This window comes from Carettochelys insculpta, chromosome 14, assembly GCF_033958435.1.
Source record: "Carettochelys insculpta isolate YL-2023 chromosome 14, ASM3395843v1, whole genome shotgun sequence".
Classification (NCBI taxonomy): Eukaryota; Metazoa; Chordata; order Testudines; family Carettochelyidae; genus Carettochelys; species Carettochelys insculpta.
The window spans coordinates 37,811,202-37,950,010 of NC_134150.1; the positions used below are offsets into that span (position 1 = coordinate 37,811,202).

At 44.6% G+C, this 138,809-nt stretch overlaps 1 protein-coding gene across 3 annotated transcripts; it reads left to right on the forward strand.

The window, feature by feature from the left end:
• Positions 1-5,779: 5,779 nt before the first annotated feature.
• On the forward strand, positions 5,780-58,484 carry CRISPLD2 (cysteine rich secretory protein LCCL domain containing 2). 3 transcript variants are annotated; one of them, XM_075008859.1, is made up of 16 exons: positions 5,780-5,797; positions 11,169-11,213; positions 19,687-19,996; positions 23,470-23,588; positions 26,217-26,349; positions 27,463-27,578; positions 28,505-28,605; positions 30,479-30,631; positions 33,024-33,084; positions 33,633-33,699; positions 34,675-34,805; positions 34,985-35,028; positions 36,449-36,521; positions 37,619-37,694; positions 46,490-46,623; positions 54,431-58,484. In XM_075008859.1, the coding sequence occupies exons 3-16, from the start codon at positions 19,769-19,771 to the stop codon at positions 54,483-54,485; spliced, it is 1,491 nt and encodes a 496-aa protein (XP_074864960.1). In that variant the 5' UTR covers positions 5,780-5,797; positions 11,169-11,213; positions 19,687-19,768; the 3' UTR covers positions 54,486-58,484. The 3 variants fall into 3 exon arrangements, with proteins under 3 accessions (XP_074864960.1, XP_074864961.1, XP_074864962.1); XM_075008860.1 differs by lacking the exon at positions 5,780-5,797 and adding an exon at positions 10,415-10,433; XM_075008861.1 differs by lacking the exon at positions 5,780-5,797 and adding an exon at positions 10,656-10,844.
• The last annotated feature ends 80,325 nt before the right edge of the window (positions 58,485-138,809 follow it).

Consider the following 138,809-nt stretch of genomic DNA (forward strand, 5'->3'; position numbering starts at 1 on the left):
AGTTCCGTTATTTCAGCCATGGCAGGGCAGGAAGCCACAAGAGGAGACAGCAGTTGCAGCACCCAGAGCGGTGAGTGGCTCTTTAGAGCCTCAGGTTGCTGATCCCTGCCCTACACCTTCTGCTTTTGTGGATGTTAATCAGGCCTTTATGTCTATACAGTCATTCAATGAAGAGCTTTAAAATTTTACTCTTTAGCTTTGAGAAGATATGGGTTGCTTCTCTTGGAAGTATTTCTTTAAGTCTCCCTGACAGTAAGAAAACTCTTGTTAGGAGAAATTGCGAGTGACTTAGCAAGAGTGAGCACACGTCGTATGCCCAGCTCCTGAGTCTTTAATATACGCCCATTCAAACATTAAAAAGTAAAAACTGTGTTTCCTTAGCTGCATATGTCTGTTGCAAATCTTTCATTAGTTATATAATTATATTAGTAAACAGGATGACAACCTTATTTTTTATTTTCTGAAAGCAAGTTTTTGGCTACTTATCCTGTAATGTTTTAAGGAAGAAGTAATTTGGCCAAATTCCACTTTGGGTAACCACATTATTCCTGTCTAAATTGGCACTCTTGCTTCAGTGGGATTATTCATTCTGGGTGTGTCTAAGCTTGGCTTCCTCTTTTGAAAAAGGTATGCAAATGAGGTAAATGGAAAATGCCAGTGAGGTATAAATTTGCATATTTGGCACCTCACTTGCATATTCTAATTTCAAAAGAGCTTCTTTTGAAAGAAGAAAGCCAGTGTAGATGCTGCTCTTTCAAAAGTAAACCCCATCTTAGAAAGAATCCTTCCATTAAGGGGAGAAGGATTCTCGAAAGAGCAGCATCTACACTGGCTTTCTTCTTTTGAAAGATGCTCTTTTGAAATTAGAATATGCAAATGAGGTGCCAAATATGCAAATTTATACCTCATTGGCATTTTTGATTTACCTCATTTGCATACCTCTTTCAAAAGAGGAATGCAAGTGTAGACACACCCTCTGTATTTAACTGCTGGGAGGAATTGCTGTTCATTGCTCCAACTGCTGGAGTCTCTCTGCCTACCTTGTTTAAAAGCGACATGCAAATAACAGAAATCAAAAATGCAAATTAGGCACATATTTACATATCTGGCACCTCATTTGCATATTATTTTGAAAGAGGGAGCAATAGGCATGGCTCTTTTGAAAGTAATCTCCACCCTTGAAGGAACCCTTCCTATTTTCTTTAGGAAGAAGGGTTCTTCTGAAGATGAGGATTACTTTTGAAAGCGCTGTGTCAACACTGCTTTTCTTTTGAAAGAATGTGCAAATGATGTGCCAGATATGTAAATCTCTGCCTCATTAGCATTTTCAATTTCCTTCATTTGCATGCCTCTTGAGAGAGGAATGTTAGTGTAGATATAGCCCCTATGTGGATTATATATTCTAAATGGTGAGAGTTTATGGTGTAAGTTGCTGTAGAGGTGCTTGTTAGGGCTGATTGGAAGAGTTTTAATGAAATTCTTTTCCTGCTGAGCCAATGCCCATGTGTTTTGTGAAGACGGTTTGATTTTGATGAAATTCCACCAGGAGCAAAGCATGTGCTGTGGTACTCATGCCCACGTAGATTTCCTCCCAGTTTGTATATCAGACAGACTGCCCCAGATCCATGGCTCCGAGAAAGAAGAGCAGAGAATGTTGTAGTTCAATGGAGAATTTTGTAAATTTTGAACAAATATCACTTCTTGAATCATGGTTACTTGCAAATGTGACTTCTCTGAATTTTGAGAAAAAAATTTTGCCTGTTTTATAATTAAGTTCTACAAGAACTATAGGGACATTAAAAAAAAGTTGAGCCATTAGTTCTGCATTTACAAAATTTCCCATGCTGACACCAGTCATCTTAGTCTGGAGTTATTAGAACAAGAAGTGCAGTGAGAACGTATTATTTCACGTAAAACCTGATCCAGCAAAACAATGAGACTTGGCTTTAACGTAAGAGCCTATCATAATCACATCACTCCATCCGTATAGTATTAAATATGCATATAACATTTCACACAACATGTTCCTGTCTATCATCCCTTTGAAATCAGTTATTCCCTTAACGATAGTGGTGCAGGATTAGACCATTATACCAGCACTAAAAATAGTTTGTAGATTACACTTGTAACTGAGGCTGGGCATACAAGGGGACAAAATTGAAGTAAGTTACGCAACTCCAGCTATGTGAATAGCATAGATGAAGTCGATATAACTTAGTTCAGTTTACCTCAGCGTTCCCACTACAGGGAGTCAACAGAAGAAACTGTCCTGTGGACTTCCCTTGCTCCTTGTGACTTGCTGGAGTAGTGGAGTCGATGGGTAGTGGAATCTGCAAGCAATTTAGCATGTCCCTCCTAGACCCACTAAATCAACCTCCAGAGTGTTGATCTGTTGGTAAGTGTATACAAGTCCTAACATATACTTTAGTCTCACGTAGCATCTACACTGAGCTTTTCCCATGTCAAGTAAATCTGAAACAAGTTGAAGCATTAAACAGACACACGAGTTTAGATTCCTTTTTCTAATGATATTGCTGATTGCTATTACTTTAAATACCTAGCTCATGACACTTTTGGTATGTCTATATGGTCTGTCTCTAAAAGTGTAGATTATATAAAACCAAGGCTATGGCTATTCATAAGACTTGCCAAAGTCGTCTCACAAAAACTACACTCTTAATCAGTCTTGCAAAAGAATCTAGAGCTCCTTTAGCTAGGTTTACTTGGGATTGCATCAAGTGAAAATGATGGTTTTGAAAATATTGTGATAGACGATTGAGAAAGAGGATCTCATTACAAACACCATGTAAAAATACAGTAGTCACTGTTCCTGCATATTCATGTTCTGCCCTTTATCATTTTCTTGCTCAGCTAAAACAAGATGCAGAAGAAGTGTTTGTTTTAGAATTGACAGTGATTAATCTCAAGTGTAAAAAGTATTGCAATATTTTGTTGGCATGAAAAAAGCTGTTCAGTAGGTATTTTTAATATTTAATTTGCACTAAGGATGTTGCATATGCAATTGTTAATGAAACTTGTGCAGTGAGTTAATCAAACCAGTGAAAAGCATGTAGCAATATCTGAAATGACACAACCACAGCTTTTATTTTCTGCTAACCTACTCTCCTTGGTTTTGAACAAATTGTGTATGTCCTTGATTTCTATCTGTAACTGATAATGTCAAATGCATCAGAGCTAAGTGTTACAATTATTTAATGATGTTCTTACAGGTTTTAATCTTAGAGGGGGGGAAAAAACAGTCTTGATTGCACAGAAAGGCCAAGATTTTCAAAAACAGAAGACTGAGAATAGGGGACTATTAATTAATTAATTAATTAATACTATTAATCCCTTGGGATGTGCACAACCTTGCATATCCTGAATTTTGGATAAAGTGGGGGGGCTTGGGTGGTGGGTTGGTGCTGAGGGATTAAGCCTGAGGTGGGTTAGGGCTGCAGGAGGATAGATTTGAGCCAGAAAGTTAGGGGGCTGGTGCTGCGTCTGCAGAGGTTGGAGCAGGGTCCACAGGGGTGGTGGGCTGGAGCCCGAGCCCTGTGTGCTGCCCCAGGGGCTGGAGGGTGAGCCCGTGCAGGGCTGTAGTGCAGCAAGGGCTGGCAGCCCTGTACATGGGCTGGGGCTGAGCTGGGGCCATGGGGCGCCGGGGCAGCAATGGGGTTTTAACTAGGGGGACTAAAGCCCCTCCCTACCTTCCAGAGTGGCGCCACTATAAGCCTGACAGCAGCGTTGCTCTGGGAAGGGTGTTTTAGCCCGCTTGGCTGCCTGCAGAGGTAGACAGGTAGGTGAGCTAAAAGTCATCTCCCTACCTTCCCAGAGCAATGCCTAGCACTGCTCTGGGAAGACAGGGGGAAGGGGGCTCTTAGCCTGCCTAGCAGCCTGCGGGCTGACAGCCAAGTGTCTGTGTGAAACTCCCATTAAAGTGAGTTTTGTGCAACCTGACAATGCATAAGGTGAGGGTTTACTGTACTTGAAAATTTTTGTCTAAGTATAAGCACTCATAGCCTGCCAGTAGCTCATATGAAGCAGGCTGTCTGATTTTTACAGATCCATGAAGAAAAGATGGGATGTTTCAGGAATCTCTCAATCACTTTTAGAAAATTCCACCCAGAGTGAATTAGCCAAAGAGTCCAACATATGAAAGTGTTGATTAAAGAAAACTGAGAACAGTTCAGATAAGTGCTATGCTGTGTGAGTTTAATTACAGTACCAACGCATTTCATTGCTAAATATTTCACAAAACGATACAGCCTTTATAGACTGGCCACAAATGAATCAAGTCTCAGCCCAAGATTTGCCAAATGCTGGAGGAACACCACAGAAAACCACAGAATTAGCCTGTTCGTGAAGCTTATTTGAAAGCCTTTTTATTTTAGACAGTCTTTGAGCAGTATCTTGGTTGTGTGTTCTCTCACTATAAGGCCATCCATCCAAGGTTAATCTCTCATGATTTTAGTTCCACACTGGTCCTTGGCCATCTGTCAGTACGGTTCTCTCTGTTTGAAGATAGAGTGGCAGAGGTTGTGACTTGCTTTATAAACCATGCAATATACTTACTTTATAATCCATGCTATCTATATCTATACTGGGCTAGAGGGGTTCAACCTGTACTCACTTTCTGCAGATTTAATGGTACAAATCCCTTAAAAAAATATATATATTGGAAGGGATTTGTGAAATCCATGAAATCTGTGGAAAGTGAGTACAGGTTGAACCTCTTTAGTCCAGTACACTCTCATCCAGCAACATCTGTGTTCTGACCATGATGTTAATTAGCCAGATGTCCACTTACTGTGAGTGTGGCCAAGTTTCCTGTGGTCCCATAAAGTTTGTTTACAGCCACCAGTCCTAGTTCTCAACGTCTGTCCTGTTATTTGCCTGTAATTTACTTTTAAATATTCTCCAAGAGCCCAGTAAGCAGTGGGAGTGTTGGTAATCTGCTAGAGATTACTGACCTCACGTGGTTTGGCAAATTCTCTTGTTCGTCATTGGTCAGGTCCCACGGGTGCCAGGCTAGTGAGGTTCAAGCTGTAGCATGTTTCATTGGGAACACAGATACTAGCCTGTAATTTGAATGCCAGAAATAAGGAGAAATACTTCCCCCTCCAAAGCTGATCTACTGGTTTGAGTTCATAATTGAATTCAATAATTTGAATTCATAATAACTTGAATTCATAATTTGTCAGCTGTAAATCCATTCATGCAATATCATTTATATAACTGATGGGAAAGTGCTTAAAGAGTTTTTGCCATGATTTTGATTGACCTAAGAAATATTCATTGAGAGCAATTTTGAATGGATTCTGCCATGCCATGTAACTCACTCTGTTTATTATGTGAGGCATGGCTTGTTTGGGCCTTTCCATACCTCTGATGGGAAGCTACCCTGGGAAGACCGGAGTACTGAGGTAGTTTTGATGAGTCCTCCATATGAATCAGTCCTGACCATGGCCTCAGGATGGAAGTTAAAGGCAATGTGTTGCTGGAGCTGTGATCGTTCCTAAAAAAATAACACCTGACCTAACCACTCCTGGACCTTAAAAATCCCTTGGCATCTTCAAAACAGGCAAGTTAGCTATGAGGTAGCAAAATTGGCTAATATTATTCCAGTTGCCAAACATCTGCTGTTTTAATTGGGTTTGAGTTGTGTTCATTTCCTGTTTTCAACTGTTGTAACTTAGGACTTCACACTCCAGGGCCCATTGGATCAGAGTCTCATGTTCCCAAAATGAAGACCCTACCATTGCTGACAACAGCATCTGCTCTTTTAGCTGTTAGCAAGGTAAGACACATGCTTACAGTGGTGTAGGGCTGAGTCTGAATTCAGTGGTGCGATACACATACTGAATGGGTAACTACTCCAGTTGTAAACTACCGCAGATAATTTCTAATCCACTTTAACTCTTGGAAAACAATAGCAGGTCTCTCATGTCTTGCTTTAAGAAATCTTCACTTATTTTCATTTTGAATAGAAACTCACTTTTAAAGTTTCCTCATATGCCGTGCAGAGATCTGTGGGTAACTGCACATTTTGCTTGCTTTATGACATTGGTGACATCAGAAGGCAATCTGAGCATGATACAGGTTTACATCTGAGCAAATTATAACTACGCACTTTTTTTCCCCTTTGTTTCCCTTCTCTGGGCAAACTCTCTAATGGTGGACAAGTTGGGGAAGTTTCTCCCAACTTCCTGCAATGGCAAACTTGCAGTGGAGATTGGAAAAAAAATAGGCTTTCTTGTAGGGGAGTCCAAAACAGGGACTATGTTAAGTTTGGAGCAACCCGCCATGCTGTTTCCGCTGATGATCACTCTCTTCTACGTTGGTCAGAAGAGGAAGAGTATTTGGTGGTTTCTGTTTATGATTGCGTATGGCTAATAGGCATATTGAGTGTGCTGTGGCCCTGAAATTATAAATTTGCTGAGGAAGAAATTCTTCGTTACCTGTTTGTGGCAATCACCATACAAAGAGGTCTTGGTTTTCTGATTGGGGTCCCTAAGCACACTGTCATAACAGAAATAGACTGCCTTGAATCAAGAACCCGCCTCAGTCCATGGACACATGCCTCCTATGTGAGCATATATTTGAATTAGAAAGGAGGTGTAATTCTTCTTGAGTGTAAAATCAAGGCATGCTCTCTGCTTGTTAAATTGAGAGTCAAGTAATGAAAATCTGTTTTGGTTTCTGTTTGTTGGCTGTTACATACAAAGGTTTTCCTTCTATATATTAACTCCTTTATGGGGCTTTCCCTGCACATTAACAAGAGAAGTTATAATCAAGACCATAATAACTATGAAGTAAATGGGTAAAAGTAACTTCTGATTTTGTTCTGGCATCAGCTGAATGTAGGACTTGAAACAGCTGAATGAAGACAAAGAGAAAATGTAAATATAATGTGTGAAGTGTGATCTTTTTCTGAAATGTGCAGCTTCTAATTCCACCCATGACCACAACAGTCATCTCTGAGTCTTGAAGTGAGTCAAAGGTATGCAGCAACATATGTGACAAAGAAATCAAGGTTTGATTTGCATCAGATAGGACGAGTTTGGTTTCTGGCATGTTTATTTCCAGAATCAGCTGTGTTTGGACATCTGTGCACACTATGGACATCCAGCCTATTTTACTCATTTAATGGCCACGAAAGAGACTTGAATATTTTTGACTCCTGCGTAAATACTCGTAGAACTTAATGCAATCTAGGAACTCTCTTCTGTTTTTGATCCTTCACAACAGAAATGCCTGTTTATCATTGCATCTATCCAGTTTCGGTGGACCAAATTCATAATTTTACATCCATTGACTTCAGTGAATTTAGATCTGGGACAAATTTCATCCATTGAATTTGTGTAGCTCATAAATACCAAACAGAGTCCCAGTGGAGATCAGTAAAACAATATAAATAATACAATGTTCTACCTCTTCATACTCCAACTGAAATGGGCCCTACATTACAAGCCATGAGAAGTTCATAGCACAACTGGACAAAGTATCTGGACTTGGGTGATGGAGCTCATCATACATATCAAAGCACTCAAGAATGGGGAGACGGGTAATTGTCTTCAGCCTGGATCACTGGAAAGAGTTAATTTACAGCAGGAAAGTGTGGAAAGTACAAAATCACAGCTTTCCCCCTGGATCTTGGAATTGCTTGAGAAGAGTATGTGGGCTTTAAATGAACTAATCGACTTTCTGGTAATACTAATGCTGCATCTTTGAGGCAGATGACTCACTGCACCAGCACTGTGTGTGGTTTGTATCACGTCAGAGCCTGGGGCTCAGAGACAGTCTTGAGGACTGGAGCCTTTTCATGTCTCTGGATGTGGATGATTCTCGGTTGCCATTGTAGTGGAGAACCAACAAGAAGTCAGTGGGCCTAATGCTGTTGAGATGGTGGGGAAAAAGGGTTATTCTGTGAACTTAGCAAAACCATCAGTCCTGGAAGATGCCGTGAAGCAAGAAAATTAAAGAAAAACACAGTCCTGTCTGTGACTTCAGAGTAACTGTCACATAACCGGCTTCAGCTCTAATGCCCTGTTCTGTCCCACCAGAGCATGCAAGGATCAATACATTTTGGGCTAAGGCTGCGATGTTCATATGGATCAAATTGCACTGAATTTCTATAAGCTAGGTACAGGCTGTCCTTATGACTTTGAATGCCGTACACAGCCCAGCACCCCTGCCCTTGGGGAACTGAGCATCAACTTTGCAGGAAGGATGGAGGACTGTGCTCATGGCTGTGGGGACAGGAGCCAGGGCTCGGAGGATGGTTGGTGGAACAGGTGGAAGGGGGAGCAGTGCAGTCAGGGGATGGGGAGCCATCAGAGTAGGGTGTGGGGGGGCCGAGGGCTTCAGCCACTGTGTCTGGGAGGCAGTGAGTATGAGGGAAGCTGAAGATCCAGGAGGCAGAGTGGTAGGGGTGGGGAGGGTGGAGGATTGGGCCATGGCGCTGGGAGGTGGAGCAGAGGGCTAGGGGACTGGAGATTGTGAGGCTGCATCCAGGAGGCAGAGCAGAGGCCAGGGGATTGAAGCCGCTCAAGGCACACACAGGTGTAGCAGAGAGCACTTCTTAATTTGGGCCACAGCAATGCCCTATGCAGCTGCGTACTCTGAGTGTGCCTGGGGATGGCCCTGGCAAAAAAAGAGTTGTGGGCTACAGATAAGGAGCCATACATCATTGGCTGTGTATGCACTAGCCAAAAACTTCGAAATGGCCATAGGAATAAGGGGACTTCGAAGTAGGTGGGGTCCTTTCGAAAAGGAGCCCCATCTGGGTGAGCCGTGTCAATTTTGAAGTGCCGCGGCTGCCCGCATGCTAATGAGGTGCTGAATATGCATTTCAGCGCTTCACTAGTAAACTTTGACATGGCCACTTGCATGGCCATTTCGAAGTTTTTGGCTAGTGTAGACGTAGCCCATTGTTTCAGGTACGGAACACCTTTGAAATAAACAGAAACGTCAGCCACTTACAAATACAGAAGGGTTGACCTGACAGTCATTGTTATTGTAAATATATTTACACCTTCACTTAGATTTGCTTACGCAGACTGAGTGCATGGCACCCACGTTGTTCTAAAGAAAGGTATTGATCAAACAACACTGAATCCAGTTATTTTGGAAGCCCGTGCTTGGGGATTTCTGTAATGCAGACAGAGGTCCAGACAGACTGAATTATGGAAACAAGGTATCAGTTCTTCTCAGAAAGGTTTAGCTCTGAAAACCTGCTGAAAAGCCAAAAAGTGACTGATCAAAGACATCTGTGAGGGGTCAACAGTTAAGAGACGGGGTTTCCCTCAACAGGGAAATCACTCACTATAGGAGATATAGTGGCATTGTTTAATTAATACAATGTTCTAATAATCCATTTATCAAATGTGATATATCTGTTTTTATTGGTAAGCTTAGGTGTGTTTAAAATGTCTAATTCTTTCAAAAAGATGGTTACAGTCTTCAGACCAACATTGCATATATTATTTACTTTCCAAATGTTTAAGACTTAGGACATTGGTCAGAAGTTTTAAACAGAAAACTATCCAAACTGTTTTAAAAAAGACCCATTTCAGAGAGGGGTAGCCATGTCAGTCTCTATCCGCCAAAAACAAGAAGTTGTGTGGCACCTTATGGACTAACAGGTTTATTGGAGCATAAGCTTTTGTGGGCAAAGACCCACTTCATCAGATGCATGCTCCAGTAAATCTTAGTCTTATTTTTTTAAAAAGACCTTGGCTGTTTGCCCCGTGTGTTTACTCGTGGCTGTATTTGTATGTCCCTATACCAGCATTGTTGCCTCCGTCTCTGGGTGTTTGAATGCATCTGAGAAGGGTAACTCTCGGGGACACTCATTCACCTAGTTGTGGGTTGTGGTATATTAACTTCCCTGCTTTAGTTTCCCAGCCCTTTCAAATTCTCCTCTGCCCAAAACGGCTCCCTTTGCCAGCCACCAAACCCTGCTCCTAACCGGCCAGCAGGCGCAGGCAGCCGCACGTTGCTCTGACATCCACAGGGTGGTGGCTTAGCCATCAGATCTATTCGGGTTGCTCCTTTTTCATGAAAGGGAGCCGGGGACGGGCAGCTCCTCCCCGTGGGGCTGAGCACACTGGCGCTTCGGCAAAGGGCTTGTTTCAGTCGGCAAGGGCGCTCCGCGTCTCCCCGCGCGTCACTTGAACGCTGATCTGCGCCCCCGAGCCCTGGTCAGTTTCAGCCTGGCGAGTAACTTGGCCGTGGTCAGTTTCAGGCTTGTTATTGACTTGGCGGTGGTCAGTTTCAGCCTCTCCCAGGACGCAGACGCGTGGGAGCTGGGGAAGGACACAGCTTTGCCAAGTGACTGCAGAGCCCGGGGAGATAAATTTGCAGTTTGCAAACCGCGGAAGGTCTCTGGAGGGGCGGCTTTGTTTGCAGGGCTTCACGCGGCTCCCCTCGCCGTGAGTGGGAGTTGGGTTGTTTTACACTTGCAGCCGCCCCTTTGATTTCTCTCCCCTCCCCACTCGCTCTCTGCCGGGGGGGCAGGTGGCTCCGGCTGAGTTGGGGATCGCATTTCCGAGCCGTCCTTCCGAGCAGGAGAAGCCGCAGCTACGGCTGATCCATCCCTGGAAAATAACTAGTTAAGGGCTGTGATTTTTGTTTTGGGTTTTAAAAAAATATATTTTTTGAAGGGCGGCAGCGAACTGATCTTTTTGGATTTCACTGTTGAACTGCATCCGAGTCCAGCGTCCTTGGAGTTGGTTTCATGGAAAACTGGACAATCATCATTTGGCTTTAATTTTTGTCCCTCCTCCCCCGTCTGTCTCCTCCTCCGCTGCCCCCTCTAGCCGCCCCCGCCCTCCGTTTTCTCGGTGGGTGTGTGTTATATTACTCCAGTTAGTAGGGTGATTCGCAGTTTTCTTGAGCTCCCCACTGCCCTGAGAGATTTGATGACACCCCTCTATTTCCCCCATCTCTCAGAAAATAAAGAGGAGTTGCCAAGATCCTACTGGACCAGGAGATGATCATCATAACCCGAGAGAGTATAAATATTGGTGTGGGAGTTCATGAGAACAGCATTCAGCACTAACAGCTACCCTGAGACCCTCACACTGATTGCACCTCTCACAGTTGTCATTTTCGTCAGACCTCAATATTTCAAAGTTTAAAACATATCATTTAATTTCCACACACAGGTTTTGAGGAGTTTTGAGTTCCGGGAGACCTGCAGATTTTGAAAGGTAAGTGTTAAGTTTTAGTATCAGATAGTTCCACTGTTGTTCAAAACATAGTTGGCTGTTTTTTGTGTGCGGGACAAATCTGTGTGTTATAGACAAATAGATTTCAGAATGTTTCCTAAAGATTGGGTCTGATAATACCAAATTGTATTTAATATTCAAGCTCCATTTATAAATATCTCATAGAGGGTTAATAAATCACCTGATATGATATGCATAGTATTATTGTTATAAACTGTTTGAAGCACATATGTGGAAGGTGTCAGAGATAATTATAATCTACCAGAAGACCTGTTGGTTGCTATAACCTCTAACAGGGACTTGACCATTTATTAAATCACCCACTTAACCTTTTTTAAACTATTAACTATTACATGTAAGCCACAATAATAATGTATAAACAAAATTGTGACTAAAATTACTTTAGCCAAACCTTCAAATACTTGTAGATTCTGGTAGCTTCTGTTAACATTTAAACAACTTTTTGGATGACTTTAGGTAGAAACTTTCCCTCTTGTATTAGGTGAGACTGAGTGGTGGTAGATCCAGACGATTTATTTCTGACCTTGAAAACACAGATCTCATGGTTTAAAGGTTATAGAGATAAATGTTCTGAGTCACAGATTTTGTGATTTCTTCAAGTATTTTGCTGGCTTTACATTTGCAGAGAAGAACCTGACAACTTTCTAAAGCCCTAAATATGTGCATCTTGGCTAACAAGACAAGGCAGCATGTACAAAATTGACAGTGGGTGTAATACTTGGATCCTGAGTTTATCTGAGTGAAAATCTGATCCAGCACTGGCTTGGCTTCGAGTTGCTACCAGCATCCTCTGTCAACTCTTGCACTTGCCAGTTTCCACTGCTTTTGCTGTCTATAATATCCCATGACACTGGATACATTTGCAGTAGTATGTACAACTGGGGAATAATCCAACCCTTTGAATATTTAACTAAGGGGCCAATTAGAGATCAATAACAGTAAAGCATTAAAGTCTGGTGAGGACACCACACTGAGGCTGACTTTATTTGGCTGTGGGTGGAGTAAGGGAGTTTTGAATGAGAGCTTCTAGAGGTTACCCAGGCTTCTAATCTCTGAGCTAGAAGCTTTCCATCAGTCGAGGGAGTCACTTTGTATGAACAATCTTTTCAAAGCCCATTTAAAGATGACCCCCCTTGGATCTCAGAATATGTCCCCAAGAGGAAGGCTTTCTGCATGCGAGAACTTTCAGGAAGTAGTTCCTGCAGAGTAACTGGCTTCTGATTAGCCATAGATATTAATATATCATAAATACCATGAGCCTGTCGGGGTTGCAAAGTGGTCCAGAAAATGCTTTCTCCCCCTCCTCTGAATACAGCAATGTTCAGTCAGCTGGGATAGTGTCTGAGATAACTGGCCAACTTCCACCTCACATGCAATGTGTGCCCAAAGCTTATAAGAGTTTCACAACTTCATGACAATGGTCTGGAGACATCAGGCTGAAAATCTGGAGCTGTGATTCAGCAAAGCTCTTGAACAGGGGCAGGTGCTTAACTGTGTTTGTGTTAACTAGTACTTACCCCTGTTTCTGACTTGGGCGTATACTGGGTTTCAGAACAGCTTGAAGAGCATTTTGGGGCAGTGGAGGGCTTGCTTTTGTATTCTTTGCCCACCCTAATTCCCCAGGGCATCCACAGGATTTTATTGGGTACCGTGGAGCATTGCATTGGCCCGTTTAATAGAAGTGTGTCTTTGCTGTTATCCTCTGTTTTAATGGCCATACCTCTAAGATATCTTGGGACAGGCTACTGGACAAGATGACCCCTGAGCTGAGGTAGTATGACAATTGCTGTGCTCTTGTAACCCAGAGGCGCTGAGACCACTGAGAGGGAGATTGATGTCTGCTCTACATCCTTAGCTAAAGGGCCAGATAACTTTGAGCTGGTGCTTTAACCCCTCATGTCCCAGGTTCAATCCCACCTGCCAAGGAGCTGGCTCTGTTGGTGTTACATTTGCAGCTAGTTTCCCTGTTTTTTCAGACCTACACCACCTCCTCCTTCCAGTAGTGCATTGTGTCCTGTCTGCCCCCCTCTGCCCATGTTATGAAATAAAGTATCAAGTGCTAGTCATTGTATTCATGGTGGAGGCATGGCCCACCTCTTTCTTGGACAGCGGTACTGAATCCTGTTCAAGTTCCGATGGAGTTTGAATGTATCTTGAGATCTTCTATATTACTCAGAAATCTGTGTGTGTGTGTGTGTGTGTGCGCGTGCGCGTGCGCGTGCGCGTACTGGAACTAGAGATGCAGGAAGATCCTGCAGCACCCTCTGGCCTGAGGTGTTTTCCATTTTGTACAGGCTTCTGGTTTGGTTCAATGGCTTTCAGCAACTCCACTATGAAAACCCTTCCAGCACTCCTCTGTGTCTATGTGTGTGTGTGAGTGAGAGAGACACACAGAAGGATGGAGAGGGTGAGGCGTTCAGTTAAAATCTTGGATTCTTTGGCATCTTTCGAGAACAGTAGAACAAGTGGTGAGCCATGACCAACAGATGAACTGTGGATCAGGGCAGTAACATGGCCCCTGGGCATCTTACATAGGGGCCAACATTTTCCAAAACGATTGTTGAGTTTGGGGCTGGGGTGTTAATGGTGCCCATCTTGAGCCAACTGGAGGCCTGAATTTCAGCATTGCTCAGTGCCCACTGTTTCCACAGAAGGTGCTGAACACCTCTGGGAACCAGGACCAAGGTGTGACCAATCGGTGACGCTTTTGGAAATGTCCTCTTCTACCTCCTTATCCCAGTTACTCCATATATAAGATGGCAATGGCAGGACCTACTTTACAGGCATGATGTCTTTGGGCCAAGTCCTAATCTCATTGAAGTTAATGTCCATTCTCACTCTGATTTGTAATTGAAATCAATGGTCCCATGGCCACACTTTCACAAAGGATGCAATGGATGATTTGTCTGGTTTAAAAGCACTGAGCGCTAGAAATAACACTATTCCCCTTGCCTGAAAGTCAAGCGTTTTGAAGCAGAGACTGAATACTTACTCCACCAATGTTAAAACTAAGTTTTGAGGCAGCCCCATTGAGAAAAGGGGATCGTGCTGGTAATGCTAGGCAGAGGCAAGGACTTGGAGAATAATGCGCAATCTGTTACATGGTGCTGATTAGCTGCTGAAAGGGCTTGAGCAAAGTAGCCAAGGGTCTGCTAAGGACTTGACAAGTTGACTTCATTGCACAGTAACGTGTTTGGTATGGCTCTGGGTAGTCAGGTGGTTCAGCTGACTTGCATGTTTCAATCTCTATACCTTCACTGTGTGGTGGACAGGGCCCCTCGTTAGAAAAGGGAGCAAATCCAGGTCAGTCGGTATAATGGGAACCTATGCCAGCTGTCTGCTAATGTCCTCCATACCTAAGCAGCTGGTTGCATAAAGTTGCTCATAATAAATGGCCGCATTGTAAATAGCCCTGACAGAGCATCTAAATTTAAAATCTCCTCAGAAAGTGTCTGAAAGTAGGAATTGTTCCCTGAAATGGGCTTCGCAGTCTACAAAAGAACAGCTCATTCTCTCAGCCTCCCCACCACAACTTAGCTGCTTAGGGCTAATTTATGAAGGGGCTTGTGCCAGCAAACAATGTCGGGAAGAAATTAAAAAAAAAAATCTCCTGGAGGCTGTGTGCCTTTAAGGTTTTTACTAGGCTAATCCAACCTGTGTTTAACCAATGGAACACTGAATGAGGATGATACTTGTGTGTTATGCTTGCCCTTTAAAGCAGATCTCAGTGAAGTAATTAAGACACTGTCTTCACCCAGTCTTACCATGATCTCTGCTGCTTTGGCAAAACCCAGCTCAGCTGATGAACACTTTGCTTTTTTGTTGGTGGTTTGTATCACTGTAGCTCCTAGAAGGCTCAGATAGGGGTTAGGGCTACATTGCGTTGGGTGCTGTAGAAACATTCTGGAGCAATGTAGGCCATGGGGATGATTTTCAGAAGTCCAACAAACCCCTTGACTTTGGCTGGAGGCAGGAGAGTCATTGTTTTGCATTCTGAGCTTTTCCAACATCATCAAAGTAATTGCCTGCTGTGTGCCTACCACTGTACAGAAGTATGTTGTTGACATCTGGCTGTATTTCTCTTAGATTGGAAGCAAAATATGTCTAGATTTATACTGCAAGCTCTGATTTATTTTTACCATCATCAGAGCAGTTCTGCTGCTGCCTGCAGGTATAACACTCTATGGCTACGTCTACACGTGCACCCAACTTCGAAATAGCTTATTTCGATGTTGCGACATCGAAATAGGCTATTTCGATGAATAACGTCTACACGTCCTCCAGGGCTGGCAACGTCGATGTTCAACTTCGACATTGCTCAGCCCAACATCGAAATAGGCACAGCGAGGGAACGTCTACACGCCAAAGTAGCACACATCGAAATAAGGGAGCCATGCACAGCTGCAGACAGGGTCACGGGGCGGACTCAACAGCAAGTCGCTCCCTTAAAGGGCCCCTCCCAGACACACTTTCATTAAACAGTGCAAGATACACAGAGCCAACAACTAGTTGCAGACCCTGTATATGCAGCACGGACCCCCAGCTGCAGCAGCAGCAGCCAGAAGCCCTGGGCTAAGGGCTGCTGCCCACGGTGACCACAGAGCCCCGCAAGGGCTGGAGAGAGAGTATCTCTCAACCCCCCAGCTGATGGCCGCCATGGAGGACCCCTCTATTTCGATGTTGCGGGACGCGGATCGTCTACACGTCCCTACTTCGATGTTGAACGTCGAAGTAGGGCGCTATTCCCATCCCCTCATGGGGTTAGCGACTTCGACGTCTCGCCGCCTAATGTCGATTTCAACTTCGAAATAGCGCCCAACACGTGTAGACGTGACGGGCGCTATTTCGAAGTTACTGCCGCTACTTCGAAGTAGCGTGCACGTGTAGACGCAGCTCAAAAGAGAGAAAGTGAATCACCTATATCGAATGAATTCAACAATAGCTCAAACTGGAAATATGCATGCATAAAAACAACCCTGCTGGGATGGATGTAGTAGTAATTTGCAGTATTGTAAATTTAAGCAGCAAACTCTGCAGAACCATCACCTAAAGAAATGATAGGAGCCCTGTTCGGGAAAGGGCTCCAGGGTGTTTAATATGACAGCAGTGGGGTACTTTTGACTAAGGAAAGGCTGCATCTCTTGGTATGCTCCCTCTTTGAAGAGCTGTCCAGACATACAGCTGATCCCATTGGTATGGTGGTTCCCAGATTGGAAGCAGCCCTGAATAGCACTAGAAATCCTTTATTCACCACTTTGGTTTTAAGAAGAGTGGACTGGATAGTTCTACGGTCTCTACAATGTGAGGGTTTAAACCCTATTGTGTCATATTCCTATGATGATAGCTGTTACCAGCCCAAAACATCCAACAGGACAAAGCTCTAATCAGAAAGAGCATAGGGCAGTGATGGGCAACCTGCAGCCCGCGGATGTGCCTCTTACAGATTGGGGCACTGGAGCCCCACACTTCCTAAGCCTTCTCTTGCCCTCCCAGCACTTTTGGGGGCCATGAATTGACTGATTTGCTCTCTAGCCTGGCTTATTGCTCCCCCTGCTAGAGCTGGAATGCTGCAAATCAGCTGCTTGCAGCATTCCAGTTGAGGGGGGGTTGGGGAGAAGTGCAAATGAGGTGATTTGAACACTTTGAAAGTGCTGGGAGGGGGATGAAGCAGCAGGTGAGTGCTGGGCTCTGGTGCACGAGGAGGGTGGGGGAGGGGGACACATTGGGGGAGGGTCACAGGTGGAAGCCCAGTGGGCCACGGGTTTCTGCAGCACACTGAGGTGAATGAGGGCTGCTCGTGTGGCCCACCCACTATTCCTGGTGGCTCATCCCTGGCAGGAAGTCTATATAAGCCAAGACAAATGTCCGTGAGGGACAGGAGAAAGTGTGGTTGCTTAACGATGACAAGCAGGGTGGAGAGTTTTTCTGATGGTTACAGAGGAGGCCTTGGAACTGAGAAGACGGAGGATCAGATCCATGGAGATTCAAACCATCACAAAGTCAGCCCATTTAAATTAAGGGCCAACATTCAGCTCTGGTTACGCCTCCTCAGTGAAAGCTGGCTGACCTGTGGCAACTGAGCTGCACAGACATGTCTCGTCTTTGAAATGAGGAGGGGGGGGCTACTCCGGCTCCTCTCCTAATCTCTAATAATTGATGTCTCTGGCTGCACATCTGTCTCCAGCTGAGTGCTGCAGCAGCAGCAAGATCCCCCAGTACGTCACTCGCTGACGGGAATTTTGATTGCTCTGATATTATGATGACATTTCACATAAACAGACAGATTCTGGGAGCTGGCTCTGCTGAGTCTATTGGCAGGTGGAGGCCTACGCAGCTGTCGCTCGTGCCTGACCTCTGAGACTTGGCGCTGCTGGGGAAGTTTGCTTTCCCTGGTCTTTAGGATCTGTTCTCCTCCTTTCACAGCAACGCTTGGCAGCGATAACACGTCATTTCTCCCCTACCTCCCTGTGCTGCATACATGAAAAGACACAGCTTGGCTAATGTGATATTTTAAGCCCTGGCCATTGATTTGCTCTGATGGATGCAAATTACACTCATAGAAAAATGTCTGTATAATCCATATATTTTTGACCCTTCCCCCCTGCCCCCCGCTTTTATGGGCATTCCAGGGCTGTCCTGGAAATGCTCTATTTGCCCCATAGTCCCACCCATTTTTGAGCTGTGCCAGGTGCCTCTAGATTCTTGCTGCAGAGTAGGCTGCGAAGAAGTTAAGAGCATGGATCATTGATGCAATCCTCCATTTCCCATTTGTCAGCAAGCATGTCGACAACGGGGTCCAGCTGATATAGTTTACTGAGGTTTCCAGAAACCCAGGTCCTCACCAAAGGCTAAGTAAGCTGTCATAGGATAAGAGGGAAGGTTCTTCCATGGATTGGTAATTGGTTAAAAGACAGGAATCAAAGGGAAGGTTTAAATGGTCAGTTTTCAGAATTAAGATAGATAACTAGTGGTGTCACACAGGGGTCTGTACTGGAAGTAATCCTATTCAACATATTCAGAAATGATCTGGATAAATAGATAGGTGGTAAAATTTGCTGCTGCTAATAAACTGCTGGAGATAGTTAAGTCCAAATCAGACTGTGAAGAGCTTCAAAAGGATCCCATAAAACTAGGTGACTAGGCAACAAGATGGCAGTTTAATATTAATGTTGATAAATGGAAAGCCATGCTCATGGGGAAAAATAATCCAAAATATATGTGCAAAATGATGGGGACTAAATTAGCCATTACTACTCGGAAGAGAGATCTTGGAATTCTGAACAAGTCTCTGAAAAGCGCCATTCAATATGCAGCAGCGGTCAAAAAAAGCAAATGGAATGTTAGGAATCGTTTATAAAAAAGGGATATAGAACAAGACAGAACCAAAAAAGGTAGTCTCTATATAAATCCATAGTATGCCCACATTCTGAATACTGCATGCAGATGTGATCGCCTCATCTCAGAAAAGATATCTTGGCACTGGAAGAAGTTCAGAAGGCTGATGAGGGGTTTGGAAAGGGTGCCTCGTGACTGGGACTTTTCATCTTAGCAAAGAGGAGATTAAGGAGAGATATGGTAGAATTCTATGGAGTCAGGACTGGTGTGGAGAAACTGAATAAGGAAAAGTGATCTACTTGTTCCTATAACACAAGAACTGCGGGGGTGGGGGGTGGTCACCAAATGAAATTAATAGGTGGCAGGTTTAAAACAAACAGTAGGAAGTATTTTTTTTCATGCAACTCACAGTCAACCTGTGGGACTCCTTGCCCAAGGGTGTTGTGAAGACCAGGACTTTAACAAAGTTCAAAAAAGAGCTAGATAAATTCATGGTGGTTAGGTCCAGTGATGGCTCTTAGCCAGGATGGGTAGGAATGATGTGCCAAGCCTCTATTAGTCAGAAACTGGAAATAGGTGACAGAGGAGGCCTCACTTGACCGTTACCTGTTCTGTTCATACCTCCAGGACATCTGGCACTGGACACTGCCAGAAGACAGGATACTGGGCTAGATGGACCTTTGGTCTGACCCAGTCTGGTTGTTCTTATGCTCCCTTCTGGTTGGGACTGCTGGGAATAGGTGGGGGCAAAAAGGGTGGTGCTAAACTGAAGTGCAACAGCATACTGCAATATTTCATATAATCCCAATAACTGCAGGTGCAAATCGGGTAGTGGTAGGTGGAAGTTGGTAGTTATGGAAAGAGAGTGTATTCAGTGTGAAATTTAGATAGTATCTGATTTAAGAAGGTGGTAGGACAGGGCATCTATCTGTGACATGGTAACCATTGATGATCACCACTGCTATGCAAGGGAGAATAATTAACTTTCAAATTTCTCTCAATCCTTTATTGCGCAGGAGCTGAAGGCCTCATGAAACTCTGTGGGCTGTCAATCTTCTTTAGTGTTACATTGAGTGACTGTTTCCTTCCTGAATTCCAGGTCAGTACAGAACAGTAGGGCCACCTTTGAGGAAACCAGAAGTGCTTCCTTCATCTCGACTTCCACTGAGCACAGAGTGACCATGAGTCCTGCCCTGTCTCGGTTCCTCCTCCTTGGGTATCTGCTGGTTTGGACGCATGAAGCACAATGCTTTTTCTTGTCCAATGGCACTCACTTGGACAGCATTTTGAACAGCTATCACTCCCGAGCTAAGAGAGCCATTCCAAGGTCAGACAAAGAAGAGATTTTGAGGCTTCATAACAAGCTGAGAGGTGAAGTCTACCCTTCAGCATCCAATATGGAATATATGGTGAGTTCAACCGCCGGTTCTGAAATTGCTGTGACCACTTTGATTTTATTTCTGGCTGGAAAACTGTAACAAATTCTGCTGTAATAGTTTTTCTCGAGTGGTTCCCTAGAGCCTTCTTAGCCCACTGAATTGTTTTTGTTGGAAGGACCATTAGTGGGTCATCTAGTCCATTCCACTGCATAGTTCCAGGACTGATTTCATTGTTCATAAAACAGCCTCAGCACTGTCTAGTCTAACCCTGAATGCCTCTATGGATGGCAATTCCACTACCTTCCTTGGCAGCTTATTTCGTTACCAAATATCAAGAGAGACTCCTGCTTTTCCTGACATTTAACCTACATTCCCTCTGGTGAAGCTTCTGCTGACAGACTCTGCCACTGTGGGGTGCTGTCGGCTGCCCAGAGAAGTCACACCAGCTACCTCTGGAAAACATTTACTCCCCTACAATATTCATCCCTTTGCTTGGGGTCTTGGGATTGTCCTACTAATCACTGCTCAGTCCTGCATGCTGCTCAATCCACTTGATGATATACTAATACTGCCACCTCTTGTTGACTTCAGTAGATGTCCAAGGTGCTCATTACCTTGGAGAATGAGGCATCTCCATACACCCATCTGCTAAAATCTTCAGAAAGACTCCCATTGAGATCTGTGATAGATCAGTTGCTGGCATTTCTTTTTCTGACCTCAAAGGACCAAAAGACACTCTTGGTCAAAATTTACTCCCCTTCAGAACACTGGAAAAGTCCAAGTGTTACTTATATCTTTGCCAGTAGCAATTAACCTGAATAAATTTTCACCATACAGCTTTCCACACAGTGCCATAGGCCCTGCCTTGAGCTATTTCTGCAGTGTCTTTAAAATATTGTGGGATCAGAGAATGTCCCAAGGTAGTAATTTCTATGCATTTATCTCTTCTGCAAATGTTGTTCCTGCGAAAATAGCACCAGATTATCAGTCTGTCTCCTCTAGATTGATTCAGTGAGCCGGTAATGGAGCCAGTGTGTAAAAAGATTTGATGTAAAAGGTATCTTTTATTAATACCTTTTGCATTTAACTATATGTCTTAAGAGGACAGGGAGGAAGAGGAAGGGAGAAGAGGTAAAAGTGAACAGACATAATGTTGCATCAGCTCTTCATGTATAAGCTTTACGAGTGCTTGTTATTTTATATCCCTGTTTTTCAATTACCTGCAATATTCTGCAGGCAGCCTATAACATACTGCAAGGGCAGATATAGCTTGACTGATTCCAAGAAAGTAAACACAAAGCAATGCAAAAAAGCCAGATGTATTTGCATTGGCTTTGAGGATCTAAAAGTGTTTCACTTGTGGAGTGTTCTCTGCCTGACTTCTGTTTATTTGCCCAGGATGGTTACTCTTTTATGTTTGTCTTTGCTCAGTGTGCTTTTCTAGTAGTCCTATGGGAGACTTTGTACAAATGAAAGAGCCTTGTATGCTGTGAAGAAAGAAGTTGGTGCTACTTGGAAATGCTATAATCAGCCTTTCATGTGTTCATGTTGACCTAATATTCCTTAAGAATCCTTATGTGTATTCTGAACGTGAAGTTAACTTTAATCCTTGGCCTTCCAACAAAACACTTCTCAGCCTTTGCTCATTTAAGGTGATGGGCTGTTTTAAATGCTGTCCAGAAAGAGAGCGGCTAAGGGCTTAATATATATATATATATATGTATGTGTGTGTGTGTATATATATATATATATATATATATTAAATTTGATACAAAATCTTCATAAGAGAAGACCTGGCATTAATTTGTGAATACATGGGCAAAACTGGGTGCTTTGCCTGTAAAGGTTCTTTAACTCAGGTCGATATCTGATGCACTGACATGACCTAAAGTTGTACAGAGAAATTGTATTTTCTAGAAAACGGAGATACACCAAAAATCAAAGATGTAGCCAGTTCAGTAACAAACGTGTATGCTGAGCGACATTGACCTTGTATCAGTAGAGAGCAGTTATATTTAGAAGTAAAGGAAGAGAATGGAGCAAGCAAAAGGGGAGAGAGAGTCTGAGGCTTGGTCTACACTATCCAGGTGAGTCGATTGCATATAAGCAATTCTGGCTATGGTAATGGAGTAGCTAGAATAGACTTATCTGCAGTCAACTTACCTGGCCATCCTCACTAAGAAAGGTCGATGGGAGAGTTTCATCCAATGACCTCACTTACTTCTCACGAGGAGTACAGGGGTCAACTGCTAACCCCTGAAGGTTGATTTTGCATATCTCTACCTGGCACATGAAATTAAATCCCAGAAGATTGCCCCTGAGTGGGTCAATCTGGGCAATGTAGACATAGCCTGAGGATTTGTTAGTGGTAGAAATAGAACAGAGTGAATAGAAATTCACTAACGCAGCAGTCTAGTGCAATGCAAGCAGCATGGCTTGGCTATGTTAGGGTGATGGATTCAAGGTTAGCTGTTGTTTTCAGTGTTCATGGAAAATGAGTTCCATGACTTCCCTTTGGCAGAGTTTGTTCTAGGCCAGATGCGAACAGTGTACGTTCTTCAGAATGAAGTGGGCAAGAAATAAAACGACCCTAACCACCTTGCACGTTCAGTACATACACTTCCATTGTATGCTTTTTAATATGCAGCAGTCGTAATGGTGATGGCTGACGGCCAAAATAAAACGAGCTCCTTGTTGATGATATACCTAGAGTGAAAAATAAGCATCAGTTTCTAAGAGACCAGTGACCTTTAGGTCAGCTTAGTCAGCAACAAGGAAAATCAAAGTCCTTACTTTGCCTAGAGGGGCTGGATGATGGGTGTATTTTGTGTCTGCTCCCAAAAGATTTTTCCAACAAAGTAAATGGTTAGAGATGATTTATGGGCTACATGTATTCCTAGAAGGAAGGGATTTCAGTTCCCTTGAATGTGGAGTTAACTTATCCTTCCTCCACATGATTAAAAATAATGAAATTTCTACGCATGAATGTGGAGAGGATATTACTAGTTAGAGCAAACAAGCTGGTCTAAGATTCTGCCAGTGCGCATCAGCTTTGTGAAATCTCGGCTGCTTCAATTTTACATCACTCGTGTGAGGAAAGGGCCAATCAGAGCACAGGATACCCAAACAGTGGGCTTGGTTGAGATTAGCCAGTGCTTCACCACCCTCCTGGTGAAGCACTTTTTCCTAATATCCAAGCAACTCATCTCCTTCTCTAACTTCAGACCATGGCTGCTTGTTCTGCCCTCTGACACCACTGAGAACAGTTTCTTTCCATCCCCTTTTGAACTCCCTGTCAGGAAGTTGAAGGCTGCTATTAAATCACCCTCAGTCTTCTGTTCTGTAAACTAAACAAGCTTGCTTTCACTGTGGCACATATCGACATGTAGTCTGCTCACCACCGACGGTGCATAGCGTAGGGATAACGTAAGTTGTATGTGTTTGTCACATGGTTTATGACTAAGGATATATGTCACCTAATGTGTTCTTTGCTTCTCCTGTAGACCTGGGATGATGAGCTGGAAAGATCAGCAGAGGCTTGGGCCCAGGAGTGCATCTGGGATCATGGACCTGCCAGCCTCATTATGTCCATTGGTCAGAATCTGGCAGTTCATTGGGGCAGGTAAGAGTTGGAAATTTGCCTGCAAATGTACCAGATCTGTCAACAGTGCCATGTGGATCTTGCCTGGTTTGAGAGCTGGGGAGGTTTGTCTTGTTGACATTTAGGAAAAAGAACTTGATTAGCAAGAAAAAAGGAAGTGGGGGCGGGGGAGTGGGTAATGGTGCTGCTTCCATGAAGCAGAGTAATAACATCTATTGGGCCTTTCAGCCAGGAGTGTGTAACATGCTTAGGACATGTGAACTAAACCTCACTGCATGGTGAATGTATGTGTGAAGCTGGACCTGCCGACATGTGGGGCCAGTTGGCTCAGGGTCCAGTGATTCTGAAGGGCCTGTAGCTGCAGCCACCACTGTTGCTGCTGTAGTAGTAGTGGCAGCTGAAGCCCCGGACCCTTTAAATCTCCTCCAGAGCACCATGTTGTTATGAGGGGTGGGAGTGTGCTGCATTCTGCCCCTTCTGCCTGTGGTTCTGCTCGTTCTAGGAGCATGGAGCCAATCCTGCACCCTCACCTTGCTCAAGAGTCTGGCATGACTATCAGCTCCCCCTGTCTGAAGCCCAGAGAGTGGTGAAGGGACTTTCCCAAGCTCATGCAGAAATTCAGTGGCAGAGCTGCTACAGAATCCAGAAGCATGACTTCCAAGTCCCATGTTTCACACAGCTGTGTGTGACCCACCAAAGATGCTTTTCAGGAACCATTTTTGGCCACTTCCACTGGGTCTGAACACTCCCTATTACAAATCTTCTGTGGGCATCTCACCACGTTTCCCTTTTCACTTCCTAAATTATCTTTACTGAGCCCTCTTTGGAGGACTGTGTAATTCGAGGCAAGCAACCAGTTGTATGGTCCTGGAACAATCCTGGGACTTTGGATTTTCTGTTTCTGCACCTGTGGCATTGCTTTGCCATTTGCTGTATATCCTCACAGGAAAGCAACAGCAGGGTTCTTCTCAGTGGGACCTGCCATCTATTGTTTTGTTGGGCCTCCTGAGCATTGTTAGCCTAATGAACCAGGTTGGATTCTGTTCATCTGAGAGGTTTGAACTCAGCCAGCTGCTAGATTGGAACTGATCTAGTGCAGATGTTCAGGTAGAATTTAGTGTTTCTTTTAAAATGTTTATTGTTCTTACAAACAAAAGAACAAGTAGAGTCAGAACATAACTCGCGTTTCATTAAGCAAATCTTTCACCTTCTTCATTGACTGAGTAGGCCTGATTGTGATTATGAACATTGTGAAACTCAGTTACAGTCAATAGCCTTCTTCAGTGTAAGAGTGATGTGACATCAGAATTACTTCCCCCTCTTTTTTTGACTAATTGAAGTATCAAAGGAGGAAGTGGGGATCTTGTGGTTAACATACAGGACTGGGAGTCAGGAGACCAGCATTCTAACCCTAGCTCCATTATAGATTTCCTGAGTGGCTTTGGGCTAATCACGCACTGTAGGTCCTAGTCTTGTTCTCACTGAAATCAGTGAGAAAACTGTCACATAAGCCCTATGCCTCAGTTTCCTCATCTGTAAAATGGGGCAAGTGGTACCTACCTCATGACTTATTGCAACACAGAATTCATTAATGGTTTTAAAGCACCTCGAGGTCATCAGACAAAGGCTATGATGAAAGTGCAACATATCCTTGAGAACGACATCTGCAAATCCAATTCTTTGCTCATTTCTGAACGTTTGAATGGAATGTAAAACCCCCAGCTTCCTCCATTCCTTCTGTTAGTTACAGTTCATGAAAGTCTTTTGGGCCCGTTGTACACAGCAAGTGTTGTGTATATATAATTATGCTAACATTCACTTTCCCAACAGAAGAGCCTGGGTCACAGCACAAACATGCTACAAACAGCATTTAAAAGTTCACTACATGACCAAACCACATACCGCACGGGCCTGGTGCATGGCAGCTGAAGGCATCAGTGTACTTCCAGATATAACGAATTGTGTAGTGGTAAAATAGGTCCATGGCTGTTGGGTTAATAGGTTTGGCAACCTCTAGCTGATGTTTATTTTCAAAATACAATCTTCTGCCAAACTACAAGACTTTTGTAATTGAGTGGAAAAGCCAAGGGGCCGTTTCAGGTCAATGGTTTTTGAAGAGAAAGTTAAACCTATAAATACCACAGAACGTTAAACTGGGTCATGGATTTTAAAGACACAGTGTCTCATACGCCTCTGCATGTCAAACAGCAAAGATTTGTTATTGGGGAAAATAGAATGTTGGATTTTCCTACTATAACTGCCCACAGGCACACTTGAACGTGGGACCTCTGGAGTTTAGTGCAGGTGCCTCTACAGCTTGAGCTAAAGTTCAGCTGGGTTTTAGCTTGGAGTGTAGAGGACACTTATTCTTTTTCCGTGAAGCAGTCTGGGTACCACTACATGGAACAGTTAACCACACATCGCTGTGTGGGTTACACTACCATTCCCTGTGATTACTCCATTTGTTAAAGTTGCAGTTCCTCGCTAAGATGACATCATGTTGCACTACAAACTTGCTTTACTGCTTTACAATTACCGAGTAGCGAATTATGGAGAGTTTTATATGAACAAAAGGTGTGTTGCTGTTGTGTTGTAAACTGACAGACCTAGTTAGCGACCCTAGCTTAGGACATCTCTCTGGTCTTTTAGATATCGTTCTCCAGCTTTCCATGTCCAGTCTTGGTATGATGAAGTTAAAGATTATACTTACCCCTACCCCCATGAATGTGACCCATGGTGTCCAGAAAGATGCTCTGGAGCAATGTGCACTCACTATACCCAGGTAAGGAAGAAAACATGAACTCCTGAGCCCTGAGTCTGAACTTGTTTTGTTCCCTTACTCTCCATGTGACCCATAGAGCTGGTACTAGCATCTATTTTATTCAGCAGTAATGCAAGAAACTTTCAGGCCTCTATCTTGTAGGACATTGGAGATGATCCAGAGGAGGGCAACCAAAATGATTAAGGGCTGGAGCATATGACCTACAAGAATCTAGGAGGAGAGGCTGAGGGATTTGGGCTTATTGAGTTTGCAGAAGGGAAGAGTGCAGGGCAGTTTGGTGGCCACCTTCAACTTCCTTAAAGGGGGCTCTAAACAGGATGGAGAGAGGCTGTTCTCAGTAGCGATGGGTGGCAGAACAAAGAGCAATGGTCTCAAGTTACAGTGGGAGAGTTCTAGGTTAGCTATTAGGAAAAACTATTTGACCAGGAGGGTGGTGAAGCACTGGAATGCGTTACTAAGAGAGGTGGCAGAATCTCCATTCCTGGAGGTTTTTAAGTCCCGTCTTGACAAAGTCCTGGCTGGGATGATTTAGTTGGGGTTGATCTTGCTTTGGGCAGGGGGCTAGACTCGATGATCTCCTGAGTTCCCTTCCAGCCCTCGGATCCTATGAGTCTATGAATCTACGCTGACTTCAGGAGTTAGCTTAAGGCTTTAGGCCAATGAATGTAGGCATGAATAAACAGCCTCACATCCATCCCCCATCCCAAATTTTGGGGAACTGGAAATAAAGTGTGTTGGGGGTATTTTGTCTATACTGATGTCAACCAGCCACAGGGATGTGAACGAACACCAGCTTTTGGATAGGACCTCCACAGATTCCTGACCACGAGATTGCCATGGCAACATACTAGTGGATATACTAACCTAGAGGAAAAGGGCGCCTCAGTATTAGAAGGGTCAGAAATACAAACCAGTAAAAGGAGAGAAATGTCTACTGAATATGCCTTAGACATCGTGGCCCCAGGATAACTTATTATACAAGTTATCCCAGTCTGTCCATGGTAGGGTGAGGGGAGAGGCAGACACCATTCCTTATGAAAATATATTCCAGAAACTTTAACTAATGTGTCTTTTGCACCTTTCTGATTGTTAACAACTGCGTTACACTTTCAGATTGTTTGGGCCACAACAAACAAAGTTGGCTGTGCTGTCCATGTCTGCAAACAGATGAATGTTTGGGGGGAAATCTGGGAGAATGCCGTCTACCTGGTCTGCAATTACTCTCCCAAGTAAGGAAGATACAATATATTTCTTCCCCACCCCCCAACACTTAAACGGAACCCTGACAAGTTCTGAACCACAGATCTCAGCCACAGATGATTAATCAGATTAGGGTGGTGGTGGTTTATTAAATATTTAAATTGTGTAAATGCCAACCCAGGTGGGGCCTATTGTAGTAGGTGCTGTATGGACATATAGACAGTGATTGTCTCTGCCCCAAAGAAGTTGTGTAACTCAAGCATTCAGGACTGAGCCAGTCCTGGGTCAGGCTTTTTCTAGAAGAAATTGCATTCATTCATTCAAAGGTTTCAAATGTACCTGTGCAACTTTCTAGTAAGAGGTTTGGCCGAGGTTACAGACCCAGCTTCTGAAAATCACTGCGAGTTGATACTGGTAATAGTCCCAGACAAGACATCTAGAGCACTCACCACAGGCTTTCTGACGGCTTGGGCTGAGGATTGTATTTTTCTGCTGGTGGAAAATGGAACAGCTTTTAAATGGAAAAGAGTGGTGTTCCAGGCTGGCTCATGTAGCTGCCGGAATGATTTGGAGAGCAAAGAAATGGTGGTAAATGCGTGGCTCTGGCCTCAATGAACACACACGTGGCAGCCAAAGGCGATCAGTCAGTGACTCACCAGTTGTCAAACAGAAGGGAAACTATTGCTCTGTGTTGCATTTATTTGGTTTGCTGAGTAATCGCACAGAAGCTGCAGACTGTATGTGCATGGAAGGGTGGAGACTGGGGATCCTTTTCCATATGTGGAGCAATCTAGCAACATACAAGTACAGTAGAAATATTCATTTTTCCACAGTTCCTTGATAATCTGTGGCTGAGGATTGTGGGATTCAGGCACATGGCCTGAAAGTGAAGGGAACTGTTTGTGTGGCATTGAGGCTATTTAACAGAGAACCGTTTCTCACATGCTTTTTTCAGGGGGAACTGGATTGGAGAAGCACCTTATAAAAATGGCAGGCCCTGCTCTGAGTGCCCACCTAGCTACGGAGGGAGCTGTCAGAACAACCTCTGTTACAAAGGTAGCTGATCAATGGGTTCGTTCTTTCAGCTCAGTGCATTGTGGGGAAATGCAAATGATCTCACCCGGTTCCTTTCTGTGTGGTACAGAAAAACAGGAAGAATGTTCCTGGAAACTTTTCATGAAAAACAATTACAGATTTGTTGTGCTTTTTTCATTCAGTATTGTTAATGCTGAAACATACTGAATAACACAAGAAGCAAGTACTGTATGAGACTGTTTGAAGCAAAAATGCCCTGTAACTCCTTCAGACCTAGAGATCCATTTCTGTTCGTAGGCACTGATGTAAATCCGGAATAATGCCATCAGTTCGTTTCTCTGGGTTACGATGGTGCAACTAAGATTAGTGTAGGCCAGGAATCAGCAACCCCGGCACAGTTTGTCATTGGCACATGAGGCAGCATCTCAGACGCGCTCCTCCTGCCCCATGTAGCTAGGAGCTTGCTCAAAGCCAGGCCACCTGCAAATTAACAAAATACCAGCTAATGCTACCTACTGCCACCTAAACAGTAAAGATCTGCATCTTAATTTATGAATGAAGCTGTTGCAAGTAGGACCATCAGTGACTTTAAAAAGTATCACTGGCACTCCAACCGTAGGTCGAGGTCAAAAGGTCAATTTTCGGTACTTCACCTCGGAAAGGTTGCCGACTCCTGGTGTAGGCCGATGAATTTAGCTTTGTGTGTGTTTTTGGTATAAATATCCCATCCTCACTTGATTGGCTCTATAAATGGTGCTCATTTATAAATAGTAAATGAAAACTATTATTAATTCAAAAACCATCAAAGAATTTGCTCATATTTTCAATAGAGGATGTACTGGAGCTGTATTTTCGTTCCTTACAGAAGTCTTTTCCTCTGAGAAGGTATGAGTCTGTTTTCTTAGAAGTAGACAAATTCATTGGAGACTTGTTCAAAGGGAAGATTTTGGGCCGAAATCAATTTGCTGCTTCATGTTAATAGCCTGGGCAATAAGGAAGCAAACAGAGTGCAGGTATGCAGTATGAGTGGAATAAGAACACTGGCTTTACAGCTGGTGGGAGAAATTCCTCTAAAATATCAGCCATCAGTTTGTTGGTGTCATTCCTCTCTCCATTGCTGGAGATGTATTTTGCAAAGAGAGATTTCAGCTAGGACAAGTCCAGAGTAGTGAGCTTACCAACAGATCAAACGAAAAATAACCAAACAGCAGTATAGACAGCAAAACCAAAATGAAGTAATTTATGCGGGTATCACAGCAATGAGGAAGTAACATTGAATCTGGTTTTAATGACAGTAAATATATACTTTGAATTATTTTTCCAAAATACTCATGGCACACCTGCAAATTTGTTCATGGAACACCCGTGTTCCACAAAACATAGTTTAGGAAATCCTGGGGCAGAGGAGGACATCCTACTTGAGGAGTGGTGGACGTTAGCCGCTTGATCATTTACCAGGTTAGGATCATCTCTCAACAGGTGTCCAGTGAAAATGCCTGATTCTACTAGAGGACTAACCTTTTCCCTCTACTGAGTAGAAGAGCTTTTGGTAAATAGCATGATAAATAATAGTAAGACATCAGCACATGCTCATTGGCATTCTACCTAATGGTGGCAGACCACCTCGGTCAGTTACTGCTTTGTTCTTGAAGCCGTGCCTTAGAGGTTAAGTAAATGAATGCTATGACTCTAAGCCTCCTTTCCCGGTACTTTACCCAGTCTAGAAGAATGGCCCATTCTGTATTTAACTTTCATTTTGTTGAGTTTCCAACTATTTAGAAGTAGATCTTTGCCAGACCAAACAGACTATTCCACAAAATGCCAGTCCTTCCGCAGCTAGTCTGGCTTTACCATTAATGCTGGGATATTGTTTTATCTCCTCCCATTGAATCAGATGACCATTCTGTACAAAAGCCTGAGCGGGATGAAACTAACGAAGTGGAGGTTCCAAAAATTACAGAGGAAAAACGTGTGTGGGTGCAAGAACGGGTGATCAAGCCCACTAAGTCGACCAAGAAAATCACAAAAAAAACGGATGATTTAATGAGTAAGAGGCTTCTTTGTCTTCCATTGGCTCTATATTTTAGCGTGTGTGTCTGCCTGAGAGTCTATCTGTGTATTCAAGAACTCCTGTAAGAATGGTTAACGCTGTGACCAGCAAATTCAGTATTAAGCTTCTTCTTACCATAACTTAGAGCAACCTAAGGGTTTGGGATGTGCCTGGAATGGGATTGCTTCTCATAAAACCAAACGGAAAAGAGACAGCATCACCAGGCAGGTGAAAGGGGCTGACTAGGGGTGAGCCCTGCCCCTGGTTGGGACTACTCTAGCCCCAAGCTTCCCACCCCCAAGGACTAAAATTCCTTCTTCCGTTTCATATGGAAGCATTCCAGGCTGTTGCCCTTTGCCAGGAAGCCAGGGGAAAGAGCAGTTTGCTGAATTCCATACTGTGGATGGGGAGCACAGCAGGTAGTCAAACCTGGACCTGCCCTAGCTGGGGGACATGCACCCATCTCTTGACTGAGCCCGCTGGAACGGCAGTGGCCATGGAGAGGTGCTTCTCACCTGGCCCTAAGCTCATGTAGTGAGAGAAGGCTGGGGTAGTCCTCTCTTCATGGAGCAGCCTGTGTACTGAACCCCTCATCCCCAGTCCCACCCCAGAGCAAGGATTCAAATGAAGAAAAACAAAAATTAAGTTAAGGACCTGGGAAACCACCAGGTAAATCTTCTAGTACGGGTTGAACCTCTCTTATCTGGCACCCTCAGGACCTGACCTGAGTCGGATAAGAGAATTTTCTGAAGGAGTGAAAGACATCTGCCCTCAGCTCCCCCAGCTGGCTCCTCACTTACCACAGGTCCTGGCAATTGAGTCCCAGCTGCTGGCTGCCCTGGGTCCTAGCAGCCACTGGCTGCCCCAGCTTCCTGCTGCCCACAGATCCCATCAGCCTGCAGCTGTTCACAGTGTCTAGCCTGGCTCCACACCCCCATGGCTCCCTGGTGCCCACCAGTGCCCCGTGGCTCCCCTCTGCCCACTGGTCCTGGCTCCCCATGGCTCCCTGCCACCCACTGGTGACTCTTCATGACCCTTGGATCCCAGCAGCTGGTAGCTGACAGCAGGTGCAGGCTGCCGGACAAGGGATGTTACCAGATAAGAGAATTCCAGTTGAGGGGTAGAACCTGTACCCTATAAGCTTCTAAATACTTCCATAGGCATATGTGTGGCTGCAGAATGAGATGCCAGGTGGTTTGCAGGCTGTTGAGGGCTGGTTAAAAAAAACTGGATATTTTTCAGGTGGATGGGAGGGAGGATATAAAAACGGGCTGTTGATTCTTTAAGAAGTTGAGTAGAATACGGGGCTGAGATTTTTAAAAAAATGACTAGCCTTTTTTGGGTGTCTTAATTTTTGTGCGTCCAACTTGAGGCCCAGAAAAGTCGGCCTCTATAAGGCATCTCAGGGTGTACACCCAAGAACTGAGGCATCCTGAATCACTAGTGTAGTCTAGTATCGGAGGGGTAGCCGTCTTAGTCTGGCTCTGTAACAGCAACGAAGGATCCTGTGGCACCTTATAGATTAACAGAAAAGTTTTGAGCATGACCTTTCGTGAGCACAGACTCACTGCATCTGATGAAGTGAGTCTGTGCTCACGAAAGCTCATGCTCAGAACTTTTCTGTCAGTCTATAAGGTGCCACAGGACCCTTCGTTGCTAGTGTGGTCTAGTTCTTCTGTACCACTCATCGTCCTATTATTTGAGCAACTTCCATTAGTGCCTTTGAAAACCTTGGCTGTGTTCATAGGTTATATTACTATCCAGGCATTATATTGGTTCATGGCTCACACTTTCACTCATTTGAATAGTCTAAACTCCATGTTCAGCCACTTGACATCCTTTCTGGATTTTGTCCAGAGGGAGAAAAGGGGACTGGCTCTCTTTGGCAAGATCTTCTCCACTATTTCTGGAGTTGATATTATCTCCTCAAAGGTTTTCCAGCCATTAATTTAAAGCGTGATCTACTGCAAGTGAGCTGAACGCAGTGAGCACAGACTTCTGAACTCTGTTTACAGGAATGTGGGGAGCTTATGATTAAGTGGCTGATGGGAGTGCTGTGTACTGTCTGTAGGCTGTAAACTGAAGTCTTCTGGTGTCAAGTGTTTTCTCCAAGTCACATTTGCGAAGATGTCAGAGTGATGATAAAAGAACGGCGAAAGTGGCACTACAGTGGCCACCTGACTGACATGAAAATGCTTCAGTATTGTTGTTCTGAAGTTCTCCACTGCCCAATGATACTGTGATCAGAACCCAATATTCCCACACAGGTCTCCTGGAGACCATGTCATCCACCCAACTTATCGCTATAGTGCAGTTGAACACTTATCTCTGTCGTAGTTTTTCCTTGTGCTCCCATCTCCTATGTCTCCCCCTTTTTTTCCTTTTGTAGCACAGGTCATTAAGTGTGACACCAAAATGAGGGACAAATGCAAAGGATCCACGTGCAACAGGTACTGTTATTGCTGTTTGGTGGCTGGCTTTTGCAAAGGGGGAGCGGGCTGCCTGCTAATTATTTTGACTAGAGTCCAAATGCTGTCTAGTTCCCTATGAAAAAGCCTTTCATTCTTTTTAATACCAATCATTCAGCCAAGTTGACTCAATTTATTTCATGCCCAAAATGGTGAACGGCCATGATAACCCCCAACTCACCAGTGGCCAGCCCCATTTACTAAACCTTGCCCCACCCATTTTGGACTCCTCTTGTGTTATATTCCCATCCAGTCTTAGACATCAATTCATCCCCCCCGTGGGGTTCAACAGCTCTGGGTAAGATCTTACCAAGCTACACTAAAGTTTATTTCTTGGAATAAAACTAACCCACAGAAGGTAAATATTGATCTCATGCTTAAGGGAAAAGGTATGTGAAAACATGGCTATTTTGCAATGCTGGTTTTAAATGGATTAGTTGAATGATACTAATGGGAATCACTATTAAATGTAGGAAAAGTCTGACTCACATTTTTCAGTCACTGCCACCAATATATCTCTCTTTAACTAGGTATCTGTGCCCAGCTGGCTGTGTGAACAGCAAGGCAAAAATCTTTGGAACGTTCTATTATGAGACAGTAAGTACTTTGTTATGGCTGTTTAATGGTGATACTAGAACCTGAAAATGTTGGCAGTTCTAATGTAATGGAGATTTTTTGCTGTCCAATGTTGGTGCTGTAAACTGTATTAATTTATACAACAAAGGTAATCTGCATTTTCCTGGCTATGTGATAAAATCAGTGCTGAAAAAAAATAGCTGTTCAGTGCTTGAATTTGGGTCTGAGTGACCTTTCCTCCTACTAAGGTCAGCAGAAGTTGAGAACCCTCCTGTACGTCACAGGAGTGCCTGATATATTTCAGGATCTATCCCTCAGTGCAGTGTGTTATTAGGTTGGAAGAGAAACCTTCTATTTGAATTGCTTCTCAGGGTGGTCCACTGGATACTGGGCTTTTATTTTTAGGATGAGCCATTGACTCTTGAAGTATTAAAATAGTTTATAATAAGGTAGGTCAGCAATTTGTCAGAACTGTTTTTGATGGAGAACTTGGGGGTTGATTACATAATTTTGTTTTTGCAAAATGTGTGTGGTTTCTGATGAAAATGTTGACATTTTTCATGCGGAAAAAATGTCCCAAATATATGAAAGCTGAAATGCAGCTACAGACACCCCATGGGAGTTAGAGTTCAGTTGCTTTATGTTCCTGTTCTCTATGGGCTGGGCTTCCCTCTGGACTTGGTCACTCATGATGCATCAAAACCATACGGCTTCCATGATCGTAGATGAGAGAATGCTAGACCTGGAAGAAACCTTGAGGAACCTATCCTCGCCAATGGGTTTTCAGATTAAATATTTCAGATTTGACCTTTTTGTAGCAGTAAAATTCAGCAGACTGTGATTGATGTGGTATTTGTTCAGTAAATGCAAGTCAATGTAAACTCCAGTTGGCCTTCAAGTATTTCTTTTGCGTATTTATTTATTAAATGTTTCTTTTTGGCTTAGAACTAATTAGGAAACATTGGTACTAGCGTATTGTTGTTGTGTCCTTTCCAGTCATCCAGTATATGTCGTGCTGCAATTCATTATGGTGTCATAGACGATAAAGGAGGCTTGGTTGACATCACTCGGAAAGGGAGATCACCCCTCTTTGTCAAGTCTACAAGAAATGGTGTTGAATCTTTAAGGTAATTCTTCCATGAGAAAATATATCTCCATGTGTAGAGGACCATGACTTTGTACAATCAATGATTGTTCCCCATTTGCCACTGGCTACAAGCAACATAGAGTAGATTGGAAAGAAAGTGGAATGCAGATATGAGTGAGAGGTCAATAAAAAATCTGCATTTCTTGTTTTGTCTTTCAGTAAATATAAACCTTCCAATTCATTCATGGTTTCCAAAGTCACAGGTAAGTTCAAATGCCCTTTTTGTCATTAGAACATTGAGAAATCAGTAGTGCTAGAGTTTCTTATACATTGACATCCTTGGTCCATAGCCATGTTCTTTTTAAAATCATAAACGGGCAAAACGTTTGTGTGGCCAAGAGACTCTTCCTGTATATGACTAGAGCAGATCAGGACAAACCAAAGAGGTATTTTTCAAAACACTCTCCCTTCCTCCCCACATTTTACAACCCATTTGAATAATCCCTCCATCTTGGGTGACTGTATTTTCCAAAGGGAAAATGGGACAGTGCTTGGGTCTGACCTGAGTCTTCCCCACACTCCTTCTGGGACTGATCCTAGGTGTCCCCCTCCTCCAGGTAGGCTAGTCAAGCCTCTTGCCCAAGTCCCCCACCCTCTCCTAAGCCCTCCATCAGGCAGGAGCTGAGCAGCACCACACATAGTAGATGTGGTGAGCATGTTTCCCACAGGCTGGGGCTGGCATTACTGCTTGCCCCCTGCCTGACCCTTCCTCTCCTGCATGGCTGCTTAGCACTGTTCCCTGTAAGATGAGCGCCTGTGCATCCATCCAGGAGAGATTCAAGAACCTCCCAGCTGATTAGCAGAACACCCACAGTGCCTACAGCTGGCAGCTTGTGTTTCTCTGGGTGGTGTGCCTCCACACGTGGTGGTGCACATAATAAAATTTATTCTGCACATGGGTGGAAAAATTTAGAGGCAACATTACCACTGCCACACATTCCTCCACGCCCCACTTGTGGCCAAAAGTGGGCATTTGTCTCATTTATTTTTGCCAGCTGATCAAGTGGACAAGAGCAAATTGGACAAATTCACAATTTTGCCAAAGAAGGGGCTTAAGAGGGACTCACCCAGCCAAAATAGGATGGAGGGTCACCCTACTGCTCATCTTAAGTACAACCAATGTTTTGGCTGGGGTTAGCTTGCCTGCTTCAGGTTGAAATTCTGGCATTGGCAAGTGGAAAGTGACGTTGTCAAGTCCTGCCATGAGGGCAGGGGGCCGGACTCAATGACCTTTCAAGGTCCCTTCCAGTCCTAGCATTCTATGATTTAGACTCAGAATTTGGCCTGTGACCTGCTGGACAAGCCCCTCTGTATTCATAAAAATCTGTTTAAAAAAAAAAAGAACAAAATATTACGACTCCGTTTCTCCCCCATTATTTTTTTTAACAAAGCTGTGCTCCTTGCATAATGGCTTTCTAGCTATTTAATAGCTCTCCAGCATAAATCCTAGTAAAAATATCTCATTGGTGTAGCTGTTGGTAAAGAAGACGTTGAAGTTATTCTTCTGGCTGGTCAGCTGGGCACACAGCCTGTCAGATGTGATGCGTGCATAAGGCTTCTGTTTACTTCTGGGGTATCGGGTATTTGAACTGATTATTCATCTCTCCCTATTGATTTCACCAGTGCAGACATTGGATTGTTATACCACCGTTGCCGAACTGTGTCCGTTCGAAAAGCCAGCAACTCACTGTCCAAGGTAAGCTGCATAACCTGAGTTTGAGGCTATTTCTTTTGATCCTAGACCTGTACTAGGATAATGGCGGGGAAAAAGCCTAAGGACTGGATGAGGATGTTGCTCAGATTTGAAGATTATAAACCAAAGGTATAGATTATGTCAGATTAACTGGGGTGAAGGTTAAATGAACGAGCTCTTTCCACATGCAAAACAATATACCATAGGAACAAAATTACCTGCTTTCACAAGCATGTTTTTCATTTGAGAGTACAGTCAACCAGTGGCACTGAGAGCCGCTGGGGGAAAGGTAGGAGAGCGTACGGCTCCCCACCCTTGGAAGGGGTGGAGCCAAGGGAAGACGGGGCAGGGCTTAGGGCAGTCTGCTCTGCCCCACTCCATGCTGCTTTAAAGCCTCACGTGGAGTGGCAGCACAATGCTCTACGGCATTTCAAAGGGGCCGGGGAGGGGCAATTGCCCCCTTTGCTCCTGACTTCCTCCCCTGTCAGTGGGCCTGCTCTCAGTACCGGCATATATACGTATACCAGGGTTTAAAATCCATATTTTTATGGTTTTACTACTGGGTGTTTTATGTGCTTCAGTAATTGGAGGAGGCCTGAACAAAGAACCCGCCTCAACTGGCCTCCCTATGTTCATATGCAACTTTGCACGTTTTCTTCATTACACACTTTGCACATTTTGTGCTGTTCTGAGATGATGTCACTGGTACACCCAAATAATAAAATTTGCATGCATAACACCTGTTGCCTCCTGATTCTAGCATGCAAATGAGCTTTGCTTGTGGAAATTGTACCAGTTGCATTGCGTGCGTGGTGATGGACAAGCAGCTCATCCTGCAAACGGTTTTCTGTGCAGGGCTAAGCACAAGGAGGGATGCTACACATGGAGAATTTGGCCCAATGGCCTTCATTACCTCCTGTCCCGTTGGCCTAAATGAGTCTCATTTGCAGCTGTGCAGTCACTATTCAATTTCATCTGAAAGTGGGGTGGGGGGAATCCAGATGCAGGCACCGGAAGGCTTCCAAGAGCTTTAGAATGTAATTTGTTTTTTCTTACTCCTGGAAGGAGTGAATAAATATGAAAAAAAAAATGTTTTTCAGGGTTTACTGTCCAGCCCACTGCAAAGCTGAACCAGCATACTTGGCACCAGTCTTTGGCACTAAAGTGTATGCAGATGTGAGTACTCCACTTTCCTGTAGCTCCCCACACAGCAAGGTGACTATAGAGGTGACTGGATTCCTTTTAAGAGAGTCCTATTCTATATATTAGGAAGGCTGGAATTACACATTCTTACAAATAAGAAGGAAATACTTTGGTGGCAGATGGTGTGGAAATATCACTTACAGTAGCTGAGCACATTGATTAATTGTATGTGGTGTTGTACTTTAAGAACAACAGTTACGGAACAGTGGGTTGAGCCCTTTCTAGGAGTTGGGAGGGTTTAGTTGTATTCTCATTTCTGACACTGACTTGCTCTGTGACCTTGGGAAAATCACTTAAGCGCTCTGTTTTTCTGCCTGTAAAATGGGGGTGATGCTTCTTCACTTTTGTAATGTCAATTGAGAAGTACAGATGAAAAGCTAAGAACTTTGCTACATTTGTCATATTAGTACTTGACATAACTTGACCTATGGATTACACTCACCACCCCCAAACCTCCATATTTCTGCAAGTAAATTATTATTGGTAAGCAGTTGTCATGGAAATGAAGTATGTGACTAGCTGTGTTTTCGGAACTCTGTGAACAGCCCATGGGATGGACAGAGGCTAAATGGCAAACGTAACCTAATGGACAGAAATGCAAAGGGATTTTTTTATCCCTGTTTGTATGTTAGAAATCCACTGACAATACAGACTTAGCATAGCTTTCCATTGCTCCTACAGCTCATTCTCCACACAGCGATAGGTGCAAACATCCCTGCAAACTCCTGAGTTACATCAGCTTTTCCTATACTTCTGCCTAGCAAGAAAATTTTGATTTTTTTTGGGTAGTAGTGGCCTAGGTTCCATTTTTATTCCTAATGCACAGTCAGATCAATGCAGGCCGAAAATGGGATTAGAGATTTGTTCAGGAGTGCTGGGTGCTTGGTGGAGAATCACAGGCAGCATCAGGAAAAACGTAGGAATTTTAAATTGGTTCCAGTTGCGGTTTGGCCTCAGAACTGGCACATGGTTAAATAAGATTGTCCCAGCAGAGTTCCAAGAACAACAATTTCATTGGGGAAATTATCATTAGTTAACTGATCAGATGAACCTCATACAAACATTTCAGTTGTTCATATTGATATATGGATGACGTTTCATTATGGTCGTATGCCAGCTTTCTGTTTACCCTATAGGGCAATGATTTCATTGCCTGTTTAAATATACACTCCTTCTCCCCACCCCTATCCGCCCTTAGCGCTGTTTGGCAATTTAAATGGCCCAGGGCTCCAGCAGGCACTGCTGCTGCAGGAGTGATGGTGGTAGCTGGGAGGGTCAGTCCCTGGGGCAACAGCCTCCTTTACCCTTCCCCCTTGTTGGGACTGCCCAGCCATAAAGCGGTACCTGTGTGGGACTTGTATATATATGTTACAAACTGCAGTCATTTTTAATAGCTTCATTAAAGGAAACAAAGAACATTTCCCCCCTGAGTTTGTACTCCTGCACTCTGTCATGCTCGCACCCAAAACCTTGACTTGCAAAATGGTTTGGCAGCAGAAGAGTTAACAGGGCACTAGCTTGTTGGCATTAGCATCAAAAAGTCACTACTGGCTAGGCAGCAGCATCCAATTCAATGAGCTGGTAACCTTCTGATTTATGTGAAACCAAGAACAAAGTTCCCACATCAGGGAGAGAGGATTTTGACTGTACATGGTTCTATTTGGTTTAGTCCATAGCCCTCAGGGCAACTACCCTCTGCATCATGGGATTTTAACAGCTTTAAAGAAGATTGTTTTTTTTTTTCCTCCTAGAACTAAAGATGCTATTTTAAGTTGCATGATGTCAAGGGCTTGGGAAAGGTATGTTTATAGGAAGTGAGGTCAGTATAGTTTTGGAAGTCAGGCAAAGGAGGCAAGGTACTCATAAGCAATGACAAAATAAGATCTCTAATGTTGTTCCTGAAGTATAATTGCTAGAGCCTTAAAAGGTACATGATAAATTGAAGAGGCAGACAGTGAGGAGGAGGAGGCGCCAAATGAAGGTCATACGATCCAGATGTTCTGCAGTTCTGCTAAAAAGTTATTTCCAGTGTAGAAAAAGTTGTTCCATAACTTTGAGGAAAGCCGGACACTGATTAAAAATAGGAAAATGAAAACACATGTGCAATCATGGGCACATTCTCATGTTCCACAGCTAACATCATATATGCCATTATGTGCCAACGATGCTCAGATGCTTTGTACATTGGACAGACTTCAATTCTCTTAGACAAAGAATTAATGGGCATAAAACAAATATAAATACACTCCTGATTCACAAACCGGTCAGTCACCACTTTAAGGGAATGGGCCGTTCTATTAATGACCTGTAAGTTTGTGTCTTACTGAAGAGGAATTTTCACAACACTTTGCAAAGAGAAGCTGCTGAACTCTCTTTTATATTCAAATTCGACACATTAACACGTGGTTTGAATTGGGAGGGAATTTTTTAGGTCATTATAGGGGCTCTTTTGCACACTTGGCTTAATCTAATTCTTGACCCCCCTCCCCCGCTTCTGCTCTTCTACTCTCTGATTTGCTCACCTTGACAATATTTTTCTGATTTGTCAACTTTGATTACTATTTTTGGTTCTCTGTGCCTTAAATATTGAGTCTGTTCTGGTATGGCTATGATCTGAAGAAGTGGGTCTGTCCCATGAAACCTCATCACCTAATAAATGATTTTGTTAGTCTTTAAAGTGCTACTGGACTGCTTTTTTGTTTTGATAGCCCTAGAAGATGTTTCCCATGAGGGCCTCCCACAAATGCAAGATAGGTTTAAAGGCTGGCATTACTTGCAAAGCAAAGGCATTCTCTTGTGACCATCTCTGGTGGGTTGTGTGCAAATAGCTATTTACAGAATAGGGCCAAATCTTTTATGGTGATTCATCAGGATGGAATAATTTCTTCAGGGGTAAAATGGAAACCTTAGTACTTGGCACGCTTTAAACTGAAGTGGGCAGAGCATTAGAGCACACATGCTAGGAAAAAGTTCAGATCTGGTGCCTTTTGCTTGGGGACTGGACTTTTTGGGTACAGCTCAGACTCATCTCTCAGAGAGTCCAGTATCTAAGCAATTAGAAGGGTTAAGAAAAATCAGAGCTTCCTTTACATTAGGTTTTCAGAGTCAAGTAGTATATGGGGAACACGGTAGAGCAACTGCAAATACCCTTTCAGCAGGAACCTTGTGGCTAACAAACTCCATCTTGCATTGCTTCAAAATACTCATCACTTTTTGCTGTGTCTAACAGTTGTGCTGTTTTCAAAGGTAAATGACTGGTCATGTTGTACACTGAAGCTGGGATAAGAAGTGATCAGATCCACATCTTTGAAAGATCACAAGTAAAACACACAGTTTCCTGTCCAGTGAAATAGACTAAATGGACGTCACTGGCTTTTTCTGTTTTCAAGAGAGACATCAAATAGTGGTTCAGGTCAAAACTGGATTGAGTGGGCATGTTTTCTGTTATAAGACTGGGAATAGGGATCATTGTGACCCGAGACAAAAACCTGGCGAGGCTTCATTTTCTCTCTCTATATTCTTCCTACAAAATGCCAGTGCTGCATGGGATACCTGCGGGCTGTTATACTGAGGTCTAATTTTGATTGATGTATTTAGTGTGTGAATGCTGGACACTTTGTATGGAGCTGGGTCCCTGAGATATACAGGAGAGCCGACTAGATGATACGGTGTTCCTCCTGACTTTAAATTCCCTGAGGTTTTGTCTATACTTGAAATTGATCGACAAAACTTCTGTCATTCGTGAGTGCTTAATAACCCTGGACGCAGCAAAAATTGTGTCACAGCAAGTGTCAACATTTGCTTTGTGGCCAGGAGCACTTCCCTGATGACAAAGCAAAAGCCACTCATTCAGGCTAGAAGTATTTTATTGGCAAAAGTGCTGACAAACAGCATTTCCACATGCCAACTTTTAGCAACAGGGCTGTGTTGACACAGCTTTGTTGCTAAAAGCCACACAGTGTAGACATAGCCTGATTGGTTTAGCCTTAGCATACCAAACAAAAAATACAGATGATTTTTCATTTTTTATAAGCAGTAACTTCACTTATTTCCCATTTCAGTTAGTTCCAATTTTCATTTGTGCTTTTTGTTGGAATACTGCTATCTTTCACACAAATTGTATCCCAAAGGGCCTTGTGGAGTTAAGTGGTAAAAATGCAGAGATAAATACTTATTAGAGGGAGAAGAAAATGAACTGGCAGAGCCAAAGATTATGGCCCTATGTTCATGGCGTACATGCAGAGAATTAGAAACCTCCTCCCTTTCATTTATTCTGTTCCTGGAAGATTGCAAGGTAATATAACATTATTTCATAGAATCCAGAAACCTAATACAACAATATCCAGAAACAGAGAGAGAAATCAGGCTGCTCCCTAAGGCAAAGAGGCACAATTCAGCCCTCCTTTGCTCTAGACTTGCTCTTTATTAGACTTTTGGCTGAAAGAGTGAGACTGCTGAATTTTCTAAGTAACCCCTAGCCTGGAAGCAGAACTAAGACATCCCTTACAATTTAAAGTGATAGCTTACCATTTTAACAGTTTTCAATACAGTACAGCAGGGGAGAGATCTGAAATAAGGGAGAAGGAAGTACACTGTCTCAGGCAGCATAATGTGCAGGGAAAAAGGCTGTTGCACTGGCTATCGGTTAGCCTGTATAGAGGGGCAGAGAGAGGAAAGTAATTGAGATCTCTGTTAAGCCCAAGGAAAGTAATGTTAATATTAGATGTGGGGGAAGGGGCATGCAATTGGAAAGTGGGGATGGGGTGGGAATGGAAAGATGGCTGATCTATATTCTATGGAGTACTTAAGTTGCAAGGTGAACTCACAAAGGATTGTTTTAAAGAGGAATTTATTTCTTCCAATACATAAAATGGCTCGAGGCATTTTCTCTTTCCCAATTTGCTTTTACCTTAGAAATATCTGCAGTTTCACTTCTGGTTTTGCAGGCAGCCGCTTCTCACTGAGGTTTATGGGAGAGGCAGGTTCTTGGTGCTGCTGGAAATCAGGTTATTTATATTTTAAGTCACTTAAATGTGGCTGTTGGATCTTAAATGTAAAGGCTCAGGTTTGAAAATGTGCTAGTTCTGTGTTGTGGTTAAAATAAAAGGTTGGACTGTTTTCTTATACACCTTTGTTTGCTCAGCAAAGAAAAAAATCAACTATTGCTAAAGCTGAAAGGAATGTGCCTGAGGCAGCAGGCAGCGTATCAGGCAGGGATCTTCCTCAAAGCTATGTGAGAGCATTTAAGCTTTAGGAAATACTGGAGCACTGGGAAATGTATGCATAACAAATTCTGCAGCCGCCCTGTGTGCTTCGTGGTGAGACTTATGCTTGGAAGGGAAATGTGTGTTCCATTCATGTTCAGGAACCCTGAAGAGATGTGAGAGAGAGAGACTGACTCTACTGTTGTGAGATAAAGGTACTTTAGTCTCCAGCAGTCTCATTTGTAAGGCAATAAGCTGGGGAGAGTTCCTGAAGAAGGAAGGCTGCATAATGAGGCTGATTTTTTCTGTCACCAGTGGAAGCCTCAGCATGAGGCTGAGCTCCCAGGGAGGAACACGTCTTCCTTTTCAGGCTGGCCACACTACATGAAGACTTGATGGGTGACTTGCAGCATGTCTACCCTTGAAATACTATGGGGGGCCAGCTTCACGGTAGACCCGTGGTGGGCAACCTGTGGCCCATGGGGGTTCCACCTGTGGCCCTTTGCCCTCTCCCCACACTGGTTCACTGGAGCCTACACTTCCTACCCCTCCGTCATTCCTCCCAGCATTTTCAGAGGAACAAATTGCCTGACTTGCTCCCCACCCCCTTCCATCCCAGAGCTGGAACACCATGAATCAGCTATTTGTGACATTCCAGCTGTGGGAGGGAGGGGACAGAGTGGGGATGGAGTGTGACCAAAAATGCTGGGAGGGAAGATGAGGAGCAGGTAAGTCTGAGGCTCTGGTACCCTGATGCACGAGAGGTGCATGGGGGAGAGGGCCAAACGGGGGCTGCAAGGCCGCAGGTGGAGCCCCAGTGGGCTTCAGGCTGCTGCAGTCCGCTGAGATGGAGGGCCACTCATGCACCCCATCCACTCTTCCATCCATCCCTGGTGTAGACACTGCCTATACCAATGGGAGAAAGCATCTGCTGTAGGTAATGCACCTCCCTGAAAGGCAATATCTAGGCCAAGAAAACTTCTGTGGACCTAGCAATGTCTCCCATGGGGGCACATCAGCCTAACTAAGTTGTTAAGGACCATAGATTTTTCCCACTCCCAAGTGACCCAACTGAGAGAACTTCATTTTTAGTGTAGACCAGGTCTTAATTCACAGGCCTCCTTCATTTGACTCAGCTGGTGCCAGAAGGGCCCCTTGGACATTCCAGTTCAGCAGGGAGGGGAGCATTCCAGAAATACCAGGCTCCATCCCCAGAAAGCAGTACTGAAGCAGAAGCAGAGAAGCTACCATGTGGTATATTTTGCTGGATGATCCATGAAGCACTAGTGCCTTTTCTTTTGGAAGAGAATGTCTCCATTGTCCTAGTGCTTCCTATCGTCTGAGCATTTGACAGACAAGGTAGAAGACAGGAAGCTAATAGGCTGATAGAGGAAGGGAGTGCATAAAAAGAAGAATGAGCAGGGAGAAGAACAGCAAGTTCTGGAAATATGGAGTGCCTTGGAAAGAACATCATTAAGGACGTGTCCCATTGGAGAAGGTTTCTGCAAATAGTCTTGCCCAGTTCCTTCAGAACAGTTTAATTTAATAGGCCAATTTTTGATTTACAGATTTCCCACGGCACATTAGAGCAAATTCAAAGCTTGTCTTCCAAACAAATTGTTCCTGTGCTCTCTTGCCCATATATAGAAGCAAAACCAAACTGGCAATTTAAACTGCAAGAGCTGCCAAAAGATAGGCAATTCAAAGTGGTAAAAATGTAGGGAATGGGGAAACCTGCCTTTTATGGCCCTGGAGAGAGAGCAGGAGAACATGATGGTTAATACACAGTTGCCACCAGCCTGGATTCCTCTGCAGGTTCTTCAGTAAAAGTGTGAGTTTTTTTTAAAAGATCTAGAAGTTTATGGACTTCAGATTTTCACCTGTTTCAGTCCTTGGCTCTGGAGCTGATTTGTGTTATTCTAACTGGCAGCATATAAGTCTTTTAGAAGGTTCACATCCAAGTTTATATTGAGCATTAGCATTCTCTGCTTTCACTCTGTTTCCTGGATAGTTTTGTAGTTTATCATCAGTTGCTGGTGGGTTGTGTTTCTGCAGCAAATGAAATAAAAGCAAAAGCAGAAGGAACATGCCATACAAAGATTGCAGGCCTCATTTGCATAACTGACTGCTATGTCTGGTGGGGTCAGTGGGAGTTGTGGGTTCTCAACACCTCTGAAGCCCAGGCCCTGGATGAAGCAGTTCATCTTAGCATTTGGATAGATGGGACTCAATGTGTCTCAAGTTCATTTATTTCTTTAGGCCAATTTGACCAAAGATCTCAGTTGTTTCACACCAGTAAATGGTCCCAGAACCTATGCTAATCTGTTGACAATGGGAAGTGACCACACCCTCTCATAACAAAGGGAAGGGCTGAAGTGATCAAGAAATGCCATTGCAGCTCCAAAACAAGAGGCACAGGGCTTGGCCGACTGGTAAATCCATTGATTCAATCAGTCATTCTCCTTTTAGCAAAGTTCCTATTGAGACCAATGGGCTATTTGATCACCCTGGTGGCAGAGGTTCCCATAGAAGAAGTAACAGTAATACTGAGGACCCTCTGTAGGGCTATCATTACACTTTCCTGTGTCAGCCATGCTGAATCCACACCCTTTGTAATTAGTAGCAGGGCCATGCCTTATCTGTAAGAACTCAACTAGCTTTATTTGTGCCTCTCCCAGCCACAAAAGGCTGGCTTAGATCACGTCTCAAGGTCCCCTCCAACCTTACAGCCCTATGATTTTGTGATCTGTAGAGTCCTTTCTCATTGCTTAGCCCGGAAGGCAAACAGTGTATTCCCATTGTGACAAGTCCCATGTTGATCCCCTATGGGGTTCTGCGTTTCTTGGGGAATTTTAGTGTGTTGCACAGAGACTCAAAGCACCCCTTTCACTGCATTGGGTCTTTCCACAGGCCAAGGTCTCTGCTTTACCAGACCAGTCTCATCAAAGGCAAGTCACAAGAGGGGGAGCAAGCCCCCTTCAGAAGGTTTGGATGCGCACATCCTTCTGTAAGGTGGCATTCCAGGGGAAGGGTGCGGGGAGCCCAGCCTTCAGCCAGGAACCCTAGATGGGAGGCAGCTGATGGGGCTTTTCCCCTTACCCAGCACAACAGCGTTTCCCTGGGTAGCTTCTCACACTGCTTCCCTCTAGCGCCTTCCCCTGTATCTGGCTGAGCTGTTTCTCTCTTCCAAAACCTCAGTCCTCCAGCCTTTCTTCCTGGTCCACTTCTCTTCTTCCCCATATACATTGAGGGGGGGAACCTTTTCTAGTGAGCCAGGAGGCCTTAAGTGGCAGTAGGTGTCTGATTAGCTTTTTTGCTCCAGACTGAGTCTTAAGGAGCCCCAGCTGCTTGCCTTGGCAGCTGGGCTACATGCTGTGAGACCAGGTGGTGAACAAAAAGGCACTGACTCAGCTCCCAGTATATTTGCCTTCCACCAGGCTCTTGTAGTATGCTTCCTGTGGTCTGCCACACCATATAGTTCTTGTTCATTCTTCCTGTTTTCCTAGTCATCAGAAAAAGGCCTGGCAGCCCTCAGCTAAATCCATTTACTTCATGATCTTTCAGAGTTCCAGTATCTGCAAAACGGCTGTGCATGCTGGAGTCATTAATGATGAGACCGGGGGTAATGTGGATGTAATGCCTGTGGACAAGAAGAAAAACTATGTTGGCTCTCTGAGGAATGGTGTCCAATCTGAGAGGTAGGATTGTGTTTCTTTTTTGAAGCTTCATTTTTGCAATCAGTTTCATGCAAGTGTCTATTAAAGTCAGAAAATAAGATGACGGGAGTTGAATATACAAGGTAAGTGATTCTCATACCTCACTGTGAACTTAGAAAAGCAAATGAATAAGTCAGAAGAGTACACTATCCCTGTTTTGGCTTTTGCAACTCTTAAACTCTTATAATATTAAATCCTTAATATGCAAACTTCTCTTTAGGTTATAAATTAGTTTAAGCTGGTTAAAATGTGAATCACAGATACTTCTCTGAAAACATCAACACAGTGTGCCACAGCAGTCAAAAAGGCAAATAGGACATTAGGAATTATTAAAAAAAGGGATAGAAAATAAGACAAAGAATATTTTATTGCCCCCTTTATAAAGCTATGGTACGCCCATATGTTGAATGCTGCGTACAGATGTGGTCTCCTCACCTCAAAAATATATTCTGGCATTAGAAAAGTTTCAGAAAAGGGCAACTAAAATGATTAGGGGTTTGGAACAGGTCCCATATGAGGAGCGGTTAAAGAGACTGGGACTTTTCAGTTTAGAAAAAAGGAGACTGAGGGGGGATATGATAGAGGTATGTAAAATCCTGAGCAGTGTGGACAGGGTGAATAAAGAAAAGTTATTTACTTGTTCCCATAATATAAGAACTAGAGGACACCAAATTAAATTAATGGGTAGCAGGTTTAAAACTAATTAAAGAAAGTTCTTGTTCACACAGTACACAGTCAACCTGTGGAACTCCTTGCCAGAGGAGGCTGTGAAGGCCAGGACTGTAACAGAGTTCAAAGAAGAGCTAGATAAATGCATGGAGGTTAGGTCCATAAAAGGTTATTCACCAGAGGGTAGGAATGGTGTCCCTGGCCTCTGTTTATCAGAGGCGGGAGATGGATGGCAGGAGACAAGTTGCTTGATCATTGTCTTTGGTCCACCCCCTCTGGGGCACCTGGTCCTGGCCGCTATTGGCAGATGGGATGAGGGGCGAGATGGCCCTTTGGTCTGACCCAGTAATGGCCATTCTGATGTTCTTAATACATGGCTAATGCATTTCATGGGGTATATAGCACTACAAAACATACTGTCCTCTGTTCTTTTAATCAAAGTCATTATTAAATTATGGTGGGGGAGCAGATTCACGTGAGGGTTTTTTTTTCCCCTTGAATGTTCTGGCAAATTAACACCACGGCATGCACTCTGCAGCTTTCATCATGAAGCCAGTTTTATGGCTTTCACTTGGGGATTCCATTGAGTTCTGGGAGCTCTAATGCATTCAGTAGCATAAGAAAGGCCTTGCTGGGTCAGACCAAGGGGTCTTTTAACCCAAGAGCCTCTCTTTTGACTGCAGCCTGCATCTGTTGAAAGAAATATTTTCTCTTTTCTTGTTGTTAATCCACCCATCAGGATACCGTCTTGAGAGGATGAAGCAGAACTTGTGCCTAATGGGTTATTACCCTAATGTGATAACATCTGATTTTTGGGGGGTGGGGGGGCGCAGGGGTGATGTGCTCCAACTTGGCTTGCACATATGCGCCTATGGAGGTAGAGCAATACTGCATGCAAATACTATAGACCACTGGTGGGCAAGTTGTGGCCAGCTAGGGCTCAACTAGCAGCCCATGGACCTGGGCTTCCGCGCTCTCTCATGCACCTTTTTTGCAGCAGGGCACCAGAGCCCCACACTTCCTAGGACTCCCTCACCCAGCACTTTTGGAGGAGAGGCTAATTGCCTGTTTCACGTTCCATCCCTGTTCTTCCCCCTTTCTCCCAGAGCTGGAACACAGCTGTTCATTGTGTTCCACCTCTGGGAGGGAGTGGGAGCAAAGGGGATGGAGTGCGAATCAGGCGAGTCATGCATTCCAAAAATGCTGGGAGGACAAGGGAGGAGTGGTTAGGTGTGGAGCTCTGGTGCAGGAGAAGCATGGGTGAAGGGACACATGGAGGGGGTGCAGGTGGAGCTCCAATGGTCCACTGGCTGTGTGGTCCACCCACTATTCCTGGTTGTCCATCCCTGCTATAGACTCCCATGCCATCAAGACTATTACGAAGCAGTCATTTTCTTAGCTCCCAGGCTTGTTATATCTCAAAGACAGTGGGGATACAATTAGCATTCTGCATAACTTTTTTTTGCAGTTACTCTGTGTAAACGTTTTTGTTGCAATCTGTGCATGAGCCACACCCCCTCAAGAGGTTTGCTCAACAGCTCTTCAATGGCGAATACATTAAATCTTTAACAAACAGAAGAATTAGATTTAAAAGGCCTAGATTTTCAGCCCTTGCATTTTTGCAGGCCAAATTGTCCACACTCTTACTGTGATGGGGCAAGGAACTGCGGGCCTGAATGATCAATTATGGGCTTGACCATCTGGTTCAATGCATAATTGGGTGCAGTTGTATGTGGAATGCCTTGGAATCTAGGTGTTCATTTTGCAAGTGCAGCACTCTGAAAATGCAGCCTAACAGCTTTAATAATCTCAGGGAAGTTCAGAGTGTGAAACTGATCACAACTTGGCTCCTGGGGAGGAGAGAAAGAGACTTGGCACAGCTGCTTCTGGTTAGCAGAGAGCCTTTGGGAATGGTACGGACGGAGACCTGTAGAGTTGCCATCATGAGCATGTGTGGGATGCAAAGTGTATTCACCAGGGGGGGAAAAACCCTCTTTTTAGCATTGGTATTTGCAGTGGACTGGAAAGTACCGCTGTCAGGTTTGTCCGAACATTTCCTAAGAGCACCTGGAGTAATTAATACACAAGGGAGGAGTTATCGGGTTAATTCCACCAGGTCAGTCAGAGACATGTTTGTTACTCAGTCGTGTCAGCAGGAATGACTAGAAGGAAACTCAGGCTGTTGGCTGATTTAGGAATGGGTTTATCTCATTCTCTCATGTTGGACATTTTCAACTGCATATGAATCCTTAAATATTCCTTAAATATTAAATATCCTTAAATATTCATAGGGAGCATGGGGACTGACTCTGTAGGCTCGGTTTAGGGTATTCATTGAGAATGTGGAAGACAAAGGTGTAAGTCCCTCCTTCTGTGGAACCTTGAGCAAGTTGCTTATCTCTTTGTGCCTCAGTCCTCCATCTGTAAAATGGGGATAATAGTCTTGCCTCACAGCCATGTTGAAGGCAAATACATTAAAACTTTCAATGTTCTCAGATACTACAATAACCAGAGCTGTGTAAGTACAGTAAAAGACAGACAACTACTGTCTTGACAAAAAGCGCAGCATAGACTTTGACGGTACAAGATTGGCTCCCCACACCGCTCACTGTGCCCCTAGCGTGGCTTAAAAGAAACCCATCTCCGATGAAAGGGACAGTTGAATCTCAGTTCCATCCTGGACACATCTGCCACCAATTGTGCCATGGGAGGGTGCCTGTATATATTGTTATATTTCAGACCTGTCCAGCATATTGATTCCTTGAGGCCATTTCACAGAAGCAAAGAACAGCTGCAATTTCACAAAAACCATTGTGAATAGCCATCATACACTGATAATTTTTGACCACTGTTACCATGGGTTTGAATGGCACCTGAGCCATAGATGAGAAAAGGGATCTCTGTCCTAGTTTTCTGATTCACTCAGGCTCCCTTCTTTTCATGATAGTGACAGATTCTAAACCAGTTCACTACTTTTACCCAGAGGTCAGTAGACGTCAGAGAAAACGCTGACCAATAGGCTAAAGGCATTACATAGCAGATTAATTCTGTAAGGGTCAATATTTTCAAAGAGGTTAGAAGCCAAAAGGGCCCCTTATTTTAAGGCATTTAGTAAGGCATTTATCTCTGGTGTTTGATAGCATAATTATTATTACTGGAGGAAAAATTTGGCCTCGTTAAAGACATCCTTTTAAGGGGTGGAATATGGTCTGAGTTCTAGGGTTTGGTGTATTAGAATCATAGAATCATAGGGCTGGAAGGGACCTCAGGAGGTCATCTAGTCCAGCCCCCTGCTTCAAGCAGGATCAACCCCTACTAAGTCATCCCAGCCAGGACCTTGTCCAGCCAGGACTTAAAAACCTCAAGGGATGGATAATCCACCACCTCTCTAGGCAACGCATTCCAGTGCTTCACCACCTGCCTGGTGAAGTAGTTTTTCCTAATATCTAACCTACACCTTTCCCTCTTCAGCTTCAGACCATTGCTCCTTGTTCTGCCACCTGACACCACTGAGAACAGTTTCTCACCCTCCTTTTTAGAGCTCCCGTTCAGGAACTTGAAGGCTGCTATTAAATCACCTCTAAGTCTTCTCTTCTGTAAACTAAACAAGCCCAAATCCCTCAGCCTGTCCTCATAGGTCTTGTGCTCCAGACCCTTAATCATTTTTGTTGCCCTTCGCTGAACCTGCTCCAGCAAATCCACATCCTTTTTACAGTGGGGGGCCCAAAACTGGACACAATATTCCAGTGGCCTCACCAGTGCCAAATAAAGAGGAATAACTACTTCTCTAGATCTGCTTGAAATGCTCCTCCTAATGCACCCCAGTATGCCGTTAGCTTTCTTGGCTACAAGGGCACACTGTTTACTCATATCCAGCCTTTCAGCCACCATAAACCCTAGATCCCTTTCCATCATACTGTTGCTGAGCCAGTCGGTCCCCAACCTGTAACAATGTTTGGGATTCTTCCTCCCCAAGTGCAGGACTCTACACTTCTCCTTATTGAACTGCATCAGATTTCTTTTGGCCTAGTCCTCCAATTTATCCAGGTCCCTGTGGATTCTCTCTCTACCCTCCAACGTATCTACCTCTCCCCCTAGTTTTGCATCATCCACAAACTTGCTGAGAGTGCAACCCAGTCCCTCATCCAGGTCATTAATAAAGATATTGAATAACACCGGCCCCAGAACACAGCCTTGCGGCACTCCGCTTGAAACAGACCACCATCCAGATATCAACCCATTGACCACTACCCATTGGGCCCGACCATCAAGCCAGCTTTCTATCCATCTTATAGTCCAAGGATCCAATCCATATTTCCTTAACTTATGGACAAGAATGTTGTGGGAGATCGTATCAAAAGCCTTGCTGAAGTCAAGGTATATCACATCCACTGACTTCCCCATGTCCACAGAGTGTGTGACCTTGTCATAGAAGCTAATCAGATTGGTCAGGCAGGACTTGCCCCTGGTGAATCCATGTTGGCTACTTTTGATCACTTTCCCCTCTTCCAAGTGCTTCAAAATGGATTTCTTGAGGATTCCTTCCATTATTTTCCCAGGGATTGAGATAAGGCTGACGGGTCTATAGTTCCCTGGATTGTCCTTCTTTCCTTTTTTAAAGATGGGCACTACGTTTGCCTTCTTCCAGTCATCCGGTATCTTCCCCGGTCTCCAAGAATCTTCGAGGATAATGGCCAAAGGTTCAGCAATGACCTCTGCCAATTCCCTCAGTACCCTGGGGCGCATTAAATCCAGACCCATGGACTTGTGCATATCTAGTTTTTTGAGATAGCTCAGAACTTGTTCCTTCCCCCACAGATGGCTGGCCTCCATCTTCCCATACTGCATCATCTAGGACCATCCTGGGGAAGCTGACCTTGTCTGTGAAGACTGAGGAAAGATCTCTGGGCACCCATCCTCCTGCCTCAGCCCCCTCCAACCCCTCATTTTGTGCCCCTCTCTATAGCCTAGAGGACCCCACACAGCATAATAGCCACTGGCCCCCAGAAGAGTTAATCCAGCCAAGGCTGACTTGCCAGGATGTTTTCCCTATGGAGAGGTGTGTTTGAATCTGGGCCAGCCTCCCTGAAAATAAGGTGGAAATCTTAACACTTGGGTCACTGAAAATTACTTCAAACAAAGCCGGGGAAGAAACTAAACCTCAGGCAGGTGGATGCCAGGTTTTCTCAGGAGGTTTTCTGTACTTCCTGATTCTGGTTTGGGTATCCATTCTGCAGAAGTGCAAAAACTCTGGCTGGAACATACACTTTTTCTCGAGGGGTTTCACTTCCAGCCCTGACAGGAAGAGAAGATAATAAACAATTAAAAATAGAAGCTAATGGGGGTATCTTTGAACCTGCAGTCCAGGTTATGCATGAAGTGTCATCTCCATTATTTTATTTGAACTCGTTCACCTTTCACTAGTGCTCACAGCAGGAGATTCAGCCTTCTGGGAGGGGAATCTGCCAGTTTTCTCCAGTGAAGACAAAGGGAGACATTGTTCGGAAACTGTGCAGCCCTTTGTGTATTAACCTCCAGATAAGCTGCTTGCAGAGACCTCTGGATAGTGGCTGTCCCAGTCATGATTCCCTAGCTCCCGTGGGCTGTGAGCATGAGCGCTGAGGAATCAGCTGCAAAGCATAACAGAAAACTGGATTTCCGTCTCTTTGCTTCTCTTTATTTTGTTATCGCACTGCGCACTCTTTCTTTGCCTGAGGGAGAAGATATTTATGGAAGCAGCTCACAGTGCACCTGTGGGAAGCCCAAAGCCTAGAAAAGTGAAATGGGAGCAAATGTTTTGCATTCCAAACAAAGATTTAAAAAAAAAAAAGTCTCTGCTGAATTTTGCTCTGGCCTCTCACTCACTTGCTTAGTCACCCAGAAGAATCCCATGCAAACATTTCAGTATTAAAGCCAGTCCTCAGGACAAGAAGAATGCTATCTAGTGCTGTGCCAAGTTCTGCAGTATTCACTTTATGGTGGCGTTCATGAACTGAGCCTGGCCTTACTCTGAGGCAACCCTGTCATCCTTCTAGAAAGTTCCAAAGTATCCAAACCTGACAGTATGCAGTAGGACAACTGCAGTATGGGGCGGGGTGGGGTGTCATTCCTGTGGTATTCTGCAGTATTATTTTTAATAGGGTCAGGTTCCCTTGAAGGTCTGGATTTGATAAACTCGGGAGGAATTACTTCACTGCCTTTTTCTCCAAGGAGATGACAACCCTGTTTAGAAAGGCCCTGTGAAGCCCCCACAGGTGTTGACTTTTATTTTTCCAGGTGGGTGTTCTGCAGCCGTTCCCACCTCAAGGTTCTGCCCCTTCCCTTGGGTGCCACCTTCACTCTTCCTGCCTTGTCCTCCCTCCCCACTAGTCCTTGCCTTCACTCTACCTCTTCCCTGCTCCAGTCCGCCCACTCCTGAGGCATTGCCCTTGATCCACCTCTACCCGCATCTCCACATCTACCCCCTCTCTTGCTGCTCCTGCTAGCCACCAAACAGCTGACGGGTAGCCGCCAAGAAACAGCTGATCAGCCTGGCTGCCAAATAACGATGGTTATTAGGTGCTGAGCACTCTTATTTTTTTCTGGGGGCTGGAGCCTTGGTGTACCCATGGAGTCGGCACATATGGACTTGGGGGACTGGAACAATTTTTCTGGTTTGGGTGCTGAAAACCACTGAAGCCAACTGTGAACCCTGTGTGTAATGGGAACCACTTCAAGCCAGCACCTATGTATATGGAAGCCCCTCAACCTTCTGCACTTCTGCTTTTGTGTGGTACTTGGCCTCCTTGCTCTGATTTCTGGCTGACTCTTGTCAGGATGACTGCTCACCAGTCTGCCCTATTGGATCTTGGGTCACAGAGGTAGCTGATTTTTAGTACCTTCTAAAGTTTCACCAGCTATAAATTAGTGCATTTCCATTAAATCAAAACACTTTCAGGGCTCAGTGTGGTAATGGAAACTCCTGCAGTTGGAATAACGAAGGTCCAAGTGCTTCCAAAATTCAGAGTGCAAAGGTACAAATGAACATGCACTTAAACCCAATCACTGATTTCCTTACTGAATTGTCTATGCATGCAGCTGCTTCACCACCCTGTGGTTCATAATGATTGCTCTTTTTCAGCTGGAAGAATCCCAGTGAAGGAATGGCTTTCCGGATTTTTTCTGTGAAGCAGTAAATTCCCTGGGAACATGCAAGTTTCTTCTGGAGAACAATCCACTGATCCTGAGCGACAGCAACATTCACGTGATGGCATCTGTTCTGAACTCACACTCCTTGCCAATTTCTTTCAGGGAATTTAAAAAAAATCTCAACAGGTTCTGACTCCCTTGTCCAGGTCACATCTGCTCCAGTTCAGTATTTTGCTTTGTTTTTTAAAAAATTCCACCAGGGCATTCAGACTGTTGTGACTTCCATTTCTAAAAGAGGTGTGCTAAACAGCTTGGGTGTGGATTAATTTACAACAAACAACGCAACCTCCTGCTTGTGCAAAGATAGCGTTGTAGGTTTTGAAGTCTCTACCCCATTGGAAGTACCAACACATGTCGGCAAGCGGAATATGTATCGAAATATTGTTCGATTGGTGGGCCCTTTAAAAATTATTTTGAAATCTGCTGCTTTCGTTGAGTGGAGCATTCAATTTTTTTTTGGAACAATGTGTTTTTGGGAAGAGGGGTTCTGCTTAAGAGCGAAACCTGCTTGTTTTCCTAATCTGCTTGCATGTGCATAGGAAACGTTGAGTTAGGGCCATGATATATTGCATTACGTCAAGTGTTGTCACGATGGTATATGTGATCTGTTGGCTTGTGGCCACCTGAAAGACTGCTGGAAATGATGTCTAGAAAATGTGGTGAAAGTATGAAAAGGTGGTGAACATCCCACCCCAGAGAAACAACGAGCTTAGCCAACCAAATGAAACGGCATTGGTGTTTGCTGGCCAAACATTAGCAGATAGTTAGGAAGTTGGATTACCTCTGAGAAGTGGAGGAATTAGAGCTCCTGTCCTGGCACATCTCTGTACTATGCTACATACTAGTTTTTTTATTTACAGTTAAATGCAATTTATTGTTCTATACAGCAGTGCTGGTTTTGTCGGTAGTAGTTAAGCAGTGATAAAAAGTTAATCTTATTTTTGTTAGAAATGCATCTATATAAACTGTGTTCACTTTATCTTAATGAAACTTTTCTTCTCTTCTTCTTCTTTTTTTTTAAATACAGTTCTGAGGCTTTAAATGTATGGAATGGGGCTGGGGTGTTTCCTTGCATACAATCGATATATAGCAATTTTAGCTTCCAACATGATTACAATGTCCGAGCATCTGAAATCCAGAGTGTTGGGTTTTTAAAACTTATGTTTACTAATGAATTTATATTTAATAATTTGAGTCATTCTGCTCCTAAAAGCCAATTAAAATATGGAAGTATTTAAAAAATTAAAACTAACCATAAAATCAGCCTAAAATGAACTGTCCTATAAGACAATTTGGCAATTTGATTTAAGCTAATTTATTCCCAACTTTTGGAGGTTTAGTAACATTGACCTAAGCCCAAATGTATTTGGCCTTAATGGTCAGACATACATCAACTTACTTTAACGCTGCAAAGGCCATGTAACCTTTAGCTCTTTGATTGATGTAAAAAGATATCCTTTCACCCTGTAACTTGATTGTAGTATCCAACATATGGGAAATATTTCACTTACTGTTACAGTTATTCAGCCATTCTATTTGACAGATGCTTCATGGATTTCCATAGCTTTCTGATGTTCAGTCTATATTTAAATTAAACTAGAGGGATCGGCAAGCCAGTCATAAACCTATTCAAAAATGTTTGGCCAGTAGCATTACATGGATAAGCACTTATTTTATTTAATTTTTAAACCCCATGAAATCAGCAAGGAAATTACATTCATCTGGCCATTTGTTTCATAACTATGGTTTCCTTTCCTTGTGAAATCTGTATTTAGAAAGACCTTTCATAAGCAAGCAGGTTTGCTCGTTTTCAAGAAGTTACACACAGCAAGCCTTTGAAATGGCTCTGGTAAATTAATGTAACACCTATACTTTATTTAATGTGGTCTTTTAAGGTACATTGTGTTTACTTTTATAGTATGGAAACCAGTTACATTTTCAAGGTAAAGTTATGAGAAAAGAACAGCTGGAATATTTCTTTAAAAAGTGCCTGTTTGAAAGTTACTGAAATCTTGGCAATGAGTTAAGTCAGAGAGAACCTTTCCACTGACTTCATGAGTATTAGGTTGGACTCATCTTGAGTTCTATTGTACATCCCAAAGTGGAACACTTATTCTATTACCCTGTCTGTGAGAATCAGTCATCTTGTAATAGGATGGAAAGACATCTGGACTGGAAAAATCTGAGAATCCCCAAGAGCAATATACACAAATTCAGTTGACTTAGAATGTATCTTTCTTACAAAAGAGGGAGGAGAAAGAGTTAATACCCTAACATAAAAAAGTGAAATTGTGAATATAAAATACATTTATATCATCATTCTATATCTTCGACCAAACAATTTGGATTTTCAGAAACTAGTATTATCGTTAAGTCAGTGTGTCTGTTTAGTTTTATATATGCTGTACAACAGATAAATCAGGACTTTGATGAACAATCATTCTTTGACATTCTGGGTGCTATTAGTTTAAATAATATCTCTATCGTGTTTAGGAAGGGTCACATCCTGCAAGGCATATCTTTAGTTGTGGTCAGTTGTATTATATCAGCTGCCTAGAGTTAGGTGAAACAGACTCTGTTTTTAGCCAACTATATGCTGATTTTACCTCTGTCTTACCAGACCGTTTCTCAGTCTGTTTCAATAGAGCTTTTCTAGGTGCAGTGTGTCCTTGATTTTATATTATGGAACACCCTGATTTAGGTGCTGATTCAACAAGGTTCTTACGAGCATGCTTGACTTTAAGCATGTAAGTAGCCTCACTGAAGCCCAGGGATCAGATTGCTAAGGTGCCTAACTACTACTGCGATGAACAGGCATTAGGTGCCTAAATATCTGGGAAAATCTAAGCCCAAAAGACCCAGTGGTTAAGTACCTGGCTCAATTGAGATCTCATACGTTTTTATTGCTGGCTAGTAAGTTTCATTTCAACACCAATAAAAATTAATGAGGAACATCATGTCACACAGTTGTCACTGAAGGAAATCTCCACATGCTAGATTTCTAAATAGCGGAATTAGTTTCTTGGAGGAGAGGGATGGATGAGTCAGTGTGCAGTAACCGTGTTTAGTTCAGTGTGTCTCACCTGACTGATATGCAGTGTGATGCATCTTGTGACAGCTCACTTTTTCTCTTTAAAGGCATCAGTGGCATTTCAGCCATCACTCTAGGAAGGGTCTCCAGAAATTTAGATTTGATTGGCTGTACATTCTAAACATTTTGGGTTAGAGTCCTGCATCCTCATTGTGTTCAAATAATTGCTCGTTTTGGCCCCGTTTCAGGACTCATTGAGTTGGGGCCTGAGCATAAGACGAAAGTTAAGCCAGTAAGATTTAAGCACATGCTAAAAGTTAAGCAGTCATTGAAGTGCTGTCCTAAATAAGGGTGCTTTCCCGAATCAGGGCCCACAAGAAGTCCCACTGAAGTCAGGGTGCATTGTGCGTAGTATCTGAAATCAATGGGACCAATAACACACTAAGGTGCTACTGAGCATGAGTTAGTGTGTCCAAATTTGGCTTCTCTTTTGATTTCTCCAGTATGGGGATGGTGGATATGTGAAAATAACAACGGGGCAAAGGGTGGGGGAAGGGGAAACTCCACCAAAAAACAGAAGAAAAGTCTCTTTGTTTTTTATTTTAATGGCACACCTAAATTTTAAGGCAGTTGAAGTTGGGAATTAGATCAATTGAAACCCTTCCTTGCATTTCGGTTGCTCTTACCTGACTTTGAAGCGGGTATTGAGTTGAATAGCTATTTGACCATAGGCTGCCTCAGCCTGCAGTTTGTGTTTGCTTTTTTCTATGAAAAACGGGTTTTTTTGTTTTTACTACTTCCTGTGTACAAAAGTTGAGTGTAAATGGATTTTGCCTTTGCATGTTCTTTATTGGACCATATTTTTGTTTCCAAAACTATAATTTTTCTAAGTACAGAGCAGTAAAATATCTTTGTTTTGGTTTCTGATTTGTGAAATAAAAACTATATGAAAAGATTTTAATGTTTACCTTTTCACTGGCTTTATTTAGGAGGCTGAATGTTGGAATTTCTGTATGTTTATATGTAGTATTTTAGCCAGCCCCCAAAAGGGATGAAACCCCAAATAAATCCAACTCTGTGTAAAATATTTAAACAAAGGAGACTCATAAGTTCACTCTCTTTATCAATGAGAGAGAGAGATGCACACTAGTTGCTTCCCCACAAGTAACAATTATTTACAGTGGGCCTGATAGTAAATAAAAGTATTTTTGTTAAACACTAACAGTAGGTTTTTAAGTGGTTACAAGTGAAAACAGACAGATCAAAGTAAGCTATCAAATTAAAATGAAAAGAAAATTTACAGCTAGTTCTAATTCACTTAGAAACTAATTGCATATAGATTCTTACCTGAAACAGCTGTTGTTATTTCAGATATAATCTTTAAGGCAGAGACAAACTCTTTCACTCTGACTTGGGTCTCCATTGCAACTCTATTTCAAAATAAGATATTGTGAAACAGCTTTTTTGAAATATCTTATTTTGAAATAACACAACTACACACAAAATGTATTTCAAAATAACACTTCCAGACACACAGAGCTATTTTGAAATAGTGCTATTGAAGCCCATTATGGCTTATTTTGAAATAGCGCTATTTTGTGTTTTAATAGTGCCTGTTTTGAAATAGCAATTTTGAAATGGACATTAATTCACCTGAATTGAGGGTTGCCAATTTCAAAATAGCGGGGTGTTATTTTGATTTTATTTCTAAATAGTGTGTGTGTAGTCTAAACAATAGCAAAGTTATTTCGCAACAATAGCAGTTATTTCAAAATAACTCTGTACTGTAGCTGTAGCCTTTGTGTCCATTTAGGGTGTGCCAGGATATTTCTTAGGCCAGCCAAAGACAAAAAGCTGAAAGCTTCCCACTGCTTAAAAGACTTTTCTCTCAGGGCAGGAATCTGTTGTTTTACATCTTCACTTCTATAGAACTATACCAGATTCAAAATGGCTTTCAGTACCAGGAGGGATGCTCACATATCTTCTAGCAGCAACCACCTTAGAATCATAGAATTCTAGGACTGGAAGGGACCTCAGGAGGTCATCTAGTCCAGCCCCCTGCCTAAAGCGGGATCAGCCCCACCTAAATCATCCCAATCATGACTATGTCAAGCCAGGACTTAAAAACCTCTAGGGATGGAGATTCCACCACTGCTCATGGTAACTCATTCCAGTGGTTCATCACCCTCCTGGTGAAGTAGTTTTTCCTAATATCCAACCTACATCTTTCCCTCTGTAACTTCAGACCATTGCTCCTTGTTCTGCCATCTGTCACCATTGAAAACAGTCTCTCTCCATCCTCTTTAGAACCTGCCCCCCCTTTTAGGAAATTGAAAGTTGCTATCAAATCACTCCTCAGTCTTCTCTTCTGCAAACTAAATAAGCCCAAATCTCTCAGCCTCTTGTCATAAGTCATGTGCTCCAGCCCCTTAATAATTTTCGTTGCCCTCTGCTGAACGCACTCCAGTATGTCCACATCTCTTCTATACTGGGGGGCCCAGAACTGGATGCAATACTCCAGATGTGGCCTCACCAGTGCTGTATAAAGGAGTAATAAGTTCTCTAGATCAGCTGGAAAACAAGGGTGTTTACAGGTCATTAAGCTGATCACTCAGTCATGAGGTTTCCAGGGCATGAGAAATGGCTATCAGCACATTTAAAACTACAAGCAGACTTACACTTCATATTTTTAACTTCACATACAAGAAAGATTCATGCACCAAAATAAGATATACAGGGTCAGAAGACTGTAATATTAACACTTACAGGTTAGACGAGGTATTTTGTCTAAAACCTCTCTGAGTTATGCATATTTGTATTCCTAACCCAATTTTCAGAAAGTATGGGCAGTGAGAGACTATCCCTGGGGTGTCCAGCCAACTCATAGGGCAGGACTGGTTTGAGGCTCTATTGTCTGGCAATCTGAATACAGATAAGTTCAATTAATGGGAAGGGACCTCAGATGAGCGTATGGCTGCGTTTTCCCTTACTGTATTTAAATTTAAAGGTGTCACTTGTCCTCTCCCCAAGATTTGAGATGGGTATAAACTCTTCAATGGTTCACTCATTCAAGAAGAGGCAGTGATACAACAGAAGCAGTGTTATCTGCTTTACATTTGGACATTCAGGGGAGTTTGTTTATGTCAGTAGAGCCGACTCTTGTATCCTTCTGAGAGGGCTGATGACATTTCATACAGCCACTCTCAGCCCTTTCTGGAATGCTTTCTTCCTCCACAGCGGAACACTTTCCCATACTGCTTCGTGATGAGTTCCACTGGTATCACTGCTGTAAATAGGCTTGTGAATGGCTGGCCTGGATGGCTTTGGGACATCAGTAGCTTCTGAGCTCTCTCTGCCTTTGTTATTCTTGGGAGTGAGAGACCTCCTGAAATCACCACTGCTTTAGAAAATTGTGCCCGTATGCCTGAGTGTTCAGAGTCAGCAGGCAGCTGCTTAACCTCCATCAGCCATGTTGGGGGGCAGCTTTTCTCTCTTTACCTTACAGGTACTATGAAGGATGCAACAGGGAGCTACAACTATTGGGATATTTTTCTCAGTGAGATCCAATCTAGTGAGTAAACACTGAGAACGTCCCTAACATCTTCCCAAAGCCCTTTGGACAGTCATTCAGCATCTGCTGAGCCGATCTGAATCTTTCCTTGGTCCTGTAGGTATAGCAGGTATATAGCTTCATGAGCAGTGGGAGCAAAGTAGGCTGTGTCCTTCAGAATCGCTACAGGCATTTCAATAGTGTCAATGGTGACCCACTGGTCAGGAAAGAAGGCCCCTGCCTGCAGTGTTCTGAACAGTCCTGTGTTCTTAAAGACCTGAGCACCAAGTCTCCGAGACAAACCCACACTGATCTCCGTGAAGTGTCGATATTGAAACACGAGTGCTTGTGTAACCATAGAACAGTAACTCTTTCCCACTGGCGCACTCTGTGGGCTGATGCCAACGTATGGACACATGGCTCTATTGTCCCACCACAGTTCAGGAACTTCACTTCTGCAAAGCCATCCACTGTGTCTTGGGCAGCACTGAGTGTTACAGTCCTGCATAGCAGGAGGCAGTTCATGACCTTGCACAATTAGGCCCCCTCCGGTGGGGTTTCCAAGTCCGTAATGGTTTCCAAAGGACTGGTAGCAATCCAGCTTGCAGACTTCTAAACAGCTGTCTTCTCTTCCACGTGGGAAGGAAACTCATTCTCCCAGTTTGGCTGCTGACTCTAAAACATAAAAGCATTAAATATCCATATTTCCTCACCCACATTTCTGGATGATATTAATCACCAGAGTTTAATTCGCTTTCAGAAAAGATCTCTCTCTTATAATGCAGAAGTATTGTATAGACAAAGGGTCAATTGGCACAAAACAGACATAAAAAACTCCAGATTCACAAACCAGTTAGTCAACATTTTAATAGAATGGGGCATTCTGTCAATGACCTAAAGGTATGTGTGTTTATTGAAGAAGAATTATCGCACTGTTCTGGAAAGGGAAACAGCCGAGCTGGCTTTTATATTCAAATTCGGCACATTAACACATGGTTTAAATCATGGGTGTCCAACCTTTTGGCTTGCCTGGGCCGCATTGAGTGAAGAGGAATTGTCTTGGGCCGCATATAAAATATATAATATAGTTAATGTATATAAATCACATAATAATGTTAAAAGTTTATGATCTTGTGGGGCTGCATTACTAGCTGTCCAGGGCCGCATGCGGCCTGTGGGCCGCGGGTTGGACACACCTGGTTTAAATCGTGATGGGAACTTTCTGAGTCACTATAGGGGCTTGTCTGCATACTTGGCTCAGTCTAATTCTTGACCTTCCCCCCCACCCCTCCACTCTCTGATTTGCTCACCTTGATTATCTTTTTCTGATTTGTCCTCCTTGCTTACTGTTTTTGGTTCTCTGTGCCTTAAATATTGAGTCTGTTCCAGTCTGGCTATGGTCTGAAGAAGTGGGTCTGTCCCATGAAAGCTCACCTAATAAACAATATTGCTAGTCTTTAAAGTGCTACTTGACTGCTTTTTGTTTTGATAGTGTGTAGACTAGCACAGCTTCCTCTCTGTTACTATTCAACATGCAAGGCACTACATTGAGCCATTTGGAATGGAGATCCATCAACTACATGAAACAACTAGCCCAGATCCAGACAGACATCATCTTTCTCTCCAAATGCAAGAAAATGGACATTGTACCCAAGGGACTGGCAGTGAAAAACCCATTACAATCAACATACTACACTGACTACAGTGAACATCTATGCAACATGCTCTAAGAAACTGAGGAACCACTTGATCAAAATCCTTTACAATAAAAGATGATCAAAAATGAACTCTCTGAACTTGAAATTATCATCAACGAACAGGCATCCAGGCAAGACCCCACAGTATGAGGCTTTACCAGTGCCAGACAAGATATTTATAAAACACACTTCCTCTTTCTACAAAAAAGAAAAGAGAATAAATTTTCTTCATTACTTCGTTCCTCAGGATACTTCAACCACAAAAACAGTAGCTCGACTAACAACATTGTTAACCTTTCAAATTACCTACTCAGCCCAGCAGAGGAGTCTCTCTTATCCCGGGGTCTTTCCGTCTGCCCTACCTCCTCCACAAACTTAATACAATTCTGTGGTGACCTTGAAGCCTTCTTTCACTGCCTCCGTCTAAAGGAATTTTTCCAGTACACCTATGAACAACAGTCTGACTCTCTCAACTCCCCCTACCAACAACAAAAGAAGAATAACTCTATGTGGACTTCCCTGAGGGCCGTAGTGAAAGTCTGGACTCCTACATACAGTGCTTCCGCAACCGTGCTCAGGCTGACATTATACACAAACAATGCCAAATGAGACACAATCTCAACTATGCTGAACGCCATGCTGTCCAGAGAGTCTCAAAAATAACCGAGACATCATAATCAAACCAGCTGACAAAGGGGGTGCTGTTGTCATCCTGAATAAGTCAGACTATGAACAGGAGGCAGCCAGACAACTCTCCAACACCACATTTTACAGACCTCTCTCCGCTGATCCCACTTTGGAATTCCAAAGGAAATTACAACAACTACTGAAGGAACTCCCTGCTGCTACTTGGGACCTCATTCACTCAGACACACCATCTGAGCCGCAGCCTGGATTATTCTATTTACTTCCCAAAATCCACAAACCTGGAAACCCTGGATGCCCTATCATTTCAGGTATTGGCACCCTTACCACTGGACTATCCAGTTACATGGACACCCTCCTCAAACCCTATGCCACCAACGCTCCCAGCTTATATCCAAGATACCACTGACTTCCTGAGGAAATTACAAAACATCAGAAAAGTTCCTGATAACGCCATCCTTGCCACAATGGATGTGGAGGCTCTGTACACTAATATTCCACATAAAGACGGATTACAAGCAATCAGAAATACCATCCCTGATGTCACCACAGCCAATCTGGTGACTGACCTCTGTAACTTTGTTCTCACACACAATCATTTCCGTTTTGGGGACAATTTATACCTCCAGATTAGTGGAACTGCTATGGGCACCCGCATGGCCTCACAATATGCTAATATATTTATGGCTGACCTGGAACAACGATTCCTCAGCTCTCGTCCCTTATTACCACTCCTCTACTTAAGATACATTGATGACATCTTTATGATTTGGACCCATGGTACAGAGGCTCTAGAAGAATTCCACAGAGACTTTAACAATCTACACCCCACCAACTTATGCCTCGATTACAACATGCAAGAGATACATTTCCTGGACACTACAGTACTAATCAAGGATGGTCTGATCACTACCACACTGTACCGAAAACCTACTGATCACTATACTTATCTACACCCTTCTAGTTTCCATCCTGCACACGTGACTAGATCCATTGTTTACAGTCAAGCTCTTACGTACAATCGCATTTGCTCTGATCCAACTGACAGAGACCAAAAACTACAAGAACGTTACCAAATATTCATAAACCTGAATTACCCACCAGGAGAAGTTAAAAACAAATCGACAGGGCCAGACAAATACCCAGAGACCAGCTACTCCAAGATCGGCCCAAAAAAACCAAGAACAGAACACCACTGGTCATCACTTACAGCCCCCAACTCAAACCACTTCAACGAATTATTAAAGAACTACAACCTGTCCTGAATCAGGATGCCACACTCCAGAAGGCCCTGGGTGACATGCCTGTTCTCTCCTACAGACAACCTCCGGAGGATCCTCACTAACAGCCACAGTCTATACCCCTAAATACCAGTCCTGGAACCTTTCCTTGCAACAAAGCCCGCTGCCAGCTTTGTCCACATATCTTCTCTGGAAATACCATCACTGGACCTAACCAGGTTACTCACAGAATCTCGGGCACTTTCTCATGCTCCTCTACTAACATCATATATGCCATCATGTGCCAATGATGCCCAGATGCTTTGTATATTGGACTGACTTCTAATTCCCTTAGACAAAGGGTCAATGGGCACAAAACAGACATCAAAACACTCCAGATCCACAAACCAGTTAGTCAACCTTTTAATGGAATGGGGTATTCTGTCAATGACCTAAAGGTATTTGTGTTACTGAAGAAGAATTATCGCACCATTCTGAAAAGGGAAACAGCCGAGCTGGCTTTTATATTCAAATTCAGCACATTAACACATGGTTTAAATCGTGATGGGAACTTTCTGAGTCACTATAGGTGCTCGTCTGCATACTTGGCCCAATCTAATTCTTGACTTTCCCCCCCACCCCTCCACTCTCTGATTTGCTCACCTTAATTATCTTTTTCTGATTTGTCCTCCTTGCGTACTGTTTTTGGTTCTCTGTGCCTTAAATATTGAGTCTGTTCTGGTCTGGCTATGGTCTGAAGAAGTGGGTCTGTCCCACGAAAGCTCACCTAATAAACTATTTTGCTAGTCTTTAAAGTGCTACTTGACTGCTTTTTGTTTTGATTGTATACAGTCAAGTGATTCAATTGCTTATCTCTTCAGGTTTAGACTGCCTGTCTTTACAGACTGCTAAACCTTTGCCAGGGATGTTTTTTCTGGAGTTACTGTTCAAAGTGCGAGTAAGGTGACAAGAAGTCTTGTGGTGGAGGAAGCTCTGTGCTGTTCCTTCCCCCTTTGTTAGTTTAATAGCTTTGTTAACCTAATATGTGAAAATCGGCTCAGAGAATCAAACACACATTCCTTTGTTTAGGGAAGACGAGTTTACCAAGGTACCTTGACATGCCTCGTTTAAACACACTTTAGTTGTAATTCTAACATATATCCATGGCTCTCAATGCTTCCTACACTCACACATCACACAGTGACATTAACATTAAAAATGATGATCCATAAATATCAAAGCTATTAACTATTTCACTTCTTATTAATTTAGTAAAGCGCCTCTGGGAGCTTATGTGCTTACTCCAGAATCCCAAACTTCCTTGTCTGCCTCCTGACTGCAAAATTCCTTATCTGTTCCCTTACTCAGTTCCGCAAACCTATAATCAATGCAAAAAACTGGCCCACTGGAAATGTGGGCAGGGTTAAATAATTTGACTGTGATAGCAAAATAAATACACAGGGGCTGCCATGGGGATTGTGATAGTCATTTCCATAATTAATTAAAACCCCTCGATTTCTTCATTTACGTGAAGCTGCTATAGGATTTTTGCCTGCTAATTCAGGGTACTGCTAAACACCCAAGGCCCTAGCTGCAAAACTGAGGTTCAGCTAGCCATGGAGGGAAACCAGGGCCTGGTCCACTGTCTTATGTAGGGTGACCATATCTCCCTGTCCCAAATACATCAAACTGAAAAAGGAAGGTAGGAAACCCTGTGTGTGAAACTGTCCCTGTGTTCACAACCTGCACTTACAGAAGTAAAATTTGTGCAAAATATGCATTGTGAGGTATTTGGAAATCAATGATTAAGATTCTGGTGTACTGTATGTACAAAATGCATAGTAAAAGTTATGAACTTATGCTGAAACTGTGACTAACGTGCTTACCAGACAAGTCTAGGAAGGGAGCAACTGGTTTCTCAAAGACAATGGAGAAGCTGATGCCTCTAGCCAGCTGTCAGCAAAGATGACTGACAATCAGCTGTCAAGCGGCCATTTTTGGGCACCAAAGGGAGCAGGAAGAGCTAGACGTGCCTTTCAACAAGCCACAATCTAGGATCTCTTTCAATATGAGATACCATCTCTCTTCTTTAGAGCAGGAATTAAATTTATCTAGAGGCAGCACTTAGGAGAATGCTTTTCAAACAGTGACTGGACTGTAAAACTGAGGGGCGAACAATGCAGTAACTAGGCGTTTTAGCGCTCAGAATAAGCCAGCATATTTTGCACCTTCTACTGTTTTTGCCCCATTGGCTTTGTGCCCCATGCAACTATGCTGCTTGCTCCATCCTGGATATGGGCCGGGCCAAAAACACCCCTGGTGTTTTCTCTAGCTCTCTCTGAGATGACAAAGGAACCAGACTTTTATTTTTGAAGGGGAGAGATCCCAAGTAAGAATTTGGTCATCTCTGTTGCTGGGAAATCCATATGCTAAATGTTTTACTGTGAACCAAGTCTAGCCTGGTAAATTTTAGTTACTAGAAAGTGTTTTGATTTTTATAACTATTTCTGACCCCTGCATTCACTTAAAAGTCTATCTTCTTTTGTTTATAAACTTCCTTCATTTTTATTCTAAATCAGGTCATTGTTTGTTTAAACGGAACCATTTGTTAACTTTAGTTAAAGTAGCAAACTCTCAACTATTGACCCTTTACCAAGGCAATAGGCCTTTAATAGCTGAACTTTCCAGAAAAGGGCTGGTCAGTGCAGAACACACGTGTTGAAAGACATTTGGGACTAGGAGCATGTTATCACCTTTGCAAATGGTAAGCAAGGCTGCTGGAAACTAGTGTTGCTGGCAGGCTGTGGTGGAGTTGCTGGACAAGGGTTGCAGTGATACACAGATGCTCATGGTGTGCCCTACAGGCCAGTAGGGCATTTGTAAGGGGCTCTGGTTAGGAGATACAGCAGGGAAAGAATAGGAGGCATCCAATTTGTGGGGCAGGTGGTGACTCTACTTACCACAGGTTTGGGTTGTCCCGTGGGTTGGGGACACCTTCCTCTGGGGGTAAGAGGCTACTTTTTATTTCACGGCCTGGTCATTGTTTCATGTTGTCGCTAGTTGCTACGCCGCCATGGCACTCCTGTGAGTTGTTCATGGAACATCAGTGTTCTGCAGAACATCATTTAAGAAACGCTGCTAGACAGCACTTTAATTACATTTATGCTACTTCAGGGTATGGACAGAACAGTGCAAATGTGCCTCAGTGTCGATGGAAACCAGACCATTTATCTTCTCGACTGTGGTTAAATTTGTTTGCTGAGTTGACTCATCGGAGGAGGTATTGCTTATGCAACCCTCTTCTGGAGTGTTTGCTCACCACCAGCTGTGCTCCATGTGCAGTCAAAAGCTGTATGCAATTTCCCCTTCTCCTTCCAAGCCAAGCACATCTTAGTGCCATTAAGTGTCAGTCTCAAATATAAACCTAAAAGGTTAAAGAAGGAACATTATAGCTTAGAGCTAATGATGACTGAGGTCCAAGCTCACAAATCCAACTAAGCCCTTAGGGATGCTTTGCAAATATCATGAAAGCACAGTCCACCACAGACACAGGACTCCTCTTGTAAACAGCTGTAGGAGATCAGTCACCCAGAGGGAACGCAGTAAACGAAGATGCCAAATGTATTGTTAAGAGTTGTGGTGGCCTGCAGGTTCTTATTTCAGCAACTTTCTGTAAGTCCTTCTCTTGGCATGTGTGATATGCTGTAAGATAATGATGAGAACTATTGTGTTACCCAGACCCCACTCACACTTTACACCAGGAAGATAGTGGAGCAGATTTTCAAAAGACCTCCGCAGCTCCTCATTCCCATTTAAGGCAACCGTGAGAACAGGCACACTTTTAAAACTCAGAGAGTAAGTGTCCTCTGAGCTGAAAGCCAGCAATTCTTGAGGGAACATCCTGGGTCTGACTCTTCTTCGGGCTTGGCAACTGGCCTATTTCATTGGCTCATCTTTGTAAACTGAGGCAAACACCCACTTACACTGGTGGGTCAAAGATTGAGCCTTATTAGTTATGCACCAAAGGAGGGAGGAAGACAGCATATAAATCATTATTATTTATATTATGGTAGCACCTAAGGCCCCAGTCATGGATAAGAGCTCCCATGTGCTGACAGTCTAAAAAGATGGCTCCTTCCCCTAAAAAGCTTACAGTTTCCGAACATGGTTAGCCCCTTACCCAGTGAATGATGAATCTTTTCTGAGGCAAATGAAAGTGTGAACACCATTGTGTTGGGAGGCGCACTCTGCTGCCAATAAAGCAAACCCCCCTCTGGGGTTGGAAATAATTTGTCAATAAAAGTAGCAACCACATATGCTAACTTTTAGTGAAAGGGCTGTGTTGACATAGCCTTGTTGCTAAAAGCTACTTAGTGTAGCCTTGCCAGCAGTGGAATAAATTGCCTAGGAGATTGCAGAATGTCCATCACTGGAGATTTGTATGTGTAGGTTAGACTAGAGGTGGGCAATAAAAAAGCAACGGCGCTCCAGGAGTAGTCCCTGAGGGGACTCTGCCACTATATTACCAGAAGAGGTGCAGACATCAGGCAATTGCAGCTGCTGTTGGCTGCAGATCACCGTTTGCAGCCTATGGGAGTGGTACAGACTGGGACGCTGCTTCTTAGCCCTCCCATTGGCCGGGAGTGGTGATCTGCAGCCAGTGAGAGCTGTGCTCACCCAGCATCTGTGCAGGCAGAGGTAAATGTAGAAATGGGTGACCTGGTGAATTGTTTTTGCCCAACCTTGTGTTAGACAATTGTCTGCCATGGATGATCTAGATCAGGGGTCAGCAACCCCCTGCACAGGTGCGAAGAGTGGCATGCAAGCTGATTTTTATCAGCACATGAGGTGGAAACTCAGTCCCACTTCTTCTCTCCCCCATGCAGCTGGGAGCTTGCTCAAAGCCAGGCTGCCTGTGGCTTCACAAAAAGACCAGCTAATGCTACCAACCACCACCTAAACTGTAAAACTCTGCATCTTCATTTATGTATTACTGATGCTGTTGTAAGTAGGACTATTAGTGAATTTAAAATGTATCACCAGGACTAGGACTGCACATAGAGGTCATAAGGTCAAATTTTCGGCACTCCACCGTGGAAAGGTTGCTGACCCCTGATCTAGGTGCTGCCTTGTCCTGCCATGACTGCTGGAGACTGGGCTTCATGATCTCTCCAGGTCCCTTCCCGTTCTAGTATTCTATGATCAGAGACAACAGAAGAGAACACATCAGGGATGCACAAAGAAACAAGGAGATGATATGGATCAATAGAGGAAACAGTGATCTCAGCATACCAGCAGTCTAACCATTGCAGACACAGAAAAGGTGAATTTTAAGGAGGAACACAACTTTGTGGGTAGTTACAGAGAGTTCTTTCTGGCATGAGGGGGCAGCCTGGGAAGAGCAAGATATTTGCTTGGTTGGAATTTTAGTAAATGGGCAATATAGGCTGGCTTCATTGGAAGAGATGTCACAGAATGGACTGCCTACTGCTGGGTGGGGACCACTTTCTCGAGCTGGCTGCCTATGCTTTAATCAATGCCATTCAAGAGGAGGGTGTCTGTAGGTTGGCAGAGGGAGCTGAGCAGGCTGAGGAGTTAACACTGTCCGAATGGAACTGAAGATGCGCTTTTGCTAGAGACCAGGGAAATCTATTTTTAACTCAGCAGGGTTATAAAACAATCTTGGCATCAAAGACCTAGCTAGAGAACTAGGTTGTGTTTTCCTTTCAAGATGAAAGCATACGAGAAAGCTTGGCTAAATGGGGCTGGTAGGACAGATGGGCTGTTCCAAAAAGAAGTGATTTAAAAGTGGAACTGGTGGGAAATTTTCCCACAGAAGCGGTTCTGTTGAAAATTGCTGATTTGACCTAATTGTTTTGGGAGAACAGGCTCAGTGTGTTGAACTTTTCAATGAAAAATTATCAGACCCTTTTATACTAAGACGGTCAAAGTTCACACACACCTGTAATAGATCAGGACTGAGGAAATCACACCCTGAAGGCCACACCTGGCCCATTAAACCTTTACATTTGGCTTTTGAGCTCCTGCCAGGGAGGTGCGAGTGGGAAATGCCCCACCCAGATGAACAGCAGAGCAGCCACAGCTAGGTTTTTGTCTCTACTGGTGGTGCACATTCTCACAAGCCTTGGTGCAAGTAAAATTTATTCTGCACACGGATGGAAAAGATTTAGAGGGCATGTTGTTCAGGTGCTTGCCCCATTCTGCTTGCTGCTCCAGAATGGGAGCAGAATCTGAGGCTTGCTCTGCTCCAACTCCACTCTCCAGCTCACCCTGCAAGGAGTCACAGCTGGCCAGGGCACAGAGACGTCCATTTTTCCAGGGGCTCCCCAACTGTCTGGGCCCAAGGCACATCCCTTTGGCCTAGTGCCTAATCCACCACGGAGAAGAGGGTAGGCCAATGAGCCCACCATGCAGCTGGCTTATTCGGATGTGGCAAAAAGTTTGTTCACCACTGCTGTAGCTCATCCACAACCTCAGGTGAAATTAATGGAAAGTCTCTAATAAAGAAAGGGAGTGTGTCCCATTTGCAGTCTGCTCCTGTGGCTGCATGTTGCAGCTTTGCCAGTTAAAAAAAAAACAAAAAACATTTTCTCTTTGTTGTGAGAGCCAGAGTTAAAATTAGTCTTGCCTCAGCAAAGTCATTAGGAGAGAATCCTGCCAGCCTAAGGGCCACAGCATTACAGATTCAGGGGGTATAAAGGAATCCCACAGCCAGTTTACCCTATAACCAAGCATTTGCTCAGAGGCTGGGGAGAGACGCTAACTCTTTGATGACCGGAGTCTCCATCAGATCCTCCAGCAGGCAGAGCAGTCAAACACTCAAAAGATTTTCTAAAGTAAATATTAATGACTCACAAACTCATGATTCCAAAAGCTAAATATTAGTAATATGTCAGCTGGAAATATAAATATTGGTGGGATTTCTAAGGCTGGACTTTTCACATGCAGTAATACAGAAAGGTGTATGTGTTCCACTCATTTTGTCTCGTATGTGCCTGTGTTTCACGCTGGGTTTCTGATCTGATGTCTCAAGTCAAATGAATTGGTTTGGTTCATTCTAGTCTATAGGGAAGAACAGACTTTGCTGGAGGTAAACAATGTCAGATTCGGCTGACTTTGGCATAGCTTGACTGGCTCTGCTGATTGCCCAGATTGTCCACAGAGCAGCAAGGGCTGGAGCCTGACTTGCCTTAGTTTATCCAGTTCATTTTGAAGGTCAGTGGTGGGAACCCGATGTACATTATTGATGCTCTGTGGCTAAAGGAGCTTTTGTTTCAAATCCAATCCTTTCTTTTCACAACTGTAAGCTTTCATGCAACCCCTGGATCCCTGGGGCGCTGTTATGGAGTTAAATAACACCAGCAGACCAGGTGGTCTTAATTATTCCATCAAAACATTTTTGTTGGAGGAAAAATGGCATATTGATCAACTTTCCCCCCCATTTAGCCAACATTTCCAGGCTTCATTTTTTCTTTTATTCTTTTAATGTTTACTCAGAGCAGTTGTCAAAAAAGTGACATGTTTTTGCTTTCAGATTTTTGTTGAAAAACTGAAAAAAAATTACATTGGACTTTTGTTTTAAATGATCCCTGGAAAATGTATCTACTACCAGCTGTAGGTGTCAGACCTCAGTAGTGATTAATGGAGGAGGAATGGGTAAGTTGTGCAGGTACAGTACAGGCAAGGAAAGGAAAAATGGAGACAGAGAATTAATGGAATAGGAAGATGGCTCCAAGCAGGAAGAGCAACAGAGGAGATGCTCTTGTGTCAACAGGATCAGACTCTATAAAAGAGGAAACTAGAGACAGTTGAGAAACAAGGACCAGAATGAAGACTGGAGGAAGTCCAAGGAGTTTTGTGAAAGCATTGAAAGGAATAGGAAGCCAGTTCCCAAAAGTAAGTAGTGGGGTTTGAGGGAAGCCATGAGGTGATCATGATGGTTTGTCCTACCACAAACTCTTTTCCCAAAGAGAAGAGATATTTGGTTCCCCTCCCCTTATAAAAGACTGAGTCTTATCACCAGTGGCTATTGTACTCCTCCATTCACTATCGCCTTCAGATCTCTCTGCTCTTTCTCTGGCTGGCAGGGTATTCAACTGTCCTGGAAGTCCTCAGGGAGCAGGACTCCAATTCCACTTTTCTGGTCCTAAATTACTTTTTGTTCCTTTTTATCCAGCCAGCTCCTCATCCCTCCAGCTATGCCCAAGTGTTAGTGAGGTCTGTGTGTGCATGGGGAAACGTTTCACTCCCTGCATGTGATTAAATAGTTAGCACCTGGGCCTTTGAGTCTGAAACTTGGAATTTTATTTTTCAGTTTAGGAAAGCAGGGCAGGTGGGGGTGTCTTTCCAGGAACCAGGAATTCTTAGTCACTCCAGCAGATTTCTTCTTTCAGCCACTGGATTCTTTCCAGCATGGAGAGAAAAGCCATACTGCATGCTCTAGGATAAATATTCGGTCCTAACGCAGCAGGGAGCTGTGCTGACACAGGATGCTATGCTAGCAAGTGTATATGCAGCTGACCTGCTCTGACCCCACTGCACAGAGGCATCCTGAGGAGGGAGAACTGAAAGCCTTGTCTACCCCAAGTGGCGATGTACTGTACAGGGACATGATTCCCAAAGTTCACTAATGTCTTTCAAGTTGGTCCATGTAGACTCTGCTGGGTGCACAAAAAGTTTAGTGCTGAAAAAACACTGTGAAAATGCCCTAGGGCACTTTTGGTGTGCAGCAAAAGGTCAACAGGGAGCTATTCATGAACAACAAATTTGTGTGCTTTAGCAGTTGCACCCTGGGGCTGTGCATTACCACCCATGCAGACAAACCCTAATGCTGCTTCGGCCTCCTTCCCCCGGCCCATCTTGCATAGGACAAGAAGCGATGGGCTTAAATTGCAGCAAGGGAGGTTTAGGTTGGACATTAGAATAAAATTCCTAACTGTCAGGGTGGTCAAACACTGGAATAAGTTGCCTGGGGTAGGGGTTGTAGAAGCTCCGTCACTGGAGATACTTGAGAACAAGTTAGATAAATATCTAATGGAGATGATACAGATGGTGCTTGGCCCTGCTGAGAGGGCAGGGGGCTGGACTCAATGACCTCTCAAGGTTCCTTCCAGTTCTAGTGTTCTAAGATTCTATCTATTAGTGGCTCTGGTGGGCATGTTGCTTAGACTGGGAAATAGCTGTGGGGGACGTAGGGAGCAGGATCTGGGAAGAGAGGGAAGAGGGCAGGGGATGAGGGCCCTTATCTGGCACAGCTCCTGGGGAAGACCTGTGGCGTGGCCTCACCCTGCGCTTTCAGGCACTGTCTTCCACCGTTCCTATTTGGTCAGAATTCCTGGCCAACAGGAGCAGTGGGAATAGAGCCTGTAGCCAAGCGTCGCTAACAGGAACGCGTGCTGATCCAGCCTCAGGGAGGGGAGGGGAACAGCAGGGTGTAGAGCCACTTCTCCCCCGCAATCAGGAAAAGCCACAGCATGCAGGAGCTGCACCCTATGGTCCTGAGCTAAGGGCTCCCCCGGGCTACAGCTACCAAAGCCCCTTTCATAATCTAGCTCTGCCTGTGCCCACTTACCTCAGCAGGAGACTTTCTAATGTTTTGGCCACAAAGTCAACTAACTGTGTGAGGTGCATGTGTCCGTGCTTCCTTGGCCAGGCTCAGTCCAGCCCTTTAAGTTCCCGTCTTCCGCCACAGAGAACAAATCTGCATCTCCATCTGAGGGGGAGGGAGTCAGAGCCCCCCTTCTAAGGACCGGAGCTTCTCTCCTGCCCCAGGAAAGGCGAATTGTTCTTATTTCCATCTTCACAGGGCACAATCTTCATCGTGGCTGACTTGCTTTAATCTGAAGTTGAGCAAAACCATGACCAAAAAAAGATGTAAATTTGTGCATGAGACTGCGAGAGCACAGTGTGGGCTACTCATCCCTGAATGGACCCCAAATTGACCCAGTGGCTGAGTGGATTGGCTGCTGATGCTAAAGCTGCAGTGCAGAGGAAGGACAACAACATTTCTGCGGCACTGACTTTTCTGCATGCTTAGCACAAATGGGTTATTTCACAGCAGGCGACAGATACTTCAGTATGGGGATGTTTCTATTATGCACAGCCCAGATGTGCTGGTGGGAGTTGCTTGCAGAATGAAACAGATGGCTGCAAGTCCTGAGGTGCTGCTGCTAGTGGGTAGCAGGGAGGAAGGGCAAGAACTATGCATCTCTCGTCTGGGAGCTGAAATCTTGGCAGATGCCGAGTTCCCATCAAAGCTTCCCAGAGGAAAGTTGAAAAACCCTCCCAACGGATGAATCTCCTTCCCTTATTATTACCACCCTCCCTCCCAGCCTTTTGTGAGCTTGGCCTTTAATTAGAAACAGTGGAAGCCCTGCCACTTATATGCTTCCTGCCTTATGTGCAACTCCCCTAACCCTGAACTATACTGAATGGTAGCGACCAGGCTGTGGGTGTAGACCAGAGCGGCAACAATCAGATGGTTTTCACAAATTAATAGACTTTGTTGCCAGTGTGTCTGCAGGCTCTCTTGGGGGCTTGTCATGCTTGCACCATGCACCATGCACCATGTCTCTGCAAGAGTCAAACAAAACCATCTGTTTCAAAGGAGCTGTCTCCATCTGCTTCTATAACAATTCCCAACGAATCCATTTCTATGTTCTGCAGAGGAGGCAGAGAAAGTGACTAGTTGGGTTCGCTCCTTTAATTTTATGTTTGCCCACTGGACAGTACATCTTTCTTTTTTCCAAACAAATCTTTAATTTCCTAGCTCTCTCCACTCCAATACTAGCTCACAGGGGACGAGCATGTTTATTTGCTTGATTGTTTGTAGTGGGGAAGATGAAAGCTCTTGACACGTTTGCTTCTTGTGATCTCTGCTACAGCCTGCAAATGAAAAGTTACGGGACTGCCAGAGAGAGTTATCAATGGGGAGATGTAAAAACTAGTGAAGACTGAAGTAACATGCTCTCCTCCCAGCCCCAGATCTTGGCTTTTCTCTTCAATGAGAGTGAACGGTATGCTGAAAAGTCCCATTGGTTCTCATTGGTGTTTGGGCTAGTGTAGACATAGCCTCAGTGTTTTAACCATCAGTGACATGCAGATTCTGGATCTGGATTGTCAGCAGGAGGGACTGCACCTGCAACCTTAGAGGTTAAGCCCTGCAGCATGAGCCTAAAGCCAGCCAACTCTCAGCTAAGGCTGTAGAGCAGAGACTTACTTTCCCTTGTCAGTGTTTCAGTCCTTCAGGGGTTACACATGCAATAGTTCCTGGATAGTTATCACTCCAAAGCAAGAATGGTGGTAAGGGGAGATGGATTGGAACTTGGCTGCGAGGTATAAACATTGGTGCTGACTTCCCAGCATGCTGGGGAATGCTCAGCCCGTCCCTATGCTCCAGGGCCTGAACCCCCTCCACCTCCTCCTTCATTTGCCTGCACTATCTCTTCCAGCCTTTGCTCCACCTCTGCCTCGCCTCTTCCCAGTCAGCATGCTATGCAGGAGCTTGAATGCTGCAAATCAGCTGTTTGTAGCACTCTAGAAGCACTGGGTGAGAGAGGGAGGAGTTGGTAACACAGCCACTGGCACATAAGGGGGGCAGAGGGTTGGAGGAGCTTGGCAGTGGTGGGCGCTCTGCATCCACTAATTTTTCCTCATGGGTGCTCCAGCCCTGGAGCTGGCACCTTCGGGTGTAAAGCATGAAAATAAACTAGTCTGATTATTGGTGCAGTCTCCAGACAGTACAGTGCCAATGCCCATTGCCATCCCAGGTTGAGACACACACATATATGAATAAATATCTACAAGGAGGACCTTGGCTAACAAAACAAGGGAGCATAAGATCAATTACAAAGAATGAATTGGAATCAGCAAAGGAGGTTTGATCAAAGCAACTTCCCAAAGAAACAGGCGGGCAGACTGCACAGCCTTCCCATTTCATCACACTTATGCCCTTGCAAGAGCTAGCAGATGTTTATTGCTTCAAGGAAAACTGCTTAGCAGTGCCACCTGCCAGCATAGACTAGCATGACCATGGTGCTATAGAGCTGCCACTTGTTAACATAAAAGTAAAGGAGCTAAAGAGAGCAACTCCTTACTCTGACTGTGCAAAGTTGAGTGAAAAGGGACAAGCATTTCCTGCTTTGTATCTTACAGTGCCAAGTTCCAGTTCAGGGTGCAAAGATTAAGAAAGAGCTGCCCAGGAAAGGCAGGAGGTGAAGAAAATTGTTAGCCTACTCTCTTTGACGTTGTTTAAAACCCAGTTTTAATGATTTGAGACATCCGATGGCAGTGAGCCGTCCTAAAGATGAGCAAGTTTAGTCAAAGAAAGAAATTAAACTATTCTTTCATGTGTATGCCAAAGCCAGCCAAACCTTGGCCCCTGTTCATCACTTCTTACTGATCCCTTACTTATGCTTAAGTGGTGTGGCTCCTGATCACAGTGTAGGCAGGAGTGCAAGATACAGCATGTTCAAAACAACCCTGACACGTACATTTGTAACCAACCCACAAGGACAGATTCTCAAGCTCTTCATTTAAATTAATTTTTTGTCTAATTGACACCTTCCATAATTTGTAAAAGTACACTGATGCCAAGAAGTGCGTAGATACGTGAGGCAAATAATAAGTAATTACGTATTGAATATGTGATCTTAACTGTTTTATGTATTATTTTTCCTGTCAGGTTTTGTTACACAACATTGCTCAGTATTACCTCATTATAGTAAGAAAGATCCAATTTTCCTGGTAACGTTTCCCTAACGTGACAGCCTGGGAACACCCCATGTTTAGGGTTGCCACCCCTGAGCAGGGGTATATCTGTAACAGTTTCTACCCACTCACATTGTATTAATGTACTATATATACTGTAACACATTAATACAAGGTAAGTGGGTAGAAACTGATACAGATACACTCCATGTGAGGGATGTCCTCATTTTTGGAAGGTTGGATACGGTAACCCTGCCAAAACACACCATAGCAAATGTTTCTTGTGATTCTCTTCAGCATGTGAACAATCAGCCTGAGGCAAATAACTCAAGTTTGGTCAATGTAGAGCAAAACATGGAGTATGCAACAGATAAAGGAATTGTGCGAAATACATTGTCACTTGTATTGTCTTTCTGTCTACTCTGACAATGATGTCTGGTCAAAAGGTGGTTTAAAATTCATTTTACTGGACACTAGAGCTGCGTCTACACGTGCACGCTACTTCGAAGTAGCGGCACCAACTTCAAAATAGCGCCCGTAGCGTCTACACGCGTCGGGCGCTATTTCGAAGTTAACTTCGACGTTAGGCGGCGAGACGTCGAAGTCGCTAACCTCATGAGGAGATAGGAATAGCGCCCTACTTCGACGTTCAACGTCGAAGTAGGGACCGTGTAGACGATTCGCGTCCCGCAACGTCGAAATTGCTGGGTCCTCCATGGCGGCCATCAGCTGGGGGGTTGAGAGATGCTCTCTCTCCAGCCCCTGCGGGGCTCTATGGTCACCGTGGGCAGCAGCCCTTAGCCCAGGGCTTCTGGCTGCTTCTGCGGCAGCTGGGGATCTATGCTGCAGGCACAGGGTCTGCAACCAGTGTCAGCTCTGTGTATCTTGTGTTGTTTAGTGCAAGTGTGTCTGGGAGGGGCCCTTTAAGGGAGCGGCTGGCTGTTGAGTCCGCCCTGTGACCCTGTCTGCAGCTGTGCCTGGCATCCCTATTTCGATGTGTGCTACTTTGACGTGTAGACGTTCCCTTGCTGCGCCTATTTCGATGTTGGGCCCTGGAGGACGTGTAGACGTTATTCATCGAAATAGACTATTTCGATGTTGGCTGCACGTGTAGATGTAGCCTTTATGTGTGAAAAGTGGCTGCCGTCAAGGCGAATTTTTTTTTTCATCAAAAAATCCGAACATCTGAAAACCAAAATATTTCAGTTTGGAAATATAGTTCATGTGCCACATGACCTCATTTTCCTCTAAGAGCTGGACTTCCTGGCTTGACTACAACTCATGTCATTTTTTGCCTCCCCGCGCCAAATGTTTTTATATTCAAATTTTGATTAAAATTATATAACTTTTGTTCAAATTTTCAGTGGAAATGCCTCTTTTTTTTTCAGCCAGCTTGGCTCTGTCTTTCCTTCTTTCTTGTCTTAATCAAGCTCAGTCATTTGTAATACACCCAGCACATGTTGTAGCATCAGACACAAAATTAAAAATGGCACTGAAATTGTTCAAAAAGGACTCTATGTATCTTCATAATACATGGCAGCTGCTGTTGCGTCAACCTTTTTCTTCTCTTTCCCCCTTGTACCAAATACCACGCCCCCCCCCGGCTTTCATCATGATTTATCAAGGAGAAATGATGCCAGCAGTTCTTCAGCCATCGTTTTTGAGACTCTGGCTTTTGAGAAGAGATGGGCCTTGCATTGTACCATGGAAATAGTCACATCTGGTCTTTTTTAGGATCTGAGAATACTAATTCTAGGTAGCCATATATAGCTACTCACAAAAAAACCAAGCAGGCCATTAGAACCTTGAAGACTAACAAATTTATTTATTAGGCAATGAGCTTTTGAGGGAAAGATCCGCTTCATCAGATTTTGGAGTAAACAATAATAAAGAAATAATAGTAAATAAAATGGTTTAGTTTTTAAGGTGCTACAGGGCTGCTTGTTTTGTGTGTGAGTGTGTGTGTGTGAAGATACAGACTAACATGACTACCCTTCTGAGAATATGTAATTACTACTTGTAATCTTTCTGGCGATCGTGCAATTTTTTGTGTTAGTTCCATGTGTAGATGAACCTGCATAATTACTGCTAGAATCATAGGCCTGGAAGATTCCTCAGGAGGTCTTCAAGTACAACCCCTTGCTAAAAGCAGGACCAACCCCAACTAAATCATCCCAGCCAGGTCTTTGTCAAGCCATAACGTCAATACCTCTAGGGAGAGATTCCATCACCTCCCTAGATAACCCATTCCAGTGCTTCACCACCTTTGTAGTGAAATAGTTTTTTCCAATATCCATCTTTGACCTCCCGCACTGCAACTTGAAACGTGAATATCACTTACGTAAAAATGGCAGTAATACTGCAGTACCAGAGCAAATTTGGCGAGTTTATCCTTAAAAATGAGACCTTCACCGTAACAGTTAATAAGCCTGTGTTTTGACTGACTTGCTGTATGGGTCCCTGGAATGCATTTCCTAACAAGGATTTCTATCTGTAAATTTTCCAGCCCATTGAACACACAAATGCAATGGTCAGCATTTGACCGGGACATGAAATTTTATTGTACAACAAAATAAATAGGACCAACTTCTCAACTGGCATAAGTGGATGTAGCTTCCCTTAACTCAGTAACTCTGCATTAGACTACCCCAGCTGGGAGTTTGGGTCTGTGTGATTGTCCCCCAGCCTGAGTGCCTGTAAAACACACATTACAGGCACTAAACAGATGCTGTATAGTATCCTACACAACAACTCGAACACTGTCTCCAAGCGTGGTTAGAATAAAAGCTGTCTTTTCCCTATGGAGAGGCCAGTACATGAACCTGGAGGAATAACCATGAGTTATGTCAATTTTGATGGATGGTTTTCTGTTCCAGTTGGAAAGCCTAGGAAGGAGCAACTACAATCACATCAAAGTCTCTCCAGCATGGAATTGAATGGGCATGGAAACAGAAATAAACTTAACATGGCAACTCCAGCAAATGGCTTTACTAAGTGCCTTTTGGCTCCCCTGGTGTGTAACGTGTAACAATGGCCAAATCACAGACAAAACAATGTCAGCCAACACATCTCCCTTGCCCCCACTCCACATTTGCTTTCTTGATTTTAGTTATAATGCTTATTGCAAATAACTGGAAGGCCAGTAACACTGCATGGATGAAGCCCAGGCGATAAGTCCAGCTGTTGTACAGATGGTAAGTTATAAAAGTCAATTTGTCTCTGTGTATTTGATTTAAATTAATGTATTTCTCATTCCTTTTCTATAGCACAGCTTTTCCTAAACACAGCCAAGGCCTCTTAGCCTACTGTGAAGGAAAATCCACCCAACTTCTGCTCCTGGGAGTATTTCCAAAGGGTAGAGGGCACTGTTCCCTGTAATTTTTTTCCATCTGGGGAGGAATAAGTTTTATTATGTGCACCAAGGCATGTATGGCTATTTATCACCAACAGAAACACAGAGTGGCCACTATGGCTGGCTGTGGGCAGTCTGCAAATTAGTTGGGCAGCGCCTGAATGTCTCCAGGGTGGCCACCCAAGTGCTGAGCTTACAGGGAACACTGGTAGAGGGAGAAGAAAATTGAGGTTAGCATTTGGATATTTTTCTGTCATTTTTAAGGCCAGAAAGTGCCTTTGTGAACACCTGCTCTGACCTCCTGCATAAAAGAAACTATAGAATCACATCTTTTAATTCCTGCATTCAACCCCGTAGCCTGTGGTGAAGCTGGAACGTACATTTTTTTTAATGAAATAAGTGCCCATGGAAGCTTCAGAAGGGGGTTCCCTGCGTGAGTGAAGTTTTAAAAACAACAAGTTCAAACAGATGCAATGAGATCTTTCTCCAGGCCATTCTGATCACCCAGGTATACTCAACATCTGGAGTGGTCATTCCTTGGTGTATCCCTGTATGACTATTTCTATGCTGATGGGTTCATTTATTTTCAGGCTGGGCATTAATATTCTTTATAACATGTGTACAAGCCCATCAGTACTTTGCATCTATGCTCAAGCTGCTCAGCTGACCCCTGAGATGCCCTGTCCATCTTGTTTCTTAAACCACTTGGACAGGGGTTCCTGTTATCTTGTCTTGGGGTCCAGGGGCACTCATTTCCATGTAGAGTTAATCAAAAGAAGAAACAGAAATACACTGCTCAGCTCACTTTTAGAGAGTTTTGTTTTAACTGGATTCTAAGTGACAATAATTGGTCCAAAACCCTGGGAAGATCCTTAAGAAAATAGAGACAACAGGCATTCTGACTCGAATGTGACACTTATTGGACCCTCCAAATTGGAATAAGACAGGATAATCAGGCTCCATGATGTATTTAGATTCTGTGCATAATATGCATAAGCAAAGGGAAAAAAAATCACAAGGATTCCAGCAATTAGCAAGAAAAATGGAGCTAATAGCATGTTTAGAGATGTTTATTTAACTCTTAACAATCTGTCTTTGGAGCAGAATTTGCATGAGGAAGTTGTTGTGGAAGTAAATATAAGGATGATCAATATTTAATTGCCCATTAAATGAACTAATATTTTCTTGACTCTTTTGATTTCAAGTCATCCCAGTAAACATAGGTCTTATGAGAGACCCTTTCAAGCACCTGTTGCTGAGGGGCAATTCCTCTTTCTTGTCTCATTCCTCTTATGGTGTGAAAAGCTCAGGAAAACTGCTACACCAGTGCTTGTCTTTGTGCTCTCTCTTTAATTCCAAAACCTAACGGACAGCATGCCAAACTCCCCTCTTAATTGCAGTGTTTTACTCATTAGTGATAGGTTGGAAGATATGGAATAGACCAGGAACAGCAGGATGCTAATGTGTTTTATATTAGTTTGTTTATAAGAACATCCTTCCCACTATAAATGGCTGCTCCCATTGTGAGTGTTTTTAATTTACTCCTTGACATCTGAGTCAAGGAATGTCGCCAACCAACCTCTCCATTCTGTGTTTTCTTATTTTGAGATACCCAAGTTGTCCAAAGAGCAACATCTTTTTCTGCATTGGCATGTGCAAGGCATTTAGAGTCTAGGTTACGCTGTGTTTCTCCATGTGATCTCTGTGAATTCGTTGTGTGTGGCAGGTGCAGCTTCAAGGTGTCGAAAGCTTCACACTCACTCCCATGGGGATAGAGTCTTCAGCGCCTTGTGATATCAGGCATTACACATGCATCACTTCTCAGAAATGATTCAGCAGAAATGGCAGCTTGCCTAACTAGCCTGAAATGGACAAACACATGAGACCACACCTGCCCCTTCAGAGGTGCCACAGCAGTTACGTGGCCCAAAATGTTTTGCGAAACAAAGAACGGTCTTTTGTAATTAGAGACATATGGGATTGGTAGTTAGCAGCCTGTGATCCTCAGTTGCCTGCCATGAGACAATTTCATATGGTTCCAATGGATGTTTGTGAAAGATGTTGTGTCTGTATTGCACTCCTAAGGAGGCTAACCCCCCCCACCACTTGCACCATCACAGGTAACTCCACTTTTAATGCTAGCTCACAGGTAGTTCAGATATCACTGTTTAACGGGGGGTGATATATGCCCAGCCTGAAGCATAGTCATACCCTCTGTTGCTGACCTCCACTTAAAGATTCCCCAAGACTGGAAAATTCCTCGGTCAAGGAGATGCTGACATTTGGTTGGTTATGCAGTTCCTCCCCTTGTCCTATGAGGGGATTTCTCCTTGAAGTCAGTAGGATTTCAGTGTCTAAGAAGATCAAGCCCCTGAAATCCGACATGTCAAAACTTACTCAATTCCATGTCTGTTTTACATCCGAGGTGTCTTCTCATTCAAGTTTTTCTCTCCCGTAGCCTAGCAAGTCTGTTATACATTTGGGTTCTGCTAGACTATGCAGTTCTTTGGCATACAATGCTTTTCTCAGCTTGCAGAGTATGTTATCACTACACCAGTGCAAGGAAGAATTAAGAGGTTTGAAGCTGATGATGATCTGATAAAGCTAACGTCCGGAAGACACATGATTTATTGCAGGTCTTGACTTATTGGCTGATTGCATGAAACAGATGTTTATAAATTGTTTGAATAAACCCTTCAGTTAAGGTCACAGTAAATGGTCTCCCAAGGTCAAACTACTTTGCTATAATGCAGACTTTGGGGGAATAATCACACTGAGAATAACAACGAGGTTGGAGGATGAGAAACAGAACTGAGAAGGCACACTGCCTTATTTCAATGGTAAAATGCCAACAGCTGCTTTTTCCTGGAACTTGGTGGGGAATGGTTCAATTGTACAATGGAGCAAACATTTCAAAAGGCCTGTGCAAATGCGCCATGCTCTGTACATCTGCTCCACATCGTTTTTTGCAGCAAAAGCACATCCTTAACTTTAAGTCATTGGCCACAGGGGTCACATTCGTTCCCATCATAAATATATGGGTTATATTCGGTGGAGGTCTCCAGGTGCAGACATTAGTATGATCCTTCTCTCCCACATATGCTAACAAACTCACATCTCTCCAGACTGTGCTATAGCAACAGAGCTTCATGCTGGTGGAAGCAGGTGTCAAGGCTGGATCCACAAAGGGACTTAGGCGTTCCAAGGCCTGACTTTTTCATACCTTGCCACCCAAGAGGATCCAGGTCCCAGTTTGGCACCCGCTAGGCCTTACTACCACATTTTATAGAAAGGGTCACCAGTATAGAACCTAACTGCTGGTGGCACAGACTCCCCGCCTGCCCTGTCCCCAGGCATACATGATCTGACACTCCAGGACAGGGTGTACCAACCCAGTGACAGTGGATTTAATTGCTTATGGAAGAAAAAGCCCCTAATATTGATATGGTCCTGTTAATATTGGGCCACCTCAAGATGGTGATGCTCCCCTATGTCTTTTAGTGCACTCACTTGCAAGGTAGGATACCTCCATTAGGGTTCCCGCTTCTGAAAGATGGCATCTGAAGATAGGAGATAGGAAGACATCTCAGGAGCGTGTACTGACCAAAGAGAGTGAAAATAATTCTGCAGCCCCTTGAGTAAGGCATGAATGTTGGGGACCCAAGTTCCCCAATGAATGTTTAATGACTTATACACAGTGGAATGGCTTTCACAGTTGAAACTGAGTGAGGCCTACACCAGCACACTCCTTGGAGACCTATCACTGGCTGGTCTTTATAGGTGTTGGACAGGGGGGCCTACAGCTGCTGTGGGCCTGGGAGCAAGGTGTGTGAGGGGCCTGGCTCCACAACCCTGGAAGGGGTGGAGTGTGGGACTGAAGGGATTCGGCCAGGGCAGTCAGCTCTTAGAGCTGCCCAGAGTATGGCATGGGGACCTTCCCAGCCCTAGAAGCTGCAGGACATGGTGGAGTTGACTCCCACTGCATTTCAAATGGACCTAAAGGTCCCAGCCATTGTTGCTGCTGCCAGTAGCAATGGTAGTGGCCAGGAGCTCCATACCCCTTTGAAATGCAAGGTCCCTATGCAGTTGCTTGCCCTGTGGGAAGGTCTGGTCTAGGAATGTACTGGGAATGTCTACCAGATCAGGCACCACATGTGAGGTAGACGTAGGAATTCCTAGTCTGAGAATCATGCTGTGGTCTTTGGCGTGAATTCAGTTATCAGGGCCCCTAGATAGATGTGGCCATGTGCACATTCATGGTAGGAACTTAGCCTTGTCCACACTACTATTCTTGGGAAAAACCTAAATTAACTAAATGGGTTAATTTCAAGTGCAGTGGTAAATCTATATTAAACCCCTATGTGGACACACTTATTCAGAATTAAAGTGGCCTTAATCCAATTTGTGGAGCTAGAACTTCACCCCCCCAAAGTGAATTAGGTCCACTTTAAGTCTGAATGAAAGTATCCATAGGGGCTCAGTGTAGTTTAATAAACCTACTGTAAATACAGATTTTTACTTCAGACTAATTTTCCTGAATGTCCCCTTCAGACAAGCCCTTAGACACTGATTGGATATTAATTGTAGTAATCGAGGCATTTAAAGGGCAGCTCACTGGGTGTTTTAAGGATCTCAATAGCACCTAAATGTTGTGTCTACACAGCGAATGACATCTTACAGGTGTGAGTCTCACCGCCAAGATCAACAGATTCACACTACTTTGCCAAAAACAGCTGGATAGATGGTGTGTGCTGGTCTCTGAAGTCTAGGGATGTGGCTCTGTCAATCCAGGCCCTGCTACTTGCTTTTGTGGATTGTGTAGGTATAACCTATATCTAACCCAAAACCAAAGTAAAACAAAACAAGGGTATCCAGTGAGGTCCACTGAGTCAGTTACATGGGCAAAAGCAGGGCATGTCTTTACTGCAGGCTGGATCAATGGTCAGCGATTAATTCAGTGGGGGGTTGATTTATAAAGTCTACTACAGACAGGATAAATCAATCGCCAAGCACTCTCCCATTGACTCTGGAACCCTACCAAAATAAGAAAAGTAAGCAGAACTGATGGGAGAGCATCAGCTATTGATTTATTACACAGTAAGCAGACCTAAGTGCATCAGCTTAAGCTACTTTGCATAACTTAGGTCAAGAGCTCATGGTAGCGTAGACACGACATTAAGAATGGAATTTAACCTACTAAGAGTTAAACCTATGATTTCTTCTTTTTTTAAAAAAACTAGTTAAGACTTATAAAACTTTCCTTTAAAATTAGATTTTCAAACTCTATCTTGTGCTCTGGGCACTTCCGCAGGGATGAGATCAGGCACTGAAAACAGCCAGGCCAAGATTTTCTATGATATTTAAACCCCAAATTCCCACTGATTTTAACAATGTCCCCAGAGTTAGTGGCCACAATGGAATTACACTAACACAGAAACAGTTTATGTGACATCACAGTCAGGCTGTTTTATATGTTGGAATTTTCATGCACTTTCGAAACATTTGCTTTCTCAAACAAGGCAAATAAACAGAAAGCCTATTAAAATTCTGTCTTCTACAGAAAGCAGACCAATAGCCCAAGTGAAATGGATGGTCTCTATTTAGCAGCAGGAGCACTTGAGGTAAAGAATTGTCACTATTAAGACTATGTATTTGATATCCAGAGAAAATATTTCAAGCTAAAAATCTCATAACATGTAAAACAGAAAAGATGAATAGCAAAATAGTTAGGAAATAATTACTCATTTCTAGAGTTTTAGTCAGATAATGACCAATTAGAAGACTTAAGGGTCTAAGGTGAAGAAAAAGTCTAAAAAATTGAATAAATAAAACAAGTTTTTTTTTCCTCTTTCTGTGCTGTCACTTTCAAGTTTCCTCACAATATCTTCTGCAGTACTGACTTTTTCTGTGGTGGAAATCAGATCTTTTGATGGTTTCTTGCAATTGTGCAGCACAACAGTTCCCTTTAAAATCACAAAAAAGCATTTTCTCTTTGTTCTTTTGTAGACATTGAAAAATGTAAGTTGTTTGTGTAACATCTGCGTTACCCTTTGAAAATGTACAAGTCAATTATGATGTACTGGTAACTAGGGACGATCATATAAATAAGAACTCTGCACAGACTAAAATAAAATAAGTAACCTTGTCCCATACTTTTTATGTTTTCTTGGACCTCTTGCTGTTATTTTGCTTCTAGCCAGGACAGGAAGCACTGAAATCCTTCGTTTTTCTTATGACATTTTCAGTCTGACTAGAGGCAGGAAGTAGAGAAATCTTTTGTAAATGTTTGTTCTCTTGTAGAACCAGATTGCAGCTCCTGTACTCACTTTGAGTACCAGCCCATATTCTGCTAGTGCAGTAAACTTTCATATTCACCAGTCTATTATCTGGAACACTCAAATAACTGCCATTTTAACCATAAGTAAATTTTAGTTATGTTTCCATAAGTACAGTATAGTGAAAGTAAATACAAATAAATACAGCAAATACAGTATAAGTTTGCAGTGTACAATACTACTGTTGTTAAATAAAGTACTCTACATACATTTTTGTTTGTTTCTTAATATCTAATCTTGTTTTTCTTCAGTGCTATGTATTGTTGGGTATACCCCTCTATTATCCAGAATATTTGAACATCTGGCAACCTCCCAGACCCAGGAGTGCCAGAAAGAGTTTACTGTCGTTCTGTTGATTTCCATAGGATTGGTTGTGTTGTAACATGCCACTCAGTGCAAACAAGACCCTCCCAGAGCTCCAGAAAGACCCAGACCATTTCCAGCCTTTCAGGCCCCTAGTGATAATAGAAATAAAAAATGATAACACTTGAAAATAAATAAGGCACCAAAAAGAGTAAGTAATTTTTATTTAACAAATGCTTTTCTAACCCTTTTTCTGTGCAAATATGCAAAGTATTGAGGGATGCACATAAAAACAAGTGGCAAAAGTTAACAAGTGTCTAAATTTGAGGACCCCTTTGAGCTTGAGGCTAAGGCCAAATGGCCCTTCTGTGGCTACACCTCTCATTGGCCCTGAATGTGAATAAGGGATTATTATCTGATATTTCACTCCAGACCAATTTTACAGGCCAGGAAGTTAAAACCCATCCACAATGTGACATTATTCATTGACCCACTAACCTCTTGAAATAACCCATTAATAAAGAACTCTGTTTATTGAACAAGTCTGGAGTGTTTGGGAATGGTTTATCTCTGAAGCAAACTTCAGAGAGTGGAATTATATCAGCAGAATCCAGTGATAGAACTGAGCCCGCTAAATCTGTGACTATTTTGTAGACCATGCTTAAATGTGACATGACCGGAACAGGTGAGCTCCTCTAGCTTTAGTGCATATTCTGTGTGCTGAGACAAAGTATTCATAACTGAGGGTATGGCTACACAGCAAAGTTATTTTGAAATAATGGCTGCTATTACAAAATAGCTTTGTGAGCATCTACACAGCAAAGCTGCTATTTTGAAATCATTTTAGCTTATTTCGAAATTGGTAAACATTAGTCCATGTGGAATAATGCCTATTTCAACATAGGTATTTCAAAATAGGTGCTGTGTAGACAGGAAATAGGAACTATTTTGAAATAAGGTATTCTGGAATAGTTGATTTCAAAATAAAGCTGCTGTGTAAACATAGTATTTCAGATTAGAGCCTCTTCCAGGGGCTCTAAAATAGGCTCTATTGTGTATGGACACACTATTTCAGAATACGTTTTGCTTATTTTGTGACATCCATGTAGTGTAGATGTGTTATTCTGGAATAGTTTATTTTGGAATAATAACTTCGGAATAATCTATTCTGGAATAACTCTGTAATGTAGCCACATCCCAAGCCTTCCAATATATCTTCTAATAAAATTCATAATGCTCCTGTACCTGAATGGAGTGAGTTAGTATCTTCATCCATCACCTTATTTTTGGTGTTCATGGTCTCAAATGTTCAAATCCACTACAAAGAGATTGTGTCTCCCTATCTTTCTTCTTGTTAGATATATTTTAAAATAGAAATTCATTATCACATTTCAGAGACAGGGCTGATAAATCATGTTGTGGCACCCTTGTGTGTCTCCTAAATCTGCTCCAGTCAATATTTTGATGAACATGCGTGAGGGTGAACATTTTGTTTCTCTTTTAAAAAAAGGATCAACAAGTACTAATTTTGGTTTTAACATTGCACAAGACTGTTTGTCATTGGACCCAGTTGATTAAGCAACCTTGCTTTATTTATTAAATTAGGAAGAGGGATTCTTCCCCTCCCCATCCCCATGTCTCTTCTTTCAGTGTGTTTGTTGGCCTTTTTGCTGAACTATGTTTACAAAATATGTGGTTCAATCTTGGCAAAGCATGAAATGTGGCAGAGGGCAAAGCCCCATCTGGCATCTACTCACTTCTTTTGGGCTTTTATGGAATGCTGGCCCTTCTCTGAGAATTCCAAACTAACATTGTCTGTAGTCTAGTTGTGGCCCTGTTAATCTCCAGAAGGTAGAGACACAAGATGGATGAGGTAATACCATTGTTGGACCAGCTTCTGTTGGTGAGAGAGACATGCTTTCAAGCCACACAGAGGTCTTCCTCAGGTATCTTTCTCAGACCTAAAGAAAAGCTTTGTGTGGCTTGAAAACGGCTCCCTTTCTCTTTCACTAACAGAAGACAGTCAAATAAAAGATATTTCCTCACCTACCTTGATTCTTTAGTTTGGAAACTAAGGTAGGCACCCTTGAAGATCTGGTCATAAAGCCATTTCAGACTGGTGTAAAGCCTTATCCAAAGGTACCATTGTTCCTTTCTGTCTGTTTGTTGTGTGAGCTCTTTGTGGGAATATTTCTGCCAGTACTGCATAGGGCAGTTCTTTGAATTACAGTTGCTTTGTGAGGCATTGGCATCATTAATTAGTGGTTAAGTACATGGTTGAACAACACTGGAAGTGGGTATGAACATCTTGTCAAGGTTTTTTTTTTATTTTTTGGTAGTAAGTTATTAATTTTCTTTTGCAAACTGGCAATACAGCAAAGTAAACTCACAAAAAATCCTTTTCAGTTGCATCCAAGTGACCCAGCAGTATATGAGGAAAGGCATAAATATAATGTCCTGAAAATTTTGCCAACCTTGAAATTTGAGATCTGATCTAGTTGCTGTACCATCTGGGCAAGATCTTATAATTTTCTTATACAATAATAGCCATCTCTTTTTAGATTTCAGGGGTAGCCATGTTAGTCTGTTTCAGCAAAAACAACAAGTAGTCCGGTCGCACCTCAAAGGCTAAGAATTTTATTATGGCGTAAGCTTTCCCAGGCAGCAACTAATTCAATCAGATGGATGAAGTGAAAGAAAAAGCAACAGACAACAGGGGAATGGAGATGAGAGAGTTGTATCAGAGCTACTTCAATCGGAATGGATGAAGAAGAGAAGGTGAGAATACCTGAAGTGCAAAATTAGTTATTGTAATAAGCTAGTCATTCCCAGTCCTTATTCAGACCCATTCAAATGGTGTTATATTTGCACATGAATTCGAGCTCAGCAGTTTCAGGTCACAGTCTTATTTTATTTTTTGCTTGAGCATGTTGTAACTGTGTGTCCAAAGAGATTAAAATGTTCTCCCACTGTTTTTTGTGTTACCATTCTTCATGTCTGATTTGTTTTCATTTGGTTTGTAGCATAGAGACAGTCCGGTTTGCCCAATGTCCATGGCATATATCACACCAGCAGATAAGCAGGTGAATGAGCCTTTGACGGTATGGCTGATGTGGTTGTATTTTTCAACATTAGGTATTCTTCTTATCCATGTCCGCTGTGTTTGAATTAACTTTAATATAACACTCCCATCTCTGTATCCCTACTATCTTTTTCTTTTCTTTCACTTCATGCATTTGACGAAGTGAGTTGCAACTCACAACGACTTATGCCTTAGTAAAACTGTTAATCTATAAGTTGCGACCGGACTCATCTCTTAATAGTTTTATCACATTCTTGTGCCCGTGCAAAACACATTCTTTGTCTTCTTCATTACAGCTGCATGTGGAGTTGTGAAAGCTTTAGGAATTTCTTAGATTTCTTCTCTAATTGGCTTGCTTCTGCACCTAATGTACCTTCCATCTGAAACTTAGGATATTTTGCTTCAGGTAACATTACCCAAGGCAGTTATGGGTTGCACAATGAAATCCTGCCTATCCAAATCCCAGTTGACCGACATTCTGCTACCGTAAGGTTGGATATGACCCTCAGGATTTGACTGAAACTCCATGTATGCAACATGGTGCAAGAATTCTGATCCTGCAAAGTATGGGAGCTTTGGAGGACAGAATCAACAGTCTTAGGGCCTGATATTCACCTGTGCAAAGGAACCACACAAGGCTCAGGTGTCACTTAAATCCCACTATTTTGAAGGCTAAAGTGGGATCTAAATGGAACTCAGGCCTTCTGCACAGAGGTGAAGTTGAAGTCTTCACCCTACCATCAGCTGCAACAACAATAATAATAATAAATAATAGTACTATCAGCTGCAATAAGCTGTAGGTCTGGAGCTAATATGTTTTTCACACTTGCAAAGCATCTGAACTCCATAGGATTGATGGTCTAGCCTTCTGGAACTCATAAGCTCTAAAAGATCAAAAAATGCAATTCAGGGACAGGCTTAGGAGTGCCGGTGCAAAGGTTAGACTGAACATCAGGGTGTTTCTGGCATCCTGATAAAACCTTTGGTGGACTGAGTTGTACTGCAAATACTAACAAGTTTCAGAGGGGTAGCTGCTTCAGCAAAAGCAACAAGGAGTCCTGTGGCACCTTAGAAATTAACAAATTTATTAGGGTCTAAGCTTTTGTGTGCTGGAGCCCACTTCTTCAGATGCATGAAGTGTATTTTGTACCTTGTTGCAAATAGTAATGAGTTAAGCATTACAGAGAAGACATCAGATCTCCAAAGGGAGCCTGTCCCACAAAGAAAGGGAACTAAGAGTGAGGATATTTTTGGTGCCACTGTGCTCCTTTTCTGTCCTATCGAGAAGAATTTCCACTCCTACCAGGAGGTATTTCCGCAGACCCACTATTTATTGACACCATCCTTTCCATTTAGATGTCTAAATTGCCTCTCATGGTACACTTAATGAGTGGCACCACCACCTGGAAAAATACTGACTTGCTGATCCTGTAACATCATTCTCAGAAGTTTCTGCTACCCCTTGGGATGGGCAAGAAGGCCAGTGCTTGGATCAACCTTAGCTTCAAATGGATGTTTGAAGTTTAGAATCCAGGGTGCAGGTTTCAGTTTGCATTTTACAGCATCGAGATCATGTGCACTAATTTTTGTGACATTTTTTGGCCGTAAAGGGCTCCCTTCTCACCAGATCCCCAGGTCTTGTGAGCCTGCTACCATCTGAATGATGTTCTGCTTAAGCTTCCTACTATAACCCACTAGTCCTTGTGGATTATACACACTCTTCTTTGCCTGATCTGTGGGTGGTGTGAGTCTGTTAGAGCCTCTGGCTCTTTAACTCTAGCTGCCGTGCTTTTCTCTCTGCAGCAGCTCCTGTTCAGTCTCCTGAGTCAGCCAAGATGGCATCTATCACACTAACACACAGACACAAAGATAAGTGCATGAAAAATATCAAAATAAACAGAGCTACTGGAGCAGACCCTCCTAACAGCTGCCAGCTGGTTTCATGTGGAGTGCCCCAAGAGACCCGTGTAGTATGATGGTAGATCCTTTGCTTTCTTCCAATCCTAGTCATTAGCCAGCTAATAACTAGTTGAACATGATCTGCACTTCCAAATTATTTATATAGACACCAAGCTCTCATGAGAATGGGTGTCCTTATGACCTTTCAGCTGAATCTGGACTAACGAACCAAATGCACAGGGGGGCTGGTGGTTGGATTCAAAGATGTAGAATAAAACCTGCAGGAACCCATTTCTAAGTAAGAACCAATAGGGTTCATGTTCAAGTTGATAGTTTTCACCTATCCCTAATTTTGGCCGGTGGCAATTCCAAGGAAAAAGATGCTTGGACTTCGCAGACCAGCAGCTAGCTGAGTGCAAAGACCCTGGCTTAGAAGAGGAGCACAATGACATCTACTCTTTATCACAATACAGTAAATATGGGATTTGATTTCTGGAGGCCAAATCTGTTGATCTCAATTGGGCTCTTAGTCACCTTTCATAAAATGTTAGACTGGTAGGTGCAGTATAGGAAACAGTATCAGAATAAACTATAATACACGGTGGCTGAATGGAGAGCACCTTATGTTTCTAGTTTAGTGCAGCTTAGATCTTATTTATGATAGCTTAGTTATGTTTGTATTTATTAAGGTTACTGTAGGATGACAATGATATAAGAAAGGGAGGAGAGAGAGAGAGAGAGGACTTTGTGTGAAACTCCAACTAAAAGTTGGAAAGCACAATCCTTCATTTCTGTGCACTGATAATAGACAGATAGGTTTTGGCCTCCAGATACAACTTGATTGTGCAATCATATCTGGAAGTAATTATTCTCCCAAAACGTACAAGCAGAGAAAACATAGTAGCAGCTCTTTGCTGCAGCAGTCTAGGGTGCTGACCTGATAGCCCAAACCAATGCACCCCAGGGGGGAAGAGCTGTAGCTCTGAAAGCATCAGCGCTACAACATTAGATCAAGTACCAAAAGGCCATTATGCAGTTTTTAGGTGTGTAAGATAAACGCAAATTTCCTTAAGGTGTCCAGAAGTGTGGTAGGATTTTAGAAGTCGGTCTCCTTTCTGCAAAGTTCCAGTCATCTGATCTAAAGGACAAAAATACTAAAATCATGGAACAGTAGAACTGGAAGGGACCTCAAAAGGTCATTGAATCCAGTCCCCTGCCCTCACAGCAGGGCCAAAAACCATCTAGATCATCCCTGATAGATGTCTGTCTAACCTGCTCCTAAATCTCTCCAGTGATGGAGATACCATCCCTTCCCTAAGCTATTTATTCCAGTGTTTAATCACCCTGACAGTTAGGAAGTTTTTCCTAATGTCCATCTTAAGCCTCCCTTGCTGCAGTTTAAGCCCATTGCTTCTTCTCCTGTCCTCAGAGGTCAAGGAGAACAATTTTTCTCCCTCCTTATAACCAAGCTTAGGTGATGATGATTGTCTAACACTAAAGATATTCTTAGTTTGTCTTTCATGGTAAAATTAACACCAAAATAGTAATCATTCCAATCCAGGACTTGTTTCAAGAGTGAAACAAAGAAATAAATTCCCTCTATTTGTTCCTCTGCTGTAAATATTCTGTTAATTCCTTGTCAAGGAATGTATTTTTGCCTGCCTCTCCAGCCACCCGTGGGCTAACAAACTCTGTGTGTTTCATATTTTAGCTTCTATACTATTAACTACTTTCTCAGTTAGAGCACTGTAGTGTTGTTGGTTCCAAGAATCCTGGCTAGACAAAGTCCTGGCTGGGATGATTTAGTTGGGGTTGATTGTGCTTTAGGTAGAGGCCTGGACTCAATGGCCTCCTGAGGTCCTTTCTAGCCCTATGATTCTATGAAGAGCTTTCTGACAAGGCATGTTTCATTTGGAGAGTGAATCCCTCTGCTTTGTTTACAAAGAAGGAAAGCAAGGCAGAGAGATGTAAAAAAAAAAAAAACCTAGCAAAACAGGAAGCAGAGAAAAGATTTGGGTTTATTGGATTATTAGCTCTGTGACACGGAGTTTTCATGAAACAATGTTTGCAAAATGGTAGAGGTCAAAAGTCATTGCACATGTGAGGCTTGAGGCCAGGGTTGCCAATGAGCAGGGTGTGTGTGGAGGGGGATGTGGAAAGGCAGAGAAAGCAGTTACCCTGGGGCCCGGAGATTTAAAAGGGCCTAAGGCTTCAGGCAGCCACAGATACTAGAGTCCTGGTCCCTTTAAAAATTAGTGCTGGAGCCCTGCACAGAGGCTATGCAGGCCGCTCTAAGATTGTGGGCCAGGTGGTGCTAGGGGCTGGCTGCCTCAGCCCCACCTCTTTTGCCTAAACCCCTCCCCTTCCAGGGGCCAAGCACCAAGCCCTGCAACATTGCATGAGACACAGCAAAATCTGTTGCCAGTCCTACCTGAGGCACACATCATGCAGACATCCTGAAGTTATGCTGAAGAACTATTCATTTTCTCTGTTATTGCCAGCCAAAATACATTTTGCTGATACATTTTTTTAGCCTAAATTATCAGTTAATCTTGGCAATGCCTCTGGTATTTTGGCCCAAAGAGTTGTCAGGAATTTGACAGAGAGTTTGGGCCATTTATGTAAAATGTTTTGTTCAGTTCTCCTTGGTCCTTCTGCCTTCCCTTCCTAATGTGTGAAAACTGAACTGGGCATTTTGTTTAATTTTGCCAAAACTACCATTGTCCGAGTAAAAAATCTTAAAATTTGACAGCCTTGTTCTTTAAGGTGCTGTCTGTATAAACTGTCTCTTAATGACTCATTTCCAGTACCCTTATACACCCTGAGTAGTTCCTTATTCTCACAAGTAGTCACACAGGAATCCACAGAACTCATTGTCCTGAGTAAAGCATTGTCTGACATGAGTAAAGGATGCAAATGACACCCTATGCCTATGGGAGTTGTTATATTTAGTGCTTAGAAAGAGGTGGTTACTCCTGCAAAATCAAGCCTTGACTTAAAGAGACCAGGATCTGGCCAGTAGATGGGCCTTGTCTATGCTATGAAGTGAATCGATGCTGAAGTGATCGATCCATGGACTGTCGATTTACCATGTCTGCTCTAAACATGATAAATCAATCTCCATTCTCACTCCTGTAAATGCTGGTACTCCATCAAGAGGAGAAGAGTAGCTGACGTTGATGGGAAAGCAGCCTCCATCTACTTTAAGAACATAACAACAACCATATTGGGTCAGACCAAAGGTCCATCTAGCCCAGTATCCTGTCTGCCAGCAGTGGCCAATACCAGGTGCACCAGAAGGAGTGAACTGAACAGGTAATGATCTCTCTTCTGTTATCCATCTCCAGTGTCTGACAAACAGAGGCTAGGGACACCATTTCTTACCCATCTTGGCTAATAGCCATTGAAGGACCTAACCTCCAGACATTTATTTAGCTCTTTTTTAAACCCTGATACAGTCCTAGGCTTCATAGCTACCTCTGGCAAGGAGTTCCACATTTTGACTGTGTGTTATGTGAAGAAGAATTTGCTTATATTTGTTTTAAACCTGCTGCCCATTAATTTCTTTTTGTCCCCCTGGTTCTTATATTATGGGAACAAGTAAATAATTTCCTTGTTCACTTTCTCCACAGCACTTGTACTTTTATATAACTCTATCATACCCCCGCCTTAGTCTCCTCTTCTCTAAGCTGAAAAGTCCCAGTCTCTTTAATCTCTCTTCACAAGGCACCCGTTCCAAAACCCTAATCATTTTAATTGCCCTTTTCTGAACCTTTTCTAATGCCAATGTATATTTTTTGAGATGACGAGACCATAACTATATGCAGTGGTCAATATGTGGGCATACCATGATTTTATACAAGCTCAATAAGATATTCTCCGTCTTATTCTCTATCCCTTTTTTAATGATTCCTACCATCCTGTTTGCTTTTTTTGTCTGCTGCTGCACACTGCGTGGATGTTTTCAGAGACCTATCCATGATGACTCCAAGATCTCTTTCCTGATTATTTGTAGCTAAATTAGCCCCCATCATTTTGTATGTATAGTCAGGGTTATTTTTTCCAATGTACATTACTTTACATTTATCCACATTCAATTTCATTTGCCATTTTGTTGCCCCATCACTCAGTTTTACGAGATGCTGCAGTAAGTATGTCAACTTCAGCTATGCTATTTGTGTAGCTAAAGTAGGTTGACAGTGATGGTAAGTGTAGATGAGGCCATATTCCAATTCTTAGCCCAGACTCGTCACCCTAATATCTGAGCACGTTCTAGAAGCATATTAAGGAATAAGGTTTAGCATTTGTCATATATAAATTCTAATCCAAGTGGGGCTGGAAATAGTCATTTCTTTTAATTCAGCGATGGGGCTTTGCATTGATTGCAAACGCCATACATAGCCAACGTAATTTTGCAAAACTAAAAGCTATTTCCTTTTTCCAATAATGCTTTGTTATATAAATGTGATTAAATGCAATAGCAATAGAACATAGAGTACTGAGCATGGGTGTTTGTGTGTGTGTGTTGTGGGGGGTGGGGTAAACTGGAAAGAATACCAGGCTTAATGTGTCTTAAAAACTTTAAATAGTTATTTACACTTATTTTTATTAAACCAAACCATCTGTATTTATAAAAATAATTTGTGTAGGCCAGATGTTGACAAACTGTTTTGTGTCTTTTTTATGCAACTTGGATGACTGCTTCCATACAGCTATGATGCACATGATTAGCCTACATGAGTGAAATGAATATTTGATTGTTTGAAGTAGCAGGATGTGTGAATCTGGAGGAAAACTGTGGTTCAGCTGGTGTCAAAATGTTAAAGTAAACTTTGCTCCCTGAATTAGCCCCCCAAAAGGTTCATGTTCATTCATCATTGTCACAATAAGGTAGTTTCTCTTCCAAGAACTGTCCTCCGAGGTTGAAATTGCTGCTGTGAAGACTTACAAATAGGTATCACTGCTCTTTTGAACACAAAGATTTCTTAGGACTTGTTTGCACTAAGTGAAAAATTAACACTTTCACAGCTGATCTTCTGGAGTTCAGTTGAGCCTGCTTAGTAGGAATGTACTAAATTAAACCCTGAAAGCCCCCCTATTGCCTGCTTAGTCCTCCCGGTCGCAAGGAGTAAGGAAAGTTTCTCTTGTTGACCTCCTGCTGTGGGACCATGCCAAATATTTGACTTATTGTATGTCAATTCTAGCTACACAATTCACATAGCTGGAGTAATGTGTCTAAGGTTGAATTTCTTTCATACTGCAGACCTCCCCTTTTTGCCCTAAGCCACAAACTCCAGATTGGAACATAAAATTTCCTAAATTTGGGCAGTGCTTGGCTTTTGGTTTGTGTCCATCTCTAGATCCCAATTTGGTTTTAACTTAGTTCTTACTAAAGCAAAGTCCCATGTAAATCAAAGACTGAGATAAAAGTGAGTAAGGACTTGGGATCCGACCCTGGGTTTGGAAAGATTGCATCCACTGTGATTTAGTGTGTTGTAAGAACAAATTGCCTGACCTAAGAACATTCTGTTTATATCACAACCTTATGTTTAGGTTACTCTGATGGGAAAGAATATGTGTTGCAACATCCAAATGCACAAAAGAAAATTAAGGGTGCTTTGGGAGCTGTAACTCAATATGCTCCTGCTTCTGCTTCCAACAGGAATGCTGTCTCGTCTGCCCCCCCAGTTAGCCCCAGCATTCTTATCACAGGGGTATGATGGCTGTGAAGGATTAGCTTTTTATAGGTTACATGTTGATTTCACCATACGCACAGATGGACTGAAAAAAACTATTTCCATCGATGATCGTGGAAAGTTACAGACAGGCAAAGGAACAACAAAATGCAGCTTGAGAGCTTAAGCATTTGATTTCAGGGTCTTTACTTTTATTTTGTCATATGGTTCTGATCATTTGTGGCTTACGGGTTACAAAACTTTGTTTCTGATTCTCCATGTCTGCTGTCTTTTAATTACAACTGGGTAACTTGCCCGTGCGCTCTCACGCCCCCCGTTATGTTTCCAGCAAGTGTGAAAATTTCAATAGCTAAAAATATTTTTCTAAAAATTAGAAATAAACAATGATGTTATCCACTGAAATTATAAAGAGATAATGAATTCTGCCAAGCCCAGTCGACTGTCCTCTCTCCCATATCCTCACTACCTCCTGCCATGGCACTCCTTTTTTCCCCCTCCAGTTCCCGATCGCCCCTCCTATTTCCTCTTCCCTTATCCAACCCAGAGTGGTGTTGCTATAGCCAAGACAGAAACCACATTAGTAGCTCCCCTCAGTGGTACACTCTGGAACTACACCTGCTTGTTCAAATTCTGAACAAAAACGCAGAGGTGTTATGAACATGCTTCTTGGATATGACTTTATGCAAATAATCACACAGACACAATGGTCAGTTCCTCTATGGCTTTATGCTTACACTCAAAATCATGCGAGTAGCTATTTCTTTACATGTCTTTATGTCAAGGAATATCAAATTTCGGAACTGTACTAATCTGTCTCTTCATCTAACATATCTCGTGAGGATCCCTGTTTTCTTCTGGAGAAGTTTGCATTGGTAAACATGATTTGAATAAGCAAATTGGGGCAACTTGGGAGTGTAATTATTTCTTGAAACTGTGGAAGGAAATGCCATTTACATACGCAAATGAGAGATTTGCTAAGTGCAAAATTTGTGAGAGTGGATGCCATATGTATACAATTTGACCATTCTTGGTCCATGGGTGAGATTGTTTTCTCTTATATGTTATCTGTCTCTAGATATCAGAAATAAATCCAGAAGAAGAATTTTAGAGTTTTAGAGATTAGTGTAATAATTCAGTCAAGGTAGACACGGGGTTCAGTATGATGCCATGGTGGAATCAACAGTTCGTGACTCAGCTACTCTGAGTCATTGTAGCTCCATGGAAAGAAACACAGCTACTCCAATGTTCAAAAGCAGACGAGCTGGCTTAGGGAAAGGCTAATGCCCCAAAATTTAGATTTGGCTCAGGTTTGGATTAGTGATAGTCCCAGTGTACCGGGGTATCAGGAGGTCAGGGTTAGATTCTGCTTCTTTGCAATGGAATTTGTTAAGATAAATATAACATTAATATTGTTAGCGAAGACCTTAATTTAGGACTGCACTCGAACACACATTTAAATATAGACCTAGTTAGGACAACAGTAAAGCATGACACTAAGTTCCACCAACTTCAATGGGAGTTAATCAGATACTTTAACTCAGTGTTTGCCAATTTGATTTGGCCATGGAACCCTTTTAAACTGGACAGAATTTTGCAGACTTCCATTTCCAGGGTCTACCCCTCAGTCCCCAAACCCACCTCCTATCTCTAGCCTTTACCCACCTGAGCCTGAAGCCCTCAAATCCACCCGCTATCCCAAAGCTTTACCCACATCCCACAAACCTCCCCTCATCCTGAGGCTTAACCCCTCTCAGCCTTAAACCTGCCCCCCACCATCTCCCGGATTAACCCATCTCAGCTGCAAACTGGTGCCTGGGAATAACCCACCTGTGGCACTGGCTGGGGATTCTATGCTGGGTGGCCACATGCATCCAGTGGAAGGAAGGCTGGCATGGAGGAGTGCTGCTGGTGGAGGTGAGCTGAGCCATGCCCACAGGAGGGGTGTGGCCACACAGGTAGCGGGGTGAGTGAGGTGCTCTCTGCAGCTCCTTGCCCTGCGGCCACTAAATCCACATAATGGAACTAAATCAGTTGGTTTAATGTCCGGATCCCTCCCACTGCCCTGCCAGCCATTAAAATGAATTAAATTTAGTTCTACTGTTTCAGTGGTGGCGGGACAGGGAGCTGCAGAGGAATTTTCTCACAGAACCCTTATGTTCACTTTGGGGATCCCTGAGGTTCGTCAGAACCCCAGTTGGGAAAAGCTGCTGTAAGTCAAGCTTCTGCTGCTCTATGTTCACTTTCACTTTTCAGGAATGTTTGCATAGGTGATGCAGTGAAGTGGAATTTTCATTCTGTTGATCTCAATTAACTTTATTCTTTCAGTAGTTCTATATGAGAATGTCACGTCATGCCAATGCATTTCAGCAGCACTGTAGACCATACATGATAACTCTGCTGACTTTTCAGGGACTTGGGCACAGCCAATTGTATTCTGTTTAAGACCATTAGGACTCTAGGCTCTTTCGCGAAAAGCGACATAAATATTTGGCTTTCCAGGTCACTTAATTTGTTCCTCTCCTTTGCGTGTGATGCAAGGCTCAGCCTGCCAGGCTCAGCTGTTATATAATTGTTTTCTTATGCCTGCAAGTGTTCAGATCAACCTGAGGTGAGCTCCTCTAGCTGGCACTGATATCAGCAAGGGGAGAGGAGAGGTAGGCCTGGCCTCCAGCACCATTCCTCTGAATTTTCTCTACCCGCTCAGAGCACTTTGCTTAGACACTGGCAGAGATTGTATGTATAGGCTGAACCTCTCTAATCTAGCATCCTCTTGTCCAGCAACATCTGTAATCCAGCATGATTTTAGCTAGCTGGACGACCACTTATCGTGGGTGTGGCCAAGTTTCCTGTGGTCCCATAAAGTTTGTTTACAGCCACCAGTCCTGGCTTTTAGTGTTCTGTGCTGTTATTTAGCTCTAATTTACTGCTAAATGTCTTCTAGGAGCCCAATAAACAGTGGAAATGTAGGTAATGCTGCCAGACAATAGCGACCTCCCATGGTCTGGCAAATTCTCTCATTTAACACCAGTCAAGTCCTGAGGATGCTGGACTAGTGAGGTATTCAGCCTCCTAGCAATGGGATGAAAGGTTTTCATTTTGAGACACTGAGGCAGGTTAAGGACCTGTGGGTCCGTTTCTACAAATTCTTTCCATTCTGTGACAGGGTTATTTCTTCCCATTTGTGCGGCATGTTCCTTGAATGATCTTGTTACGACGCCGCATGAGTGACAACCAACTTTGTGGCTCCATCTTTGTAATTCCATCATTGAAGGACTCCTCCAGCACTGAGGTGGTGCCCATAAATACAGCGGTGCTCTCTGCTCTAAGCTATCATGCTCATATAATGCCTACCCTTTATTTCAGCGGTGGCCAATATGCTCCCCCTTCTCCACATCAGCACAGCGTGGCAAAGTGCAGCTCAGGAGAACCACACATGGGAGATGCCCCTCCAGCCCCTCCACACATACGCCCCACACATACGCCCCACCTCAGAGGCCTCCATCCACATTCTGTTGCAGCTCACATGGCAGCTGCAGCTGCATTCTGGGGTGGCTTCCATGAATAATCTGGGCATGGGTATGCTTGGCGGGAAGCTGTAGTGATCCCTTACATCCCTTCTGGACACCACCGTTTTCTTCTTTATGTTGGGTGTCTACAGGGAGGCAGATTGACGTCCAGTTGTCATCATTTGCTTGAAAGCCTGTTGGTCCTGGCAGAGCTAAACCTTAAATCTGTTCATGATACTTACATTTATAGGTTTTATTGCTACCTGCTGGTTCAAAAACCAAATCATTGCATCTGCAACAAGTAAGAAAACAGATTATGCTCAAAGTGTATTCATTCGGCCACCATTGAAACAGCTGCCTCTGGGTTTGAGAGCAGCCATCAGAATCTTTTACGCTAGGAAGTGCAGTAAAATGTATCCAACTGATTACTCAGAGGGGAAAAAGATGCTCTTTTCCAAGTTGGAATTTCACTAGCATACTGAGATTCAAACTCCAGCTGTTGCAACAAGAGACACGTGAGCTTTAACAATCACAAATGGTCAGGGGCTCTCAGGAAGCATGTCAGATCCAGCACCAATCAGTTTATGTTTTAAATACAGGTGTTTTGATTCTCTGTTTACCGCAAAGACAATACAGGGAGATTCATGAAGCGGAAAAACACAATGCAATTCCCCAAGGGCAGGTTACCACATGTTAGTGAACAAATAAAAGGCAGAGTAACTGTTTTCCGATAAAGTGATACCACAGTTCATGACTTGGTATATGTGAACTTGCATCTGTTCCATTTCATTGGTTGTTGTGCAGTTTCACTACAATTCCAGAGTGTGGTCACAAGAATATGAACTGTGGGCACATTTGTCCTGTCTCTGACAGTGACATGAATCACAAATAAATCACCTTAAAGGAATGGTATTGATAACTATGTGTGAAAGAGAAGACTATCATGCTGGGAACATGCAGAGTTCTCACTATAAATTCACTTCACCGGCCATCTGTGGTATCCCAGGGCTCATTCCATTCCCCTGTACTCACTTTCTGAAAGATTCCCTTATTTTTGGTCATTTTTATAAAATAATTTTCTTACTGGCCCTCAATACTTCAAAGCCTGAACATTTCTGGGGGAGTCCAATTATAAAAAGAGCATAAATTGGCTTGCTCTGCTTAGACAAACCTCCCTCAGAGGCTAAAATTGATGGGTGGGCAGATAAGCCAAATGCTATATAATCCTTGGGCTAAGCAAGTTGCTCCTTAACATCTTTAGAAATATGTAAATTGACCATGACATGCTTTAGTGTCAAATAGTCCATAAGGTACTTTTATGACCAATGTTTCCTCTATTTTTTCATTCCATGGGTGGAATAAATTTTGTTATGTGCACTAAGACGTGTGTCTGTGCATCACTAATCAAAACATGCTGCTCTCTGTGTGTGTTCTGCTAATCAGCTGGGCAGCACCAGAATCTCTTCTGGTGCTGCCCAAGTGCTCAGCTTACAGGGAACAGTGTTTAGAAGCATGAACTAAGAGCCCCAAATAATCCGATTGACTCCAGTGGGCATTGGATTTGGCCTAGGAAGCAATTCTGTCACAGTGGGTGCTATTAAACCCTTCTGGGATAGGCCCACTCCTTGACACTGTGTGCATCAGTTTCTGCTATGGTTTCCTTACCCAAACAATGAATCACATTGGTCAGCACCGAAAACAACCATGAAGCCTCCATGAGATGGGGGAGATCAGTGACACGCTTTGCTACATTCTGCCCCTGGGACCGGAAACCAGGGTGGCACGTGCCTCCCAGGTGTTCTGACAACATGTGCTCAAGGGTGTGGGGCTTGGACCACAGAACAATGACTACTCCAGGCAGGGACATTGCTACACATGCAGTCAAGGCGCTAATGTAAAATGTGGTGGTCGGGCAGAGGAGAGCGTCAGATCTGAACAAGGATTCTGCTTTTCACTTTCTCCTGCTAGGGGAGAGCCGGGGGAGGGATGCTGGTAACACAACTTTCTTCGGCACCATACCTCACATATGGGGCAGCACTTTCCTTTAGCCATTCCATCCCCACCTGCTCTTCATTTGCTCTCCTGCTTGCCAGCCACACCCCAGCACCAAGAAAATGTGCCTCCCTGTCAAAACAGCAAAGGCCACAGCTGTTTATGTGAAATGCTTCTCCTTTTTCACCAATCAGGCCTCTCCCTCCCGACTCCTCTGAGAGCAGAGTCTGCCCTGTCACCTTTACCTCTGGCTCCTTGTTCTGAGACAATGACAGAACAATAGAGGGGGTAAACTGAGGCAGAATGAGGTTATACATTTTGTCGAAGATAATATATGCGGATTGATAGGCTGATAATGGAACAGTGGACTTCAAGCCCCACCCCTGCTGTAAATGAAAATTGCACAGGGATGCATAGTGAGAACTTTCAAACACTGTCATTATGCTAGTTTCCATACTTAACCCTGTCTCGATATTCACTGTATACATTAAAAAAAATAATTTTTATAGCTGACATTATTCCAGCTGACTCAATGGCAAAACTGTTAGTCATTTTGACAGATTTCTAGTTGAATTATCTGGAGAAAAAGAAACGAGCTAAAGAGCAAAAAGTTTTTCAAAAAGTAGGAAAAGCAAAGATGCAGCCCGTGTCCGGATGGTAAAATAGAGCCCTGAATATTGGACTGTAATGCGGGACATTCTGTCCATCTGCTTTAGTTTGGAAACATTCCAGAGGGAATAATATGCTGTATGTGAATTTGTTCTTCGTGTCAAAATGCTCTGTGTCCTAGAGGGAGAGAAAAGCTGTTTTGTAAAACCAATAGGGAATGAATGATGGTGTGATGCGCACCCAGCTGAGCATCTTTGAGGTAAGAAGATTAAAGAAGGCAGAAGATCTCATGGGGGCAGATGGTGACTTCCGATATTCCAAGGTCACAAGGGACGGCTGCGATCATAGAGTCTGACTTCCTGTGTACTAACACAGGTCATGGAACGTCCTCCAAGATAATGCCTAGGTTGTTGTTTATGCCCCCTCACTCTGCTTGCAGCAGTGAGTTCTCTATTACTGCCCTCTCTTGCATAAGAACATGCAGGCTGGGTCAGACCAAAGGTCCATCTAGCCCAGTATCCTGTTGTCTGACAATGGCTAACGCCAGCTGTTCCAGAGGGAAGAACAGAACAGGTTGATCAAGGGATCAAGTGATCCTTCTTCTGTCAACCATTCCGAGCTTCTAACAGAGGCTAGAGATGCCATTCCTACTCATTCTGGCTAATAGCCATTGATGGACCTATCAAAGAATTTACTTAGCTCTTTTTTGAACCCTGACCAAGTCCTGGCTGTCACAACATCTTCGGGCAAGGAGTTCCACAGGCTGACTGTGTGTTACATGCAGGAATACTTCCTTTTGTTTGTTTTAAACCTGCTACCTATTAATTTCATTTGGGGATCCACAGTTCTTTTGTTATGGGAACAAGTAAATAACTTTTCCTTATTTACGTTTTCCACACCAGTCATGACTTTACAGACCTCTATCATATCCCCCACTTAGTCTCCTCTTGTCTAAGCTGAAAAGGCCCAGTCTTTTAAATTTCCCCTCATAAGGCAGCTGTTTCAAACCCCAAATCATTCTTGTTGCCGTTTTCCAATGACAAGAGATCCTTTCTGAGATGAAGTGACCACATCTGTGCATGGTATTCAAGATGTAGGTATACAAGGTGTAACCCTAGAGGCGCTGAGACCACCAACAAAGGAGAGCTAAGTCTTTGCTTTACAGTCTTAGCTGACCGCCAGCTGACTTTTAGCTCATGTGGTAGAGCACACAGCTTTAGCTCCTAAGGGCTCAGGTTTATTCTCTCCTGCTGATGACCTGGGTCCATCAGCCTTACACCTAGGCTGTGGCCACACTAGCCTCTCCTTTCGAAGAGGCTATGGTAATATGGCATGTTGGGTTATGCTAATGAGGCACTTCCATGAATATGCAGGGCCTCATTAGCATAATGGCATCCGCAAAATGCCGAGAAACTGCTGGTTTCAAAATGCGCACTGCCCCGTAGCCAGGGGCCTTTTGAAACACCCCCCCCACCCCCCGGCCCCGATTTGAAAGTCCCTTCTTCCCATCTGGTTTGTGCGAATAAGGGGCTTTCAAAATCAGGGATCTGTTTTGAAAGGCCCCCCTACTATATGGGCAGCTGCATTTTGAAACCGTCAGTTTTGAAGCACACATGGCTGCCATTACGATAATAAGGTCCTGCATATTCATGGGAGTGCCTCATTAGCATATTCTGAAGTGCCACGTTACCATAGCTCCTCTGAAAGGAGAGGCTAGTGTGACCACAGCCCTAGATTTACATAGAGGCAGTGAGATATTCCCTATCCCCGTTTTAATGATCCCTAACATTCTGTTTGCTTTTTTTTTATTTGATTTGTGCTTACTCATTAGAAATGAGGAGCCATGTGGCACCTTAGAGATTAACAGGTTTAATAAGATACAAGCTTTTGTTCGTAAAGCCCAATTTATGAGATGAGTAGTAAGTTTTACCCATGAAACCTTATGCCCTAATAAATCTGTTCGGGCAGATCAACACTACCACAGAAGATCGACCTGCTCAGGGTTGATCTTCCAGGGTTCAGTTTTGCACATCTAGTAGGGATGTGCGAAATCGACCTCTCAGGGGTTGCAGTTGACCTAAGTACTCTTCATGAGATGGGAGGAATAAGAGATGTGGATGGGAGAAACTCTCCTGTCAGCCTTCCCCAGTATAGACAGCCAAGTTAGCTGAGTGCAGATACGATTTTAGCTATGCAATTGAAGTACCTAGATTTGTGTATCCGTGGTCGACTTCCTTAGCCTAGTTTAGCCTTAGTCTCCAAAGTGTCACACGACTCTGTGTTGTTTTTGCAGATACAGCCTCAGGTGGCTACCCCTTTGAGACTCTCCCACTCATGTTTTTGTATTAACAATATTTTTGGTGCCACACAGGAACAGATGTGGTTCATTACTCTCATCTCTCAAGCCAGGTCAATTGGGAAGTTCGTTTGGGAGCTGCCCTGGGCTCCCCCCAAGGAGGCAGTCAGTCCATTGTGCATTGTGATGGAAAAAGCTGGTTCCATGAGACTGCAGCATTAGGCTGGAGGTGAGTGGAAAGCAGGCAGATTTCTGACTTGCCAGCTAGAGTCAAGGCAGGCCAGGAGATGAACCCATGCCAGGGTGCTGAGCTAGCACATATTTCTCCCCTAACCCCCCCATCCACTCGGAGCATGTGATTTTTCTGAATCCAAGGCTGGTGCCAGGGCTGCACCAGGCCCTGTGTAGCTATGTGCTACATGCATTCAGCACTTGTGGCAAAGCAACACAGAGCCCTTTGCAGATTAAAACCCTCTGGAATTCAGTCTAATTAGGTATTTTTTTATAAATCTCAGCAGCTTCCTAAAGGGCAGTGCAGGAAGGGGAGAGCAGCTTGATTCCTTAGAAACTCAGAGCTGGAGAATAGAAGGGATGCTGCAGGTCATGTATTCTCAAAGAGCCCAGGCTGGAGTTTGATTCCCTGGTGATCGCTGTAAAAAAGAAAATTCTGACTGGCACATGGCCATTTGTTATGGCTCATCAAATTTACAAGATGACGTGAGCCTCTTGGAGTTCACAATAGTTTTACGTTGTTTGGATGATACATCTATGATGATGATGGATGATCACTTGCTGCTGAGTATGATCATCTTCAATGGGTGTTGTGGATCTTCAGATAGATTAGATAAGGCTATCCTTGAACCACAAGTTCTATTACAGTGAGGACAGATGTTTCCAGGTCTGGTGGAAACCAGTGTCTCCTTTCTCCTGCGCCTCTTGTCCTCCTCAGTTTGTTGTTGTCGGTGGGCAAGTTCAAAATGGAGGGCACCATCGTGAATGACTTCTCCATTTTGAGCCATCCTGGGTGAGTATCTCCCAAGCGTTAATGTCAATATTGCACACCTTTAAAGTTACCCTTCAGCCAGCCCTTATAATGCTTCCATTGTCCTCCTGCGTAATGAATGGCACCCTTCTTTTATCCTGGTGACTTCCACGTACCTCGTCCACCAGACTCTCTCTCCCTAGCTCTCATTCTAGCATGAGAATGTAACATCAGGTTGTGTTTTCATTTACCATGTGGAGTGAGTTGCAGATTTACTGCTGCACACTATGGAACATGTTCTACCAATAACTTAAAACACAAGGAAATATTCTGGAGGAAATCAAAGGCCTCAGTGAGCATTAGGCTCATGCCAAGATGTTGGTAATATAATCTCGTAGCATTCAGTGAAAGAAGTAATTTACAATGCTGTGCTTCGATTTATTGAAAACTATTCTGCATCACCGTTTTCTACTGGCTATTCAGGTTGTTAGAGGCCTCATCGAATTACTATCAGCCAACATCCTTCTCTGTACTAAAACTCTTCCAATATGATTCATGGAAATGTACTTAATCATCAGAGAGATTGCATAATACAGTCTCCCTGTGAGCCAACAACAGTGGGGGCGGGAGGGGAGGAAAGTAGGAAGAAATCACAGATGCATCTCAGCTACTGTGTTGATGGAGCAATTGCTTGACTGTATGGGTCTATAACCATTTTAATTTCGGGTTAACCTCTTTGCCTACTTGGCACGAGTGCCCTGTATTCCAATTCTTGCCTCCTAAGAGTTGTGTGGGCCCAAGGTGGCACACTGACGGTGGGGTCTGGCCAGTGGAGGGGGCCCAAGGTGGCATGCTGTCAGCCGGGCAAGTGTGGGGCCCTGAAAGCAGGGGGTCCAAGGCATTCGCCTTGCTCCCCTTGTCCTGCAGCCGAGCCTACTTGCTTCTCAGAGATTTAGCAAATACCTGGCTCAAGAAGATCAGAACCCAAAGGTATCAACATGAATAAGAAAAACATTAGATTTTGGAATGTCTGAGAAATGATTATTTTACTGTATTCATGAGATGGACATTTCCCATCACGTTTATCCATAGGGGCTGGGTCTACAGAGCTCCACTCAGCGCTGCTGCCGGCAGAGCTATGCAACGTGAGCTTCTTGGGATTGCAAATAGCTGCTTATCTTCATACTCCCAAAGCCCATTACCATAGCCATGTGAGAGTTCAGTGCCAGCAGAAGGGGGTGCCGGCACTTCAGAAGCCATGTGGATGTGCCTCTGCCGGCTAACCCTCACCCTGGTCGCCAGTCCCTTATGCCAACACCATCCACCACTCGTCTGCTAAACCCAACAACCAAAATTAGACCAAAGTATTGAAGACTACTGGAAGCTAAACTATGTGTCATAAGCAGAGAATAGGAGACACTAGAGTGCATCAGTCCCCAAGACCTGGACAATGGCAGGAATGGATAAAAAGAGCTACACCTAGTTAATCCTGGCAAGTCACCTGCACCCATTCATTGCAGACGGCTCTGAAAACCCACCAATAGGACTTTGGGGCAAATATGGCCACCAACTACATCTCCAGCACATGGTGAGCAACCAGCCAGCCCAGCTCCTGAAAGACAGAATGCTTGGCACCACCGTAGATCCCTGGCTTATGCCATCCAATGTCCCATCTCCAGTTGTGGTCATTCCTGAGGCTTCAGAAGAAGATTAAACAAAAACTGTGCCTGTTTGGAGGTGTGAATCCCTTCCTGAGCCCTTCAGGTGAGCAACTGAAGCATGAGCTTTAGGAACAGAAGGCCTGCCCTGATGAGCCCCACCTCCCCCATTGTCACGAACAACCTCATGATAAAATCGCACTAATAATTTGTTCAGCTTTCCTTTAAAACTAAGTGTTGTTTGCCCCCATAGCTCCTACTGGGAGGTGGTTCTGGAACCTCAACAGATTGAAAGGTAGAATGCTTTTAATTTCCAGCTTGAATTTGTTCTTGGTTAGTTTATATCCATTTGTGCTTATCCAATCATTGTCTTGTAGCTTAAGTAGCTCTCAACACCTTCCCCTGGAATTTTCCCACCCCTTCAAAGTGTTCTTAGATAGCAGCTAAACCAACTCTAAGCCTTCATTTTCCTAGAATAAAGCTTGACTCTCCCAGTCTCTGCTCACAAGACAGGACAACTATATACCCGGTCATCTTAATAGCTCTTGTCTGCATGTGCTCCAGTTTGAATTCATCCTTCTTGAACATGGATGACTACAATGTTCTAGATGAGATCTTCCCACTGCCTGATACAATGGCATGAATGCTAGTCTATTGCTACTGAAAATGCCTCACCTAATAACTCCAAAGGTTGCATTTGCCTTTTTTCACAGCTACATCATATTGGAGGCTGATTGTCATTCTGTGATCAGCTCATGCTCCCAGGTCTCACTCACCTCATCTGCCATTTCCAACCAATGGATTCCCACATTTTAGAAGATATTAGTCATCCTAGATCCTAACTCCATGACTTTGCATATCTTACTATTGAATTTCAGTTCATTGGAATCAATCAAGCTCATCCCGAACTTCCTGAATAATATTCCAATGCCCCTATGTATGGACAATGCTACCCAGATTTGTGCCATCAGCCAATTTCATTAGCACACGTCTACTTTTGGTGCAAAAGTCATTAAAGAAATTATTGACTAAGATTGGTCCCAAGATTGAGTCTTGATGGACTCCATTTATAACCTCCCCCAAGCCTAGTAATTAGTCTTCCAGCACAGTGCATTGCTGTCTTGCCTTTAGCCAGTGCCTTATTCAGTTTACAGTACTTGTAATGATTCCCGTCATCTCTAATTTACCGTATAATACTATGTCAAATACCCTTTTGAAGTCCAACTATATTAGTTCTTCTGTATTTCCCATGTCTAAAAAAATCAAGTTGTTTCTCAAAAGAGAAAATCAGGTTCATCTGGCATGATCTGCCTTTGGTAAACCCCATGTTACATGACATACCCTCATGAATTTAATCATTTGTTCCTTCACAATTTATTCTAAAGTCTTGCATATTATTGAGAGCAGATCAACACTTCTGAAATCATAAAGCAATTTCAGGGTTCATTAGTTCTGTTGTGAGTCAAATTGTCCTGGTGATCCCTAGTACACTAACTTTCTTGACCATCTAATTCTCTGTACGTGTCTTACTTAACAGCAGGGTGGTGAACTGCATTTAGTATTATCATTGCATTATGAAGTGGAGTTTTTAGTTTGTGTCCATAGCACCATCTGTTGCAAGTAAAGGACTAGGATCCCAGCTCTGAGGAATTTACAAGTTAATTACAAAGAAGCGACACCAGTAAGATAATATGGTTACTCAGTGAGGGGGTGGTGGAGCAATACAGAATTTTTAATTAAAGAAATACAATGTCATAATTGGCTAAGAGAAGTGTTGAGGGACACTTTGCCCTTTCTGCTTCTGAGGGCATCGTTGAGCCCTCTGCAGCCTCTTGCACCATGTTCAACCCCTTTCCTCTCAGGGCACTGCAGCCCAATGGCCAGAGTCAGTAAACTTGCCCCCAGTCATGTGGCAGTGCAGCCCAATCACCAGAGTCAGTCAGTACAATTCCCCCAGCAGTGGGATAGTATGGCCCAGTGACCAGCAACCAAACAACAGACATGAGCCCAGGTCTGCATAAGGGGACCCCAGTCCTCCCTCTCCCCTGTGATCCCAGCCCAGGGCTCTCTTTGTAGTGGAATGGTCCACTATTAGCTTGAAGGAGAACCCCACCACAACACGCCAAGCACCTGGGGCGGGGGGGTTACTATTCCCTGCCCTGGGCTGCTTTCTATCAGCCTCTTGATGTAACCCTGTCCATCCATTCTCTCAGGTCTGAGGTTCTCCTGAAGTCTCTTTCAGGCTGGCCATCATAGCTTGCTCCCTCAGTGCTTCCTCCCCTGTGGCACCTCCTTTCCCTGTGGCAGTCAGCCCTGACTGAGCAGCTCCATCGGGTTTTATAGCCAGTCTTCATCTCAATCATGCCCAGCAGGGCTGTGTGGGGGCGGGACATCCTTATCCAGGAGGGCCAGTTAACCCCTTGAGGCCCAGTGTGGAGCTGATACACCGTCACAACAAGCATTATGTCAGTTGAATTGAATGTTGCATGGAAGAGAGGATTCAACAGACACCACCTAGCTTATTGAACAGCCTTGTGTTACCTTTTCATCCACAGATGTTCAGGTGGCATCTCTCCCTCAGACTGTGCATTTTTGAAAAAAGATTTTTTGCAGTTTAGAGCTTTCTTGGGGTGGAGTGAAGAGCAGGGAGAGGAAAGACTAGAAAAAGGAGTTTTATAGCAAAGCCTCTATAAATATATTAACGGACGCCATTTGATTTAAAGTTCAGACATTTAATACTCTCCATAAGTAACGAGCTAGCTATAAATTTTAAACGGGTGTTATAGTTTTGATTACACATTTTATGATTCATTTAATGCCTCATTTCCAGCCAGATTTATGACTCTACCGTACGAGTGGATGAGTGATTCCACATGTTTCACATCAACGACCACAAATAAATTTAGTCCTATGACTGTCAAGGTACATTCACACTTGACAGTTTCAGCTGGCGTGCCATGACATCATGGCAGCCATTCTCGATGGCAGAAATATCTGGTGGGAATTAACAAAAGGCTGTTGCCTCAACAGATTAAAGACAAAACTTGAGGGCTGGTAGCTTATACCATTTCCTCTATTGAAGCCGTATGTTGTGTTTTATACTTTAGTTATGCTGATCTTCTTAGGCTTTTAAATGAGTGTCAGGCAACATGAAACTTACTTAAAGGAAGAGTTCTCCATTACAGAACAACCCAACCTAGAGAAGGAGAATAGAACAATATCCATCTTTTACAAACTAACAGATGTATAATTATTCACAAATAACTGGACAACCAACAATAATCCAACAAAAATCATGAGCTGTTGGAAAGACAAATATCTTCATTCAAGACGCTGAATAAATGCCATAGCTTAGAAATAAGTAAACATTTCCTCCAAAATATTGTGGCTGAAGTTTTGGCTTGTGAGAGACCATTCCGGCCATGCATTGTGTGTTACGCCATGTGTGGCACTGACAGAGAGGTGGTTTCATTTGCAGAATTTACCCATTTGGGCACTCTTGAGTAGTTAGGACAAGACTGACTCAACTAATGCATCCATAAAAGGCAGCAAGGGAACCATTAGGAACCTCCCTGCCAGTCTGTGTGGGATATCCTCATCCTAGATGACAGTTGCCAATGAGTGTTGCTTGCCACCTTTGTACCTGATTCACACAGAGCTTTCTCAGACCCTCCCCCTGAGTATGCACTCTGGCTCTGTGGAAGCTTATGCTTTAAGTTCTGAAAAGTTCCTTGTCCCAACCCTGTTTTTAGCCAAGATGGTGGCTAAAACAACAGCCTGGGGAAGAAAGCTGCTTCTCCTGGACCATGGCTTGTCAGCAAGCAGCACTATGGACTGGGTGGAGGGCTGGCCGTCTGGGCAGTCTTCTTGGGAGAATACCCCACTACAGCATAGTCCAGTGACAGATTAATTTTTCTGTCTAATTTGCTCAATCCCTAGAGTTTACTGAAGTCAGAAGAAAGAAACTTTCATTGATGTCACCAAGCTTTGAATCAAGACTCCAGTGATCGTTTCAGGAGAGACACCTTTGTATTTCCTAATCAGTAGGTTCCCTGGCCACTTTTGCGATGTGGCCATTAGTGGCAGATATGAAAATGACCGTAATCGAGATATAGATTTCACATATATATATATATCTCAGAACCCGGTCTAGTGATGGAAGATCAGAGAATTCCAGAAAGCCAGGTTCAAATGAGCTGATCCTACAGGATGACCAAACAGCATGTCATCAGCCTCACTTTTCTCTTGCTTTTCTCCCTTGTTCCCTGTGTGATTCATAGTCCTTTCTGCTTGCTTCGCCTTTCATGCTGAGTCACTTTGTATTCAGTCATTCATGTTTGCAACAGTAAGAATGTAAGACTGGCCATACTGGACCAAATTAAAGGTCTATGCATTCCTGTAGCCTGTCCTGTGCCAGTGCCAGGTGCTTTAGAAACAAGGACCAGAATGGGCAATTATCAAATGCTTCATCTCCTGTCATCCTATCCCAGCGTCTGGCTGTCTGACTTTTCTTGTGTTCCTAGTAAAGCCAGTCGAAAAATGTCTGGTCAAAATATTTTCAATAGAAAATTGTGTCTTTGAGTAAACAAAAAGTGGGTGCTGTGCATGGATTTTTTTTCATCACAAAGTGAAAATTTCAAAGTTTTTTTTTTTTTTGGTTGAAAACTGAAAACTCTTTGGTCAAATACAAAAAAATCATGATTCTTGTCCAAAAATGTTTGTTTGACAAAAAGGTGAAATGTCCCCATTTTCCAGCTAGCTGTAGCTTTGGTTGTCCACTTTTCTCCTCCTCCTGGAAAGAGAAAAAAAACCTTTCACTACATTTGATAGCACTCCAGTCATGGTGGTCTGGCAAATGTCCAGATGATACATTTGAAGACTTAGATTAAGCATCTTGGCATGCATTTTAAACTTTTCCTAGAAATCAATAGATGTGACTCAATTCACTTTTTCCTCCCAACCATGACAAATAAACTTTTCCAGTGTCAAAAATAATGAGAATGCTGGTAAAAGATAACATAACCCAGGTCAAAAAGTGATTCCAACTGAAGTCTGACAGCAAAAGAGCATTTATACTTCCCTTGAAAAGTAGCAAACAAAGAGAAACAACATATAATGCAGTTTTTAAAAAAAGCCCAGTAATGACCAGTAAAGTAAAACTATTGTGCTCAAATAACAACACAATTCTAGTTTCTTTTCTCTTTACACATTACATTAATAATCATTACATACCTTGCAGGGGAATATTAGAAGCTCTTCCGGCCTCCAAAACAGCATGTAGAGGCATGGCTCCTGGGGAATCTTCTACGAGGAAGTCCTCCTTTCGGAGGCCCCTTCTTTCGGAAGATCCCCCAGGGGCTGCACTTCTACATGCTGTTTTGGAGGCCGGAAGAGCTTCTTCCGGACTCCAAATCATGTGACCCTATGTTAATGAGGTGCTGGGAACTTACCTCCACACCTCATTAGCATATTTCAGGCTGTTTATTAGCATGCCACTTTCAGAGAAATGGCCTTAGGGCACATCTACACTATTATGAAATCAACCCTGTCTTGGTTGATCTTCCGGAGTTTGATTTAGTGCGCCTAGTGGGGTCATGCTTAATCGAATTTACAGGGTATCCCTGTCAACCACACTACTCCTGCCCCCCTCACAAGGAGTTAGGGAAGTCAATGGGATTGCAGGAGCCCATTGACCTCCCTTAGGGGAGATGGCACGGGAGCGCAAATTAAGGTACTTTAGCTATGTAATTAATCTCACTGAAATTGCGTAGTTTAATTTGACCTTACCCTGTAGTGTGATATTTAAGCAAACGCCTTACAAGTTGCATGGGATTTTTTTCCTGAGTTAAAAGTGATTAATGACTTCAGGGTCTGAGCCTTCATCTGTTCCAATATGCCTGTATGGAGTGTAATTTTACCCTGCACAAATCATTGTCCAGGGGAGACAGTGTAGCAATATGCCATGAGCTGTGGTGTAAGAGCTGCTTTTCTGGGAACATTGAGTAATATGGCCATCTCAGTAGAGATTCTGGTGTAAGATGGGACTGTCCCATGTATGAATCAGTGCTTTGAACCAGGAAGCTATAAGTGGTTCTCTAGGGCCCTCAGCCACCTCTTCCACTTACTGTAAGCAGAGCCTCTTCTCAGTCAGAAAGGAAAAGTTGAGTACTCCACAAATAGTAATTATGAAGAAATGTTCAGAGGACAGAGAGCTTCAAAGTTCCTTAACTGCAAATGAAAGATGCCTGTTCACAGAAATGTACATTGTTAAGTGCACGTGCAGGTACAATGGGTGACATTAAAAATGAGCTTGTACTGTGGTGTGGCATTTGCAGCTTCCCTAAAGATAGAATGGGAAATATTGCAAGTACCATAGTAAATTTAACTTCAGCAAAGGGTGCACATTGATTTTTGTTGATTGGCTCTGCCTATGTGAAATGTGACTGAGTGTGAAACATAGCATTTGCCAGCCTCTTCATGGGCCACTTTGAGGAAGAACTTACAGAGAAAATGCACCCATAAACTAATGATATACCTGAGATACACTGGTGAGATGCATTCTCTGGATGACCTAAAATCCCTTGTAGATGGCCACAACTTCAACAACAACCTTCACTCTCCAGAACACCCACACACTAGTATGAATGTCCTGGACACCAAACTCAACTTTTGCAATGGAGCCCTGCTAGAGACTATAGATAAGAAACCAACACTTACCTCCACAGATCCAGCATCCCCCACAAGAAACACCAAAAATCTGTTTTCTACAGCTGAGCACTCAGATAACACAGAGCTGGCTACTAAAAGAAAATCCAGGTGACATCTAAATGCACTCCCACCTCCACTAAACTAGGCCATTTCACCGGAGAAGTAGCTTGCATCACCCAAGTATCTTGGGAAGACATGCTTCAGTACAGGAAAAATTACCCACTGACTGGGCACCTGTTGTCACTTACCATGCTACACTGCAACCCAGCCGGTGTATCATCTGTCATTTGATGGGGGCCATATCCTGAAAGAAATCATGCCAGAATGCCCTCTTCTTGCTTTCAGGCAACTTCCTCCAAACTTGCCAAGCTCATAATTGGAAGCAAGCTCCTCAGAGACCAGGACGCGCCAACTCAATGTGGCACCATACCCTGCAAGAACAAAAAGAAACAAAATTTCCACAGCAATGATGCTCATTACTCCCCTTCCTGGTTGCTCCCACAACATCACTTGCAAGATCCTTGAGTCCTATCCATGCCAATCACAACAAGTGGTGTATCTCATCCAGTGTATCAAATGTCAGAGCAACCTTCTCAGTCCTCAACCTCATCCTCAAAGGAAACATGCACAGAATCTTCAAAAGATGAACCATGGAATTTAAATTCACAACTCTGCTGCACATTAAAAACCATGGATCTGAAAGAGAGAGACACTGGGTTTCTGGGGCATTACAAAAATATGTAACACACTCTACTGCCTCCTCACCCATAATTTCCCTCAATATTAAGTGGTGTCCTACAGTAAGTGTGAACTCCTGAAGTTTAACAATGCACCCCGACTCTATATTTAGCTCAGCCACTCTGGTTACTTTCCCCAGACCTGAGGAATAGCTCAGTGAAGCTTGAAAGCGCTTTCCTTTCATCAGCAGAGGTTGGCTCATTGAAAGATATAACTTATTCCTCTCATATCCTGGGACATGCATCCACACTGCAAACAGAATTTGGAACATCAGTTATGCAATTTTCACATGCTAGGACACAGGGGAACCAACAGTCACCACGGGCCCTGAGGCAAGGTGCCTGGGCTCCGCACCTGAGAGGAGACAGGAACAAGGGTGGAAGGGGTGGGGCCTAGGGCAGTCAGACCTGAGCACCACCTGGATTGTGACAATGGCCCCCTCACCTCCACTGCAGCCATGGATAGCTAGAACAGCATTGTCACAGTTCAAAGGGGCCCAGAGCTCCGGCTGTCATCACTGCTGAAGTAGCAGAAGCTGTGGTGGTGGCTGGAGCTCCAGGCCTGTGGACAATTTCTTTCCCCTCTGCCACTGGAAGGCCTGCTAGGGTATGTTTTATGTGTGGCTATAATTGGGTGGGTGAAAATGAAAGTGTCTCACTGGAAACCTGCCTCCATAATTGCAATACAAGGTACATTCAGAAGACAGTGTCTATATAACCCCAAGAAGGCTATATTAATCATTCGATGATAACCTGTCTTATAACCAAATAAAAATGCTATTTTATCTGGTAAGACCTAAACACGGGCAGGAGAAAAATGAAAGTTTCTTGAGAAGGCAAGAGACTATCCTTCTTTGGACAAGGTACACCAGAGCTGTCCATTCAGCACCATAACTCCTATGGGGGTATGGGAAAAAGCTCATAAGTTACTGGATATGGTAAAATGGACTTGGCTAGATCATAATCCTGCTAAAAGACTCTATTTAACTAGTGTGCACTTTGTTATATTAGCAGAGTGGGCAGCTAGGGTTCTTTTGTTCCAAGCAAATTTCCCTCTGCAGCCAATTGTTAATTTCCTCCTGTATTTTAATTAACATTTTTTTGTCTTTATGCACATAATTAAGCAATGTGAGAACTGGAGCGATTCCTGCCTATGCAGCCAATACAGTGCTGATGATGCAAGCCTGCTTGGGAAAGCAAACATTACTCTACTATGAGCTCTGTTTCTATCCTCTGCATTTTGAAAAGACAATTTATCTTGAGGGCTATTGGGGGGAATCCAGAGCAGGGTGATGAGCAGTTTTCAACATCCTGCAATTTTTTAAAAGATTTCAATGTGTTGTCTATCCTGCATTGGGACAAAAGTGGGACTTTTTGGATTAAACACTTGTACATGGACATCCTATATCCCAGGTGAGTGTCCTAACCACCAGGCTAGAGGCTGTTCTGAGAGGAGTGTGGAAGTGGACATCTCTCAAAATATTTTCTATTGGATCTCTTCTATTTTGTAAACCTAATCAATTTTGTGATGGGGAATACCCAAGCTGAAAACTTCTACATTGTGAGTGCCCTAACCATGAGGTTATGGAGTCAGTCGCTCTCCCTCTCTGGTCCAATGAGTATTTAATTAGGTATCAAAAGTGGAAATCCTACAATAACATACGATTGAGTAAGACTGGCTATATATATATTGAGCTTAGAGAACACACCTGGAATGTGGGAAATCGAGGTTCAAAGGCCAGCTCTAAATCAAGTTCTTTATCTGACCAGAAATTCCATGCTGGATCTAAGAAAGCTTTTTGATGAAAATAATGGTTTCCCCAGGAATGTTTGGTTCTGTTGGAAAAAATATGGACAAAATATATGTAGTATCCAGAGGCACTGAGATCTCATACTAGGGTGAGTGAAGTCTCTGCTCTAAAGCCCTGGCTCAGAGCCAGCTGGCCTTTAGCTCATGTGGTAGAGTGCAGGGCTTTAGACCCTATGATTGTAGGTTCAGTCTCTGGTGCTGGTAACCTGGGTCTATCAGTGTTACATATAGATGAATGTAGGGGTGGTTGGTAAGGTTGGTTATCTGTTGTCTAAAACATAGTTGAAATGAGATTCTAGGATGGTATACCAGGAAACCAGTGTTGTAGCATGTTGGTCCCAGGATAATAGACAGACATAGTGGGTGAGGTGATATCCTTTATGATCAAGTTCTGTTGGAGATAGAGACAAGCTTGCGAGGTTAGACTGGATGAGTCACATGACATATTGTAAATTGTGTGTGTATAACCCACAAATCCTGAAAGGTGTTATCACTGTGAGTGGAAAATGTCAAAGTTTAATTCTTGTTTGGAATAGAGAATATCTAGAAACAAATCCAGCCTTGATTTATTGTTTTTCAGTAATGGATACGATACAATGACCCTTGCTAACTTTTTCCGGAGGTTAATTATCTACTCTGTTAAAAATTTACTTCTGATTTCTAATCAGAATTTGTTTAGCTTTAACTTCCACCACTGAATCTTGATATATTTTTGTCTGCTAGATGGCAGAACCCTCTATTATCAAATTAGTGTTCCATGTGTAGTTATTGCTGGATGATAATCAAGTGTAGGGCCCCTGAGGTCTAGAACCCAAATATATATTGCTACCAAGTAGTTGGCAGTGCCAAGTTTCTACCCATCAGCAGGGTTTAACTAGTTTGTGCTCTACTTTCCATGACCAGCCCTAGACACAGACCATGAGAAGTTCCACCTATGGGTTTTGACAGACAGCAGAGCTATGGTTCCTGGTTGGCTCCCTGCCCTATATAAACCCATTCTGGGATTTGTTTTTTTACTTCTCCTGGTGGGTAATTCAGTACCGAAAACCTACTGATCGCTATACTTATCTACACCCTTCTAGTTTCCATCCTGCACACGTGACTAGATCCATTGTTTACAGTCAAGCTCTTACGTACAATCGCATTTGCTCTGATCCAACTGACAGAGACCAAAAACTACAAGAACTTTACCAAATATTCATAAACCTGAATTACCCACCAGGAGAAGTAAAAAAACAAAATCGACAGGGCCAGACAAATACCCAGAGACCAGCTACTCCAAGATCGGCCCCAAAAAGCCAAGAACAGAACACCACTGGTCATCACTTACAGCCCCCAACTCAAACCACTGCAACGAATTATTAAAGACCTACAACCCATTCTGGGATGTGTCTAGGCAACAGCTTGGATCTTTTGGCGTTGCCATGACTGTTCTTTGCTCTTGAATTCTGGGCTAGTTCTCAGTCTGATTTGGACTTTGTCACCTGGCTGGGACCTCAAAACCTCTGACCTTTGCTCTTGAGGTCCTTGGCCAGAAATAACATGAGGCGCTAGTAATCATGCCTTTATGAATAAAATTACAGGCACAGGCAGTGTTATCACTGCTAATAAAACCACACCAGTGTTTATTTTGCTGGGAAGGGCTGTGTCCTCCAAAATGGAGACCACCCTTTGGATAAATTTCTCTTTTCCCAATTCTCCTGAAAATATTGCCCACTGATAGATGCTCCTGACGAAGTATGATCCCATCTTCTTGTTGCTCAAAACCAGAGACGTGTGAGAAACCTCCTTCTCCTTTGCAAAATGAATGAGTTGAAGAACTTGATTTGCCCTTATTCTGTATCTCACTGCATGTGGGATGGAGATCACTGATTGTCTGGTTAACTTGGACTGTTAATGTCAGCCACAGGATTCATATCTCAAGAAGGGCAAAGCAACTTCACCACCTTATCTTCTTTTCTTTTCTTCTTCCCTCCAGATTGCCAGTGTTTCATTGCTGAAGTTCTGACTATCATGAGTACCTTGTTTCCCAGGAACTCTAAATGGAGGATGTACAATACACAGCTCCAGGAATCCTTACCTCCGACAGCTGGTAGGAACAAAGATGTTATTCTATCAATTGTATTTGCTCTGTCTCTCTGGAGTTCTCTCTCTTTCTCCAGGCCAGTCTGTTCTTTAGCTTGGAAGTTGGGATTGATTCTCACTGAGGCGCATTCTGCTAACACATTGGAAAAAATGACGTATTATAATAGGCTGTGTTGTTAGTGTAAGATGTCATGTCATCATGGACCCATCATAAAATCCTAGAAGTAATACAGAGGTGTAGGACTGGAAAGAACTTCAAGTTTAACCTGGGCCAGAGTCTAAAACAGATGTTATCTGTTTAGGAAGTGTTCTATAGTTACATTTGATGTGATCCTGCAGGTTTATGCAGATAACATGCAACTCCCATTAGCTAAGCATAAAGGTCAAAGTAAGGATTTTCTTAATATGTACCTAGTGTGACAAAGTCCCTTGTCAGCCTCTGTGGGTCCCTGTGCTTCCTGGTGGATCTGTGCTGCCTCAGAGACTCACAGAGGCCCCCTTTTGCCCAGGTCCTTCCAAATGCAGGGGTCTCCGCTTAGCGAGCCATCCTCATCATAGGCAGGACCAGTACAGGGAGAATAATACCAGTCCCCTTGCAGGCCTGCACCTGCTCCAGTAAAGTGATCCGCCGGGGAAAGAGTGGGGGGAGTCCAGACCCACCCTCTACCCTGGACTCTGGCCCAGGGTCCCTATGAGAACAAGAGGCAACCGGCAGGACCTTTACCCCTGCCCCAAAGTAGTAGCCTCACCCTGGGCCACTTCACCCACCACTTCCCCGTGGTACCTTTTCGCTGGGCTCCTGCTCCTCTGGTGCACCTCCCAAAACCTTCCCCCCACTACCAGATGGGGAACCTTTTATAGGGAGCACAGGGCCTATCTGACCAATGAAGGTCTGGGCCTAGACAGGGAACAGAAATGCTCTGTCCTCCAGGCTGCGGGGATCCCACCTGGGGAGCCCGGCGGTTGGGAGATGAGTATTGGGGGACAGGCAGCCTTTGGCTGCTTCAGCCCCCTCTGGGACTGTCTTTTGGCCCCTTTCTCGGGCCAGCTTCCCTTTCCCTGCCTTGGGCAGGTTGCTTCTTTCCTCCCCCCACTCCCCCCTTCCTGGACTAGTTTCCCTCTGGAGCTGCTGGGTGGGTGGTGTGTGGGGGGACTCTTGCTGCCCTGCCTCTTGGCAGGGAAGGGGGTACCCTTCCCCCCTTTTTTTTTCCATCTTCTGGGGGGGAATTTTCTGGCCCTCCATTTGGACCCACTCTGTCCCTCTACTGGCTGCTGCATCCTCGCTGCTTCGGAGGAGGCAAGGGGCTTTCTTGGGCGGTGGCCGGGCTTCCCCTCCACAGCTTGCTGTGGAGTGGCTGCGGGGGGGTGAGTTTAGGTGGGGTCCCTCTCCATCAGGGCTCCACAGGGGTGGCTGTGTAGTTGGGGGTGGGGTGTTACGGTGTGGTCCCTGCCCCACCCCTGCAGCCCCTGCCTCCTTCACTGCCTGCCTCCCACACCCAGCTGCCGCTGGGGCCCTCTCCATCTGGGCCCCACCCTCACCATCTGCCCCTTCCTCTGTTTCTGTGATGCTCTGCAGCAGCTGCTGTGGGCCCACCCCTCAGGCACCCGTGGGCACATCCCTCCCTTTATACCCCCTGCCCCCCCCTTTCTGGTTGGCTCTGCCACCCCCTTTCTTCCCCCTCTTCTCCCTCCCCTCTGTGCCCGTAAATCCCCCCCTTCTTTTGTGAGGTGCCTGAGCCCCTTCCCCTTCCTGGCACTCACCTCCCCACACACACATCTTGAATTCACCCCACATCCCAGTGCAGAAACGGGAGCCATCTTATCATCTTGTGCTGGGAGTTGTGGCCTTTTTGTGTTCCCTTTCCTTTGTTTTTTCATTTTACCCTCCTGCCCCACCCCTGCCTGTCCAGGTCCTCAGCCTGGCTGGTAGGGGAGGGGCAGCCATTTCCTTTTTCCTTTTCATTTTCTCTTTCTTTTCCCCCTCTCCCCTTCCCCGCTAGTTAAAGGCCCCTCTCCCATTTTTTCACGAATCCTAATACCTTATAAAACGGCCTCCCCACCCACTGGGGGGTTGTCCAGAGATGCCCCCCTCCCCCTCCACTGTCACTCCTCCCACCTCTGCAGCAGCAGCCAACTCGTCCAGGGCTGCCGGGAACTCTGTGACGGTTGAGGGCGGGGGCATGGGCTCCGGGGCTCCTGCTGACCCTGCCGCGGCATCCTCCTCCGGTGACCCTGCCCCTAATCCACCCCCGCCAAAAGGGCAGGAAGGGCCAGGGGACCAAAAAGGGCAAGAGCCCTGCCCGGAAGGCCAAACCTCCCGTAGCTGAGCCCTCCACCCCAGCTGCCGATGCACCTGCTGCAGCCCCTCTTTCCCTCCCCCGCTGCTCCCACCACTGATCCTGAGGGCTTGGATCCCCCGGCCCCCAGGTCGTGTGCCCAGGTGGTGGCAGCCGCCTTGCACTCTGCTCCTTCCACCTCTGCTCGGAATACCATCCCTGATGGTCGTGGCCCCTTCCCCGCCCTCACGAGGAGGCACGGAGTCCGCTGCCTCATGGTGTTGGCCTCGCCCCACGTGGAGACCTACGTGCGGGCGTTGGCATGGGTGGTGGGGCCCGCGGCCGTGGTGGCAGCCTCTCGAATGTTCGGGAAGATCGTCTTCTTCCTGGCATCAGAGGCTGCCGCGCAGGAGGAGGTGGAGAGGGGCTTGGCGGTCGGGGGCATCTATGTGCCCCTGGAGCCACTTGAGGACCTGGGCGTGCGGGTGGTTTTCTCCTCTGTCCCTCCCTTCCTTCCCAATTCCGCCTTTCTGCCTTTCCTCACCTCCCTGGGCCGACCCTTGTCGGTCCTGAGTCCCCTCCCTCTTGGCTGCAAAGACCCTATGGCACGTGCTCTCCTTTCGCCGGCAGGCGCGAATCCAACTGCCGCCGGTGGCAGCACAGGGCAGGGTGGCCCGGGAGGGGACTATACTGGTGCCTCATCAAGGGGCCCAGTACCGGGTCTTTTAAACCTTGGGGAGGCCCGGTGCTTCGTGTGTCGGGTGGCGGGGCATGTCCGGAGGGATTGCCCCCTGGCCTGGCATGAAAGAGAAGAGCCCGGGACCTCCTCCGACCCTGGGGGTGCCAGCCACACGACCGGCGACACCCCGACCGTGACAGGCCCTGGGACCGCCCCTTCTCTTCCCGCCCCGGACGGAACCATCTCCGCTTGGGTATTGGAGGATGCCCAGGCACATGGTGAAGGGCAAGAAGAAGCAGGCGCCGGCACCCGAGCGGGCATTCAAGCCAGGTCTGTGGAGGAGAGGGAGGCAGGGCCGGTGGCAGGACCCGGACAGGGCCCACCCCAGGGCAGGCCGTCCCTCTCCCTTGCTGTCCCGTCCTCCTTCTCCTTCCCTCCCTCCTTGTTGCCTCCGTCCCCTGGTCCTTCCTCCTCTACCACTGAGCCCACCTCTCTGGAGGACTGGGTATTGGTAAGAGGGAAGCGCAAGAAAAGAAGTGCACGCGCCCGGCACTCCACCCTGTTGGAGGACGGGGTGGATGTGCTACGCAAAGCATTAAAAAGAGCCGCCAGACCTGATCCATCTGCTAAACCCCTGGCTACTGACCATCTGCCGGGGGTGACTGAGGCCACTGCGGCGGCAATGGAGAATATCGCCCCTCCTGTCCTGGAGCCCGAGCCCAAGGGGGCAGAGGGGGCTTGTCCTGAGCCCGTGCCCTCCTCTGAGACCCCTCCAGCCGCTGCTCAGACCACTGTTGTGGGGTGCCCAGAGGAGATGAGCCTCGGCCTCGCCCTCCTCTCGCAGGAGGTTGAGGCCCTAGGCCTTACACCGGCTGCTCTGGATGTAGGGGGTCTGCTGCTAGAGGCCTATGGGCCAGCCACACACACCCAGCCATCACCCTCACCTTCTCTCTCCCCACCTGCCAGCGATTCCCCAACCATTATCCTCCCTTGTTCTGGAATGTCACAGGGTGCGACCGCCCCCCCAGCTGAGGATCACCTCCCAGCTGTAGCTGTCCTGCCCCCAGATATCCCGGAGGGATTTGTGTTCCCCTCGTACTGTGCCCCCGCCCCCGGTATCAAAAACCCCAACACCGACCCCTCCACCTCACTGGTGCCTGCTGTTAGATGCAATGGTACCTCGCCCTTATCCCCCCCTCCCCTCCTGCTGCCTGGAAAAGCCCCCGCTCCCCACACCCCTCTTACTCATACCCCCACTTCCACCCGCTCTTCCAGTCAAAGTCCCGTCCCAGAAACTGTGCCCCAACCCCCTCAAGACTCTTCTACTCCTCCTCCTCCTCCTCCACCTCCTCTCTCTCCCCCGCCCCCTCTCCCTCCGCCTTCCCCTTCTCTCCACGACACTCCCCCTCCCCCTAATACATTCATCACCTTTGCCCCCATCCCCATTCTTCCTGCACCTCCCCTCGACCTCGTCTGCTCATAACTGCTCCCGAGGCCGCAATCCCTTGGGAGGCCCCCTTTGTCTCGCCCTCTCCCAGCACCTCTGGGGCTGCTCTCCCTCTGCCCCCCCAGTCCTCCCAAAACCAAGCCCCAGCCACTGCATGACCTTCCCTGCCAGCCGCGGAGCCCAAAAGGATATGAGGCCGAGGGGCACTCAGGACCCCAAGGCCTCGGCACCCCATGCGCTGGCGGACGAGATGCACGAGTTCTTGGAGGACGTGCGCGGCTCCAAGAACAAAGTAGCTCTCGCCCTCCAGCGCTGGGGTGACTTCCATCTCATCCTTGACTCCGTGAGGGCCCTTCTGAAGGAGGGCAAAGGGACCAGGAGGAGGGACGCCACAGCCTACCAATGGGCCCGCAGCTTCCGTGATGCCCTAATCACCTATGGCGTTGGCCATGGCTTGCTGCGCGGCCTCACGGGGACCGCTGGCATTCCCTCCAGCAAGGATCCTCCCCAGCCCTCTAAATGCCGCCGATCATCTTTGCCACCTTGAACACCAGGGGCTGTGGGTCGGGTTTCCGCAGGTGCCGGGTGCTCTCCTTCCTCTGAGAGGTGGGGTACTCAGTCACCTTCCTCCAGGAGACCCACACTACTCCGGCCGCCGAAGCCAGCTGGCAGCTGGAGTGGGGAGACGGGGTCCACCTTAGTCACCTCTTGGCCCATCGGGCCTGGGTGGCGACCCTGTTCTCTCCAGACCTGCAGCCCGAGGTGCTGGGGAGTGTCGAGGTCGTGCCAGGCCTCCTGCTGTATCTCCGGGTACGGGTGGAGGGGCTGCCCCTCCACCTCGTCAATGTCTAAGCCCCAACATCCGGCCCGGAGAGAATATCCTTCTTCCAGCAGGTGGCAGCCTTCCTTGACTACATCGATCCTCGTGAGTGCCTGTCCTCGGCGGGGATTTCAGCTGCACCCTCGAGGAACGGGACCATACGGAGACGGAGCAGTGCCCAGCCTCTGCGGACGTCCTCAGGGAGCTTATTAATCATCACTCGCTGGTGGACGTCTGGCACAGCCACCACCCGGATGAGGATGCCGTCTTTACCTACGTCCAGGTGGTGGGCCACAAATCCATGCACTCCCGGTTGGACCGCATCTACATCTCTCGCCACCATCTCTTGCGGGCCCACTCCTCTAGCATGCGGCCAGCCTCCTTCTCGGACCACCACTTAGTGGCCATGAAGGCTTCCCTCTCGCCGGGGAAGCCGGGGTCGGCCTACTGGCATTTTAATAACAAGCTGCTGGAGGATGTGGGCTTCGTGGCACCCTTCTGGGAGTTCTGGCTGGCCTGGTGAGGGCAACAGTGTGCCTTTACCTCAGCGTGGCGGTGGTGGGATCTGGGAAAGGTGCGTGCACGGCTCTTCTGCCGTGACTATACCCGGGGGGCCAGCCGGCGGTGGGATGCATTGATAGGACAGTAGGAGCGGGAGGTTCTTGAGCTGGAGAGGCACCTGGCCACCAGCCCCAGAGATCCATCCCTGTGCGGCGTGTACCGGGAGAAGCAGGACGAGCTCAGGGCCCTCGACGCCCTTCGGGCACAGGGGGCCTTTGTGAGGTCGTGGATCCAGCTCCTTCGGGAGATGGACCGCGGCTCCCGCTTCTTCTATGCCCTGGAGAAAAAGAGGGGTGCCAAGAAACATATCCTCTGCCTCCTTGCGGAGGATGGCACCCCTCTTATGGATCCGGCAGAGATGCGTGAGAGGGCTCGCGCCTTCTATGCCACCCTTTTCTCCCCGGATCCGACCAACGCCGACGCCTGCAGAGTGCTTTGGGATCAACTCCCTTCGGTCAGCATGGGCCACCGGGACCAGCTAGAGCTCCCTCTCACTCTGGCTGAGCTCTCAGAAGCCCTCCGTCTCATGCCCACCAGCAAGTCCCCGGGCATGGACGGGCTGACCGTGGAGTTCTACTGCGTGTTTTGGGATGTCCTCGGTCCAGACCTGCTCAGCGTCTGGGCCAAGTCCTTGCAAAGTGGGGTCCTCCCCCTGTTGTGCAGGTGGGCCATCCTCACCCTGCTGCCCAAAAAGGGGGACCCCCGCGACCTTCGGAACTGGCGTCCCATCTCGCTCCTTGGCACGGACTACAAGATTATCGCTAAAGCATCTCCCGTCACTTGGGGTCCGTGCTGCAGGACGTGGTCCACCCTGACCAGACCTACACCATCCCAGCCCGCACCATCTTTGACAACCTCTATCTGGTCCGGGATCTCTTGGAGCTCGGGTGTAGGGATGGTCTGTCATTTGCCCTCCTGTCCCTGGATCAGGAGAGGGCATTCGACAGGGTGGACCACGGGTATCTCCTGGGCACTCTGCGGGCTTTCGGCTTCGGACCCCGTTTCATTGGGTTTCTCCGGGAGCTGTACACTGCCTCAGAGTGTTTGGTCAAGCTCAACTGGATCCTGACCGCTCCAGTCAGCTTTGGGCGAGGGGTGCGTCAAGGCTGCCCGCTGTCGGGCCAGCTCTACACTCTGGCCGTCGAGCCCTTCCTCCACCTCCTTCAACGAAGGTTGACGGGGTTGGTGCTCCGTGAGCCAGAGCTGCGGCTGGTTCTGTCAGCGTATGCCGACGACATACTCCTTGTGGTCCAGGATCTGGGAGACCTGGTGCGGTTGGAGGCCTGCCAAGCCATTTACTCGGCAGCCTCCTCTGCCTGGGTCAACTGGGTCAAGAGCTCTGGCCTGGTGGTTGGGGCTGGGTGGCAGGCGGGCCACCTCCCACCCGCTCTTCAGGCCATTCGGTGAAGCGCGGGTCCTCTATCCTATCTAGGCATCTTTCTATCTGCCACACATCCCTCTGTGCCGGAAAACTGGCAGGGTTTAGAGGGCAGGGTGGCTGAGCAGTTGTGGAGGTGGGTGGGGCTGCTCCAGTGCCTCTCCCTATGAGGGAGGGCACTGGTGCTTAACCAACTAGTCCTGTCCATGCTCTGGCACCGTCTCAACACCCTTGTCCCCCCCCACCCGGTTTCCTGGCCACCCTCCAGAAGGTAGTTCTGGAGTTCTTTTGGCCAGGACTGCACTGGGTCCCTGCAGGGGTTCTTCATCTCCCCCCGGAGGAGGGAGGGCAGGGCCTGACCTGCCTACGCACTCAGGTCCATGTCTTCCGCCTCCGGGCCCTGCAAGGACTCCTTAACAGCAATATTGCAGATAGTCCAGCATGGAGCACGCTGGCGCACGCCTTCCTCCATCGCTTCCGAGGGCTCCGATACAACCGGCAGCTCCTTTATTTGCCTTTGAGAGGCCATCCGCGAGACCTCTCCGAGCTGCTGGCCTTCCACCAGGATCTCCTCCACACCTGGCGGCTGCTCTCAGTCTCCAGGTCTTTAGGGGCTGCCACGGGGGAAGACCTCCTCGCGGAGCCCCTGCTACACAACCCCTACCTCCGTGTGCAGGCGGCAGAGTCCCCCGCGGTGTGCCGGAGGCTGGTCCTCGGTAGAATCACCAGGGTTGGAGACATTCTGGACTACGGCCGGGGAGACTGGATAGAGGCCCCGGTGCTCACCTGGCGCATGGGGCTCTCCACCCTACATTCTCCTCGGCGCGTACTCAAGGAGGTGAAGGCTGCCTTGCCGTCTGCTGCTCACGTCTACCTGTGCCGGATCTTGCGAGAGGGTGCACCCCTCCCCGCTCTCATTCCTGGCCCTCCGGATCTCTCCGTGGGCCCCCGGCTCCATGAGCCTTCCCGCCCCCCTCCTCTGCATCATCCCAGCTGGCTGCACACCTTGCAGCCAGTCCCCTTTCGAATCGCACCCAGACATCATCTGTACACGCTCGTGCTTCACACGCTCCACTATCCCACCCTCATGTCCCGCCCAGACCACAAGTGGCGGGACCTTCTACCATCTTCGGAAGGTGGGGAGCCCCAGTGGGCCAGTCTTTATTCTTCCCTGGTCCCGCGGCCCGCCGGGGACATCAGCTGGAGAATCCTGCATGGGGTGGTGAGCACGGGTGTGTACCTGGCACGGTTCACCCCCCTCCGGATACCTGTTTCTTTTGTGGCGCGAGGGAGACACTGGTGCACATTTACATCGAGTGCGTCAGGTTGCAGCCCCTTTTCCGGCTCCTCCAAAACCTCCTGCTGAGGTTCTGGCTGCACTTCTCCCCACACCTTCTCATTCTAGCACACCCCATCCATGGCCCCACTAAGTCGCGGGACCTCCTTGTCAGCCTCCTCCTGGCTATGGCCAAGGTAGCCATTTATAACACTCGGGAGAGGAGGCTGGCAGCGGGAGAAGCCTGTGACTGTAGGGCCTATTTACGCTCTGCTCTCCGCTCACGAATCCGGGCAGAGTTCCTTTGGGCGGCATCCACTAGCTCTCTCGACACCTTTGAGGGGCAGTGGGCGCTGTCCGGGGTTCTCTGCTTGGTGTCCCCTTCTGGTTCCCTCATTTTAAACCTTTGACCTCCACTCCCGTCCCCGTTTTTTCTTCAGTTGTCCCCCACACTCTGTTGGGGCCATGGTTTTTTTTTTTAAAGGGATCCCACTTCTATTAAGAGTGGCCTTTTAGTCGTGGGCGGGCTGTGCCCGCCCACTCCCTGGTCTCCAAATAGACCCAGTATACTGTCCTTCTAGAAGGCTCCAGAAACTTCCAGGTAAGGGTCCACCGCTGGGTTTACCACACTAGGCATTGGCATCTTATTCACAAAAGTAATTTAGAATCGTTATAGGACCTAAGGGGCTTCAAACCAGACTCTTTATCTGTGCATCAACAATCATGAGCTCACTTTTTTAAGTACCTCCATCTTTGCATGATCTCAGACACAGATGTGTGTTCAGACACCTTCTGCACACCAATATCCAGGCTGACAAGTGCAACTCTTATTTGGAAATATGAAAATTGGAGTTTTAGAGGACAGAGTTTTGGAGGACCAACTAAGGTGCTTTGAAAGCATCTGCTCCACAGCATATAGGTATGAAAGAAGACAAAGGTTGAAGGTCTCTAATCTGGCACCCTCAGGACCTGACCAGTGCTGGACAAGAGAATTTGCTGGATCACAGGATGTCAATATTGACTCTCACATTACCAAGACTTCCTCTGCTTACTGAGCTCTTACAAGACATTTAGGGATAAATTAGAGCTAAATAACAGCTCAGAACACTGAGAGCTAGCACAGATGCTGCTGGATGAGAGAGTTCCAGATTAGAGAGGCTGAACCTGTATATTCACATTTTCTGTTTAAAAATGTTTATAATTTAATACTGGTGGTACGGGCAGCATGAGTGGAAAGGAAACGTTTCAGACTTTGAAGACTAACCTTTCAGTTAAACAGATCAAACAGCAGATATCCAGATTCCATTAATAACATTCCTTGTCTACTAAATTTATTCCAACGTAGCTTTGTGTGTGTGTGTGTGTGTGTGTGTGTGTGTGTGGTTTTTTGTTTTGATTTCAATCTCTAAAAGCTGAAATACTACTATCAGGCTTGTGACACATTGCCTATAAACTGACCATGTTCATTTTCATCTTAAGTGCAGCAAGGCAAATTTATTAAATCCTGTGTCAGTACCATGATAAGCTGTAAGTCTGAGTGAATGCTTGTGTGTCCCACTTTGAGAATGTGAGTGAAATTTCACTTTAACTTCATGAAGCTTCAGTCACGACAAATGAACAGTGTATTTAAGTCTTTGGTTTCTCTTTTCACACTGCAGGGAATCGACTTTTCTGTCTCATAGAACTGGCCTTACTTTCTCCTCTCAGATATACCTATGCCAGCCTTTATGGAAAATCAGCCCTGCTGTATGCAGAACATGTTCAGGAAAGTTCAGAATAATTTATCATGGAGACTCATTGTCTCTTTCCTAGTCTTATTTGTTTTGTTTTGAGCCATTGGAGACGATCGCGTGCTGTTTTTCTCTCATATTCCATGGAGCCTGGGAAGTGAGACACATTAGGGGGTAGAGGAAGCTCATTACCTTTCTAGCTGGGCCACATTCACCTTAATCCATTTGAGCCTGACACCCGTCTTTTATCATTGTGCTTCACCATGGGTGGGGCCCTACTCATGAAAAACACAAACAGGAACTCAGTCAATGGCATCTTTGCAAGACCTGTGCATTGGTCGAGCACTTGCACTGAGTGAGCTGTAAAAGGCAGACATGGAAAAAGTACCACTGTTTTGAAGAAAATATAATAAAGTAAAGTCAAGGTCTCGTACTGGAAAAGTACTTGAGTAAAAGCACAAACATATCACATCTTAATTGTACTCGAGTATCCAGGAATATCCATGGATTACAATAGGATGGTTGCTTTTTACTTCTGGATACTCGAGTACAATTAAGATGCAATACTTTTGTACTTTTACTCCAGCAGTTTTCCAGAAGGATACTTTGACTTTAATCTAATTATACTTTTCCCCCAAAGTGGCTGTACTTTCACTCAAGTAACCTTTTTGTGTACTTTTTCCACCTCTGGAAGGCGTGTATCAGCCATTGTGTTCTTTTGCTTCAAGCAGAAGTACGTCAGGAAGTCTCTTAATCCTTGCTAGGTTGCAAAATTAGGGAAACTTGAAAATCCTCCAGACTAAACTGGGATCAAAAATGTGTCCTGTGTTTTTGGAATGACTCCCTATTTTGTATGAAACTTTAGCTCTGTTATATCTTTCACAGAAAGACGCTTGAGTTTGAGATTTTAAAACCCTCCCCAGTAAATTTATGATAATGGATGTGGAGCTCTTTCAAGTGGATTGTCTGGGGCTGTGTTTAATCATATTGACACATGCTATTAAGGCGTTCTTGGAAACCTTCAAAGGCACACGCTTATGTTTGAAGCAAGTAGGGCTTAATTCAGAGGATTTATCCATTATTTTCCTTTCTTTAGATAACAGCCTAGATCACTTTGTAGAAAATTACCATAATTCACTTCTTAAACTTGCATAAGAAGATCACAATAGTACATTCTTCCTGGAATATACGTTAAGGAATACACCATACTCTAACAGCCTTAGAAGGGTAGCCAGGTTAGTCTGTAGCTTCAGAAATAACAAACAGTCCTGTAGCACCTCTAAAGACTAACAAATTTATTAGGTAATGAGCTTTCATGGGTAAGACCCACTTGCTCAAAAATGTGAGGAAATGGGTCTTACCCACAAAAGCTCCTTACCTAATAAATGTTAGATGACACTATACCTTAGACTTGGCTAACATTTAAATGTTTTTTTTTCTGGAAAAAATAGATTTTGGAGAGATTTTCTGGGGAGGCAATGACAGATTGCACATATGGCATCTGTAGTACCTTAGATCCTCACAGTGTTTACATGTTTATCTTCACAGCACCCATCTGAGGTAGGGAGTTATCTCAACTTTACAAGCAGGAAACTGAGGCACCGATAGGCCAGAAACTAGATAGCCAAGGAACTTGAGTGCTATTTCCAAAATTTAGACCCTCAAAACCCCAGCTCAGCTGTCATTGACCCTGTATACACCTAAATTCTGGCCTGTAGAGTCCCCAAGGGACCTAAGTTTTAGCTGAGGTTGCTTCGTGTATGCCCACAAGTACTGGCAATGCTGAACTGCTCAGCCCCGAAGTCCCAGCAGGGTTCACAAAGGATGCATTGTTCTGGCCATCTGACCTGTGGGCCTTACTGGCATAAAACATGGCTAAGATGGTCATGGAGCAGCTTATGTCCAACAGCTCACTTCTGCCTGCTTTCGAATGGGGACTTGGACCCAGATGTGCCACCTCCTAAGTGACTGCCCGGACAATGAGGCTATTGGGTATTCTGGGTAGATCTTTCTCCATCTCTTCTGCGGAAGCTGTTTCATTTTGCATAAATACTTTTGTGTTCTTTGGACCAGAGAGACTCTGTAAGCTGTTGGTGGACACATTTGCTGGGGGGAGCTGACTTGAAGCCCTATTTCAACAAATTCTGAAGTATTTCATACGGAGTCCCTGTTCCAAACTGGGAAGAGTGGGGGTTGAAACCTGGCTCTCCCACACAGCAAGGCTGACCACCATCACAGGCCTGGGGCATGGTGTGGGAGCCCAGCTTCATGCTCTAAAAGGGGTGAAGGCTAGGGTTCAAGGGGTGGGGCCAAGGGCAGTCAGCCCTTAGCGCCCCCCAGAGCATGGTGCTAGGCCCGCCGCCCAGCCCTCGGAATGTGCACAGAACCGTGGGGTGGGCTGCTGCTACTGTTGCCATGGTGGTGGCCGGAAGCTCTGGGCTCCTTTGAAACACCAGGCGCCTGTGCAGTTCCCCACTTTGCACTCCCCATCACACATCCTGGGTCAGTGCTTTAAACACTGAGCTCTTGGGAATAACAGGGTCAGCGCCTGCCCTCCTCCTTAGTTTTAATTGGGACAGAGATAACCTGGCTGACGCGTCTCACTCCAGGCAAAGGTTCAGAGTTGTGAATCCCAAGAGGAGATAAGTACATCCATCTGGACCCTTTGACAGTGAAAGCTCAGAGTCCACTTCTTCCCTCACTATATTCTACTGGATGGCTTAGGCAGCTCCTCTGTCATCAGAGTTGGCCAGCAGGGTCTGGCCTTTGGGTGGGGACTCAAGCAGCCTGGCTGATGGGTGGTGGATGTTCGGACTGGTGGTGGAGCATAGGGCCCTGAAGGCATGGGGCCCATGGCAACAGCCTTGCTCACCTTGTCCTGAGGCTGGACCTGAATGTCATCTTGCTGGCTTTTAGGATTCCTACTCTTAGGCACCCAATTCTATTTTACTGGGTGCTTAGGCACCTAACTAACAGCTGTAACCTCCACTGGAAGTCAGCTGCCGAAAGGTAGCCACTGCAATGTCAAACCTCAGTCCTCTTAGTAGTTCTAGCCCCCAGTGCGTCTGAGTGGACACAGACTGTAGTAACCACAACTCTTGAAATATTCCACAACTGACCAATAGATGGCAGCACTCCATCTACCTTTCACTCGTAAATTATCCTTTATCACAATCTAATGGTCATATAGCGACAAATTGCTGGGTTCTTTTCCAGTGTTTCTTTAGTGCAACGCGAACAGTTTATATAATTACCTTCATTTGGACGAAGGAGCAGGAAGGAATAAACACTGCAATGGAAGTACAATGGAAAAAATCTGTCAAGGGTCCAGGTGACCTTAACGGCATGCAGTTGACAATTCCATGTGACCGTTCCATGACTCACCCACTGTGTGCTGTTAATTACACCTTATCTCAGTTAGGGGAAATAGGTTCAGAATACTCCAGCATATTTTTAAAAGGACCCTTGCAAATGGCAGAGGAAACTCAAAACACGGCAAAAAGGAAAAGTCATAAAAGAATCACCAGGAGATTTTCACCCCAAATATCCCATGCCCAGCCAAGAGAATAATTCACAGTGACAGACTCAGTGGAAGCCAAATTGCTCAGGATCTCACATGATCAGGAGCAAGGTTAGGTGCAGCAGTCTGATCCAAGATATTTCCTGACAATTGCATTTTTTCTCATGACAGGATGCCCTAGTTGGCCATTATAAGAATTCAGATCAGATCCTTTACTTGTTACAGGCAATATTACCCATCAGCTAGCATCTCTTCCCGCAAATACCTTTCTGGTGTGTGTCCATGACCTGACTGTATCATTCACCAACAACTGGTCACATGGTTCGGATGTCTGATCATTGCCTCCCAAAACAGATTCTGTTTACCAAGTTGAAGGAAGGACAGAGGAGTCCTGGGGGCCAGAGGAAGCAATAGAAGAACATGCTGAAGGCACACATGAAAAAGTGCAGCAAAGGGGTCAACACCTGTGAGAACCTTGCCCAGGACTGTTCCCAGGGGAGAGTGGTAATCCATGAGGGGGTGGCGCAATTTGAGAGGTCCTGACACAGTGCAGGTGAGGAGAGGCAGAGGCAAACTGAGCATCAAAAACTGCTTCACGCCCCCTCCAGCTGCTACGAAAACTTTTCCCTTCTGTGACAAAACCCATGGCTCCAGAATCAGGCAGGTCAGCCATCTACAGACTCACAAATAGGAAGGTGACATAAAGACATCCTACTTGTTATTCTAGTGACTGCCAAGAGGGAGTTAACATCTGACTTCAGTTTCCGGAGCTTATTGACTGGTGGATCGGTTACCCCCACATAATTAGATTCTCTGCTGCAGAAAATAGAAGAGAGGGAAAAGACTGAGATGCCAGCTGATTTATCTGGTTGGTCACGATCTCCACAGGATGTCGAAGGGCTCAGTAGTTGCAGCCTAGGAAATTTAGGTTCTGTTCCCTGTTTCTGCTGCAAGGATTTTTTTCAATATAACCTTAAATCAAATTGCTCAGCAGTCTTCTTGATTCTTTGGTGCAAAAATTGATACCTGAAGTTGTTTTCCATAGGTGCTGAAAACGCACACCTCCACTTGAAGTCCATGGAAGCAGCAATGTCCATAAGGGGACCCCGCCACCCAGTGTTTGGCATCCCAGCCATCTATATACTGAATGGTGGGAGTTAGGCACTGAAGAATGGGCTTCATTAATACCCCTATGGTGAGTGAGATCTGGCTAAAGCTTGGTCTACATTAGGCAGGTAAGTCAATTGCAGATCAATTTATCTGAAAGCAACTTACCTGGCCATCCTCACTAAGGGAAGGTCAATGGGAAAATTTCTCCTGTTGACCTCCCTTACTCCTCTCAATAGCAAGGAGTACAGGGGTTGACTGCTGATCCCTGATAGGTGGTTTTTTCACACCTCCACCAGGTGCACAAAATCAAATCCTGGAAGATCAACTTGAAGCAGGGCAATTTTCTGGGTAGATGTGGACTCAGCTTTCCTGTGGGAAATACCAAGGGGAGTGGAACAGCTGAATCCTGCCCCTCAGAAGGACTTAAGCGGGGTTTCATTATTCTAGCCCCCAAATGCCTTTGAGGTTCTAAGCCCCACTGCTCAGCACCTATGAAAATCAGTCCCTTGCTGGGCACCCAAAATAAATGGACATGGGAGAATTTTGTCTCTAATCTGTCTGCAGCTCAAACTGCTCCATCTGTGAAATGGGGTGATAACACTTTCCTGTGACTACATGACTTCATTTACTGAGATTTGTAAAAAGTTTCATCCTGCCTGGATTAACACCATTGAAAAGCCAATAATTAAATAATCCCCAGCTCAGCAATGAGCTGTTAGGAAGGAAAGAAAAAAAAAAGCAACACCAATCAAACACTGGAGCTACCAGCACCTCAATATTCCTCTTTGCCCTTGTCTGAAAAAGCTGCTGCCCAGAACTGGATGGATTGTTGCACCCTCAAAGAAGACACTTTGCAGTATTGAAGTTAAATGGAAAATATTGATGAAAATAAAAGCTGTGTGGCCTTGTGTGTCAAAGATTGCAGCTAATTCCTTAAGATCTCATTAAACATGGCTATTTATTTTTCTTTGGAATTGACTGAGAGAAATTAGTGCTCCAGCATCATCCTAGGTTCTCCTGTAATAAATCTCATTTGTGTAAATCGCAGCAAGCCAGCAAGCTCTCGAGGAGTATTTCTGACTCCCCTTACCCTCCAAAATGACTGGAGGACAAGTCCCACATTGAATCATTTATAATGAACTCGCATTTGACATCTCTGTCAAGTTCTTGGCGCACCATCTAGATAAATTGCTGTCCTATCTCTGGACTTATCCACAGCTCTTCTGCTTTCAGTTGCAAACTAGCGTTTCTCAACTTGGAGAATAAGGAAGACAAATAGATGGAGCTATCTCTCCCTGTGTGTGTGTGTAAAGGTCCAAGTAATAGCCGGCAAATCATTTTGTCAGTGTGTGTGTGTGTGTGTGTGTGTGGGTAAAGTTCCAAGAACTGTAGTAGCCTCAAATAATTTTGTCAGTGTGTGTGTGTGGAGGTAAAGGTCCAAGATCTGTAGTAGCCTCAAATCATTTTGTCAGCACAGGCTTTTGGTTATTGGGTGTGGTTTCTTGAGAAGCACAAACTCTATTTTCTAGACACAGCAAAAAAGGGAGGAGCAGCAGCCATGCCTGGTGCTTCATTTGTGACTGCCTTTTGGACCAACTACAGTGATGAAACATGAAGTATGGGCTGACGTAAAACATGACATAATAGTTCAAAGTACTTCTGAGGTGGATGTGGTTCTCATAGTCCCTTTTCTGACTGGCTTTTCTTTACACATCTACTTTATGTTGCTGTGTGCTGAAGCCTGGGGGCACCTGACGGAGAGACTCGCTAGCCTGGACATTCACACAGCAGCCAATATTTACTTTTTGGGTTTTGCATGCTTACTTAGTCTTTCCCCTGCAAAGCTCCAACTCATTTACAAATACTCATTATTTCTGCTTTATAAGTCATGACTATAACGGATAGATACAAGCAACTTTTCCAAGGCAGAGTGCCAAAATTTGACCTTTTGACCGCTATATACAGTCTGAGTGTCACTGATACTTTTTAAAGTCACTCATAGTCCTACTTCCAACAGCTTCATTAACAAATAAATGAAGATGCAGAGCTTTACTGTTTAGGTGGTGGTTGGCAGCATTAGCTGGTCTTTTGTTAATCCGCTGGCGGCCTGGCTTTGAGTAGGCTCCTGGCTGCATGGGGGAGGAGGGGCAGGGCTGAGCTCTGGTCTTGCAAGCCAGTGGCTTGTGTGCCACTCTTGACACCTATGTCAGGAATTGCTGACCTCTGCTTTAGAGGTAGGTAAACTGAAGCTAAGCAGCCAGACCAAGGTCACAGAGATTTAGTGGGAAGCAAGAACAATGACACAGAGTGAAGTCCTGACCCTAGTGAAGTTTTGCCACTGACTTGCACAGGGCTAGAAATTTACCACTGCAGTCCTGCTTCTCATCCTCCTGGATCTATACACTAATCCATACTCCCTGCTGTGCCAGTCGCCCATGATAACTGGCAATGGCATCGCAAATTCTTGCTGATCGTGGTGGTTATACTCCTTTTGTGGAGGATTCTTGGAAATGGTAGAGGACAGCAGTAGCCCACAACAGCCTTCCCTCTCATTTGCTTCATCCTCAAAGATACATTTATAAGTCCTGTCTAATTGGTCTCAGGAATTATTCCGAAGGACTCCTTCAGGGCAGCATTCATGTCCTTGAGGAGCCATGTGAAGCTTATTGGCTTGCGGCTTGTGAACTTGATTGTAACGATCAAAAGCAGCGATCCTGGTAAGCCACCAGCATTCTCTCTGGGTTGGAATTTGATCCAGACTGGGTGCAAACGAACTTCAGACCAGCTCAGAGGCTCTTTGTAAGGCGTTGGGAGGAAATACTATTTGAAATGGGGCATGAGACAGAAGCAAAGGACTGTGAACTCTATTGTAAGAACTTTCTGGACACTAGTTAAACACAAGAAGGTTTGGAGTTATTTTCTTTCCATCCATCCACCCAAACTCAATGGCTGCGCATACACTAGCAAGTTCTTTCTGAAGAGTTTTTGAAAGAAGGGAGCTCTTTCAAAAGATCCCACAGAGCATCTACACATAAAAAGCAATCTTTCAAAAGTGTGGTTTGAGCATTGGCCTTCTAAACTCAGGGTTGTGATCTCAGTCCCTGAGGGGTCTATTTAGGGATTGGGGGCAAATAAATTAAAAACAAAATCCACCAGGCATGGTGAGAGGTCCTGCTGTGAGGGCAGGGGACTGGACTTGATGACCTCAGAAGGTCCCTTCCAGCTATATGTCTTGTGTAACAGGGTGCTCCTTTTGAAATTGCTGTCCTTTCCCATATCAGGAAGAGCATCTTCTTTTGAAAGCTTCTTTAGAAAGATAATGTCTGTAGATGCTCTGCAGGGCCCTTCTTTTGAAAGAGCAGTCCTCATGAAACCTGATTTTTTGATCCCTGGCACTTTCTTTCGAAAGAGTGGGTGCTGTGAGGACAGTCTCTCTCCAAAGAGCAAATCACTTTTTTGATCTGCTTTTGTGTGTGTGGATGTACTCTTTCGAAAGAGGTTCTTTTGGAAGAGGTCTTCTGGAAGGGCTTCTTTTGAAAGGTCTCTGTAGTGTAGACATAGCCAATCTGACCTTGCCATAGCCAAGTTTATC

What these genes read in the sequence shown, in the direction of transcription:
- CRISPLD2 (XM_075008859.1), top strand. Translation starts at nt 19,769, where the DNA reads ATGAGTCCTGCCCTGTCTCGGTTCCTCCTCCTTGGGTATCTGCTGGTT. An exon ending in TGTGCACTCACTATACCCAG is followed by an intron (nt 26,350 to 27,462) that starts GTAAGGAAGAAA and finishes TTACACTTTCAG; the next exon opens with ATTGTTTGGGCCACAACAAA. An exon ending in GAACGTTCTATTATGAGACA is followed by an intron (nt 33,700 to 34,674) that starts GTAAGTACTTTG and finishes TGTCCTTTCCAG; the next exon opens with TCATCCAGTATATGTCGTGC.